The sequence below is a fragment of the Colletes gigas genome, unplaced genomic scaffold (assembly GCF_013123115.1).
Source record: "Colletes gigas isolate AHSC1104 unplaced genomic scaffold, ASM1312311v1 Colletes_gigas_Sc00002, whole genome shotgun sequence".
NCBI lineage: Eukaryota > Metazoa > Arthropoda > Insecta > Hymenoptera > Colletidae > Colletes > Colletes gigas.
The window spans coordinates 1,880,169-2,017,368 of record NW_025106631.1 but is presented as its reverse complement, the minus strand read 5'-3'; the positions used below and the strand labels follow the sequence as shown (position 1 = coordinate 2,017,368).

At 41.1% G+C, this 137,200-nt stretch overlaps 1 protein-coding gene across 1 annotated transcript; it reads right to left on the bottom strand.

Moving 5' to 3' along the window:
• Positions 1 to 45,998: 45,998 nt before the first annotated feature.
• On the bottom strand, positions 45,999 to 136,949 carry LOC122400273 (tyrosine-protein kinase Drl-like). The gene is made up of 9 exons (XM_043401643.1): positions 136,805 to 136,949; positions 103,033 to 103,160; positions 72,312 to 72,576; positions 64,940 to 65,114; positions 58,820 to 59,024; positions 50,844 to 51,000; positions 49,118 to 49,385; positions 48,628 to 48,814; positions 45,999 to 47,312 (listed from the first exon to the last, which is right to left on the bottom strand). Exons 1-9 carry the CDS (start codon positions 136,947 to 136,949, stop codon positions 47,064 to 47,066), a joined length of 1,779 nt encoding a protein of 592 aa, XP_043257578.1. The 3' UTR covers positions 45,999 to 47,063.
• Between the last annotated feature and the right edge of the window lie 251 nt (positions 136,950 to 137,200).

The window sequence follows — 137,200 nt, the reverse complement described above, 5'->3', positions numbered from 1 at the left end:
ATGGCCGACCGGTGCGCGCGGCTTTAATTCGAGTCGGTGTACCAGATACGTGATTGTTTCTTTATCCCTCTTTCTCCGTGAGAGCTCGTACGGGCCGGCGCGGCGCGTATGTACCTACACGCAGCTATTGCCATTCGTAGATTCGGTCAACGATGTGCACGCGTCCGGAGATTACGGCAGCGCCTGGCTATACTTAGAGCGGTAGACGAATTTCGCTCGAGGGCCGCACGGAAAGGAGGTCGAGGAACAGCTGATGCGATATGCACGCCGACCACGGCGCAATTCGGCGCGATATCGCTTCACTTTTGCTCTTTCTCGTCGCCAAAGGTGCACCGCGTTCCAACCCAGACTATTCTATTAATTCTTTACCATTTCAATGTTTCGCTAATATTCCTACCGAACTAAATTACTCGATACATTGTATAAGGAATTTACAAATACATCAATGGAATTATTTATTTATTCACAATTTTATCAGTTTTAAATACACTTTGCAATTATCCGCCGTTTATTCAAATTTAAAGAGCTTTCCGAATGCTCCGAATACATATTTGGAAACAAAAGCAAATATAAACTCTCTTTTTACAGAATGTTTATAAATGTTTGTAAATTCGTCAAGAACTTGGAAAAGATTCACTAAAAATAAACGAATTATTCGGGTGACCTGTTTCAAATGCCCCACCCTGTATACATATACATAGACTGCATGTTCCCAATACGATTATTATAATAATTTCAAATATCGTTATTTGAACAGTATTTATCGAATATTGTTACTTTAATTATTACAAATTCGAACCAATTTCAAATACGTAATTTCGATACGGTCTTTTGAGAGTTGTAGGAACTTTTCTTTGGTCTATTTCGACGATATTGTGCCATTAAAAATGTCATTTCCACGAGTAACGATTTAGCCGGTAATCGATGAGAAATCGGTAACCTTTTGGACAAATACGAACGCTCCAACCGGGAACGTTGTCTTAATCAATCCGACGTTACCGAGTTTACGTGGCTTAAATCGCTTCGATATTCGATAAAAAGTTCTACCAGGTACTGTTGCGTAAGTATTAAACGTTAAAAGAGACATCGTACACGCGATCGATCGTTCGACGGTATTAGAAATCACAGACGTAACGATTTTTCGTGCAACAATTTCTACGAATTTATTCGAACAAAATTTGGTTGATATTCTTCTAATATCATTGCAATTCCGATGTTATTGTAAACATTGATTGTCTACTATATACCGACGACACGAACATTTATCGTACTCCTCGGAAAATGGAAAATGCAGCTTTATTATAATTGCATCTTGACAGACCCACCTCCTGGCGTGCAAGAAATACGCTTTATAACAGGATCTCAAGGTACTATATTATTCGTTTCAACCAGAAAACTGTTCCAATTATATTTTCTTACGATATTAACAGTATATTATTATCTACGGTTGACACCATACGCGATTTATCATCTTTTTTAATACACTATCCTTCCACGACCATTATCAGAAAATTACCAACTCGTTGTTCGAAACACTCGTTCTCGTTTATCGCGTGGCTAAATATTTCCCACATTAATCGATGGTTTCCGAGCTCATTAAGAGTTATAGAAAATATAGAAAATGTCGTGACGCGGTCTATAACTTTTTCCAAATTCCCTATCGATAATTTCTCTTTTTTCGTAACTGGAACGTGGGGGCGTAATAATTTTCCGCCCGGGGTCGCAAACGGAGGCAAACACGGCTCTGTTTATCGTGCAATAAATCGTTGCGTCTGTGTCCCTAATACGTCATTCGTGGAAACACCGATGAATAAAAAGTGTACCCCCGAAAAAAAACGCCAAACGGTTTCTCAAGGAGCGGCGCGTTACGTCAAATATTTGCTCCGCGTTATCAGCGTGGTCGTAATTGTCGAGAAAATTAATTAATTCGCGTGCACACCCGCCGGCTGATCCGGCTGCCTTGAGTTATCGTACTAGATATTATTTATTTATTTATGGTGCGGTCTAAATTAAAAGCGCGTCGAGAAGGCCAAACGTTTTGCGTAATCGTTACAGGGAGCACGCGGCTGTTTATCATTACGCGCGAAAGAGAAGAGCATGAGGAGTTAGGCGTCGGAGGGGGGGTTTGAGGGAGAGGACGGAATAGAAAGAGTCAAAGTAGGAGAGAGAAGAAGAGGGGACGAATGCAAGGTCCTCTTCAATTCTCGGCACGCATGCAATTAAGCACCTTACTATTTTTTCGCATTCCCTCTCGCGTTTACGCTTTCGAGATCCTCGGGCGTTCTTTATCCTCGGCGCTACATCGATCCGCACTTATCGTTATTAATTTTCGACGATTTTCGTACGATTTATATAATTCTATACTCGTTACTCGTCGCTGCATACTTTATATATACACATTTATTTCGAACGAACACTAAAGCTACAATTTTATTTATTTTTGTTTGTGATCGTTCGTTGATTCGACGTTTCGAAGTACTTTATGGTATATAATAATAACAAAATGATAATGCTTGCTATATTAAATTATTCGAGTCAGCTCCTTCCTAGATTAAAAAGCGAGGGAAGTTTCAAGTTTGTTACCGTCCACACTAAATTTTATCTCGCTGAAAGCGTAGTTACACGGTTACAACGTCGGGCGATACGCAACATTTCTCCTGCTATCCGCGCAATCTTATCAACACGGACGTTGTTTTCTTCGTCTGACTCACGCGACACTATAATTAGGACAGTCTACTTTGCTCGCCGGCGACGAGCAACAAAGCAAGCCCGCCACGTTGCTCCTCGATGCAACATTTTCAGCGCGTTGGAAACTAATCCGTTGACACGGGGGTCCGAAATTATGGAGCAACACCCTCCCCTGGTCCCGTTTGGTCACTCGTGAGACTGTCTCACCTCCCGAACTCTTTCGTTTCGTCTCTGTCTGGCTCTCCGAGCTCCCCGTCTCCCACCCCGATACTCCTTTCTAACACTCCTTAGCCTCTACCTCATCCCACGTGGCGGTCGACGACGGTCGTAAGTAAGTACTTGCACCTTTCTCACAGCGCGACGCGGGTCTAGCCTTCCCTTCTTTCCACGGTCCCTTTCACTCGTGATCAGACGAGGAGAGACGGTTCGGCGAAACGGGCGAAAGAAGGGAACGGAGAAAAGGGCAGGAAGAGAGAAACCCGGGGAAACGAGGGAGCGAGTTGGGAAAAAAAACAGAGACAGAGAAATGGAGGGGAGGGGGTAGAGAAAGATGGAGAGGGAAGGGAAAGAGAATGCAGAATGAGAAGTAGAAAGATGGAGATCCAGTTTGACCGTATAGGTTTAGATCCTCGTTGGTCTCGCGTGTATTTCGAGGCTGAGTCGTTTTATTGTGAATCCGGTTTGCTCCCCGTGACGAAGGGAGCAAGAAGACGCGCGAGGACGACAGGATGAGAGACCGGGACGGGGACAAAGAGAGAGGGAGACGGAGCTGGAACTCGCGAGGGCTGCTCACGACGTACGACATGTACAAGAAGCGGAGGAGGAGGAGTCGTAGGAAAAGGAAAGGGAGGGATCTTTCTTTGGTCGTTTCACCGACCCGGGACCCTCCCTCCCCGTCCCTTTCTCCTCTTATTCTGCTCTAGTTGTTGCTGCTGCTGCTGCTGCTGCACACCGATGCTAAGTTGCTGCCGGACTGCTTCCGATGAGACGGCGAACGCGTCGGTGCTGGTTAGTTTCTTGCTGCTACTGGCAGTTGCTACCGACCGGTCGTCGAGCCGTTGATGCGCACCACGCGCCGCTGGTGTAGGTGATAGAGGTGATGAAGTTAGAGGTGGTGGCCAGTTTCAAGGTTGCCTCCTCGACGATCGCGACTCTCACACGGTGTATACGGTAACTAGGCGTACTCCTCGCGGCCGATCTCTTACGTTAAGTCCGTGCTTTTCTACCGGTTTGCAGGCTCCTCGTCAACGCACACGGCTCCTACCCGTCCATAAGTCATCCGACACTCGCCCGTCCGGCTTGGAAAATGCTAATTCAGACCCAGACACCATTTTCTCAGACGATCTTGTTACCATTACTTCGTTATGTTTAATTAAACTCCTGGTATCCCTGTCTCGCAGGAAGGCCATTTTGAATATTTTCCAGGCGATTTGGGAATTATTCTTCACCCTCGTTGCGATAATTAAGTTTTGAAGCTTCGTAAATTTAGTTGTTACTAAATTATATTTACTGAAACGTAGGGAGAATTATTCAAAAATATTTCCAGTTATCAATGAGAAACACGTTCCAAGTGTTTGGTATTTGCTTAGTTTGAAAACTTGTTGAAAACAGGAGTGTCTTTTGCATTAAAGCAAATAATATAGAATTCCAAAGGTGGCGTAAGAACCGAAATTTTGATACCGTCGTTAAAGCCTCACCAATGTATTGGCGAAGTTTTTCCAATTAAAACGAGTCCAAACACACCTTCGTTCGGATTATTCTCAATCGTGCATAGTCAAAAATGTTAAGATAGTAACTCGATCGAACTATAATTAAGAATAATCTGAATGGGATCGTTTTTGGACATAGTTTCGGTCGGGGAAACTTCGTTAATCCAGTGATAATACTCTAGCGATGATACAGTGCCGGTATCATTTATAGCGTGTACATATTGGCATTATTTTTCTATAATACGTTATGGCTTATCTTATCGCTCGCTCCTGGGACCGCCGGTCGAACGAGTCGTCTATAAAACTGGGACTATTCGAATAATTTTTGTGTATCTAATATATTCGAATGGTGCGAGTGTACGTTAAATATTTGAATAAAAATTAGAGTAATTACTTGTTAAAGATACAGTAATCTATAAACATAATTCTATGACGTATATAAAATTTGTGTAAATATGGCTGGTTCCTGCGTGCATGAGAAATTAGAGAAACTCTGCTTAAATAATTCTAATACTCGTAGCTAGACATGTTTTGAACAAGTATGTAAAATTTCAAGGCAATATCTTGATTACTTCTCGTGATTATGTCAACAGCGAGCGAAGAAAACTTCTTCCGACAAAAACGTCTCTAAAAACACGCACTCCGCTCTTGTCTAAATCTTCGAACTGCGATTTAAAAAATCAGGTGTTAGGAATTTCGATTAAAAAGAAAAACAGTTCTGGCTGTGGTAGATATATACATATTACATGAGAGGTATTTTTAATTAAGAAAATAGACGAGTTTTTATCGAGAAAAGCCAGGTATCCAGTCTCGAGCGTTGCATTAAGTAACATCGCCGCGAAAACAACGCTCGCGTATCAATTATTCATTAAATTATTTTTTTTTTCTCCAACCTCGTCGATTGATAACGCCTCGCGAAACGAGAATTCGAAAATGAGAAAAAACATGCCCCCCCCCCGTTCGGAAAAACTCGCGTAACGGCCGCGCCCCGGCAGGATTCGAGGAAAATACCTTTCCATCGTGGCTTCGATCAGTCGAGCGAACTTACGTCATTTACGGCGCTTTGTCTTCCTGCTCGAAGTATGTATCGCAGCTCGCGGTTTCTCGTAATTGATTACAGTCCTTAGCATAATACTTCTGCCCGAGAGACTTAATTATACATTCGTTGTATCGGCGGTATGAAAATTGCGCTCGCATTAATAGAATCCGCGATCCAGGAACTGTCGTGCGCGAGAATATCGAAGACGTTGGAAATTCTTCTGGATCGGCCGTACAATGTCGCGATAAGTGTCGCGAGGCAGCGTCTGATGAAAAAATGCTTATGTTTCTCCGTGGAAAGATACGGCTCGTTCTAAAACCAGAACAAGGTTGTGCAAGCGTATGCACAGACTGCTAACAGCGATAGGTACACTATTTTCGTGGCGCGTTGTGTCAGCGTGTCGTTTGATAAAATTTTAGAAGACCCCTGTGATTCTTCCACGGTCCCATCGACGAACAGCCTCTTTTTACAGCCCTCGAACTCGAAACTCCATATTGCCTGTTCCAATCACTGTCTTTATATAATTCGTTGCGTGGAATTGATTATTTTCATCGTGGATACAGTGATTTAACGAACCTCGCAATTTTCTGTTTCAAAGAATCTCTTTGTGCCCGAAAAGCAGAAAGTTGCGTAAAACATTTTGTCACGAGCGAGAAGTACAGCTCCAAAATTTGTTACGGATAATTTTCTGTTATTTTCCAAAGAACAAAGGACGATTATCTTTAACAGTTCCTGATTGGTTTGCCAAAAGAGATCGCGAAACGCGAAAACCAAGCTTTTTTCATTAGAGTTTCGAAGGTAAAATCGAACGCGTCGCGAATAAACTCCTCGAGCGTGCTAATAATAGCTTGAACGCGAACGAATCTATCCATTTATGCGCTCAATTCGCGTTGTTTGCAAAATCACGCGGCGGTTTTTGTCATGCTAAGCGCTTTTCTTTCTTCAACGTAGACGACAAAAATTAGCCGGAACGTTTTGCCAACGTTACCGCGTAAATTATTATTCATAAATTCATTGAAAGTCGTAAAACGATTCCTAGTACGCCAGCATTGTACTCGCGTCCATCGCCGTTGTATTTCTATCCGTTCGGCTTGTTTCTTGCATTTACATTTCACGGAAAGCGCTCGAGGAAAAATCCTTCCTGATCATGTTTGGCCGCGACTCGTACCTGTGGTCCACTCGAAACCTTTACTCTTGACAATCGGTATTGATATAAAGTTTTAACAACAGATTGGTAACAATTTGATCATCTTGAGCAATGATCATAGTAACGATAATGTTAGGACCTCGAGTACATAGCAATGACAACGGTGGAGAAAATACAAAATTTTAATTGGGAACTTACATCACATCTATCAACCTCTCGTCCTGAGAATGGTAACAATCTATTCGTGAAACACTAGAGCATTGGAGCACTAAGTGTCAGATTATTCAAAGACGTCAAACGTGAAAATGGAAAGTTTAGAAATGGCAAATATAAATTTAATGTATGGGGTGAAAATTACCCTTAAGTCTAGTATTACCATGTACACACTGTAAAATCTAATCTTGGTGGGATGTTTACAGCAGTAGAATCTGAAAAATCAGGTCGTCCCAGGCTTCCTCTATATTATAGGGTAATTTTTAATAAAAAATTCTCTCTATGCACCACCCAAAGATAAGGTCAAACAGGACCATATAATTTCTTTCTTCTTTTTGGAGTGGAATCACTGGTAGCACATTTGGTGACATCCTGAGGGTACAGGTCGTCGAATTTGATAGTTAGGGGCGATCTGCCGCCATCGAGCGGTGTCCACAGCCACCGAGAACGTACGGTTCGCCACAGATCGGCGGTGAATCGCGTTTTTCGGGGACAGTGGAGAACACGACTGTTACGCTGTCGTTGTATAGAACGAAGTAATAGAATGTTGTAATAGCACGGGCTGATGTCATGCGTTAACCTTCTACTTTGCACGTACAGCTGTTCACAGAAATGCGCGCCTACTGCGCCGCTGCACAATACAGTTGGAATATTTTTACACCGGCGGGCGTCCATGGAGCTATGGTCCGGCGAAAAAACCCGCGAAGCGGTCGTAAAATTGCCTAGGAAGTGGTCGAAGGAACGTCCAACGTAATTACTTGTTACGTAATTAGGAATTCCGCGGCGGTTCCGTGGCCGTTACCATTCCGTTAACCTGTTAACCGTATCGTTTCTCGGCCAGAAGCGACTCCCATTGTGCGCGTGCAACGACAAACAAACCTCTCAGAATCTCGGCCGATTAACCTCCGTTTCCTGCGAATTAGATTTTTCGAAACGATGTTTAATAACGTCAATTTTCTCTACCTTTCGTTTCCTCGAAGTTGCTCGATTCGACTCGCGAGACACTTAAGTGGGACGCTCGGATGACAAACCGTTTAAAGTCGTTAAACGTGGTATCATTATCCGTACTAATTGGGAAACACGAACGTTCGGTTAAGGAAATTTTCAGACAACAGAACAGTTTTCTGGCGCGTATCGTTGCAATACGAGGAACAATAGTCGAATGTTGAAAAGCTTGTACCTTTAGAAGCGTAATGGTACTTGGTTCTTCTCTAAATATCCCTTTATCGAGTTCAAGCGACTCGTATTTATTTATTTACGGAGTTAAGGGATGATCGCAGGTTATCTATCTATTTTTTTCTATTTAACTTTCACGATGTTTCGAGTGGAAATTGTGCAAATGTACCTTGTCCTTTCAACACCTTACAATTGTATATTCGTCGGATAGGCATCGCTCTTTCGTTACGTATCTTTCGACGCTTGTGTAAAATACAAATTTAATTTCACGGATAAGACGAACGTGTAATAATGCTTTCCTTCAACCGGTGTTACAAACAACACTCCTAGAACGTTACATTGTTTCGCTAAAATAACTTCAGACAACACGTTATGAATTATCTGATGGCAGCTGAATGGAGTTAGTCATAATAGCTTGTGAAACATTGGAGCATTGGTTCAGTTGCCAATTCACGTGCTGCCCCGCTGTTAACAAATTTATTGAATGAAAAGTCGATTGTTTAACTAATATGAAGAAACCAAAATAAACGTGGTATATGAAAATTTTTGATTTCATCGACTCTGAACTTGATCAGTTAGCTACTTAAGCGACTTGAAATAATTATTTTAATTTACCGCTGAGCTTTTCTGACTCCTAAGTCAATAATCTTCGCTTTGTAATATTTGATGAAAGAAATTGAATTCTGCAGCAATTAAAATCCTCTTTTCCAACTTATCGTTATATGTACTTCCTGGCATGTTAATATTTGCACATGTTAGGATTCGCTAAGCAGAAATATTATCTGTTTAAATACAGATATCGACGTTGCACAAACAGTTGGTTTTTCAGAACTTTAACGCTAAAAGACAACTTTCATCGGGAGAAAATAGACAACCATACCGAGTTTCTAAGAGCATCCTTCTCAAACTAGTGTAAAATAGTCGGTAACCAAGCTACGTGACTTTAAAGATGGGGGTTTGTATAATCCAACCAGACAAGAGAAGAGGACGAATTAAAAGAGAAATCTCGTATCGAAATAGAAACGATAGCTCGTGAAAAGAGTCAGCGAGCAAGAATCCGTGACGAATCTTTGAACGACGACAGATAAGACTCCCTTTTTCCGTGAACGTGACCAGATAATGGCTACGAAGGCCCTCCACGACTTTCCAAAGCGGAAAACGCGCGCGGTGACGTGCACGCGCACGCACCGTGGCTGCCATTTTGCTCGCGGAGAAGAGAGGAAAAACGTAAGCGCTATTGAATAGACCGACGGCATTGGAAAACAATAGTCGGCCAGGCTGCCAGGGAAAATGAGGAAAAAATCGATGCGAACAAACGTTGATGCAATCTAGGTGTATCGAGCGCGAACTCTGCTGCAACGAGACTCGAAACGAAGAAAAAAAAAAAGAAAAAATGGGAAACCCGATGCCAGATAAATGTTACTTCGCGGAATTTTCGTCGCGATAGTCATCGTCGCGATGAGGTATAATCTGACGCTCGATTGTACGCGAATCTACGATCGATACGAACAAATTATGTGCGAATAAAGCACGAAGAACATGAAATGGTACAATGGTGGAAATAATTTTGTTGTAAAATGTCGTACGTTTGGATGAGATTACCAAGAATTTGAATTTTTATTATTTTATAGAACATATGTCCACCATAGCTGCCAAAAGAAAATGGTATACTTGTTTTTCTTGTGTTTCTTTCGTGGATTTAGTTTCGAGGAAATTAATCGTTGAACAAATTTCGTTTGGATCGATATCGTCGAGGACTTGTTAGAGATTAAGAATCGACTTCCGCGCGATCTGCGTCGAGAGAAATAATCGAGGCGGGGGACCCGCAAGTTTACTTTTCTGTGCCGCTTATGGTTGTTTTCACGTATTGTCGGAGCATCGTCGATTAAATTCAGATAAAAATTGTGTTTGCTCAGTGTTGTAACCCTATCGACACGTGGGGAGTGGCCATGGGCTGCGTGTGTGGTTGCAAGAGTCTCTTAAATTTCTCTCCGTGGATTCTTTCAGAATCATCATTACCTAAACGTACTCTTTTCTAACCAAACTTCATCTATTATTCAAATTATTACAAGTTCCTACAAAATTCTAATTACTAAAGATCAATTTTTGGTCTTGAACAACTTTTTATTTACTTTTCTGTTCGTGATCTTTTTCCAAATAATTGTGAATTATAAACCTAGAAACTATTTTTCGTCTACATTGCATGCAATACGATAAGATAAGGAATTGTATAGGATGGAAACAGTATCTTCTGCTTTCTTTCTTGCACGATTGTCCACGAGGAAAAAAATTTCTAGACTATCGAGCATCGTTTACAATTTTCTGTTGATACAAGTTCCAGTTTCTTATAATTGTCGCGCCTATCAATCGCTGGTGTTTTCGAGGATCGTGCTCGCGACGCGACAAATAGAAAATGCGCGATAAACGACACGACGTATCGCTCGATCTTTCGTCACCTTGACTGGCGGATCATTAAATCCCACATGTACCTTCTTGCCTTTTTCTAGACGATCCTGATCTCTCATCTGGTTGTCGAGCACGGCAGACACGACATTGCAGCGGCATTACAGATCATTATGTAATGTCATAACGTTATGTGAACGTTTTACATTCGATGCCTTGCACCATTGCGGTCTCAAGGTCTTTACATTGTTGTTTGTACAACGAGTTAACGCGTCGATGCGATCCAGGGACGTATTCGCCGGACAAAATCCCAACGGCGCCTCGTTACCACGCCGATCGTCCAATCGATCGCGAAAAATCTACCATCATTGTCCCGAAATTCTCCATCTTCTTTCTTGTCCCGCGTTTCTGCGTCGAAAAACTGCTTTTAATCCGTTTCGAAGCTCGTTAACTATTCGAGACACAAATTTCTTAGCAAACAAAGTCTCTAATTTTATTAGAAATAACCTAACTAAACAAATCCAATGCTACGAAATTCTATATTTTTTCATTTAAAAACCCTCTGCTTTTCTCCAAAGAGCACTGGTCAAATAAATTGGAAAAAAAAACATGGCACAGAAAGAGACAGCCAAGGTGCGGTTAATCATCGAATTTTTCTATTTTTTTACAGCAAGACCGACACGACAGCCAAGGTTCTTTCGTATCTCTGTGTTATCGAGTGAATCTCACAATTTTCCCCGGGGTAAAAGCACGATTTCGATAATTCGATAACGCGAGTTCCCTCTGTTCGTGGAAGAAGAATAGGACTTTTACGAGGGAACATTTGCTGAAATAAACTTGGACGGACAGTTAACCCGACGTTTTTGCTAGACGTTGGGCAAAAAAATTAAAAGGAACGTAACCCTCGGAAAGCCTTAAGATTTCTGGCGGAGTTACGGTTTCGCAAGGTTCACCTTCGAAGGGAAATTCTATGAACCGATCTCGGCTGTCGGCCATTCTCGAAACTCTTTCTCTCGATCGAGTTCGTCGCAACTAGTCCCGGGACCGAGCGAACGCACCCAATAAACGGTGGAAAGCGAGAGACACGGCACGGGCTGTAATTTCGAGGACCAAAACTTTCCGTCCTCGCGAGCCGGAAATGTCGTAAACGTTAATTACTGCGAGCAGGTATAAATAAGGATCGTCTGTTCTCCCAGAACTGTTGCACCGACCGTAAAACTTACCCCGTTCACAATGGAACTTGCTCAGCACCGAATTCCGCTCTTGAAAGCGCTCCTCGTTGTCGTTTACATCTCCGTAAATTATTTTCGAAACGTTTCGAAAGGGAAGAGATTTTCTCGGTCCTTGAAACGACTACATGGGCGCCTTCGTGCTGTTCGATTCTATTCTCGGACGAGATCGATGGATCTTCGGTGCACATCGTCGATACCGATTCGAGAAAATTTGGAAATTAGGTGTACAGTTACTTGCAGTGACCTCTTGTTTCCAAGTATCGATTAAAAAAATTTTTAAAGTGTTGTATCACATTTGCATATATTAAATCAGAATCTAGTCGAAAAAAAAAATTAGATCGAATACATGGAATTAGAAATAAGTATATGTTGGGTTCGAAGGCGAGATGCAGTTTTATACTGTTATTAACTGAACCTTAAGTACAGTAAAAAAGAGAATAATAAAAGGTATAGAATGAGGAAATAGGAAACGGGAAAGAAGCGTACTGAAAAAAAAAGTATAATTTATATGCGTGTATTTTGTTTTTTTTTTTTCAAGCATTAATTATATGAAACGTATATTATGAGATGAAAGAAGGTTTGCATGGTTGATATAGTAAACCATTAAATTGATCCATATCAACTTGAACCCTTTGAGTAACCAACGTGTTACAAAATCATTATTGTGTTGCTTTCCTTGCTTTTGTGAAGTCCTGGAAAAGCTGTCTTTTGGCTTGTAAATTATTACCGAGAAAGCCTTCGACTTTTCTCGATACAAAACACGTTACTCGAACTGAAATCACGGGCTACGAGAATACAGTTGACGTTCAGGAGCAATTGCGCAACGCAATGCTCAGAAACGATGTCAAAAGCAATAATTTTATGGAACTCGCTAAATATCTCGTTAGCTCGATTATTACGCGATTACGTAAGTTCCATCGCGTCCGGCTTTTTCCTTCTGAGACCGCCTCCGCAACGACGTATGTATTCCGTAAACACCATTCTCACTGGACGGTAGCAGAAGAATTATATCCTCCTTCCTGTATACGATAATTACGAAGGACTAATTGCAACGCGGTACTTAGTGGTTCTACCAGTATTTTAATAAACTCTCTTACACGACGCGAAGTAGGAAAGTCGAAGAAACGAACGTATTCGATTCATCTTCCATATCCACGAAAGGGATGATCGATCCACGGAAATCATAAAATTCCAATAATTAGAAACAGAAGCAACGAATGTACTCAAATGTAAAAAACGTGTTTTCTTTTTGGCAGAAAGGTATTGTTTTTCGTTGCTTTTCAACGAAAAGTATGAGATTTTGTAAAGCTCGTTACCATAAATATATCGGGTGATACAGCGTTTCAAAGTTTAACTAAAAAAAGTGTAGAAAACACGCAGTGTATACAGATGAGGTATATTCACGTGATTTTTACATTTTTTTGTCATACGTTGAAACGACATATCTCCGGTTCTATTTATCGCGTAGAATTCCACAAGGTTGAATTTTTTCGTTGAAAAATAATAAAAGAAAATGGTTCGATTCAGTTTGGAAAAGACCGTCTTGTTTTCGACTCTTCGAATTTATTTCTACGAAAGGAAGCAGTTAAGTTTTGAAATTTACCATATTTTATACGGTTCTCTTATGAAACATTCATAACAGTCATTTTTGAAACAATTTTAAAAACAATGATATTAAATTCAGAGCTCAAAAGAGAATCATTCACGGTTCTCACGTTTCTCCAAAATGGCGGCTAACTATTCTACGACTTAATGTAAACAATTACATTAAACATGCGTCTATATTAGATTCGTCTATTAACGGCTCAGTTTTAATTATTGTATTTGTTAGCTGATTGTTACGGTTCCGAGTGTTGGTCGAAAGGGCGGGTGGGAGGGGAGGGGGAAGAGGAAACGGGAGCCTCCAGGACGCTTTCATTCACGCGGTGGTCGGTGGCCTTCGCAATCCTTTGGCTTCCGTGCGTGGGAAGGGCTTAATCGTGCGTGCAGCTGGCCGAGGGCAAAAACTAAAGACGAAGATAGGCCACAGAGATGTCCGACAGGACAAAGAAAGTGGAAACGGGGCGAAATGGAAATTGGATAGAGCGAAATGGGGTCGAGCGTGGCGATGCCACTGGACGAAAGAAGAGGCCATCGAGTAGGCCTGGGACGTTAGACTTGGCCGTTATTGAAATAAATTCCTATTGGAATAATTATTCTCTAGGGTTAAACTCGTTTTGGTTTGGTAAAAGTTTGCTGATTCTAGAGTATTATAGGTGACAAGTCTAACTCAATAACATTCATAGGCTGAGTAGTTTTTTTTTATTATTGCACCATTTACAATCAATTCTTCAATTAATACAACAACCAAAATAAAGTATATATAATTATGTAACAAGCTTAGAATATGTTTCACTTGATCTTCCCATCATGTCATCCAATATTATTTCTTTAAATACATTTTATTACTATATCATAGCTGACCAAATATCAATTTTATATTTCATCGTTGAATCGTTCAACTTCATGTTCCCCATACCAGATAGTAGGTTCCTCTTATTATTTACAAAAGTAAAACCGATTATAAAAGATTATTAGATATCTCACGATCACTGTAAAGAGCTCTTCCTACATTTTTTAAATTCAAGGTCTAGATAACACTCATCAAACAGCGCGGTTCCTTAACTATACATAGAAAAAGTACTCGCAACAGTCGGCGTGTTTTTCTATTAAAAGAAATATCTTCGAAATTGTTGTCAGAGTGAAAAGAGGGAGGAAAAAGAGTATCCGGCGCAGAGAGTAATATGGTGTCGGCGGGAAATACGAATGGAAGCGGTGAGGAAGAAACGGTAGAAGCCAAAGCCGCGTGCGTAGAGTCTGATAAGGTCTTATCGTGTGAAAGCACCGTGGCCTACTTATACTTGGTGCGCGGTTATACGCGTCTCTGACGTTTACGTGATCGTACGCGCACTCACGCATCTCATCGCTCATGCACACGCGTTTTTAACGCTTAGCCGCGACGCACACGCCGACGGCCGTGTCGTTTGCGAGCGAAGCCTATCTACGCGCCGGTGGAAATAAAGTTCCCTTTCTATTTACAACTGTTTCACAACTTACTTTTGCAGCGCTTCATTTGTTCGACCTTAAACGAGCGTTTTCTTTGGCTGAAACTTTCGGTTACGGATAATCGGTGGCCGTCGAGAAGATTGCGTGGCCAAAGACTCGACGGTCCACGCTGTACAATTTAACGCGTTATATACCAATGTTATACAACTTGTTAACCCGGGCTGACCCGACGGCGTTAATAACACCAAACCTCTGTAACTCCAAGATTTTAGCTCCACCGGACACCGCCATCTTTTCTTCGTGACAAAAACAATTATCTCAACGCGTCCACTCTATGAATATTATTTTACGCAAATATTAGAAAATGGAATGATCGATCGTTAATTGAACCGTTACGAGATAGCACGGCTGCGTAGACTTCGATGATGGGAATATGATGCATGACGCGTGGCCTGAATTATGGTTAGAAGACGAACGCAATTGGAAGAAAAATACGAATTTTCATTTCGAGCCAGGTCTCTGGGTTTAGTTACTGATATGTAAATGAAAGATTCGAGAGAAAACTTCTTGCAGTGGTACTCGGGGTTAAGATTGGGTCAAGTACCCTTTTTCGATGATACGGAGAGAGTTGAAAGAACTGATAATTATGGTTCTGGACCAGTAATCTTCGGATCAGGTGGTTAGTGGCTTGAATATAGCCCGGACAAGCGTTGACACGCAGAGGAAGTTAAACAATTCTATTTTCACCGAAATAATGCATTCATCTATGATTTTTATAACACCTAACATACGATTACTGTTTAGTTTATACTAAAATAATTATTTTATTCCACCTGTGTAGAATAATTAACTATGTTACCGAACCCAAAAATCTTGTTTGCCTTTAGACTTTTTATAACAGACAAAAGCATGTTATTCGGTTTAACCCTGGCTTTCTCCGCGCGCGCAGAGCGCATGCGTAAAAATGGCCGACTGCTCGGCGGGAAAAGACGAAAATTCTTCCCCTGCTCGAGTCGACTGGTTCGATCGACGAAAACTGATTCGATGGAGGAAACAATGAGGCGGCGGTTCGACAGTTCGTCGCTGCTGGATCGCCACCGCGTGCATACACACGCGAGCCCCTACGTAGATACTGCAAATTGCGAAATTGGGTCGGCCAGAAATTGAAGCTGATCCGCTTGTTCTTCGCGGCGATGACGGCAACTGCAATGACGACACGTGAAATTTTACCGATAACGCGGCGATACAAACGCACGGGGGATCCTTAGAACATCCTACGCTACTTAAATCGCGTTTGCATTCTCCTCTGAAGACACCCTTAGCTTTTACGTGCAAAAGATTTCACGACAAAATGGCATTAGATCGATCAGACTGATTTTATTTCAATTAAAATAAGAGATTTGATTTCTTCTTCGAATCAGATTTCAAAAATATGTTTTCGAGATATTCTAAAACTGAACTTGAAGTCTTCAGAGGCGACAGTGGTCGCGCATCGGCAGAGCTTCGTTGGTTGCGGTATTGCCATTACGTCAAGTTAATTACAGTCTACTAATAGATAATTTATATTCATAGTTGTGGATGGTTTACCGTCTTGTACTGGCAGATGTACTTTTGTTTAAGGAAGCAACAATACGCTGCCCGTACAGGAGATGTTATTTCTAGCGCCAGGAGACGTGCCTAATTTCTATCGCGAACCTCTTTGGTAAAATGTTTACGTTATTTAATTATTTGAAAAAATTATCAGTTTTACAGAAACGTAAAAAAGCATAACCAGAATTCTTATGCCTTAAATTCACCCCCAAAAACGTATGAAAAATAAAAAAAAAAAATACGAGCGTATTTTTTAAAGCTTCCATTATAAAATAAAGTTATTTATAGCGTGGGCGTTTTATAATTGACGTCATAATGAGCTGCTATAGACTGCGGTGCGGCCCGTTTCAGGTAACCAACCCACGCGCTCGACTCGACAGATCAATGGCGCGCCCAGAAGTTTAGCAAAGGAGGTGCAACTAAAAGATTAACAGGAGACAAACGCGTCACAATAATTTTCGACGGATCGTAAAACTCCCGTACGGAAGATACGGAACAAAATTTAGTATCAATAAGTAAGATAGAGCATAAACAAATGGAAACTCGGTCGATGGAGTACGGCGAGAAGGCGCACGGCGAATAACTGTAATAAAGTTTAACAGCAAGATAAAGCACCGTGCTAAAATTCGTGAATGCATTTAACGCCTGCTATTTATGCACGCGACGCTAACAGAGATTATGCAATATTATAGATGACACGCGGACTCGAAGCGCGGGTTTCTCGCCGGAGTCGTTCTTGTTCGCGAATAACGAATGAAAGTTTCCATTTAAATAGATTCTAATTTACGAATAAATTCGCGAACGAAAACGAGCCAACATTTTTATTTGTTATCGTTGAATCTAAAAAATTCCTGACGAACCGTGAAGTACAAGGGGTGGATCGATGCCCATGAGAGCCAAGAAATATTTTATAAAAGTCAGTGACGATCAAACTCGTATGGAGAACGGTTCTAGGAAACGATGAAAGAGTCTCGTCTCTGAGAGAGTCGTGCAAATAATGGACTTTATTCAGAAAGAAAGACCCAAGAGCAAACGTCCTTGCGATCAAATATGCTTAGACGAGGAAGAATCCACGAAGCTCTATGATTCGAAAACGACGTAAAGTCTGGTTATACCGAGTTTAACAACCCCCTTGTAGGTGGCGTCGCCAGAGGGTGGAAGCAACCGAGGATCCTGTTTTTGTCAGAGAATTTCGCGTCGCCTTGGCGCGTCTCCACCTCGCGGATTCTTCCTGTCGCGTCTGATTAATTAAGCAATTACAGTTCGATGGAACATCGACGCTCGATAATATGGAAAATTGATTACACGGTTCCCGGTGCGATCGTATTGACTTATCGTTGCGAAACGTGTTGCGCCGTCGTACGATACTCGATCGATTGTGACGCAACGTTCGTAAAATGTAAGCATTCTTTGTCCGTCGTAGTTCCACCTCGTAGGAAAGTGTTCTTTTATTTTTTTTACTCTATTCGTTGCCTGTTATCTGGCTGCGCGCTATCTTTCTTTTCGATGGCCTTGTCTCGTCGTAAATGTCACTTTTCAACGGTGTAAAATCAGACTCGACGTCCATAGGCACTAACTTACCAGTTTATGGAAAGAAATACGTACTAATTGCTCTGGCGGAAGTTTACAGTATCGAAAGTGTTCGATGCTGGATAAACGTTCTGTAAAAATTGCACGATAGGTTAAGGCTCTCGATACGCCTCGGGATAGTAATTGTACACTCATCTAATTTGTTTCCAAATTTACATAAATTAACGTTCGACACGTTATATCGAGTTTTTAGCGAGAAATCGTGCTGCTTTCATTTTGATCGTAAATACGGTGATGTCCTTAAGGTTTGGTAGTCCGTGTCCAATAATTATTTTCTTGGTCAACGTACTAAAATTACGTAATCGTCGAACGTTATTGATTCTGCGAGCGTTGCACACGGCTCCTCGCGTTTTTCTTCGTTTCGCACCGTGAAAATGCAAAAACAGCGTCCCGATGGGAGGTAGCATAATCTCGTTGGAAGAAACAGCGCGCGACAAAATTGCAACCTTGAACGAGCAGATAGGAGAAACGAAGCATAGATACCAAAGAACCATCTGAGACAGAAACGCTGTAAAATGTAGCCTCGGCCAACTTAGACGCGGCCATAAACGACGTTCGTGGCAATCGTGGGGCTCGAGAGGTGAGAAGAAACGATAACAATGAACGTCCACGAGGAAGGAGACGTTGGAAATTTCTGAAAATCGTTCGTCTTCGCTCGTTTTTCGAAATTTAAAACACGCGAAGCGGACGAATGAGGAATAACAGAAAAAATTGATGTAGAACCCCTGGGAAAAATTATAACGGGAGATTCTAGAGGCCAAAATAGGTTGAAAATCAAGAATACCAATTTGTTGATGGAGGTTTCGTTAAAAAGTTATCAACGTTTAAAGTTTCGTCCGTAATGAATTTTTTTCTCGAAAGTGGGTAGGATTTCCGGGGTATGTATATACATAAAAAATGATTGTAATTGACCCCCGCAACCAAAAATAATTTTTTCAGAATGATTTGAAATTTTTTAATAACTTTTTAACGAAGCCTCAGTCAAGAAATTGATATTCTAGATTTTCGTCTTATTTTGGCCTCTAGAATCTTTCATTAAAATTTTTCCCAGAGTATATTTTTCTAATTTCAGTATAATTTACTCTACGTGTTTCCATTGTACAGTGCCTAGCACAGTGTACGTAAAATAAATTAATTTTCAACAGATCTTATTAGTTATCGTAGGTGGAAAATACAAACTTTCCTTTACGTAACTTTATTTATCGAATGAAGACTAAATTACGAACAAGCGTGAATCCTGTTCGATCAGGCGTTTTAAGATAATTGCACGTTAGGTTACATCAACGATCGAAGCGTGAATTATTCCCTTCTGTTACTTCTAATTACGCGACTACTGTGTCTCCATTTTGCATTCGGAATAGATGGTTCGCGAGATAATTTTGCAAATAATTTCTTACACTCCCGTTTCCAACCGATTACAAATCGCTGCGTATAAATGATAAACGGTCGTTTTTATGCTTTCGATAAGTATGCAAATTGCATCGCGGTTTCGCCCGACGTTCGTATAGGTGTTGAAGTCGCGTCGGCGATCCCCGCGGAGAACGCTTCGTGATTATTCACACGCGGAAAAGTTTTTTCTTCCCCTTTTGTCGGTTCCCGCGCGGCGATTGTTTTCCTTTGCCGCGATCGCGTTTTTCCTTTCGTCGCTCGCGGGTGTTTTTCGAATAGAAATAGAAATACTATGAAATTGTAATGTCGTACCATCGAATTACCCAGCAAAAAGTTACAGTGCAATATAGCTGTTTACGTTCCACCATGGAACTGTTTGATGTCTGAAAAAATTTTTTATATCGTCTCGAAGACGACGTTACGGTTTCTGAATTATTTTTGCGGTAGAAAAAAAATTTATTTAGCTTACTGCATTTTTGTAAACAAACATACACAAATATTTCAGTGTCCTTCGACTATCAAAGAATTTCCCCAAGAAATTAAAAAATAAAATGTTTACTGTTTACTAATTGAAATTTCGCCAATCGTAGGTGATTGGTAATCCAGTAGTTGGGAAACAAAGTGATCGTAACGTTTTTATCCCTGCATCCAGTAGTTCCTAGAATTAGTAAACGAGCGAAATCGTGGAAAATAGGGAACGGAACCCTTCACCCACGCCTCGTTTCCGCGCGTCTGTCGAAGGACTGACCAAAAAGGGCCCACGGTCGTGGCATTACGAGGCGTTTACGAGGTCGTTTACAAGCGACCGGCTTGAAATTATTCGGCCCGTTACCAGTCACAATGCCGAGATTATGAGAGTTTTTACGCCTCTCAACCCTCTCTTTCGTCCACTCTCCGTGGCATCTTTCTCTTTTTCTTTCTAATTTTTTCCCCCACTTGTTTTTATTGTTACCACCGTGAAAAAAGGTTGAAGGAAGTTGCCTGGAGTTTTTGTCGGTGCGTCCTTTGCGTCGAAGAAAACCGCCGTGTTATCCAAGACGATTTCCACCGGTTCCCTTCGGCTGTCAGGCCTTTTCTTCGCGTAGTTTTTCGTCGCACTTTTTGTCCCGTCCGGGTGGAGTACGAGACAAGGCGAGGCCGCGTTTCTCTTATCCTTGAGTCGAAAAGGGGATTAGAAATTGGCCTTCGACGGCGCACGTACTAAGCACTGCTAAGGGCACCGACACGGAAACAGGGAGAAACGATTTTATTGCGCTAGCGGGTACTGTTTCTCTCGGTGGGAAACTGTGTCAGTGAAATCGGCCTTTCGGCAATTTTGCATCGAATCCTTCGTGGTGCGCGAATCGCGTCAGCGCGGCATCTGTTTCGCTAATGGCACAATTCGAACCGAGTTTCCGTTTCGAGATGCGCATTGAGCCACTCACAATACGCGAAACAATACAATATAGTAGTACTAGCAATCAAAAAAAGTGCGTGCACGCGTTATGGACCAAAATCACGTACTCAAAATTGGGTCCAGAACGCATCGTAGGAACCGAGAGATTTATTTGCGGCCATCTGCATTTTAGCGCGATCAGTTTTCGTTCGAGTGACCGTTCCTCGAGATACGAATCTATTTACATGGCCTCACCTCGACTAGAGAAATGGGAGCAAGGTCCGGAAAGTTAGGAAGAGGCTGCTAAGGTGCAATAGGTGGCTCGGAGCCAACCGCTTGGTCAAGAGGCTGAATCGCAAGGAAATAGATCAGACCAAGAAATATCGCCACTCTTCTACCCTCGATGAGAGATCTCTGAATATTAAATCTTTCGCTGACGTCGATTGGTGTAATTAATGCGTTGCAATAGTATGAACCTTAGCTTTCTTTGGTCTTTTCGATGATTTCAACATCCGACCGTTTCGTTACAAGAAATCCTCTTACATCACTTTTCCTACAAGTTTCTTACAAGTTTCTTGCATTTCACTGTTAGGTTCGACAATATTTGTATAACAGTGGTCTCGCTGAGCACGTCGAGAGAATATTTTACTTTAAATATCAATCTGTAAATTGCATTTAATCATTTGCAATTAATCGTTTTCATTTATCCCTGCGTTTGTAAACACAGCGAAGTTATTGGAAGATTATTTCGTAAATATAACGAGCTCTGACTCTTACACCGGATTTTGTATCTCGAAGTTACCGTCTACGGAACTTCCTTTGCGCGATCGTATAAATGTAAATCAAGTTGTGCGAGGTCAGGTGATCTTCGCAGCTGAAACATTCTATTGCTTCGATTAATCAGTACGTGTGCTGTTCATTAAAAAAAAAAAAGTGGTCGATTACCAATGTCAATATTTACAAACGGAAACAATGAGTTATAGGTTATATAGTGAGTCAATTATTACCAGGAACATTACTCATGTGTTCGCAATCGTATTCCGTCTCGAAATATATCGTCGAACGATGAAGCGAAATTTTTCAATTTTTATACAATCTCAAAAAGGTCAAATGATACATTTGATCGTAGTCATTTCAAATAACAAATTTCGTCTATTCTGCGGCTGCAGTACATGATAGGCAAAATTATAATCGAATTACTTCGCGAATCTTTTTTAATTTTTCTACAATTATCTATGTCTTTTCTCCAACTTCTATTTCTTTCTTTAAAATTTCTAGACTGCGGATCATTATGGAAATTTTTAATAATAGAAATAATGAAATGAGAGCTTCGCAGAGAAACATAATAATTCGTATTTTACTTTAGGGAGTTCTTGTTTTTCGAGAATTAAAATTGGCGCGTACCATGCGGGATAGACGGAACCGTGCATTTTCTTCGTTTAAACATTTTTTCAGGACAGGAAGTTGTCATCCGCGGAAAGAAACTTTTACCAAACAAAGGTCCCCCCCTCGCGTCCCCACCCCTTTTCTCTGCCATCCGAGTCGGTCTCGACAGCGCTAATGGCAGCTAGGCGGCACGGCGACTCAATGTTTGGTCGCTTTACTTTCATTTTCATTTCGTCGGCGTTCGCGGCACGTTGGCGGTCGGACGGAATTACGTAAGCGGAGAACGCGGCTCGCCGCAGAGTTGCTCGACCCGGAGTCATGTCAAAATAATGGTGGCCGCTCTTATTATGTATCTTGTTCCGTCACCGGTACGCTTGCCGTCCTCTCGGACCTTTTGCTCCTCTATCGGGACCACCGGAATCCCTGCCAAGAAAAACTGCCTGAAATCGGCCGCCAAATATTTGCGGACGCTCGATCGTCGTGTCGACGAAGGATGAGTATCGAATATACCGGGTAAACCTCCATTTCGCGAACCCCTTTGCGGCCTAATAAATTACCAAACGCCTTTAGCCTCCCTCTTAAATTACCAGTTCGTTCCGCTAGATCGGTCCATAAATTCGTACTGCACTAGAATTTCGAACGATATTTCAAACATATTCAACTTTATGGAAAACTCCCATTTTTTATACTGTTTTTAGCACATTGATTTTGAAATCGATTTAAAGTGATTTGAGAATGTTGAAAAATTATGTTTTTACCAGGCCAATTTCGGAGTCACACATTTTGCAAGTTTTTTATATCGCGTCTGAAGTTACCAGAACTCGTAAATATTATTCGACAGCGATTTATATTGAATTTGATCGATGCAAATGTAAAAAAGCCGTGTTTTAATGTAATCCATCAACGTCTGTGAGTCTGGTGTTGCCTTGGGAGAAATTGTACGAATGCGTCGCATCATCCGCGATCGAACCGTGTTTGAACGGATTTGAAAGTAGCCTCGATCAACACACGTGGAGCGTTTCAACACTATCAACCGGAGTTTTGTAAGCTATCGATTCGAAATATCCTCGTACGTGGGTAAAAATCACGTGGATTCGGAGAGCCGGGCGGCAATGGGACCTGCGTGGGCTATCCGTTTCCCAGGAAATCGTAGATCCGAGCAGTAATCGTAGATCTGTCTTGTCGATTAAAGTCTGGCGGTTTAGTGGACAAACCACATACAAATTTGCCTGATCACGCGACGTCGTTCAGCCAGCGTCGGATTACGTTGTAACTTGGAAATCCAGCCATATCGGACGTACATACGTCTATTTCATCTTTTTATTTCATCCTATCAGAGAACGAATTTTAAATTAAATGATACAGTGTTGTTGTAACAACGATGCTCGAAAGAAATGGATAACGTATAATTTATTTATGGGGTTCACCTTTTTACGTTGAAATTTAGAAAGAGATTGCAGGTACAGATCGATAAATATATTCTTGCTTTTTTTTTCTCTCGGTGAAAATCATGGCGGGCTCGTTAGATTGGCACAATTTTCAATTCGGCCGGTCTACGAGTGGTAAAACAAGGTTAATTTAGTCTCAGTCTGCGGCGTTGTTTGCAGTAGCACTAACAGGCTTCAAAGAGTGTCGCGAACGACGCATTTAGAAGCGATGCTCCCGTTTCAAGACTAGAGTTAAGGTCGGTCTCGGATCGTCTTGACTCGACAGATTAGTAAAGACCTTTCGACCTTTTCTATTGGTTTCTGTGCTTCGATCAAAACCCCTCATTACATCTTTAGTTCCCTTTTCTTCCTGTTCGGTGTACTCAACTTATTCCCGTTTTTCCCCAGGACGAATTTTCAATTATTTTTGCACACATTCTGAGCAATTTGGGGTCCAAGAATATCACGGACAAATATTAAGGCGAAAACTCGAAAATCACACGAGTTATGCAGGTTTCTAGGGCGCTGCGTTCAAATGGTCGTTGACTGCATGCAAAAGTTTGAACGTGTTTTTCTTAGAAGTATGTTATTGGAACTGGCAGCAACGATTTCTCAGGAACTGCTGGCCAAATTTCCCAGAACTTTTGCAGGCGTACGAACGAGATATGTAGCTGTCATCTGTTTAAAAAATGTTGAAAAGTCACAGAAGTTATGTAACTTGGAAAACAAGATCGAAAGTTGTACCTTTTAATGTCACCATTTTGTTGGGAGTCGTTTTAACTGTTTATTTTATTTTGAACGTGATCTGGTAAGAAAGATTCGATCCGATGTATTATTCAAATGAAACGAGTAAATCTTAAGTAAAATAAGATTCTGTTAAAAGATACTGTCATCCGGAAGATAGAAGTCATATTTAAATTCGTATATTTATAGCAAATTACTCACCGACAGTTCTTTAGCGGTTTATTTCGTTGTAAATACACGTATACATTTCTTAAACACGCATTGAATATGTATAATATTGATTGTTGCGTCAACTGTATCTCTAATATGTTACGCTACCGCGAATTAATTTAAAACTCGTTTCAAAAGAGTACGTTTATGGCGATACGTCAACGTCAACGAACGTCCTCCGCTTTTCTTCTCTCGAAAATGTGCATCCCAAGCGGTTCGACTAAAATCGAATCCCGCACCGTGGAAATTGTAACCTATGAATTTGTTGTTACGTTCAAATTCAAGTACGACCTCTTCTGAAACCATACTTTCAAATCGTGAAATGTCACGTGCGACTGAAAGTGTGTTCCGACGCAAGCGATCGAATTTATCTTACGGTCCATCGAATCCTTATCTAACCCGATTATGTCCAATTATTAATGCCACAAAAACACGACCAAGGTTATGATCGCTGGCACGTTACACTTGTCCAACATAAACAACGCACACCGATCTCATAATGATCTTCGTACGATCGAAAGGGGGATAAAAAGCTTGAAAGCTCTTCCATGTTGAAATAAATATATTTTAGTAATTTCTAAATTCATTGTATCAATTTTCGTCCAGACTTTCTGTGAAAATTAATATTTCGACTGGGGAATAGATGTTTATATCTACCATATGGCTGTTTATTTAGAAACCCAACGAAAGTAATTCCCTTTTTTTTTTAATTAAATTGAAACACTACTTTTGAACTTTAAATTTTGATATCTGATTCGTAACTATTTTATGCACCGATTTTTACACAAATCGATCGTATTAAACCGCTTTTAATTTAAAAAGATATCAGTTTTACCGATGTTCATGGAAATGTGAAAACCTTTTGTCGTATTTTCGGTGTTTCAGAGCACCGTGGGTTCCACCCTCGGTATACAAATTCAGCACGCGCGCGAACGCAACAGTGTTCACTATTTATAGGACGAACAGACAAAAGTGAAGTGGAAGCAAGAAGTTAAGGAAGGCGGAAGGCCACGAAGAAAGGCTCCGGGTTGACCCGAATTTTTCCCGGCATAGTCACTGGCCTCTGACCTATTTTCAGCCCGACAGTAACTTTTTCCATGCATTTCGAGAGACCGTGTTTAGATCTGTCCACGAGGAGGCTCCGCGCTGTGTTTGTTTATTCTGGAAATTTGCTACGCGCCCGTGTGATCTTTGACTATCCGGTAGTTAAAAGCAGAACCCAGGAACAGAGGCAGAAACAAGGGGTTGAGCTCACCCCTATAGACGGGAAAAATCGTTTAATTTTCGAGAATTGTCAAAAAATATTTTACCGAGTAAAAATAATGATTAAGTATAGAAGAGCCTTAGTCGTAGTGTGGGTGGAAATGGCGTCGAGAATTTCATTTTTACAGATAGACTAGCGAGCAAAATGCTTTGTTTGAAGAATTTACACGATCATTTGTCACCGAGTGTAACTGCTTTGCAATTAGGAAACCACTATTATTTCCCACACGACAATGATCCGGAGCATATAGCTCATATTGTGAAGCAATAGGTGCTATATAATACACTGCATTCCTTGGCAACACCCCCGCAAAAGTCTAGATATAAATTCTATTGCCCACCTATGGGCAGAAATGGAAAATCGTCTTATTTTGGCCTCTGGAATCTCCCATTAAAATTTTTCCCAAAGGTGGCCAAACACCCTGATATAATATTTAAGTGTGTTTCGAAGGGTTTTTTTAAATTTTGAAAATTGTTGATTCTACAGCTATTTTGGAAAGCGATGCAAGGAAGTAATATACGAATCTTTGAATAAAATTTCTAATAATTCTCTTATTTTATAGCTCATCTCGTAAAGCCTCGGAGTCTCGCGTTTCAAAAAAACAAACAATCGGGTTTAGATTATGGTCAACAGGGACAATGCCATTTTTTCGATCGTCACTGGCACTGTTCTGGTTTGTTATGTTCCTTGAGGACGTGGGTACGGCTGGAAAATATCAGACAACTTTCTCAGGAAAACAGTCCAGCCGTAACGCTCTCAATGACAATTGACGCATAAAAAGCCCACGCACGGTGAAAAAGGGACTTTCATTTGTGGGACGGTTTCTTCCAAAACGAGAAACTCTTACGCAAAAGAGGATGGCTATATTCTCGATACTCTCAACGTCTAAATTTTTAATAAATCCCCACAAATATCTTAATGATAGCCCACATCTTGAACGAGAATATTTAAAAACTCTTTCGTAGGCCAACTTAACTTAAAAAAAAATTGGAAAAACCAAATTTTACAAATTCCTCGACCGAAAAGAAATCGAAAATTCCCGCTCGAAAACTTCGTAATCCAGACATAAGCGGTTAAAGTTATCGCGCGTGTAAACGTCATCGACGCGTGTTTCACGTACGTGAGATCGGGTATAATCATTAATCATTGGTTCCATTACACGGCAATTATAATCGTTAATCATTAATCAAATTGCATTTTGTTCAGCGGTACATATATGTGATGAAGTGCACATTTTTGTTGCACCGTTTTCATTTTAATCGTAATTAATCCAAGAAGATGTAAATCATTACATTTTACAGACAAAGAATCGTATTTCCGAAGACGCTCGACGCCAATGATGCGTTTTCCGTCGGGCCGCCTATTGTGTTCTGTTACACATTTATAAACACATTATGCATAATTTAGTTGCAAGGTTAGGTACTATATTTGTTTGCAAATATCATTTCTTCGTTGTAAGCGGGACTAGGAATTTAAAATAAAAATACACGAACGCTTTTGGGATTCAAATACTCGGAGAAAGTAATTCGAATATTATTCGATTTTCAAGCTTATGTTTCTTTATTCAATTTGAAATATTTTATTGGACGGCATTCTCTCCAATATTTTTGTATTGTAAAAGCAAAACTGGTTTACAGCGACTGGTGTTTCCATTTATAGAAATAATAATAATATTCAGACATTAAATCCATTAGTCACGGTGCAATTAAATTCTGTATCTCGTGGACCAATTATTCGGTGGGTTTTTACCGTTCGTTCTTCTGCGTTTGCACGCAGATTATTGCAGATAGCGATTACGTACGGAGCGTTCGCAACAAATTCGATCGCGGCGCGATAAAATGTCGACGACGACTACGTGCAATTAAGTTGCGTCGATAAATAGAAGGAGTGGAAAAATAATCTGTTGACATTCGGTTGCGTCGACTCATCTGTAAACAGGAAGAAAAATCGGAGGATAGTTAAACGGCATTGGCGATAAAATAAAACAGTCTTATCCACGATAGCCTGACCTATTTTACGACGGACAATTGCATAAACGCAGTCGCGTAAGCTCATACGTGTATTTATAGACGTGGAAGGTCGGGAAGAAAGCGCCTAGACCGTTTAACCATTTGGCAGAGGCAGCTGTCGAGCAATCATCCAGACGGGTCACTAATAATATCATCTACGAGTTGTGTAACGTTATTTCTTGCAAATAAGGATGTAAACGATATTATTGTGCGTCGCGTTCAACGTGGACGAATTTGGAAAAATACGCAGGGTTATTTACCCGCGAGCGGTCAATCCTTCGGAGGATGCATCTGGCTGCCAAAATAAGACGAAAATCAAGAACGATGAAACATCTTTCGAGGTTCCGAGTTAGTTGGAAATGCTCCAGACAAAATTTCATTTTTCTCTTCGGTAGACAAAGTAGGACAATTTATTTAATCTCTTTATTCGAAATTCGATGCTTCTTATAATTTATTAGACGTATTTCTAAAAATATTTATCATTGGCGGCTATCTAGATCTACATTCTAAATTCCAAAGAGTGCTGCACCTTCGCGCTAGCTAAAAAAAAGGAATTAAAATCTCGAGATCTTTGGTAAACGTCACCATGCGTCACCTGACCCCAGACTTTGCAGTAACTTTAACAATGTTGACTATTTTTCATTAAAAAACATTGCGATCGCTGTCAAAACATCTGTTCGAAAGCAGAAGACCGCGAGTATCGTAATCAACGCGTGGAATGGGAGGCGCAGCCTTAGAAAGACGTTTTGGAAAGAGTCCACGAGGCCCATGGCCGAGTTTTGGCTCGTTGACGCGTTCGTTCGTAGTCGAAAGTACCTAGGCTGCTGGCGTTCGCCACCGACCTATATTTCCCTCGGAACAATTGTTGCACAAACGATACGCGCTTGTAAGCTCGCACGCACCGTATCTTTCTAGCGTGCGCGCGCGCGTGCACGGCTCGCGTGCACACACGTACGCTTATTTATAGACTAGGAGGAAGGTCACGAAGAAAGCGCGGCTAGACGAGCGAACCGTTTCGACATCGTTTCCGGCGCTGACCCATTTCGTCCTCGATTCTTTTCGACATCGACGCTTCCAGCACTCTGACCCAGTTCCTGCGTGCGATAGCCTCTCACGCACTTTTGTTTGTCGACCACGACGCGCATAATTCTGCATACCAGTAGCGTAACTAACTACCTAACGAACCCAACCGTCAACCTCCGTTTCATCGAGCTTTCGAAACTCTGTTATTCCTGATAAACCCGGATAACCGACAGGTTCAAATACTGCTTTGCTCATCCTGTAACTGAAGGGTTGTCTAACGTCTAACATATAAAATAGTAAAGCAGATTTGTTCTGTTCTCGACTAAAATCTTTCTTATCACTTAACCCCCAATAGCTACGCCATTATTGCATACGAAGTGTCTCAAAGACGCCATTAGTTTTCACTTTCTAACTTTTTAAGTTTGATCTCTTCCCCCTGACGTCGTACTGTTCTTCCACGACTTAGTATTCGATAGTTTTATTATACTTAACCTCTTGACACGTTGGCCGCCATGACAGTCGAATCCGATGCGTACTTACGATCCACAGGTGGTCGCGAGCGTCCATATTTATTTGGCTTGCGAATGATTAGTGGTAGGACTGATATCGATACGTATCCACGATACTCGAGCAATTCGATACCAAAGTACTCGAGCTATCGAATGACACTGAAATCTCAGGTACTCAGCATCGATTTTCGGCGTCAATGTTTTCAGAACGAGTATCATTTTATTTTTATAATATCGTAACGTTTTTTATAGGAATAGAATTCTTTAGCTATTTTTATTTTGTCAAAAAAGTAGTTAACGGATTTTTCGTCGCTGGATACGAAAGGTTGACCGTGTTTGTCTTCTCCGTGTACTCACATGATGTTTGGTGTCTTGTAAAGACTCAGTGTGACTGAAAGTTTATTAACGTTCATTCGCACTTAAACGTAAACGAATATCGCGATGCTCGTGCAGCTCTGGAACGACAGCTTTTTAAAATTTTTCAATCGTTCGATGATGCTTCAAAATTCGTGGATTTCACGAACCACTAGGTTTCATCCAACGTTTAAAAGGGTCTCGTTTAAATCTACGAAAAGGTATCTCGTTTGACTAAAACTTATACTTCAAAAATTAAACTTTTCACAATTCTTTTCACGATAACAATGCTAATAATATAAATATTAAAATATCGCATTGACTGGAAGAATGAAAGTAATCCGATCGATGGACTCCTATTGCATGGGAACATTGCTTCTTTTTTTTTTCTTTAACTTTTTGTCATCTTCGTAGCAGAGTCGTCGAAGTCGAGGAAGTCAAACGTGGCTGCTTTAAAGTCGCTCGAACGGGCATTTACGCCGGAGGCGGGTAAACGTCGCCGCTGCGTGTACACAGTTCGCGACACCTTCCACGGCGAATGAGAAGGAAAGCTAGCACGATTCCTTTTTTTCCCTTTCATCAACGGCGTCACACCGGCGACCTATTTCCGTGACAATCGTGAGCACGCATTTGTACCGCCACGCGGCGCGCGTATTTCTCTCGCGATCGACGGTCCCGGACAGTTCTAGCTAGCGATGGGAACGATCCCGTGACATTTCCCCCGTCGAAACGATCAACCAGAATCCACCAACACTGATTTTCATCCATAACAGTATCAGTCGACAACAATAATAGAGATACACAAAGTTTCGTGTAGCCTGCAAGGGAGAGACTTCAATTTTAATGTGCCTTTGCAGAACGATGATACAGTGATCCCTTTCTATGTATACCAAATATCAGGTGTATATGTTCGACAGTTTTTAACATATAAATAATCAAAGTTACTCTCGTAAGAATAATTAGAATTGGTATATTTATATTTTGTTTTGCACACCCCTCTATTAAAGATTGCTATTTCCCTTTTACTCATTATTATATATAGTGTATTGCAAAGAGCGTTGAATTTAGAGATTTATGCGAAGTTATCTGCATCGCTGCCCACGCAGGGAGTGTGTATCTCGGTCATTATTGTGGTCGACTAATACTGTCGTCAATTAATTACGTCCTCGATTCGTATTACTCTTGATCGAAACTAGTGTTGGTGGAGTTCGTGTCAGATGCAAAACCTTCTCTAATAAAGCAACAAATTCCAGTCGATGCTATAAAATCGCGTAGAATCTCTCGTGAAATGAATTTTCTGGCGCCACTAGACGCGAATACCATTGTGACATCGTAACATCAAGCCGTTCGATGTCTCATTTTCTATTAATAAATTCACCAATGTCGAGAGTCTCTCTTGCCTGACTGTGGACCTCAAATAATTTTTTAATAAAGAAAACAAGAATGAAAGCGCCACCCCGGGAATGGAACTGTCGACGTTTATTGAAAACAGACGATAAAGTCGGTAACAGAAGTTACAAATGTAACAAAGTATAATTAATAACACTCGAAAGATAAAGTGTGACCACGATAAAAAAGCAATGACTCCTCGTGAATGATGACTCGTTATTATAGTCGTGTACGACGACATTCCGGAGATAAGGTAATACTTTACTAATTTTACATTGCTATCGGTCTTTACGCTCGCGGAAGCCGTATACGAAAGTGATTCGATAATTACTGGGAAGGACGATCGATTCTTATTTTATTGCCGTTTAAGTAATCTTTGCTTTACATGGACGATTAATTGCTCGGCATTGGCACACGCAACGTCGTTTCATTAATTGATTTTAGCCGTAACAATAAAATATACGACGTTACGGAAAAGCAGCACGATTTATTTTTCTATATTTTCCTTCTTACTCGGCGATTCCTCGCAAAAATAAATAAAGCGTAGTATTCCTCGTATTCCATTTGTTAGCATTTCCGTCGAAGTAATAGCATTTTATCGTTATCGTAACGCGAATTAACGATAAAAATACACGTAGTACGTGCACGCTCTTCGTAACATCAACACTTCGATCGAGGAATTATGCAGATCGATTCATCTTCCTGTCGTGCTTACAGTCGGTCAGAAAAGTATACGTGTCTCGCGAACGTTTCGCTTTAAATTATTCGTGCATCCGATATTTTCATTCCACAAATTAAAATCAGCGCCCTTAATATCTCGAAATTGTTCGATCTTCCAATGTATTTGTGCAAACCACAATCGTTCGAACAGGATTACAGTGGCGATCAAACGATTGGAAGGGAAAGGTCACCGAGGAAGATATTCGCAAACACGTCCGAAAGGGCCAAAAGGGCAGCCCCGTTTCAAGGTAACGCTGACGAGCACCTGAGGCCCCGATTCGATCCGGGGTACCTGTTTGCTCCAAACACAATTAACCCCCTACAGAGGGGCGCGACTGCTTTTGTCCTGCCTGACAGGGAGGAGGGAGGAATTGTCATCGTGAAACGGTCCCGCGTCAGTGCCACGCGTCTGACCTGATTTACAACCGATTTGCATTTTATTTCCAATCTTTTCAACCCCTGACACGGACACCCCCCCTACCCCCAGACCCTCTGTTCCCTTTATTTTCGCCAAAGCGATCCGTTACACAGTACGAAACGGCCAAACACGCTCGCCGGGAAGATGGAAAGCTTTGCAAATCGTGCCAGCCATCTTTTCCGAAAAACAAGGTCAATGATGTCAACATTTTCAGCCTCTCAGCGGGAACTAGGCCTTTTCACTGTCCCACAGTGTTCTAGAAAGCGTTAATTTGTCAACTTTACGATCAGTTAAGACAAAATAATAATTATATTAAAAAGCAAATTTGTATCATGTTTGCAGGCATGTGAGTACCTACGTTTCGGTTATTTAATCGTTCATGAGTATTCGAACTTTGAGAGGGTTTTTAAAAAAATATTTAAAAGTGATACATATAGTGTATCAATACCTTTTATAAATAAATTAAGTTTACTCCAAATATTCAAATGATGTCATATAGACAGTATAATATTATTTTTATTTTCGGGTCAGAAATTATCGCTGTCCAGGTCACCGTGCGCGTGCCAATTCATTGTTCCACCGTTTTGCAAGTAAAACGGACTCGTTCGTTAAACGTTATGAAACTACAGTCGTTGTTCCAGTGCGTTGTTAATTGCTCCGAAGATAAACCCGATCGTGACCCGTGCGTCTATCCCGGGGATTGTCGTCCAGGCGGCTCGATTCGAAAGTTTGTCAGTGACTGAGGAGAACGTACGATCAAACCTTGCGATTGAATTTATATTAACCGCTTCCTGAATTATAAATTAGAAGGTACACCGATATCCAAGATTCGGTTCAACGCGAGGTCTGCCCGAGTATACTCCAGTTATTCCTAAAAACCGATCGTTACACCATCGATGCAAACCGTACATTCCACGTTTCACGACAAATAGCGAAAGTCGTGAAAGATTCCGAAATATTCCGACGTTACTTTTCGCCGGACGATCGAGATTTATTCCGGTCGACGATGTCGTACGTGGATGCAGATCGTAGATAGCGGGGTTCGAGGAGTCCCGTGAACCAAGAGGATGGCTCGTGGACGTTTAAGCGGACAGATTCATGGACATTTGAGCGAACATTACCGCGGTTCGACGGTTACGTGATCGATTCGTCGAGGGAGGATAATCTCCCGGGTCTCCGATCGAACTCTCCTCGTCGTAGAAAGAAAAATCCACGGGTAGGGATAAGTCAGTTTGTTCTTGGAGTGTTTGATCGGTGCACGTGAATGGCGGTCTCGTCTGCCCCGTCGATCGAGGTCCGGTGGCCCGTGGTGCAAGAAGCTAGCACGGTTTATTTATAACGTTTAAAGAGAAGCGGGCAGACAGTAATGGTCGTGTGTACGTATGTGGTGTATGCCTACCTACATTTCCCAGGCAGGCTCTCTCGGCAGCTTTCTTCTGACATAACCGAACGAAGGCGCGGGCCGCGGTTATGCAATTCGAAAGTGCCCGCCTTACTTTACGTATCGCGGCGAGGATACGCGGTATCTTATGAAGGAGCGCACGCTTAGTCTCGTGCTTTTACTTGCTGCCATCGCGATAGAAGAGGGGGGGTGAAGGAGAACACGGGAGAATCGTCGAGCGAATTGCACGCGAACGATTCGCGGTTCGTTGGGAAGAGGAAATTCGCGTTTTCCGGTGGGATTTTCGAATCGACGTTGCAGATGGCGCTGCTAGACCAAACTAGGTTATGTTTACTCTTCCGTACAGAATAATTCAACCTTTGGCAATTTTATATCTGGACTATCTAGTTGTTGCATTTTCTTTTGTAGGAAATTCTTGGTTTCGTGTTGGGGATCTTCGATGTCCACCAATGGATGTTTCAGATGGCGCTGCTAGACCAAACTAGGTTATGTTTACTCTGCTCTACACAATTGTTCAACCTTTCACAATTTTATATCTGGACTATCTGATTGTTGCATTTTCTTTTGTAGGAAATTCTTGGTTTCGTGTTGGGCATCTTCAAAGTCCACCAATGGATGTTACAGATGGCGCTGCTATACCAAACGAGGTTAGGCTTTTCTGTTTCCCGCCTCTTGGGCAACTTAATTTTAAAATAAATGAAGTCGAGAGACATATTTCTAATTTTACGAAAAAATAAGAGCTTCGAACATAACTCTATATTAACGGAGCGAGCGAGGAGTTTCTCCGCGTTTGTTTATGAAATTTCTGCAGTCACGTAAGTGACTGACAACTTTTAATGAAACGTAAAAATACTTGGCGAGTCGTAACACGTATTTTATTATTCAACGCTTTCGACCATGGATTTCCGGTCATCTTTGGAGCTAATACGACTGGTAGAAAGGTAGAAAGAAAAGAGGAGGAAAGAATTAATGTTACCGTGTCCGTGCGAAGTAACAAGAAATCAAAGTTTGCGTTTTTCAAACAAGCATGACGTAACGACATTTTTCTACAAATAATCCAATATACGGTAACAAGATAAGCCTGAAAGAAGTGTTTCGCTGTAGGTCGAAAAACGTCTTTTGTATAAATTAAAAACCAACAGTTAAATATTGTAATAAGGTGTTTTGCAAGTTTAACTTCGTGTACTGACTTTTGAATTCTAAGAGGATCGATAAACGTTTTCTATATCTCCAAAATGTTAGCAACTTTTGCATACATATATTCCAGGCGTAATTTCTCGATAAACAACATTATCTTTTCTTTTGTCACCGTATGTCACGGAACAAACTTTAAACATTTGTAAAAATTCGTAACAATGTTAACTTTTTCCTACAGTTCTAATTATTATATATAGATCGCCAGTTCAACGTTATCGACCGAGAGTTACGAATAAAATGTTATGTATTTTATTTGACGGGTTGTACGGTTACCAAAATTTGGCGTGACGCTCAAAGTTGCGTCACGGTTAGGATTAGGGTTAAATATGCATAAACGAAACCGTCTAACGCGGTACGTCCGCGATAAGAATACCGAGTCTCGACACGTGTGCAGACACACGTTGCGTTTTCTCGCTCGCGTACGGTTCGTGTATGACATAACCGCGTAATGCACGCGTTTGAAGGAGACCATGGAGGAGATGCGAGCTTTCTTACGGGGGAAAGCGGTGTTTCGCTTTCACCCGTTCGCAAGGCGTTTACATTGTAAAACACGCGCGCAGGGAGCGCGCGTCTTTTCGTACGTTTCGATTTGCCGTTTAATATTACATGCCTTCTGCTGCTCTCTCGTAGATCTGCAACGAACTTACGTAATCCACGAAGGCGTTTCGTCTCTTGGAATTTTTTTTCCACCGGATCGAAAGATACTCGACTCACGACCGAAACTGGTCGAACAATATTTAAATGCTTCAAAGAAATGAATTTTTTCCCATTAATATTTTGGTCCGTGACAATTATTTCGTAACGCGGCTTAGATTATTTCATCTCCGACTCGAAACGAAAAAAAAATATTCTCGATCTTCGTCGTTCCCTTTTACTTTCGCTGGAACGTCCGTGTGGGCGAATTACCATTATTAGGCAAATACTGTTTGTCCATTCGTTAGAATGTTGCGGTATTATGGCAACGCGGAGACAAGTATAGGTAGCAGTAACGTTTCGCAAACCCTTCTGCTGCGATGTCGACGCTGGTAATGGGTGATTGGTTAAACAGTCATCGGCCTTAGAAAGTGAACCAGCCAGGACCTTTTTCTTCGCGTAGACAATTTGGAAATCGCCAACGACTGTCAGCGCTCGTTTTCGACCGAGGATCTATCGAGAATTACCCTTTGTCCTCCACTAATGCCTCGAAGAATAACAGAATCTCCATTACACTCCCTCGTCCAAATATTAAACCATTCAATCATTCCTCTCATCCTTCGAGGTTTGCAAGTCTTCATAGAATACTCATTATAAAAATTTTTAATTTAATTATTGCAATCTGTAATTGTGAAATTCTCAAGTTCATCGATGCAGCAATGGAGGTTTAGTATCCTTTTCCATTGAAAATAGTTGATCATCAAAACGAATAATTTCAATCTGGTACAATTACATCTGCCTAGAGCCTGACCTGTCTTTAATGAAAAAAAAAGGAACGTTGATCCATCGCGAAGTTCGTGCGTTGGTTTTCATTGCCACGATTGCGTACGCGGCTTAACGTTACATTTCTTCGTCCAGCACGTCGAACGAGCGTACGTTTCTTGTACCGGGCAGGTACCTGCACGCCATTGCGTACAAGTCTGACACGCTTCGATGTACGCAGCACGGGATGCGTGCAGGTGTGCCTAGGGACTGTCTGAGTAAGCAACGGGACGCTATCGGAGTGGTTGTCGGCTGTGGGTTCCGCGACCTTCGTGACATGCGAACGGTAATCTTAATCAGAGCCCGTAGTCCCCAGGGGGAAATTTATTCCGCCGTGGAAGGCTAAGAAAAGCGTCATTGTGCAAAGATCGGGCCCCCGTATTTATTAGTGAAATTATGGCGAAACGCGTGCCCGGCCGTTCGTCTCGATTACGAAGCGTCGCGAGTCAATTCTCGACGTTACCTTTCGAACTGTGCGCCTCTATCGCTTTCACCTAAATGCCTTTTCTTCGTTGGCCCGTTCGATCGTTTACTCCTCGCATGTACGATCCATTCTCAATGAATAGTCGATTAGATACGCGAACGTTGCACGAAACGACCGGCACCGAAACTTTTTAAGAAATTTTCACGATTTATCTGGGACCATTCGAACAGATTATTAATACTCGGATAACGTTGGTTCTGGAAAAAATTTGCCAGATTCGAATTTCCCGCCTCGAAATCTGAAAATGGGCGGCCTCGGGAGCAACGATTTCCCCATTTCTGTCGTTTTCGTCGGACTACGTCGATTTCGATTTTGTCCATCGCGGTGTCGCACGGTTTCACGTGTATTTTTGCCCCGGCGACACGCAGTATTGCTCGAAGCCTGAATATTGGGTAATCTAACGCGTCCAAGGCTAGCCGAGCCTTGAGCCGCCTTTCCAAGTGTTTCACTAACCCGACCGTTCGCTCGATCGCGACGGTTTGATCCGAGTCTCCTTATGATTAGATCTCTGGATCGCTCATCCGTTTGTCCAGGTGTGTTGCCATCTACGCGCGAAGCGGCTTTTCACTTTTTCTCCGTCGAGTCGCTGACAGAAACGGAGCCAACGATGAATCTTCCCTTTCGATTCCCTTATTATATCGCGATAATTGCGAGAAATATCGAAATACGTTTCTTTGCATTTGCGTTTTCCTTTGAAAGTCTTAAAGTATTAAAATTATTTTCCAGAGTCGAGCAAAATTCAAAGAATAAATAAAAAATGAAAATATTTCAATTTTTAACGATCAACGCGAGCAGAAAGGGAAATTAAGCGCAAAGAAACCTTTCTTACTTCGCGGGAGAAGAAAACACACGTAACGAGCGCTTTGCTCGATTCGAATCGCCCGCGAATTCTTTCTTCCGTTGCGCGCGCAGGGTGGTCTTTGCAGAAGTCGAGGATCGGCTCAGATCGACACTTTTCGTATCTTTTATTTGAGCAGTTTATATGTTACAAACAATTTGCAAATAAAATGTTTCTCTTTCCAAAATTAAGTAGCTCCTATTGGGGTTCTCGAAGCTGAAGCTTTGTTAATTTTCTAATCGATCACTCGCCATCCCTCCATATTTTCCAACTATTTTCTTTGTACATTGTTTTATTTACAACGGGCGAAGGAAAAAGGTGGATTTACGGAATCCACGAAAGGGAACGTATTCCATCGCGACAGAATGGGAGGAGGGCGACTCGTCGATTGCAGGTTAATCTTTCCGGCTATCAGGGGGCGACAAAACGTCCCTTCGTATTATTCTTTTTCCGAGTTTGTTCATCGCGGTTCCGACCTCCGGTTCGCCGCTCGTGGGACCAGTTTTTCCTTGTCCGAATAAGGGCCGGTCGGCTCATGCTCGTTGGTTTATGCAGCCCGGGAGGGTCGATTGTTTTACCCGGTCTAACTGGAAAGCACGATAATTGCTATTTAAGATGAACACGCAAGAAACAAAGAGTTTTGTCAGGGAATCGGTGCTCGGGTCTTCGACCTCGAACACGGAAGCTTGTTTAGCTCGACAAAAAACAGCACCATTTCCTTTTCTAACCCGAACGCTGTCGTTGGCAACCTTTCCTGGTATCATTGTACGATTCTTCAAATCGCGACCTAGGGTCGTAAGGTTAAATCACCCGATAAACGATGAAATAGATATTTATATAAATTTACTCTTACTTTTTTACGGGTATTAGGCAACATCATCAAATCTAACATTTGAAATCACGTGGTCCAACCTTCATTGTAACCTAGAATCCCAAATGATAGCTTCTTACGACTGAACAAATAGACTTTCTAAGAAGACAATGTTCCTACTACAGAATGTCCGTGCGTCTTTGGTATGTTGTTTAAATATTTGATCGTTAACCGACACAATAGTAACACTAACTCGCGACTGTAAACGACCGCTTGGGCAATTGAACCAGTTTCATCAGCTATTTATCAGCGCAGGCAACCCGCGTTCCCGAGCAAACAAGACTAATTTTCTGGGCGCACGAAACTCCTGTCAACCGACTTAACCTTTCGAAAAATATGTATTTCGTACGCGTTGCCGTAAATCTTCTTTGCCGGTTTCACTTGAAAAATCGGGAATTTTTCGATCGCACCGTCTTCCGTGGATGACAAGAAAATCGATTTCTCGTGCCGAGACACGTAAAAAGCGTGCACCGCCGGGTCGAAAGTGACGTTCCGCCCGCGTCGACAAAACAATGTAATTAGCTTCTTGCATGGTTTCCATCCTTTTTTTTCCTACGACTGTCGGCGATTCGTTCTCTACCCAACCGGACGCGAGGACGCATGTCCCGTGCTCGAATTATGTAACGTCGCACTTTCGTCGATGCCTCTTATGTCAGTAGGCCTTTACCATCGCGCGGCCCGAACTAACGCGGTGATTACACACGTACGTGTATCCTTTTTCTTTTTCTTTTTCTCCTCCTTTACTTCTTTCGCCCCGCGTTTCGTTGTGGCCCCCGCGGTAACCTTGTCGCAACGCCGGTTGCGACGCGGGCAAAAACGGAAATTAAGCAACGAGCAAAGAAACCTTTCTTACTTTGTAACAGAAGAAAACGCGTGTAACAGCGCCTCGATCGATTCGAATCGCCCGCGGATTCTTTCTTCCGATGCGCGCGCAGGGTGGTCCTCGCGGAACCCGAGGATCGTATTAGATCGAGACTTTTCAAGCTCTTCGCGTTCTCGAAAAATAAAAACAGGCATATATCTTTCGTTTAGTCGATAAATATATTTTTATTTCTCGATGCACGTCACACGTAGTCTACATTTTATGATATACGCGTACAGTTCGTGTGAAATAGTTCGCGCGATTGAAATCTGTACGCGTCATTATAATGTCCCTTATCGTTAGAGCGGAGGTTGATCGATATCGAAACAATTTCTAGTTACGTAACGCGTCTGACGGTTATCGTTGAGAATTATTCAACGCTGCTAATACGAAATAATTGTCCCATGGAAAGTTCTCATTTTTCTGATACAATAGTGGTTAATAATCTATTACGATTTATTAAGCCGAAGAGAAAGTTTCGAGATATCGTAATACCAATGATCCATGGTGAATGGCGTAACTAACACGGGGAGAAGGGGGATCTTGGGGCTTTCACCCTGCCAAATATTCGTAAGACGTTTTTGGTAACGATAGTCTCGACGTAAAAATCGTATTATAACCCGTGGGATCGTTTTTTCCAACGAAAGACACTCACTGATATCGAATTATTAAAAATACTGATTTCTTCGACACCTAATAAAATAAAAGAAGTACTAAAACCGCGAAGAATTCGCTACAAAGTGTCACATTATATCGTTTCAGTATTTACAGCTATTAGAAGTGTGTCGATACTTTTGTCCACGCGTAAAATGGTTGTAAAACACGTTTTACCACTTTTTTATCTATTTTGCCCGTGCATCAGGAAATACAATACATATTATACAACTTAAGCGTTCTCATAGAATTGAATTTACCTCGAAACAATAGTAATGCATAGTAGATATACCCCAAAAATTTCAGATTTTTAAAAGAACTATTTTATAAAATATGAAGTTCAGTTTCGACTTGAGAATAATGTGGAATATGTGGACAGTGTCGAGTAATTTTTGCTCAGTCGTTGGTCCCTCGAAAACTGGCTAAAATGTCTGACCCAGTACGAACAGAAGTTCCTGTCACAACAGATCTTTCTTTCCTCCTACGAAATTCGTTTAAAGTTTAACAAATTGTGCATAATTCTTTCTGAATAAAAATATCATAGAAAAAGAAACTTTCTTTGATGTTTAAGTGCATAAATACTCGCGTAGAAAATGTGTAGAAGGACATAATGAATATTAAGAAACTGTCAGAATTGTGTTCGCAGGTAACGAATAATTACAGTTATCTTATTTTGTATGTATTTCTTTCCACCGTATACTTTGCGATAACGTTTCCTTTTTCACATAACCATTATATGTTTACCTTGCGATACGAATATTCCTCTTTACGCTTTAATTAACTACAATCTAGATTAATATTACATGCCGCTGTTAGATAGGACTGGAACAAATTAGAAATGAATAATTATTCCGTATAGGTTAGCGAGATGTTACACATAGATACGTTGGACGATTCTTGAATTTTTAAAATCATTGTCATTTTACATTTTCGATGTTAGACACACTTCGTACGTTTCTAAAGAAATTTCTAACTTTTGATATGGCACCATCGATCAAGATTTAGAAATCATCGATGTCTAATACTGACAGCAACGTCGTAACTTGGATCAATTACGCTTAATTAATGTAGAAGTTTAGTAGGATACAAATGGACATATTAATCGACATTTCAAGGATTAATTTCGCTCGTTTTATTCGAGAAATGGAAATTCTCTTTGTAATTATGTATTCATGTTTTGTTTGAATTCAGCGTGATGTCTCATATTTGTTATAAATGTATCTAGCGTTAAAAAATTGCGAAAAAACGTACGAGAAAGAGAATTTCTACTAGTTGACAGAATTTCTCGCGTGGAGCAACGGGTTTCGCAATAGAAGCGGCCGATAATTTAGAAATCTTTGAGCGTTAGGCTGTCCTTGATGCATATCCTTAACCGAAAATTAAAAAATTCGTAAAAATTTGAACGAGGTGCGCTATAAATAAAACAAATATTAAATAAAGCGTTAGTTTACTCCGAAAATTTCTCAGATTTTACTGAAATTGATTTTATCACGGTCCATGTCAAAATAAAAAATAAAATACAAATTGTTTCGATGGAAACCTGATTTATTTCGCCACCTAAAAGGAATATTTGTTTCAAGAAGAAAATGGACGAGGATGGTATTGAAACGATGCGTTGGAGGATAATGGTGACGCGTTGTTCCCTGTTAATTTTAAGTAGGGGGGCGTGGACGGGCCCGAAAAAGTTTGGAAACCGGCCGGTGTAGACGGTGCCCACGCGTAATCGAAAAGCAACGATCGTTTCAGAGCCGCGGTACAACGTCGTCGCACGCCGGGCTTTACGCTTCGTAACAATGCCCCAACTTTCTCCGTCACTTTCATTTTCGTTGGTCGGTTGGCTCGGCTCTCGCTTCTCTCTCGCTTGGATTAGGAAATAGTGCGTACCCCACCATTTAGCCACGGGTCTGGCCCTCCTTTTTCTCGTTCGTGTTCTCTCGCTCTGTCCTCCTCCCGCTGCCCCACCAGCTCGCGATCGTTCCTCGTTTCACCTTCTGGGCCCTCTCGTACCGCTTCCGGCCGACTCCCGCGATTTTAGAAAGGGTCTCCTACCAACGCGCTCCTACGGTACCTTTGCGCTCTTTGGAGAACACCGATCGCCGCGCAGATCTACAGCGCCGGGACAAAACGATTGCACGCCTCAAATAATTATTTCTTCCAGCGTTTCTTAACGAGCACGCACGCGGAACGCCATTCGGACGCTTCGGGTACCTTATCGTCGGGGCATTCGGCAAATATTCACAATTTCAATACCATTCCTCGAATATAACTATTATCAGAATAATTTGGAACGGGAGAACATTTTTAGCGAGCTTAAAGAGTTAGAGGATTCAGTAAGATACGATTAAAATTAGTTAACGGTATAAGAAAACAGTTTCCCGCGTTAACAGCTGCATTCACTAATTTCCAATACAGGATTCGAAAAGATAATACAGTTTCTGCGACGCCCACGAATTGGGTTTCGACGAATTGTAGTGAATCGAAGCACCCCTGGTGACAGGCAACCCGATGATCGCGCAAGTGCAACGGGTGCACCGTGGACATTTCATTCCACTTTCTCACACTATACTAGATCACGCGTACGTGAGCTCGTGGAGTTTCGGAAAGTCGACAAAGGCAAACTGACACATGCCCTCTTTCTCGATTCTCCGAAGCTGCCCGAAGCAATTTCGGACCGTCTCGTGGGAGTCGAGAGAGGTAGGCTCACATTTGACGACCTCCCGTCAACGGCATACGAAAAGAAATTCATTTTCATTATTCCTATGTATGACCGTACATACGTATATTATTTCAGATATCACTTCTGATATATCTGGCAACGTATAACCACTACTACTGGCTACTGCCAGTCTCTCCCAGCCTCTGCTGGCCTCTGCTAAACCCTGCCAGTATGTGCGAGCTTCTGTCTGCCTCTGCTGGCCCCAGCTGACCACTGATAACCACTCTTCATCCTTCCGACAACGTATAACGATTACTACTGGCTACTGCCAGCTTCTCCCAGCCTCTGCTGGCTTCTGCTGACTTCTGCAGACTTCTGCTGACCACAGCTTATATTTCTGACAACTTAACACGATTACTACGGTATTTTGCTTGCCTCCGCTGGCTTCTGCTGACCATTCCTCATACTTCTGACAACGCATAACGATTATAACTTGCTATTTCTTGCCCCTGCTAGTCTCTGCTTGTCACTGCTTGCCCCTGCTGGTCTCTGCTTGCCTCTGCTTGCCTCTGCAGGCCTCTGCTGTCCCCTGATGGCCCCTGCTAGCCCCTGCTGACCCCTGCTGGTCTCTGCATGCCTCTGCTGTCCCCTGCTGACCCCTGCTGACCACTGCTGACCACACCTGGTACTTCTGACAACGTATAACTATTACTACTTGTTACTGCTGGTCTCTGCATGCCTCTGCATCCCTCTGCTGGCCTCTGTTGGCCCCTGCCGACCACTGCTGACCACTGCTGACCACTGCTGACCTTTGTTATCAACTTCTGACACGATGTATAAGTATTCAAGCCTTGTATAATGTAAATCTATGGCAATAAATGATATAATTTAACAGAATTCTATGTGTTCTCATCATTTTTACCTTTCTTTTCCTCTCCAAATCATTGCCTTAGTTTTAAGAGACCGTTTTTCCGGTTAAAATTGGATTCCCAAATTGTCCAGCTCTCGTACTTGCTGCCAAAATCAAAAATTAACTTTTAAATTTTTCGTCAAAAAGTCCTGAAACAAAAGGAAAGTCCTGAAACAGCTGGAAAGTCCTGAAACAACTGGAAAGTCCTGAAACAACTGGAAAGCCCTGAAACAGCTGGAAAGACCTGAAACAGCTGGAAAGTCCTGAAACTCCTTGGAATTTTGGAAATCTCGAACCAGCTGGAAAGTCCTGAAACAACGGGAAAGTCCTGAAACAACTGGAAAGTCCTGAAACAGCTGGAAAGTCCTGAAACAGCCGGAAAGTCCTGAAACAGCTGGAAAGTCCTGAAACCCCTTGGAATTTTGGAAATGCCGAAACAGCTGGAAAGTCCTGAAACAACGGGAAAGATCTGAAACAGCTGGGAAGTCCTGAAACAGCTGGAAATACCTGAAACAGCTGGAAAGTCCTGAAACAGCTGGAAAGCCCTGAAACAACTGGGAAGTCCTGGAATTTCTTGGAAACGCCGAAAATTCTTGAAAACCCTGAATTTTTAGCAAAATTCTGAGTTTCAGGACTTCCGAGGTGTTTCAGGAGTATATTACGAGAGGGTATAAAAAAGACACCGGCACACGCCCTTCTCTTTTCCTTTTTTTAACACGTATATTTCACTTTCCGTTGAAAAATAATGCCATAAATCGTCGTAGGAAATAATAGAATCTGCACAAATCAACTCACTCGGCGCACCACTATTATTCGCTAGAGATATTTACAGTGACTGGAACTGTCTCTCGATGAGGTCTTTGGTTGCGTTCGAAGGGGTAGTTTGGCGGGATCGAGGCTCTCCTCCGCCGGGGGGATTTTTTTTTTCGTGCGTAGAACCTCTCGTAGAAGTAGGGGGGAAAGATAGTATAAGGGGGGCGGGGCAACATGGCGGTGAAAAGACGAGGCATTTTTCCAATTGTACATGCGATAGCGAAAAAGTGTGCAGCGCTAGCCTACCCTGTTCCTCCATTAATTATCGTAAAAAAGACATCCAACGAATTAACGAATACCGGACATATCATAGAGACGACGATCTCGCGAAATAAGTGAACTCTTAGGACGTCGTAATAAATAGTGGCGAGCGATAGTTTACTTTTAAATAGTAATATTAATTATTAATAGTGGAATGCTCGTAGCGATAGTTACGAAGTCGAGGCCGTAGATTCGGCTTTCGATTATAAATGTCGAAGTTATAGTCGTAAATGGGAGTTGAGGGGAGTAGGGACGAAAAAGAGAGAGAGAGAGAGAGAGAGAGAGAGAGAGTGCGATAAAGTTAATGGTCGTAGTCAGGAACATGCGACATTTACACATCGAGATACATTTAAAACGTGTGCGTTGCGTCATCTCGCGTCTTTTCATGAATTTCCTCCGCTTCGAGAGCTTCGAAGCGCTCCGTATCACTCTTTCCGGCGTCTGATCGATCGATCGGTCGATTCGAAAAGCAGCCCAAATTTAAGACACAAAATATACACGAACAGGACTCGTTCGAACCTTTGCTTTTGATTAATCCCATACGGTCTTCCGACACACTCGACACATTGTCCTTTTGATTAGTCTCGCGTCGAACGCAGTGTTGCTGGAAAGTCATTTTCAATAATATCGACGCTTCGTTACGCGATACGATGCACCTAATTTCGACACTGATTCGATCGTCGACACTGTCGATTGATTACGATTATTAAAAACCTCCATGATATTTTTGCTGTTCTCCTATTCACATTTTGATATTTACCTCGTCCGCGTTCTATTATCACATTTTTTCAATTTTTTATATTTATTTTGTTCCCTTTGATTCGCTCGTGTTCGTACAATTACTATGTCGTTATTCGTGCGATTAACGAAAGTCGAGATTAGATACGACCGGGACACGTACCTTGGTGAAACCGAATGTTCGTTGAACGTACGATACGTTGTTATCGAAATAAATTATTACGTCCGTAATAGGGGGGAAAAATAGTGAAAAATATGTTACGATGGAGGCGAATAATAATACCCGGAACGTTGCGTCGCGATCGAGAGTGACGATTGAAAACAAAATGTGTCGATAATGGTAGAAAGAGGTAAACGACGTGTGCTAGGACTTACTCGACGCGTAGCAGGAAGGAACATACTCGGATCGCGAAGGGTTAAATGCTCAGCGAAAACCACGACGTCGCGAACTTGCATAATTCGTGCAACCTGACGCGAGACGTGGATATTTAAAGTGACTTGCGCGGTGTGGCTAATAGATACATAACTATGAGTACGTACAGTTCGACCGCCCATTTACGCAACAGCATATGCCTACCGAAGGTCAGACACGACAATAAAGATTTCTACGTGTTCCGAGCTTTGATTTTGCTCTCTCCGTCGTTCCACTTACGGATCACCTTCGTGATTCGTCGCTAAATAACTATTAAACAGCCTTTCGCGCGGTCAGGTGGGCAGGAAGTGGCTCGGAACTCGTCGAAAGTGATCGTCGATTCGATCGAAATCACCGAGCCAACGTCGAATCAAAGGATCCAGCTTAGATCGGGGCTCTACGAATTGACAGACGTTTGGAAATCTCTTTTTAAAAAACTATCGAACCTGTTTGGAAATCTTCGCGATTTTCGTTCCGAACAATATTCTCGATAATTACAAAATTGTCATTTTACGGTGGACAAACATTCGATAGCTCTTTTAAAACTATTACGTAACACGGATGGCGATGCACGGACTTTAGAATAGAAGGCAGAACGTTTATTGCTATAGAAATTTTTCGTCGCCTTTTCCAGGTGTCCAAAGTGACATCGATGCTTGCACAAGCAAACTGCTACCGTGTTAAGAATCTCGAGCAAGCTTTCAGAAATTTTTCACACGATTTCGAAGCTCCGATAATCAGGATATTTTACGGTCCATGCATGGAAAGTTACAAGAGTATTTTTGATAAGGAGAAATACATTTTCACTTAAGATTCTCAACTCACGATCGCGTCAGCTTTACACTTTGCAAGCAGAGGTACTCTCTTTCGTTTTCTGTTTCGCGTGTTCTGAAAAAGCGTTCTCGAGACACGCCTGGGGAATGCCAGCCCGGTACGCGCGAGCAGCAGCGTCGGTTGCAGCGTCGCGGGCGTCGTCGCGATTTCCAGCCGCGTACGCGTTTACCTGTCAAAGCTATAAAAAAACGTTGTGCGCTTCAAAGTGTTTCTTTTTTTCCCCCCCTCTTTGGTTAACTGCTATGGACGGATGCATTCGCGTCGATCTTCCCTTGTTTTGATTCTCCGATGCCCTCGAAACGGAATTTCGAAAACGAAACGCGTCGAGTATTGTCGCCTACAATCAATATAATCGCAAATGGGCAGTGCTTTTCTTCTCTTCTCGGTTTCGTGTGACTTTTTTAGGGTTTCTACGTTCGTTATACCGGGACCACCGGAACAACGCGTGCTCGTGACACTTTACGAAAGTGTTTTTCTCCTCGTTGCATTCGTTGGTTCGGATAATCCGGTTGTCGAGAGTCTCTCTTCTTCTCTGGAGTTGTTTGTCGTTTCGTAAACATTTCACGCAACGTCGTTCGAACGCTTAATAGTTAGTACATTTTATGGAACATCGCGGAACGTTTTTGTTTATATGAATCCGCCGAGGGCGTCGTGGAAGTCTTGCAAGTAGGCGAGAAGCTGAGGCATGGTCGGTCGGTCCCTGGAAAGACCTAGCCAACAGACGGCCATCACGGCGAAAAGTTCGTCGGGGCACGGTCTAGGTTGGACCAATCGATAGCCATCGCGAAGACACGCCATCATTTCGAACGGGTCCACTTCGACGTACGGTTGCTGACCCAGAGTCGCCAGCTCCCACAGAAACACGCCAAACGACCACTGAAAATATTAAAAAACTCATCAGTAAGGCAGTCATCTCTTCTTTTTTTCTCAAAATAAACCCTCGTGTGACATGTAAAAAAATAACAAAGAATCCTTAAACGTAGGGAAATAGAAAAGACACTCTAAAGTGAGTAAAGGAATTTATAAAACATTTCTGGGCACAGATTGTATTTTTGCTAAAGAATTTTTTTTCTCGAAAGTGAGTAGGAATTCGTGGGTATGTCTATTCACCAAAAATGATTGTAATAGACCTCTGTAAATAAAAATAATTTTTTCAGAATGATTTGAAATTTTTTAATTTCGTCAAAAAATTTCTGCTTCTACTCGAATTTTTTTCTCGAAAGTGTGTAGGATTTCGGGGGTATGTCTATTCACAAAAAATGATTGTAATAGACACCTGCAACTAAAAATAATTTTTCCAGAATGATTTGAAATTTTTTAATTTCGTCGCAAAATTGGTCCACATTCCGGAATTTTTTTCTCGAAAGTGCGTAGGATTTCTGGGATATGTCTATTCACCAAAAATGATTGTAATAGACTCTTCCAACTAAAAATAATTTTTCCAGAATGATTTGAAATTTTTTAATTTCGTCGCAAAATTGGTCCACATTCCGGAATTTTTTTCTCGAAAGTGCGTAGGATTTCTGGGATATGTCTATTCACCAAAAATGATTGTAATAGACTCTTCCAACTAAAAATAATTTTTCCAGAATGATTTGAAATTTTTTAATTTCGTCGCAAAATTGGTCCACCTTCCGAAATTTTTTTCTCGAAAGTGCGTAAGATTTCGGGGGTATGTCTATTCACCAAAAATGATTGTAATAGACCCCTCCAACTAAAAATAATTTTTCCGGAATGATTTGAAATTTTTTAATTTCGTCGAGTTTGCCCACCTATCGATTATCCTTGAAAATTCGTTTTTGATGTTTAATAAATTTAAGAAAAATTCATTCTGAAGTTGAGATGTCGAGAGCAATAAATTTGGAAAGGATTTGTGAATGTTAGCTTGCGAAAGTAACAAAGTAGTTGGTCTAAAATCAAAATTCTAATCTTGCGGAATATTGTATGGTTTTGATCTGGCAATGATCGTGTTAATCATTGTTTGGACCGTGCTTAGGGCATCGATCCGGTCCCGAGCAATTCGGTAAAGCGTCACGCGTGAAAATCTGATGGATTGCGCCCACGCGTCGATTCCGTATGGCGAATAGCCGCGTTTGTCACCGAATTTTATTGGAATCCGATCGGTCGTTGTCCCTGGCAGATAGTAAAGTGTCAAAACTTTATTGGGGCTCGGTAAAAATTATGACCGTACCACGTCCGTTGCCGTGCTGTACTGATTGTGCTGGAGTGTTTCCAAGGCCATCCAACGAATGGGTCTGTTTTCGTTATCGCCCAGACAATGGTAATCCTGAGGGAAAAGGTCTCGCGCCAATGCAGTGTCGGCTAATCGCACGCGAAGACTGCATGGCTCGATCAGGCAATTTCTGGCAGCGATGTCCCTGAAAAATCCATACAAAAATTCATAATTATACAAAAATTTAATTACCAAACTCAAACTACGAACTTAGGACCTCGATATAGAGAAAAAAAAATAAAGTTGCAGGACTGTACGAGTGGATGTGTCTGAATATTCTAAATTATATTATCCTTGGTATTTAGATTGAATAAAGTTTTGATGCGTTTCAACCACGATTCCAACGATCGAATATTTGCTGAAAAATTGCTCGACTAGACTCTTTCCTCCAGGAAGCAGTCCAATTGATTCGGTCAAGTGCACCGCGTGGAGAGATAAAGGTAATCACCTGTGTAGAAGCCCTCGACCGTGCATGAATGCCCCTGCCCTGGCAACCTGCGCGCCAACGTGCACGAGATCCCTGGTCACAGGATGGTGGTTCCCGTCGGTGAGGTACAACTTTAAATTCAGCTCGCCAGTCGTACTCATGTACGCCAATAACGGGCAGGAACTGTCCAGGCAGGCGGCTGCTAGCGAAGCTATGTTTGCGTGCACTAACCCCGCCAATTGCGAGCCCTCCACCACCAGCAAAGAGGCCTGATAAGTCGACGCCACTTCTGAAATTTCAAATATACCGCGTCAGTTCGACGTGACTTCCGCCCCCTTGCGCGCGGGAAACACTCGAACTAACGACAGAGCTTCGATCGAAACCTTTTTCAAGTCCTTTGCGATCGTAATTAATTTGATGTGCATAGACCATGCATATTATGGAAGTTGGTGTCACGAATTAGTTTGCTCATCGCGCGACTTACAGTCAATTTGAACCACTAAAATCTGTAAACGCGTGTTCGAACATGACGATTTTCGTTTCGCATGACCGATCCCTACAGTTTGCATCGGTTCCACGCGACCGAACACATCAGTTTCCGTTCTGCATGGCCGATTTCGACCGAATCGGTTCCACGCGACTGAACCGTAGCATAGTTTCATATCGTATTAAGCCTAATATACATTAATTTGAGATTATATACGTCGGTCTATTTAATAAAGAGTCTATGGTTTATGTTTATAACAAAAAAGAATGCGCTGATATACGAACGCTTACGCCGTCATCTAGGAGCGTTCAAGTTTGTCGAGATAGTTGGCTGTCTTCGACGCTAGATGGCGCGTCGAGTATTTGTAATCGATTACTATCGATATTATTACCGATTCTTCCTCGCCCCTTCAAGTATCACTTAATGCTTTGCATACATTGTATTGTATTCATTAATAAAATCAAATAGATCCAATTACGAGGTATATAAGAATTATAATGACTCAATTGATGAATAAAATATAGGTGCAGGGTTTACAACCCACGCTCGTGAACCATCTTATAACGGTATCTTAAAATACATTTATGCATTCGTTGCAAGTGTATGCAATATGTTTTTATATTAATAATATTCTCGAGCACACATGGCCGAGGCGCTATCTAGCGTCGACGAAGGGAAACCATTTCTCGGCAAACTTGGACGTTTTATCGTAGGTAGTGACGCAGTCTTTTGCAGCGCGGGAATGTAGTTATTATTTAAACCGCAGACGAGGTATACGAGCAGACTTTAGACCCATTGTATTTTTTCGACTCATTTTTATGGGATCTCGAAACCATTTTCGTGCTACTCGCAAGGTTACCAATAGATTTAGTAATGAATTTCAATCCCCTCCCCATAGTCAACATACATGTATTTACGTATACACTACAGCTGTCTGTCTATAAATATACTAATTCAGTGAATAGTTTCTAAACTGACCGCCATCTATGAGAAGAGGACGTTGAAATCATCTCTGAATTTTCAGGTAAGTATGGCAGTCAGATTGGATCGCGAAAGTCTATAAGGTGAAAGGTCTATTCGTATACCTCGTCTGTGTTTAAACGATAGTTTATTACATTTGAACTGCATTAAACAAATCACTAATACAGTTATATGGGAGTCACAGGAGTCAAATAACATACTTTGGATGCAATTTCCGGAGACTAGAATTTTTATAATTTTAATTAAGTTCCATATACATATAGAGTGATGTCGAAATACCTGTCACTGTCTTTATGATGACTTCCTGTTCCCGGCCAGCCAGCTCCATTGTGCCTTTGTAAACGCGGCCGAACGTGCCCTCCTGCACGAGATTGCGACAGTATAATGCCGACCTCGACACAGCTAGCGCCCTGGCCTTCTCGCACGGATCGGTCGACTAGAAATTAACAGGATACAATATCGATGCATCGAAATAAACGCTTGTAAACACCATAAGAATCATCAAATAATTCACCAACGGTTGGTTAAGACTTCTAGATGTAAATCATGTCCTTCGAGAAAAGAATTTCATACACCGTAAAACATTAATCGTTATTGTGGCGATACTTCCTGTGCTCGTCAGCAGAGGGCCACGTTCAACTTGTCTCTCTCACAAGCACTCGATCGAGCACTTATTGATACATATACGCTCCTCGATTCGATCACCTAGTGTCTCAAAAGTATCAAATATCTCAACTTGCTAGCAGAGTTAGAGTTTGTGCAGCCGAATCGTCACGCACACACTCGGTCTGTGCATAATTTATAAACTTCGTAGGGTGGGGGGAACTCATTAAAAAAGTATTTGTCGCCTGCAACAGGACGACGAGCGAAGGAGCTCTCCGCGAGGTCCCCGAAGGACGAGAAGAGAAAAAAAGGACCACCAAGAACCCTCTCCTCTCCTCCTTCCAGCTACCGCTTCCGTCGTTCTCGTCGTGGCGGCGTTGTTCCCCTTTGTTCCTCGTCGGTTTTCCGCCGGTTCCCGCGTCTGGGAAGCTGCGGGGGGAAAGCCTTCGAAGCGGGAGCCAGCAAAAGGCTCGGTTATTCATTAATTTCAATTTTCCGGAGTTTTGCCTACAGCCCCTCCCATTCTATTTGCACGCGCCTACGCGTACGCGTCGCTCTCCGTGCGCGTCCCCTGCTTCTCGCGCACGCGCACAAGATCCTACGGAGAAAAAAATCTCAGCCCCCGAAAATCAGTCCGCGAAACGCATTAACGCCCGGAAATGAAATACGACGGTCAAGGACAGCTAAATACAAAATACAAAAATATATTTATAAAGCTAATAAATTCATATTCAATTATAATTATAAGGTGAAAACTAAGAACGTATAATGTTTGGTTTTAAAAAAATAAATAAACCTGGTGAGATGACTCCAGGTATAAGAATATATATTAGGTAAATAACGAAGAGAAAATTATTTTCTTCGTAGAGTAAATGCGAAACTTGGTCGATACAAGCGATTCAGCGATATATGTTTGGGAAACGTTAAACTTAATTGAGAGCTATCTAGTAGCGATAGGACGATTTACGGCAATTGCTGTTCGTAAATCATATTTATCTATTGCCTTTGATCGCTCCGGAACGCGGTGCGTCATCTAAACTAATATTTCCTGGTACAAGTTTGTGAAACCGTATTTGACAGACCTGAAACTTGACTATTGTTTCCCTTTGACGATCCTAAAGGAATACGCGTCGAGATCTTCACTGTTATTAAACTTGGAAGATATTTCTGAATAAAAATACAAATTTCAGGTACCTTTAATTTCTAAAAACTTTAGAATTTATAATTATGGGAGTATTGAGATTCAACGAACAAACCATTCCTCAAAATTTGATATTTATAAAGGTTTCTAATAGAAGAATACTTATATCTCTAAAGCTATGCAGAATTTTCAGAAAAAGGCGAAACAATTTATTAAAATTCAAGTTCCCTTTTAAGCTAATGCACACGCGAGGTCTCGGGTTTAAGATACAAAAGGGTTGAAGCCATGTACCCTCTTTGAACGCATGGAAGCGAGCGGAACCGATTCGAGAACATGCAAGCAAGGATTACAGTAGCATTTGGTGAGAATGCAAATGCTAATACCACGGCTTATCGGACACTGTAATTATTACGCAGGCGATTTTCAACGCCGTACTTATTTACGCTGTCGTAAAAAAAAAACCTCCGTTTTCAAGCAGCTTTTCTTCCCCCGCTCTGCGTTTCCCGGCTTTCGTCGTCGACGCCTACCTTCCTCTAGTACGTTTTTTCTCCCGTTTCTCATTTCTCTTCTCCCTTCGCGAGAATCCATCTTGTTCCTCTCAACCTTTGATTCTTGTCACTACGTTCGTTGATACAAGCGTCGGGAACAATTCGACATTTTCACTGATGTTATTTTTTAAAATTAAAAAATATTCCTACTCAAACGAGCTATTCTTAGAGAGTCTTTTCTGATTGTGAGAGTTTAATCGAAAAATTTATAAAATAATTGACAATATAATACCAAGAATTTCGAACGATAAAAACGTCCATTTAAATAAATTTCCAGAAAACAGAATATTTAATTTCAATTATCTTATATTGTAAACAGAGGGTTCTTTGTAGCTTTGAAGAACTATGGAAATAGTAACTAAAACGCTAAGCGCCAACCGCGGTAACAGAAAATGACTAATAAATGCGACTCGATGTCGATCGCTATCGTTCGACGAGTGTTTGTTCGCCGCCATTGATTACAACGCTATCGTTCGTCGACAGACGGAAAAATAAAGCTGCCCTCCTCCGCCCCCGGGCGATCGTGGCAACGTTCGTTGCATAATTAACGACGCGCGTTGGCACTAGTTAAAAAAGAAGACGGAAAATAAAAAAATGAGAAGCAGAAGAAACAGATTCGTAATTGCCGCGTAAAATGAATGGGGGGAGCGAAATCCAACCGGCGTCGAATGTTTTTGTTGTAATGAATGTAGACTGACGAATCGCTTTTATACAATCACAATCGCGCTATTGATTTAACGGCGCCGGGAACGAACTTTTTGCCGGATGCGCACGAACCAGCAATTCGATTTATTTAGCGAGAGGGTCTCGTCAAACACCGACCGTTTGTTTTACCGGGCCGGGCACTTTAAAAGCTTCATTTTCGGGACAACCGGACCCCCAGCGGCGCGCTAAGAGCCGATCCACCGTCAACTTTCCACGCGATCCACGGAATTAATAATACAGTTTTCGATTTAACTCGATTGAACCGTTCGTGGACCAAGATCGACGACAGACGGGAATCCATTAAACCTTCAACGACCAACACTACTTGGCTCCACTTTCGATCCAACAGAAATTTCGTTACTCGACGTTCTGGTATTTTTATGTATTTATTTAACATTAAAAGGTACAACTTTACGACCCAAAACTAACATTTTTAATTGTCTAAAATTCCAATATTTGATTCGACCAGAAAAATATCGAAAGTCCAATTAAGCGATATTCTTAGCACAGTCTGCTTCATTTTGGGAGCAAGAACACTGTTTAGAATCGATTTAGAAACGAGCCACGTTCGACTGGTTCGTACGGTGCGGCGTGGGAGTTTAAACATACGTGGTGCGTTGAAAAGGTCGTCGTACCCTGTTCTCTAGGTTTAATCTTCAGTCCAGGGTGATCGGTTGTTAACGTTAACGTGCTCTAGAATATAGTCTTTCAGCAGTTCGATCCATTAGTCCTTAGATTATAGCGTGCGAAATATGTGTAGAGCTTGTTAATGCTATCCCTGTTACAGAATATATACTATTCCATAATTCCCTCTAGAACTTCTGTGAACAGGAGCACGAGTTGTTTAAATAATTTAAAACTACGCTTTCTAGAACGTAGCCATATTTTACATGAATTAATCGTCAGACCTTATTTCTTATCTAGAAATAAGGTCTCGAAACAATTCCTGCAGACGCTTGAGTATATCGTGTTGTCGACACAAAACATCAAACATTTCAGTCGTAAATAACGATTGTCGTCTAACCAAAAAGATTCAAAATTTGTTTTCAACGAAGTGCTATTTTCGAGAGCCTTCGAAACCAGGAGACGTCTCGTTTTGGCGACAGAATGGACGGCGTTGGGCGTCTATCGGGAAAATCAGGAGCGAAACGCGTTTGTTCTCGGCGCTGAAGATCTCCGGTAGACAGGAACAGTAATGACTTCTTCTTCAGCAATGGGATCTCAAGCGTATCGTTTTACAGGAGGGATAAGACGTTCCCGGATTACATGACTGGGTGAGTTCGAAGGCGACGCGAAAACGAGCAAGAAGGGATGAAACGTAGCAACAGCGATAGCCAAGTTTCCGTAAAATTTGTGGTTACGTTTATACAAGCTGATATTGCTGATAAAAAATATACAGACGTAACAATGTCTGTTTTGGTATAAAATTCGTTCGTACTGGGCTTCGTTTTTCGAGAGAATCGAGTTTCCTCAGCGCTAGTAGAAAGAACTACGAATGGTCAGACGCGCAAGTAGAAAAAACGACGAATGGTCGGACGCGCCAATTAATTCGTATTCATTTATCTGCAAAACCAAGCACGGTACGAACAAATTTTATTCTTCGTTTCAGACTTAGTTTTTTACATTAAATCACATCCCCTTTCTAGCTTGTATCATAAATATTGAAGAATTAATATTACTAAGTTTCTATTATAAAAGTATGCATTACGATGCAATTCGTTAATTTTCATTAATAGAATCAAAGAAATGTAGATGATTGTTTCAACCCCTAAACACAATAATTCGTATCTTACCTATTTCTAATATTTTTGCATATTAAGTGCATTCTGTCCCTCACTCATAAATGCATAATAATAACAGTTAATCACCCTCGCAATAGACGTTAATACTAGTCAATAATTAAACGATCGATTTGATCAGTAATTCGAACAACCCCAAAAGGTTTATCAAGAATATAATTCATCTAATCGTCGGGCACAGGGTGAAAGTCTCCAAGTAATATTGTCGGGCGCGATTAGAACCGCAAGCTCTTAGAGTCTGCGCAAACATTTTAAGATCAGCCCCAGCTCGCGTCTTGACGTGCGTGGTTTGCGTTTGTATAAACACTTCGGGTCCGTGTGTTTCTCCGTGTCGGTGCACGGAGTCCGCCCGGCTCGAGGGTGGCGTTTCAGACGACGCCGCGAAGGGTTCAAGCATACGCGTATACCCGGTAAATTGATCCAAGATCAAAGCCGAAACAATCACAGGACTCACTCCCAGTTACCCCTCTTCCTTCCCTCCGCCTTTCAGCCTCCCTCTTACTCTATGGTTTTGCGGAGGGTTGCCCAGAAGGAGGAAGGTAACCGCGTGTGTAACCTCCCCTGCCTCGACTTCGTCTTTGAATGCCTTCAGCCCAGGTGATATCACGCACCATTTCTTTTTTCCCGGGGGAATTAACGTGGAACGATCAGTTTCGTGGCCGGTCTCACTTTATTCGACAAAGCCACATGGTCATATTTATTCCATATTTTCGTGATCTTTGTGTTTCTCATCCCCTCGAAGAAGGCGTTATTAGGTATATTCATTGGTATTTTCATTTCAAGAATGCATTCATTTTATCAACTCGAGTTATTTCTGAATATTTTTATATCAGAATTGTCTTTAATTTAAATGTAATTGCTGAATATAAAATTTCTATCGTTAACACGTTGACTGAAACGCTAGTTTTTCACGTTTAAGGATGTATTCGACATTTGTTAAAATCACAGTGTAAAACATAGGAATATTCGATGATTCAATGGTGTGTTACTTTACAGAATTCCTAATTAAAGCAGGGTTAAGCAACGCGTAAGATCAAAGTGTCGGTCACCGGTGACCACCGTGGTAATCAACACGTGAATAAACATATATTAAGAAAAAAAATGAGGATGGTTGCCTCACAGTGTAAAACATAGGAATATTCGATGATTCAATTACAGCATTCCTAATTAAAGCAGCGTTAAGCAACACTTAAAATCAAAGTGTCGGTCACCGGTGACCACCGTGGCGATCAACGTGTGAATAAACATATATTAAGAAAGAAAAAAAAGAACAGCTTCATTGATGAAGTTTTATAATTCTACAAGTATCAGGATTGTTCCATTATAAACAATATTGCAACGCTTTGTAAGTTGATAGGGCCGGTCACCGGTGACCACCAAGGCAGTCGATATATTAACTGGAAAATGTACAACACCCAACGGTAATACATTCTTTTCGTTTATTTTAATTAGACAGAATAAATGGGAGAATTGTGCAGTTGCACGAATATTTTTGCGCCGGTAGTATTCGATTTAGCACGATCTATTGAAATTTGAATACCGAGCGAGCGAAAAGATCAACCGACCGGGGCGTGCTCCGCTCGAAAGCAGCGATAGAGGCGAATAGAGGGATCGTGTTCTTCAATGGAGAACACGAGGAGGGTAAAAAGGTTGGAAAAAAGTAAAGCACGACCCTCTATATTCGTTTCTCCGTGCCAGTTTCCTCTCCATCGATGAAAATTGTAAATCGACCGGATTACCGATATACAAGTTATATTTCGACAGCTGAAAAAATATTTAATATTCACCGCAGGCGTAAATAATAATTAACTACCGATATTTTTCATTTTAAACAATGTTCTTTGACATAGGGGTTGTATAGATCCTTATTACAATATTAACAAATTCGTTAAATCATCAATTCACTTATTTTTTCAACTTTATAGCGTTGTAAAGTCTAAAATCTTTTTCTACAGTCACTATATAACTCCTACATTTTTTACAATTTTCTGTGTATCTTTGAACGATGAACAACGAAGGGGGCAAAACATTCTCAACAAAAAATGGAATTAAAAACGCCGACTCGAGGATCCAGTGTTAAAAATATAGCCCCGTAACGCTAACCCAGACCTCTATTATTACTCACGCAACGAACCAAGAACCATACGTTTCCTCGACTAGAAAGGTCCACGTCGCAAGTTTCTCGAAGAGAGGGAGTGGTCGAGGAAAGCAACAAGAAAGAAAAAGGACCAAGAGGGGGACGTTACACGTGTACTGGTTTCTCCTGGACAGCGTAGGTTCGCCTCGGAGGTTGCAGGTCCCCGGAATAGCTGAATAAAGAGCCGAAGGGTTGGAAAGGGTCGCGGGAGAGCGAGAGAGCGAGGAAGTTGTTGGTGGAAAGCGGTCCCCCCCTCCACCGCCACAAATTCGATAAGGTTTTGAGCGCGCTTCCCGTCTTGCACGAAATACCGCACGAAGCGACAGGGTGTGGAGAAAAGAGGAAAAAAGAACAACGGAACGGAGACGGGGGTGGAAAGTTTGCGACGAACCAGGGAGAGAACGAACGACGAGGAGGAAATCGGATTCCACGGTATGCAAGACGAGTGTTCTCTGCCTTCGACTTTGTTTCGCTGACTGCCCTCGAGATCGCGAACAGTCGCGACATTTTCAAAAATCCTCCACGATTTTATTTTTTCACCACTTGGAACGATCCGTTTCGTTCGATAACTCCGGTTCTTGATACTCTCGCGGTTCGAATGGAATATCAGCGCGAATATAAAATCGTAAAATAATTGTACAAGTTTTGGGCGACTTTGTTGGGTAATTTGTTGGAAATTTAATTTGAAAATATATAGTAAAGATATGGTGTTGGTAGAAACGAGTTCAATATGGTGGAGTTTTAAGGTTCTTGTCAGATCCTTGTTAGACTTGGGAATTTAAACGTTTGCGAATATTAAAAATTAATTTCATATGGAGAGAATCGATTTTAAGACCTATTGTACTTTCATTAGACACTGTTTACTATCCTCGCCCATATGCATATATGGGTGGCAAGAACTTTGGGAGGGCCACATTGGAACTTAAAGAATCCTCAAGCAAAAATGTTAAATAATAAGACAAAATTGAATTCATGTAGTTCACGATTATCTAAGATCAAAGTTTCGATCTTCTGAAAGATTGTACAGTTTAGATCTGGCAATCGACATGTTTCCAGGGCCGTCGTTTTCTCGCCACTCTTGTAAATGTACTGTTTAGAAGCAATAGGTTGAGGATCTGCATTCAAAATAGAAGCTTCCAGGCATATTTTCGATCGACGATTTAGAATTCGAAATGGAGAGCAGAGATATCGCGTGAGCTGTAATCGGTTGAGCGTTGGCAAACATCCCGTGTTTCGAAACCCGTTTGAACTTCGGGTGTTTCACCGCTGGTACTAAATGCAATATCTTGGGGAAGTTTGCGTGAAATGATTCTCCACCGTACCTGGCTAAGATGCGTCACATGGCTGGAAGCGTAGTAACTCGCTCTGGAACCGCAGGGTCTCGCGTACAGTGGCTCCAGGTCCGCGATGGTCGCGTAACTTCCGGAATTCGCGCTTCCGGGCCGTGGGTCGACCCTAACCAGAACAGAACTTCTGGCCAAGCCGCCGGTGTCTGCCGCTGAATAGCTGCAGCAGGGCAGTGTTTTCCTGAAAGGACAGACGAGTCTGTAGCCGCGTAATGATTATACACGGGGGTTAATTATTTCTGTAATGCACGACACGCGCTGCATCACCGACCCTGCACCATGACTAATAACCAGCGACAGGTATGCGTTCGCTGGTTACGCCACCCACGACGGCGTTCCTCCGTCTTATCGGTCCTTCGCTGTTTTCTTAACAACGATGCTCGAGATACATCAAGACACAATGGTTTAATTTAACTCTAATTTAATAGTTACTTTCACACGATAAATCATTTCCTTTTTTAACATTGGAACCATCCATAATTGTGGTGTATAAAACGATGGAAATTTGAAGAAATGCAATGGAAATAAATATTTATCAAATTTTCAAAAATCCAGTCGAGTAAATTTTGTACAATTTCTATTAGAAAGGAGTCCATTTCAAAATTGCAAGGATAATATTTTTTCTATTTTCTCCACGTTCTACGATTCATTAGCTTTAATTTAACCAGAAAATCGCCTCTCTGTCTCGCTTCTCGTCGAGCTCAACGATTTCCACACTAATTTGGAAAGTGACTAATTTCTAAGCACAACTCGACTTAAAATTCTGTTTAGTTGAGCATAGAAACGATCCACAATTACATCCTTCGTATCAGAATACCTAAGAAATGGTTGTTTGCGTTTCCGTAGAAGAGTGACATTTGTTGCATTGCAGCGTAGCATTATGCGCTTTCAACAAAAACCAGCGAATGCACTCTCCCCGTGTAATAAAAGCGCGCGAGAGGACGTTGGGGAGGACCGGGGGCCGTTGATCATATTTCAGAAACTACTCGAAACTGCGGTCCGCGGCCGCATAATTCTCGATGAGAAATTATCCTTTATAAAGGCGTCCTGGATTTTTTCGTTCCCGCGAAAATTTGCATCTTCTTTGGAGGACAGTTGGGTAACGCGTACGGGATTACCCTTTCTTCCGCGGTCTTATTCGCGTAGACGCGACGGTTAAAAGTCCGGCGAAGACCCACGAAAGTATTTCGCGAGTGATTTTAACTTGTTCAACCGAAAATCAAGTATGCGCCGCGAGTGAGTCTTTAAAGCTTAAGGGGAGTTGAAAATTATGAATATTTTTGCATCTCGTGGCCGCGGTATTAGCCGCGAAACGGTTTCCCGCGAAAAACGCTCGACGTGTTATTCGAAGGAATTACGTCCGAGGCTTTGAGCAAAACGAAGAAGGTTGGAAATATTCTGTAAGGAAGCTTGGTACGACCACTAAAATCACTCTGTATATTCTACAGGGAACGAAACATTGGAAAATATATATAGTCATTGGAGGAATCCAAAATCTTGGCTCGAAGGATCGAAAATTAATCTAAATTTAATATATAATAGTTTGACAGATTATAATTATCTATTGACGATGATAACGAACGTTTTCGAAGGGCTATTAAAATTGCAATTAAACGGAGCAATTCAATGCAGCAATTCAATGCATGGATAAATGAAGAGACAAAGTACGCAAGTAGAAATATCGAGACCTGGTCCGACGTGCAAGTGAAAGTAGTAAGTAATTGGTCAGACGCGCCAGCCAAATCGCATTCAATCGCACGCTGGCCCAATAAATCTTCGAAATCAATTCCCTCGAACCTCAAACCCCTATCTTCAACCAACCTTTCCACTTGGAATTATATAATAAATTTTTGTTCGTAAAAATTCTGAAAAATTTTTGAAACGAATCACAAGGAAACTTTTAGATAGAAAAATTAAATGGACGCGATCTACGCGTTAAATTTAGCTCGTAGCATATTTGACGCGTATTTCTAGAAGGTTTGAAAAGTGAAAAATAGTTGTTCCATGGACTGATCTCGCGGAGAAATGGTACGGTTGAATATCCGAATTATAGGAGTTCCGCAGGTTCGGGTAGACGTCTGGCTGATCGTACTTATCCATTTCCGGTGCCAGACGAGACGGGGCTCTCGCATAAATTCGAAAAATCTCCCTTTTCTTTCTCGAAGTCGCATACCGGGAAGTTACCCCGAATAACGTCCGCCCACGGTATCCCGTTTGATCGATTCCGTCGAAGGTCCTCGTACCGCGTGAAATTACCGTTCAGCCCCCGCGGGTAAAAATTTTCAAAGAGGGTCTTCTTCTCCCTTTGCAGCGCGATATTAGAGCGGGAGAGGGCCCTGGAAAGCGGCGAGATGGGAGCTCGAGGAGGCCGTGAAACGGCGAGAAAACTGAAATACCGCGCGCAAAATGCGCCGAGGAATGGCGAGTACCGATATTTCGACGGGTTTATTGGCCGCTTTGTGCATGTAAATTTACCAGACGCGAGCCGCCAAAAAGCCCGGCGAAACAGTCGCGCGGTATCGCGCCAACAATTTCAAACATTCCGCGCGTTTTAATATCAGAAACGATTCCCCTGCAGACGGCCATCGGCTACGAATTATTTCACGTGAAAAGATTTTTTGTTTAATTTAAACTGAATCGTCACAGATCACGCGTTAGTAAATATTACAAGTTTTTCTTTTCAGTTTCAGAGAAAGGCAAACATGGCGAATGGAAAATTCAGGAACGAGTTTGGGGAAACGTCTCGATCGTAGCACGCGAACGGAGCATTCGGCCGCAAAGAGCATCGTGTCCTCGTCTATGCCCCAAAACCGTCCTTTGTGCCTCGAGATCGAGGCGGTAACAGGGACGAGGGTGCAAGGATGTTCTCTGTGTGTTTACTCGAGCGAGCGGATGTAAAATCTGCAGTCTCGCCCCCGGAGGGAACGAACAAGGGCCAGAGAAGGATCCAGAAGTCTCGTTTTCCCGCGCGTTATCAGCCTGGAGACTCTCAAAAGAGCTAATATATCACTTGAGAGACAATTGGCCCGTGCCGTGGCTTACCCGACCTAAAACAGAGGGACGGGGAGCCACTTGCAACCAACCCATGTCCACGCCATAAAGATTCTTTCTCGCGATAGCACCGACATATTAAAATTTTCGATCGTTCGGCCCACTTTCATGCAATCTGAACGGCGATTACCCTAAATCTGATTATAGGAATTTCAGCTTTTAAGGGAGAAACGAACCCCTTACGTTGCTTCTAGTAACTCACAAATTAAGGGGAAAATTTTCTCGAAGACATCATTTATTTACGAAAATTAAACCTCCACATCCCCTTACTGCGACATTTTAATATTTTTCTTGGGAATAAAGGTGTATATTTTTACTGAATTTAATGATGTACAGGGTGTTTCGTTATTTGTGGTACAACTGAGCAAGAAGGGTGGTTCTCACTGAAGATAGAAGTCAAAAGGAAAGAGTAATATTCCAGGTTTCGTTTTCGAGGAAAATAGACTCCAATATCATAGTAAAATTTATTAATATAATAAATATTCTTTTAATAATTTTCTAGTAACGCAATTATATGCACCGAGTGCATCAGCCAGGGACGCGAAAGATAGAAATGGATCCCACTGGTAATTTGAGGATTTAAATGGTTTAATTGCGTCGAGAGACGATTCGACCGCTTCGAAGGCAATTTAAAGCGCGAGATGTTGGAACGTTATGGTTCCACGTGTCTCGATTTCGTTTTCGTAATTATATCGATTCAGAATTATCAAGCGTTCGAACAGTTATGAACAGAAATGGCTCGGGTTCCGGGGAACGTGTAATTAATGTACACAGGGAATCAAGAGATTCTGTACTCGTCGTTAAGTAGATCCCTCGTACACTTTGGCTTTAATGCGAATATTGCGACAGAGTGTCTCTTAATTAGAGTTAGACTTAATAAGGGGTTTTAATCGAATAACGTTCTCCGAGTGCAATATCTCGCGGGTAATACTTATTTCCAACGGTGGCTCACGATTGGGTAAAACGATTCAAAATTCTCGTGTTTGATTATTTTGATTATTCGAAGATTGGAACATAGATATTATCTTCGAAACTATGAAAACACGAGAATATAGAATTGTCAAATATTAATATTTGTTCTAGCTTTGTTTACCTTTCACGGACCGCTCCAATATTTTTTGGCGCACTATTTGCCTCGATGTTCTTTCAAACTGTTTTGTTATTCATACGTTATTCATACGAATATTATGATATTCGCGTATTTCCATTTCGAAGGATGATCCGTTGAGCAAGGGGTTTAATGCAGTAATTACAACAGAAATTAAGAATAAACCGGACTCGAGTTATATCTTTTACGCGGAAATCGTGCATAAAATCGCGTGCCGGAAGTCCCGGACGAATTAATATATTCAAAGGGAGTATGACAAGTCTGCATAAAGATGATAAAAGGTAGAATAAAGGGAAGAAAAAAGGCCGGGGGAGGTAAAAGTTTCCTCCTCCCTCTCGAAACTTTGTCTTGGATCTTATTTTACCAGGATCTCTTTGGGCAAGATCTCCTCGAGTAGACGCAGTTCATAATGTATGCATCATAAAGTGGGTTGTAAGGGCTCGATGAAGAAACTGAAATTCTCTCGTAACACACGAACGGGGCTCTCTTCGCCCCGAAATAATCGAGATTCCATCTGAAAATTTCCAACCACCATAAGTTCTAAACACGATTTTTCATTTCATTTTATTAAATTTTTTTCTAAGCAGTTTTAGATAGATTGATGGTTAAAAGTCTCATGGAATATAACGAAAGGTTATTAATAGACTGTAGAAATTTATGCAAAACCTGAAACATAGTTTGTTTATAATATTTTGCATATACGCTGCACAAACTTCCGCAGTCCAGGGACTGTTGAATATAAAGTAACGATAAGATCGCCGATGAAGAAGATACCAAGCTTTCGCGTAGAGTAAATTACATTGTATATATGTATGCAACGTCTACGTGATTATCGTAGCCGCTGATCTGGAACGATAAAATAAATAAAGTCTACAGGAAAATTTGTTTTCTCCGTCCAAGCAACATGGACGTTAACAGTGAAGCAACTAAATATAAATGATTATATTCGAAAGGTCTGGATTGTCAAGACGGTGGAGGGTTTAATGGGGTTTATTAGGAACTATAGTCGTCTATGGAGGTACTCGATCATTTTGGTTTATCGGTACAAATAGGGGAAGCATTTCGCGCGTTAAAGTTAGCCGGGGTTCGAGCGTACATCCGCAAAGAAGACAAGTGTTCTTGGTTCTCGCCGAGGGAGGAAGAAAAGGGGGGTGGACGAGGGAGGAGAGAATAGTGGTTTCCCTTCCAGCGGATCTTGCTTCTTAGGTTCTATCCCGGAGGAGTCCTCTTCAACGGGGGCGTGTAGCCGTGCAATAAAATGTCGGCTGCCGTGCCAAGCGACCGACGGATCACCGGGGCTTATTGAAAGGATATTTCATGCGGACGAGTTCCTATCCAGCTTATCCCTCCCCCTTCGCGAATACCCCGCGGGGGTGTAGAGAAATCTTCCTCCGCCCTTTTGTCTCTTCCCTTCGGTGAAACCGGGTCCGGCCTGTGGGTTCCTGACGGGGGATTCACGACGGTTGCCAACGCGTTTCCACGACTTTTCGCTCCGGTTGCTCGCGGGAATTGAGAACGCGACTGACGATACGTGAAAACACGTCAGCCGTGCCGAATCTTACGAGCCAGCGACCAACAAACGCCCAAAAACGACGCTTCACAGTCAAAAATCAGATTCATTCGAGTCTGATTCCCTTCATCCAGGGAGCATAATTTACGGTAAAACGTCGATTAATTATGAACAAATATTTATTATTACGAAGAACGATCGTTGAGATTCTTCTTCGTTTAGAAAATGTTTGAATCTCGGAATTTTCTTGGGTGAAAAATCTCTAGCTTTCCATCATGGTGGAAAGTTCGAACGATATTTCATGGAGAGAATCGAGGCTTCACTGTACGTGAAAATAAAACTTTTTGACTGCTACTCGAGTTCGATGTAATAAATTAATTGAATATGACCAAGAATTCTCAGGTAATACGTGGAAAATTACACTTACTGCGATTCCTGGATACGAGCCTTGCTGTTGCGAATATACAAGGCGCTCACGACGCTTCCGACGACTAATATTAAGGCGCACGCACACGTCGCGGCGACATAAAGCGCACCAGCGCCGTTTACCAGGGGTCCTGGCTCCAAACGAACCGAATCGTTCCTCGGAGGCGCTTCCACTCCTGAAAATAACAACAACTTGTAAGATATTTTAGATATTTTCCCTTTTTGTACGGAAAGCTGACTCGAACGTAACATATAAATATTAAATTTATTATCAATAAATTATGAATTGTATATTAATAAGTAATCTATCGATTCTATGAAATCATAGATATTTATATATTATCAAACTCTAGATATATATTTGTAATTAACTATAGATATTAAATTAATAAATTTATATAGTTATTATAATATACTTATTTTAACTAAATTATTATTAACAAACGATTAACTAATAAAATGAACAACTTCTAAATGCATACTTCACGCGAAACACACACACATAGTCAGCAATGCCTTTAATCGAAACTCTCACATAATGTAACTGCACTCATTCATTACAAACCTAAAGGTTGCTTACAAACTATAATTATTAAAACGCAGCAATTAGCATGGAATTAATCGCGAGTTCCGAACGCAACGTCGAAAAATAGATACGAGTAATAGAATTGTCGACGATACGATGCAACGATGAGTTAAAATTGGAAACGTAGTGCCTGTTTTATGAAACACTGCGCGTATAAAGTCGTAAATCACGAATCGTCTGTCAGACGTTGCGCCCGAAAGTTTAATCCGTGCCATAAAAAATGTATTTTCGTAAATTCAAGATATCGTGCCATAGTTTCGTAACACGGACAAAGGTAATACGTTCGAGCAGGTATATCGTTAAAATTCTGGCGTTCGAGCGTGACTCTGACAGCGTAATAACAGAGAAATGCGACGATTAACATAGATTCGTGCACGATTTAATGAGCGGACTTCTGCGTCACCGTGAAATAATTGCATTACATCCACAAAGCGTGTTTCAGCCGCATTAAGCTATCGACAATCCATTTTGTCGATTGAACCGTTTCCCCGCTGGGTGCCGCGAACGCGCATGACAGCCTATTTTCATCGAGAAACCGTTGACACGCTGATCCATCGGTCGTTTATACCAGCCACCAGCGCAACAATTTATCGCACTACGAACGTTCCACCGACTTACGCCCGATGGTCAATTTCATTAATTCACTCGCGCGAAATACAGAAAACGATCCTTGGATCGGAAAATATTACACAGAATTGAGAATATTCCAGCGTAGTCCGCCAATAATTCTTATAGTTTCGAAGTACGTGAAATTTGGGCATAATTGCAAGATCAAGAATTGCAGGGATAATTTTCATTCTATTCTTCCCTCCTTCTACGACACACATACTTTAACCCTCTGCACTCCTATGTCGAATGTGACTCGACATTTTTTCAAGTCCAAACACCAAAGAGATATACACTTAAAAATGACAAAATACAATATTTTTTTAAATTTCAAATAAAACACTTAAAAGCATTGGGAGCAGCTGGTAACAAGATTTAAATATACTTCGGAGTGCAAAGGGTTAATAAAAAAGAGAAAACCTCAAGCTTAGCGTGTAACTGTTAACATTTTTCCCCTTATACGATACGTTAGCTTTAATTTAACCAGAAAATTGTCCCTTCATCTCCCTTCCAACGGAGTTCTACGATTTTCACGCTCGTTTCTATTATTGCACACGCTATCGAGTCAGCGACATCGACCAATCTTGAGAATGCGTGGGCAGAGGGAGAAGCAAGGCGGAGGATTGTTGGAAGAGAGGAAATCCCTTTGAGCCAGACCTTCTGGCCTGCTCGGTCCACCGCGAACGACGGTAGGTCTTCCGCGATGCACAGCCACCCCTGGAAGCTAGTCGGATTTCTTTTCACGTTCGTTTGCGCTTTCCGCCCTAGATCACTCTTTGGCCCGTTCTTCCCTCGCGTCCGCGGCACGCTGCGCGCTAAACAAAACCGGGAATTTTTCCATTCGCCGTTCGACCACGCGATGCAGATTTCGTCGAACGAAACACGCTGGATGATTCGTGCCCCGCAATCGCGTTTCCTTCGCGGACGAGGACTCCGTCTTCCGAGCAACCGTTCTCCTCTTTTTTCGCGGATCGTATTGGAAATTGAAATCCCTTTACGCTACGTTGGTTCGTTTCCTCCTGCCTTTGAACTCGTGCCCTCCATTCCGCCCCGTCCTTTCCCTTCCCACCGCAAGAACAATATGACGAGCCCTAATAGATTGTACAGCAACTTCGTTCCGCCTTTGAAGACATTTCTGTTCCTCGAAGTTTTTTTTTCACCGCGGTCCGGATAACGAACGATTCCAGTCTCTTCACTGTCGTCGAGACTCTACTTCAGACTCTCAAAATGGTCGACGGAATATTACCAAAGAGTCAGAAATAGATTGAAGGAATATTTCGATCCACGACATTGTCAAACTGTGTCTGAACGAAGCAACAGGCCTTTCAGGGCCCTGCCGGGATAAATAACTCGAGCCAGACGGAAAAGTCTGCTACGTCCGCGAAGTAGTTACACCAGGAAGCAGTCGCTAAAGCGCGACGAGATGCTGGCCAAGGAACACAAGGTGGGGGGAGAGGGGGAAGTTAAATAAATCGTACAAGCTGCCCTTGGTGTTCCCAACTTCTCGGAGGAATCTTTGCTTCTTCGTTCGCGGGGAGACATCTTGTTAAAATGTTCTCCGTTACGCGGTACGCGATGCTCGCCGAACCAAAGTTTTTAAGTAACTTCAGTTTCCGGCCCCCAAACTTTTCCATAAAGCTCTGTTTTGTTTCGCCCCTCCCGTGTCTCTAGCGTGTGATCGAATCGTTCATAGATTCTCTCATCCGTTAATCGTCTACTTAAGTAGGAACGAATATGGTTGCCTACTTGAATGTGTTTCGAGTTGAACCTTAAGCAAACCGCTAAATAGGTGTTGCAACATACATTTCCCTGCTCTGATAGCTTTAGAACCGTGGTTACTGTTCGTGGTGGGATTAATATTGCAATATATTGACAAGCAATGTGTGCTTACGCTACATTATCGAAGAATTAAATACAAAATTTTTGAACGAATAATTTTCGTTCTATTTTTCTCAAGTTCCATGGCGTATTGGCGTCAATTTAAACAGAAAAAACGGTCTCTTTGTCTCGCTTTGATTTAAAAAATTTGCACGGATAATATTTGGTGCATTATCGAAGAATTAAATAGCAGTTTTAATTTAAAAATAAAATATTTGCACGAATAATTTTCATTCTATTTTTCTCAGGTTCCATGGCGTATTGGCGTTAATTTAAACAGAAAAAACGGTATCTTTGTCTCGCTTTGATCGATTTAAAAAATTTGCACGGATAATATTCGCTGGACAGGCGTAAATAAGCGATCCTTTTCGCGTGCTCGGCCACAAATTGACACGAGAAAACTGGATCGCCGTGTAACCGATGCCCGGGCGCTTGTAATGAAACCGCGGTGCTTGATTTTTAATTATAAACGCCCGCGGGGGGGAAAGTTAACGGCGCGGCGGGACAAAGGAATCAATTTGCTCGCGTTACTCGAGCACGGCCAAAGGATCGATTAAACTTCGTCGACGCAGCCGGGGACGGGTAACTTGCGAGTTTAAGAACAAGCGCGAAGTCGAGAAGCCCACGCTGAAGGCAAGAGAGAAGAGGGTGTGTATCTCGGTTAAATCCCGGCAGGCGATGCTATCCGACACTATCAAACAAACCTTAACCGAGATTTACGGAGGTCCAGAATTAAGTCCCTCCGGGATTAACGGAATGACCCTCCACGAGCCGCGTTGCACGAGTCGCGGCGGGGGCTCTGCCCTTTCGAAACAAATTTTATCAAAACCCAGCACGCACAAATCGAGCCGTTTCCCGCGAGGTCGAGAAAATATTATCAATTCCGCGCGATTAATAATCATTTAGCGGGAGAATTTCACTTGGGGAAATGATATCGTTGATTTGGTACTGTAAAAGAGTATATTGGATCGTTTGAAACTTTCTAGATGGTCTTAAAAAAAGTTATTGATGATAAATGTAAGAGGAAAGTACTGTAGGTTGGTGAGAAGTTGGCTAGTGAGAGGAATGCGGGTCTGATTGGTGCCTGGACCCCCACTCTAGGGTTTGGCAGTCCTACCGCGCGTTGTTATTGGCCGAGACGTCGAAAGTGAAAGGGAATAGGCGGAGCAAGTGTAGTATTCTAACCTCTGATGTCCCGCTGGTCAACTTCTCGCGTACGAACAGTATCTTTTATGAAATAGTACGCGTCAAATACACTTGGAAAACAGAATCATTTATTGAAGTCGTTGCTTTTTCCAAACAGCTTTATCGCCGAGGAAAGAGTCTGAGTAAATGAAGTTGGAAAATGGTCGCGGGAGCATCCAGGACGTGGACTGGCCTCTTTGGCATTTCCTGTGATTCCCCGGACGCGAAGACCGAACAATGCCCGGCATTCAAATCGTTCACGGGCGCTAATATTTCTCTTTTCATCCGCCACTTTTCCCTCGAATATTTGCCCCCGGTCGACCGCCGGTGAAGCGTGTACGGGCGGAATACGAGCACTCGAGGAGCCGTGCGCTGGATTCGATTATTTTCGAGTGGTCTCCGGGGCGATTTCGGATTTCTGCAGGGCCCTCTCGAGGACCAAAGAATCCGCGACGGGGGGGAGGGGACGGTAGCCGGCAACGGGTCAAGAAGAAAGCAAATCCCGCCGAAAAAGGACCTTCGTACGCTGGTACTCGTCGTCGACGGGGTCTTCCCTCGGAGACGATTACTTATTTTCCTCCCTTTACTACACCCACCGTTCTCCCCTCTCATCTTCTACTCCACTTTTCTATGCGGTCGATCCTCTTGATCTCGGACGGTGAGATCTTTTCCTCTCTTCTCTTTCATTAAATACACCCGACTCCCGACGAGATTCAATTTTATTCGGCGGATTGCTTTTCGTTGTAACGTCGACTGTGCCGGTAACTGGATCCGGATCAGCGTCTGTCAACTCCCTGCTTCTTGCTTCCTACTTCCTGCTTCTTACTTCTTACTTCTTACTTCTTACTTCTTACTTCTTACTGTTTCTCGTTTACTCCCTTCTCTCCGCGATCTATTTTCTTACTCGTTCGTGCTGACCCTCCTCTTACAGGCTGCCTGTAAACACGTACAATCTCTGCCGACAGCAAACTTCAACTCCATCCACCTGTCTGGGCGAAACATTGCTACCGTATCACGATGTTCTTGTCGATTTCCGGATGGGGACGGGGATGTTCCTTCAACGGAGTATCCAAACGTCGTATCGTATCGCGTTTTTCTCGAAACGACCATAAATTACATAGTAGTTTCAATTTAGAAAAAGATTTTTTTAATTTGGCGCACGGATAATATTCTCTCTGCTTTTTCCTCGTTCCATAGCATACTGGCATTAATTTAAACAGAAATAGTCCTAGTTTGGCGTACAACTGCAAGGTAAAAAATTGAATTTTCATACCGAGAGACATCCATCGAAGACGCATCGTCGAAGTTCCGCGTGTCGAATGAACTTGTTCCAAGATATACTCGCGAAAGCTCTCCCGGTGTCTCCGTGAACCTGACGTTTCATGAGCTTCGTCTGAACGTTTCTTGTACGTGTCAAAAGTTTGCAAAATTTAGCAAACTACTTACGGAAGAACTTACGAGCATTTTCCTTTGACAGTCTCCGGGAATTATACGCTTCGGAACGACGGAAACTTCGCTGGATTAACGAGCTGCCGGTTTTGATAAATATTCCAAAAGCTTCGACTTTTTCCATATTTAGCAGACAGCTTTTTTTTGAAACTTAATAAACTATGCAATGCTACGAATTAGAGGGACGCAAATTTAATTCTTGCTACTGTATTCTGTTAAGTATCCTGCAAACTTAGCTGTTTTTTAGCCTTCGTGAATATAACAGTTTACAAAAGTGATAACTAGACTGCGGATCTTCATGCAAATTCATATTTTTATTAATAAAATTAATGAAATTGGAGCTTTGTAGAGGGTTGTCTCAACCCATAGATATAATAATTCGTATCTTACTTTAAATATTTCTTATATTTTTGCATATTAAATGCATTCTGTAGTTTTTTGAGTATTAAAATTTCCCATAAATGCATAAACAGCAAATTTTGAAGATAATTGTTTAAGAAAACGATATACACGAGTACACGTTACAATATTAGTATCTAAATAAAATTTCCATTCGCCTAGCGCTCGATTCCCACGGATTGAGAATTCTCCATCAATAATTCCGCGGAAATAAACTTCTCGACGAGACAGAGACAGAGTTATTGGATTATCCAAACAGCGATCTGCCATAATACGTAATTGGATTCAAATCATCGATAGGAGGACATTACTTTTACCTAGAGCGGATTAATAAACCAGCAGGACGAAAATTCCCAACCGAAAACCACTTTATGACGAGCGATGTAATCGAACGTAATTTGTTGGTCGGTCGTCCCGACCGAACTTTAATCACTCGATTTCCACAAATACATTATCGAGGACATTTTTGTCCCGGGGAAAATTATGCTGTTGCCGGACGGCGGACGGCACAAAGGGCCATAAATCGCGCATAGAACTCGAAAGGGACGCGCGGGACGAGCGCTTCTCTCTGTTTTAATCGCGAATACGTCGAAATCGCGTCGCGCCACCGTAACGAAGGCATTCAACGATCCCGGGCGAACGTGCTAATTAAATTCGCGATTACGTAAACCAAGTAATTATCGACGCGACGTTGGAATACTTGTGTGTTGGGGAACGCGTCGACGCGCTGTTTGCCAGCGGATTTTTCGCGACGCGTCGTTAATGCGTGCGCAAAAGTACAAACGATCGCGGAAAACAATTCCCCCGCGATATTATTCCGCGCAAATGGCTCTTTTTACCGTTGCTCGTCGGCGGATATTGACACAGACCCCGGCAGTCATGAGAATCGGAACACCTGAATATCCTCCTGCAGGATTTAACGGGATGGATCGAAAATAATCATTTCGCTTTCAAACACAATTTTTTTTTAAATCTTTTGGTTATAGACAAACCCATATTTTTAGTAACACATTTATTTTTAGTAATCGAATCAGTGAAATTAGAGTTTCTCAACCCTCAAATATGATAATTTGTATCTTACGTATTTCTTATGAAAGTTAAAAAACTGTAAGAAACTTTCAACTACCCCTTCTATAATTCTTTCTATGAACCTTGTTATGTGTAGAAATATTCTGAAAGGTGAACGGAATTTTTGGAGCAACCTCAGTTTGGATTTTACGAATGATCAAAGAGACGATAGAGTGGAAAGTATGGAGTCTGCTCCGCTCACCTCTGAAGCAAATTTTGTTCCTCTTGAAAACTAAAATGGTGTCGTTGTATCTGGTTCCTGGCGGGGCAGTGACGTTCAACCTCAAAGCTAGAGGAATTTCGGCGCTGACGAGACCCGAGCAGGGTAATCTGATCCTGAAGACTTGTAACGTGACTGGTACTTCGCCTCTGGCCGACACGTTCACTTTGGGAGGAAGCAGCGCCATCATTCCGGCGCCACCCGGTACACCCACCACGTCGTAATCCAGCTCCATCGAGTACGACAACTGTAAACAAATAAAACAAAAATAATAAATTATCAGGAATTTTATTTATACGCTCGTGAATTGTTCGAGGAGCCGTCGAATGTTTTCGATCGACTTTCCAGGCGCGGAAGAAATATTTTAATTCAGCGTATATTACAGATAATAATAATAATAATCGAATGCACCAATAAACAGGAACGCAGGTTCGACGGTTCGCGAACGTAATGTATCAGATAGGAAGCATTTTATGCATTTCTTACTCGCATTAAGCAAAGTATTCACGTGAGGTGACCGATAACCAACATGCAATAAAAATACTTTGAAAAGCATAACCCTCTGGGCATACCGACACGGAAAGTTAAACGTGGCTCCTTTCGAGTAGAATGTGATTAGAAACATGCGACATTTCACGTTGGATCTTCTAACTATTTCGTAAAAAATCTTAATTCCTATACAAGCCTTGTCACTTATACTAAAATCGTTTATATACAGAAATTTAATATACAGTTTTAACAATTTTATATGTAAAACTAACTGTAAAGATGTTCACTGTGATATTTCAAGTAATGTGTATTAAAAGAAACATATTTCTGATTATGAAAGTTGTACAAGTATCACAATCGATACGCGACTGGAATAATCAGCATCCATAAATAAAACCGTATCAATTTTCACCGAGTAATAGCTATCTCTATAGTGTGCTCGCGTTCGTCAAACGTCCACGCACGTAATAAAAATATCTCGACACGGGCTCGTGCATTAAAACATTATGGAAACCCTCTCAAGTTGCATATTATTACACGCATGCAACATTTTAGACCGAATGCACGCGTACAAAGTGTTCCAATTATAAAAATCTATAGCTACTCTTTAATAACTGTTTTTAAAATGAAAGCAAAGAAAAAGTTTCGTAAAATAAATCAATTTATTATTAACAGTACGTTATTTATAGTAAAAAAAAATTTATTATAATGTATAGTATATATAGTATATATCAAATTTATAGTAGTAAAAAAATTTATAGTTAAAAAATTATTTATAGTACGTTACAGTTGGTAGCTTGTATTTTTAAAACTACCAACGGTATCAGGTTTTTCATATTTATGTCTCCGTCGAGTTTATCAACATTTATTATCGTTAATAAAGATACAAATTTAATTATATTTTGAAAGTTGATAAAAAACCCCCGATCGAAACTTCGAGACGACTATTCGGACTTTCGAAGTAAACAAATTACGGATGTAAAAAGTTGTTAAAAAGTTCTTTGCAACCGGCCAAGAGGAATATCTGTTCTTGCAACGGCAGTGCTTTTGTTTCTTAAAAACGTTATCCAGGAACTTTTATTTGCCTGTTCCCCCCGTCCGTAACTTATTAAACAAGAACTTTTATTAAAAAAATTTCGTTTCAACGTTACCTATTGAAAAAGTTCCCGCGACTCACACCGCCCTCTGCTATTTCTTCGTTAACGCCACTGTTCATCGAAAGCAAAAAGATTTCGCGTCCACGGAGGATCAACGAGCGTTATTATTCACGGTGTTTTAATTAATAATCTTCCCTAATTAACGTACGGGGACGAACAAACCGCGCGATCGATAATAACCGGCGGAACGAAAATCCAAACTGCCGGAAAATCAAACGCTGTCCCGCGAAAATTTTCAACCCTCGTATCAACCCTGCCACGTTCAACGTCCTTTTCCGTCTCGCAAATTCTAACCCGAACTCTGGCCTCGTGCCAGGATCGCGTAACGTTTAGTCTCCTTCAACCATCGCTGATACAAGCAATTCCACTATCTGCAGGTGGTGGATTTCACAAACAGTGGCCCCTCCACCCTTTCCCTACGGTTCTGTGTAACCTTCCCCGGGCGAAGGGAAACGGGGGCGATGGCAACGACTAGTGTGTTTAGGCACGCCACAAGTTTTACGAGGTGGCATAAATAATGTGGTTAGTGCTTCGTGATGCAATGTCAACGGAGGCGATTCCCACCCCTCCGGGGCCCCTCAAGAGCCACCGGTAATCGTCGTAATCGTCGCGGCGGGGGGTCGAGATGGCGTGACACCTGCCTATCGCGCTCGTTCGCCTGAAACTTTGCCGATTCTTTCTTTTTTCACTGCCTTGAATTAATACATTGCCCCCTGATACGCGCGGGCAGCTCCTTCGAAACCACCGCCAGTTTCAAAGTGTCTCAGGGAATATATAAATTATAGGATAGCAATTGAAATATATTAATAATGCATTACTAAATATTCAGTGGAAACTGTTATTTCCATTGTAATTCACTTGATAGGGGTTGGTGAATGATTTTTGAGAATTTAACCCTTAAGCGAACTCTCAATCTCAACACAATTATTTTACTTAATGTTGATTTCTAAAGTACTTGAAAAACAGTGAATTAATGGAGGATTACATATATTTTCAAATAATTATATTAGTTTAAACTTCCAGAGCCCCAATAATCCACTTAAGGGTTAATAATTACATCGAGTAAGAGAGAAATATATTATTGGTTCTTATCTTTGATAAATTAAAGAATGCATAAAATTAATTCAAGATATTTACAATTGCTTCGATTGGAAAATTTCCAACTTTTAATTTTCGATGTGCTTTAAGTCGATCGTAAGTGTAAGCTGTCTTGTTCGATTCTGTATCGTTTCAATGGTTTTCCCGACGCCCTTGCGTTTATAATTATTACGAGGGTAGCGATGACACGACGTCAACCCCTTCCCTCTGTATCCTCGTTAAAGGGTGGTAAGTTGTTTTCAGCGCCCTATCTAGCAATTGACTTAAGTACTCTGAAAAGAGATCTCATTCCAAAAACGAGGTTCTTAATCCTACGAGAATTTTATTCCACAATAGGGGAGGATTCGTTCCAACAAGTTAGTCAAACTATTCTCTATTTCTATACAGTTTTCATAAACACATGAAACGTACAAGTGTTCCAACCCAGACCTAATAATTATTCATTTATTTATTATTTTTTATTTTCATAAGCGCAAAAAACGTTCAAGCGTTCCAATTTCCTGCACCCTCGAGCCACCGGAACTAATAAACTGCATTTTCCAAATCTTTACAATTTTTTCTCCAGCCCAGACTTAATAATTATTCATTCATAATGGAAGATCCATTCCAACAAGAATTATTTTCTATTTTCATACATTCCACTGCATTTTCCAAATCTTTACAATTGTCTTACGCTAAAATAAAACATTTCTCCATTATTATTCTCTCCTATCGGATACAGTTCTTCGAATCCTATTTCTCGGTTTCTCGTCCGCTTGATTTATGCATCCAGCGATCCAAAGTCCCCAATTACTTTGCCAATTGTGCGCGCTTATCCAACGAGACCCAGAGCCGGTTAATTTAGCAAATGTCTCGGCAGACTTTCGTCGAGTCAGAGTTTCGACTCGTCCGTTTCCCCCCGACAACGAGCGTCCCGGTTTGCCTGTAAGCGTTTCCTTAATATCCACTTCCGGATTCACCGCGACGGCGTAAAAATGTTTGCCCTCGGAGCGTCTGATTACCGTTTCCGATCCTCCCGGTGCCACGCAGATTCCTCGTAGCAGCCATCCAGAACGCGTGAACCGCTTTCCAGCCACGCGAGGCTTCGCCCCGTGTATACGCCATTGTGTGCAGAACAAACTTCCATTCGACGAGAGTCCGTACACCGGTGGGCATTGTTGTCGACGACGAGGAGGAAGCCACGTAGCAGAATCTACGACAACGCCAGGAAAACGCCTGTACATTTTGAGGCGTGCAGGCGTCTCTATTTATTCCGAAACCGTGTCGCGACAATCCTTCGCCACTGTCATTGCACAATGGCGCGGAATGCGTTCCTATCGCCAGAAAAATAGACGAGCTACTCCACAGAAAGAACGTTCGAGTTAGCCCTCTGTATTTAAAAATATCTACAAACCTCTTACAACTTATACAATTGCAAAGGAGCAAGGAGACCAGAAAATAATCGAAATTTTTATCAGGGAATTCAATCTGCATCGATTTCAAACGAAGAATATTTGCATTAAAAGAGAATTTTATTATCCGGAAACTATCAATTTGATGGGTTTAACACGTTTACTGCCAAAACTAGACCAAACCCCTAAAATTAAATTTTGTTTTCAGACAATTGGAAACTAGCATACCCATCATTTGTCATGGAATTAATTTTCACAGACTCGTTAAAATTCAAGGGCCCCACCTAGCTTTATTTTCTTTTACATCTAATCTAGAGAATTAATTATTTTGACTCCTCAAAAGGGTGACATGGCAGTCAATGTGTTACCAATCGATGTAAATCTACGATCGAGTAAACTAGTATTAGAACAAAAGTATCGCGATATGTTCATTCGTGTTAATTTTGTGTTGCATCACCGTTGATAAATTTCCCCGGATGCGAGGCTGTCGGTTATTGCTCGTGTCCTTTGGGCTATTCCGACGAGCGTAGCACGTTGGGTGATTTCTATTGGTGCGTTTACGCGCCCGGGCGATGAAAAGTGGTGCAACCATGCAAAAACTGCGACGATAAACGCGGAATGAAGTGTGGAGAAAACGGTTACAGATGACTGCTGTTTTGGTGATTAATCGTCGGGGGGGTGGGTTTACGGGCTTGTGTTTAAATGTTTCCAGTCGAACGCGCATAATCTGTTCGAAACCTGCTGCCGTCTGAGCACAGTCGCGTACCTTCATTTGATTGGGGGTAAAATTGCCCAAAATAGCGGAAACGACCATTTTTGTTTTCGTTCACGAGGAACTATCGAACCGTGATACGCTCGTTCGTTTCTTCGAAAAATAACGTTGTTGCTCCGGATAATGTTTTATGCAGGTTGTATCAGCCCGGTGCTGCGATTTTATAGTGCAAAAAATATAAGTTTGTTCAAGTTGAATATTCATTTTGGTACCAGTGGTTCGTCGGGAGAAAAATCACACGTTTATTTAAAGTTGAGTTTCGATAGGTTCTGGCCCTCTTCGAACGAAATAAAAGTATCGAGCGTATTCAATTTCAGAAAATAACGACACGAAAATGTTGATATTTCAGAATCCGATACCAGGGGGCTGAAAAAAGAAACGAGAAAACAATTTCGATGCCCGGAGGTTATAAAATTAGATAATAATATATATAATATATAAATGTACAGATACAATGGATCGAAATAATGTAAAAAGTCTAAAAAATCTGAAGGGAACGCCATTTTATTTCTTTCGATGTTCCAAACCCAGAGAAAACATTCTGAAGACGTAATAAATTCGTATAAAAATTTGAAATCTGTGTGTTTGTGATTTCCTTATAAATCCTGCAATTTTTAACCAATCTGGATGAAATTTCGCGTAGTTGTTGTTCATGTTTCAATGGAAAGTATAGGCAACTCAATTTATGGAAATAATTTGTTAATCAACGATTCGTGTAAAAATTTGAAATCTGTGTGTTTGTGATTTCCTTACAAGTCCTGCAATTTTTATCCAATCTGGATGAAATTTCGCGCAGTTGTTGTTCATGTTTCAATGGAAAGTATAGGCAACTCAATTTATGGAAATAATTTGTTAATCAACGATAAACGAATTAATATTCATTGAATAAGATAGAAAGTGGAATCGATTCTCAAACAGCGTCGTTGGATCGTCGAGAAAGAGCGAAATGGAGGGCCTCGCGTCTCGTTGTTTCCCGTCTACCGATGCAATTACGGAATACCACTGTTCCTCTATCGCGTCTGACTCTCGAGAAGAAAAAGTTGCGCGTTTACGCTCTCGGTTTGACTTCTTTCTACCGCCCCCTTCTTATTCTTGGTCCGGATGGCCCGTGAAGTTGCCCGTCGCGGCACGGAGATTAAATTGAAAGTCTTTGACAGACACTACGCGGGGAGAGAGAGAGATAGAGAGTTGGAGAACGTCGGGAATTCACAGATCGGACTTTGCCCCGGTACCTCGAGCGTAGCCATCAAAGTACCAAGCACCCCAAAGCGGGAATTTCGATTTGAAACCGATTCTTTCGATCGCTCGTCGACCGAAAGGACCAAAGAAATAAGAGAATTTATAATTGTTCGCAATATTTTCTTCAATGTATCCTATTTGGCCTTTGATTAACCTTACAATACGCTCGTCGTCAAGACTTATACATTAACCCTTAAGTGGACTCTCAATCTCAAGGGAATTATTTTGCTTAATGTTGATTTTTACCAAATTCAGTAAATGGAAATCAACTTTTCTTTAAATCATTTAAAAGATAGTGAACTAACAGAGGATTACATGAATTTTCAAATAATTACATCGACATTAAACTTAACTCCACTCATTAACTCCACTTAAGGGTTAAAATCGACACATTTTTACATTTTGGCGAAACATTGGTAAAAAATCTGTTCTTTATTACAATCATCTCTCTCACGAACTAAATATAGTGTACATTAAAAAAATTATTTGGAAGGTTCTGTTTAAAATTGATCCTGTATAATTTTAATAATTTTAGTTGTGATTTCCTTTAAAATTACAAAGTCCACAAAATCGAACCGAGTCATCCGGCTGAAAACTCTCTCTCAATTTTCGACATTTTTTAGTAGCTACTAGATAATAGAGAAAGGCAGTTGATTAATTCATCGCATCGTTGGAAGTGGCATTATGCCGCCAGTGCGTAAATGTTATCCGACTCCGGGAGGGATAAAAGCGGAACGAGAGAGGATGGGGGGTGAAAGGGAAGGGGGGAGGATCTCTTTTGCAGTTCCTTCCGTTTATGTCTGCGTATAAGACCGTTAAGGGCTAAATGTTTTATTGAAATATTTCAGCCAGCTTAAGCACGCTCGCGTGCGTCCGAAAAACCGTTCGCAACGACGACGTAACGACCAAGACGACGCCATAAACGAGAAACCCCCTCGTGCGCACGCGAACCACGTTCCAAACACAGATCAATTTCGATTTTCGAACTAAAAAAAAATACAATCTAACACAGCCAAACGCAATATGAAAATAAAGGCAATTTTCAAGAATTTTTTGGCCATAACTATGAAACCTTTTCTGATAAATGTTCAATGTTTTCCGAAAGTGCATTTCTTGGACTGCTTCTTGTAAAAATTTCGTGAAGAAATATTAATTATTATAGCCATAATAGGAACCAGTGTGAGAGGCCTCCAAAAATTTGTTAGAAAGTCTGCCTGTGGTCCAATTTTGATATCGAGGACCTTCATTATTTGCAATGATTCTGAATATATGATAGCCATCGTTAAATTGCATTACAGCTAAATAAATTGGACCAGTTTAGTCGTGTATCGGTACATTTCATTCACATCACTTATTCGGACTAAATACTCTTGATTCACATAGTTATTTCGATCAAAACATTCCCGATTCATATGAAATATTTACCACAGTATGAATAATAAAAAAGTGTCAAATAAAAGTAACTAAAGTCTATGTCTACTAAATCTTCTGTAACTTTGTCATGTTTGCGAATTTTACTTTAACATTTTGGTCATTTTTAAACCCCCTAAGCATTAAAAAATTTCGATTTTTTCAATCCGTCGTAGTGATTTCCTCCCTTAAAACCCAAGCGTAATGCAATCGATCACTGTTTCGAATGTAAAAGGATGTCCTGGACGACGCGTGGCGCGCGACACGATTTAACGAGCGGTTTTCGAGGCTTTAATTATTAGCTCGACTGTACTTGGCGGAGTCCTCCTGGTTTATGCAAGCGCGACACAAGGCTAGAAAGAAGGAGAGAACGCGTAGAGGGGCGAGAGAGACGGTAGAAGGGCTGTTTGCACCCCCGGTGTTAACGCAATATGCTCGACTCTGGAGGAGATGGAAACGTTTATACGCGAGGTCTCTGGTTGCCTCTGTCTGCATGCACTTTGACTAAGCGGCCGGTCACGTTCCTACGTATTCCCTTTGTTCCTCTTTCCCTCCCTCCCCCCATCCCCCCCCCTCCTCCCTGTACCGTCCGCCGTGTCTTCCTCAATCTCGTCTTTTGACTCTGGATCCGTGTGCAATCTCTAGGCCTCTGTTTATCGTTACCCCAATTCCACGGTTACTCAGGCCCCCACCTAATTATACAGGACGTTCAAAGAACGCTCGCCAATGCTATTTCGAGGGGCATATTGCACGCCGGGAGGAGATCCAGACGACAGTGGCCAGACGCCTGATACTCAAAGCCACTTCCAGCCAAGCCACGACGCCACGGATTAAGATTAATCACCTACCGCCTGTCTACATAATTTCACTCAATTTTTCTACCCGTTTACATGACATTTTTAAACAAAAATTCAAAGATTTTGTATAACACGAAGAAGCAAATTCGAAACACATTATTGTCATTCTAATTACACTTCTAGTAGAATGAGACACAGATTCTTATAGCTAATTTACAGAATACCTACAAGAGCAAGATACAATTTTAGCATGTGTGTGATAAAAAAATTAAACTCTCGAATTTATCTATGGAATATAAAATTTCACACACACCATGTATCCATGCTTTAAAATGTACCGAATAAAATTAACCAGCTAAAGAGTAATATACACAATTATAAAAAAATAATTTTGTAAAGAATCAGAGAAAATTGAACCATTTTAAAAGCGACAAGTTTCGAGTTCAAGTTTGGGGGTAACATACACAATTAAAAAGAAATAATTTTGTAAAGAATCAGAGAAAATTGAACCATTTTAGAAGCGACAAGTTTGGAGTTCAAGTTTGAGGATCGTTTAAGTTATTAAAATGCTTGAATAAAAATGAGATTCATCGATCGAGGTGCAATCGAGGATCCCTTGGAGACAGTCTGTGGACTATCGAGTCCCTCGCAGGCACGGAGACACGGCAGATCCAATTCGCGATAGCAATAAAGTGTCAACCTTACCGTCAGCCCCGTTGGACCGTTTCAAATCCACGTGTCTGGTGTGGCTGAAAACTTTCGCCCCCCCTCCCACCCACCCCTTGCATTGTCCTAGCAGGGGTCTCCGTGTCCCTTGGAAAACTGTCAGGACGATGAGGCGACCATCGGACCGGAAGACGATAATATGCACGAAAGGAAACCGCGTCGAGACGATCGAACTCGCGACAGCCTTTCCACGCAGGAACGATTAGACTGTTAATTAAGTTGTTTTCATGACACTTTCTAAATCTAAACGTTACTGGAATAAGTTATTTTAATTTTAAAAATAATAAAACGCGAGAACCAAAGACGAGAAGTGATATTTGATAATTTTTTGAAAGCATGAGGGTTTGATGAATCTTTTTACCACTTTCCACATATATTATTTAATATTTCAAGATACAAATATGTTTTTTTCGTTACGTTTCATCGACTGGGGATGAAATAATAAATTGTTATTCCATAACTGCAGTCTAGCATTTTTTTTCTTCGATATAGAATAAAAAATCGAACGACATTTTGTTCATAATAATACAAACTAAAATCCTCCTTAAAGAATGCAAAATTTTCGAAGATACACGGCTCTGAACACAGAGTTTTATTATATAATTTACAAGAAATATATTCTTTTTCATACGTTGGATGTATATTTGCAGTCCAACTGTTTGCTCAGCGTCGTTAAAATTTCGCCTCGAAGGGGGACACAATGGAGAAAAAGGTCGACGATAACTGTTCTAATAAAAGTAAAACCACGAATTCTTAGTTCGCTTGGTCGACGGGGTGAAAGCTCCGAGGGTAACTCGCGACGAGAAGAATATCGTTGGTGTTTATTCTTTTCACCCCCCACCTGTTTCTCGTCTCATTTGTTTTTCAGACCTTCGAACCCTTCGTCGATTCGCATCTATCTTTTCGCTCCATTGTGCGCACGCCTTGTCTTCTAGTCGCCGTCGCGGTGAAAATAAAGAAGCGAACGATATCGTCGGCCTTAATGGAAATCTGAACCGCAAAGAGAAATTTATTTCCTCGACGGTGGTCAGGGATCGACGGATCGTCGATCGCTTGCTTTTTGTCGCGGAAACGGATACAGCGATTCGTTCGTTCGTTAACGAGAACTGGAGTATTTCTAAATAAATGTTGCGTTAAAAATAATTCCCCATATATTAGTGCAATCTAAAAAATAGTGTTTAAAAAGATATTACTTTTGCATTATGATTTGACGATTGTAACGATATTATTATAGACTCCAATTGGTTCGTGTTAACACTGAGAGAATAAATAAAATTTCTAGATAGAAATTACTATCGAAACAGTGAAATTATTACACCTCGAACAGAGGGAATATTGCACGAGAATTGAAAATATATCGTACGAGTATGGTAAAATGTTTAGCGAGTACCGGTAGTTTGAAAGATAAACGACGGTCAGGAAACGCCAGAATCACGTCGAGGTCTGAATATATGAGAATAAATATTATTCGCGAAAGAGGCAGCAGCCCGGGGTCCACGGAAATTCGCGTAGAATTTAATAATACAAAACCGTGGCCGCAATCCGGCGTCTCCGACTGGTTTAAACGACCGTACATACGCGAGAGAACCAATTTGCTTTTGTAAAAAAAAAACCATAAATGGTTGAAGCGGTACAACGTCGGAAAAATTGGACGCGATGGAGCTCGTATAAAATGCAATATTGAATAAAATATTCTTCTTATTCTTATCGTGGACGCTTCGTCCCTCGTAAATAGAAGCCCACAATTTCGTTTTAGCGCCGTCAAAGTGTAAAATGTCTCCCTGATGCTCTTAAGGATGCTGTAGCGTGGACTAAGTGGCCATTTCGTGGAAAAAACCGCGTAAAAAGAAGAATTTTGCTTTCACAAAGGGTCGATGAACGCATCGATCGAAAATTGAAATCGAAGACAAGGAACATAAAAGAAAATATAAAATTCCGTGACTCTAACGTTGTCTTTGAGTCTCGTTGGTCGAAATTGAAAGGGCGTAATTTTATTACGAGAAAATCCGGTTAATCGACGCCCGTAGCGCCGTAACATCGCGCGGGTTAACGACGGTTCGCCCCTTAATGCGAAAACATTGCGTCCCTTTGGCGCTACAAAGTGGACGGACCTCGGGGTCATCGGTAGAAGTCACGTAAAGGATTGCAGAAACTCGGGAACGAGTCTCGTTTAGAAGTTCGCCGCGACGTAGACGCTCGTAATTCTCGAAAATGGCGGTTTCTGTAACTTTTTGATCTCCGGCCCGGAAGGAACGTAACTTCCAAGGATTAAAGGTGAGCTTGTAACGCGTTTCGATTATTACCAAACGTGTCGAACGATCGAAGTTTGCGTTAAGGATGTTATAGATACCAAATTGTGCAATAAGTCAGTTTAGAAGAATATTAACCCTCTGTGGGTCTTAAATATAAATGGCAAGGCATGTACTTTGATATTTTACTTTGATATTCATAAAACAAATCTATTCTTTTTCGTGGCCATTCCTTAAATAAATTCTTTGGAATTAAATAGACGTATATTTCATCTTGTGAAAAGACTAAAATTATTTGGCAAAATGTCGATATATTATTTAGGTATTGTTGATTTTTATGTGGAGCTCGATGACGTGCCACTTCTTTTCTCAGTGACCTTGGAGGGTGGTATATTTTGTGTAGAGGCTCGGTAGGACCGTTTATCGTCGCATTCGTAACGCAGGAGTTCGAAATTACCGAAGTCCTGATGAAGGACGCCCGAGGGGGTGGTGTACGATGGGTGGGGGGATGGTCGAGGGTACGTAGGGCAATTTTCGCGTAATTCGACGGGGCGTGATCGTCATAGCAACTCCCGATACCCCCGTACACCCTCTTTGAAACCCGGAGCCTGTTCAAACAAGCCTCAAACTCCATACTGGGGTCGTATCCACCATCAGCCCCTCCCTGTTTCACTCTCTTACTCGCGTTATCTTCCGAGTCTCTTTTCCCGTTCCGGCTGAATTCTCTGTCTACCCCCCCCCTCCACTGTTATTTGTCAGATTCATTTCCCATAACGATTCCCCCTCCCGCCACGGATCCACCAACGACCGCTCGAACGTGGAAATTGCAATAACTATTCGCGTTTCCTTTGACAACCACTCGATACACTCGACGATCCTGAAATTATTTTTTTAATCATTTTTCCGTGCACCTGTACTTTCGAGTCCTCTTCGAACTTTCAGATTCGATGTGCAATGGTTGAAATTATTTCGAGCATCCCTTAACTTATGTCTCTGTGTCTTTTTATTCTTTTTCTGTGCGAGGGCATTATAAAGTTTATTATTTAAATCTCCAGAGAGAATTGCAATAACTATTCGCGTTTCCTTTGGCAACCACTCGATAGACTCGACGATCCTGAAATTATTTTGAGCATCCCTTAATATATGTCTCTGTGTCTTTTTATTTTTTTTTTCTGTGTGGGGGCATTATAAAGTTTATTATTTAAATGTGCAGAAAAATGCATAATCTATGAATCGTCTTACAACTAATGTAGAATAGCAGCTAGTACGTATTGTTAATCATTGTCGTTCACGTAATATCTCGAAAGATGAAAATCCATTCCGCGTTGAGAAAAATCTCGCCCCGTGTTTCGTTCACTGACCCTCTTAACTATTTTTAACCGCGTAAACGTAGATAGTAATTTCAGCGGTATAATGAATCCAGGACGACCGATTTGCATATATTTTCAGTCCATTCTAGTTATACGGACGTCGGAATTTACGACCCACAGTTATTTCCATAACTAAGCCCTTTGTATAATGCAGGAATTCCCCTCGCCTCGCTACTAATTCGTATCATATTATACTTAACCGCTCGAAAATTATGAGGATCAGATACATCGCTGAATCTCTATCTCTCAACGTTTAATGGATCCTTTACAATCGCCTCGATCGTTTCAAATTCTATCATTGCCCGTTCAACGTTCTTATAACTGCTAGAGCCGATCGAGAGTCGGGAAAGTACTTGGACAAAGCTCATTATTGAAAAGAAATCCACTTGGAAACGCGAAACATCTATAAAACGAAATGATCCCCGAACGAATAGAAGTTCGACCAATAAATTGTTACGCGTTGACCTCGTTAATTGTCCGCTATTGGGAAAACAATTTCGCTCATCTCTGGCCCCTCTTTGCGTAGATTTCGAGCGATCGACCCCGGAATCTAGCCTCGAATCGTTTCTTTCCGTGTATTCATTTTTTCTCTCCTTTTTTTCCACATCGTTTATAGCTCCAGCTGCACTCGTTCGTCGCTGATCACTTAAAACCGGCGATCGATTCTTTCGGTGCTCCGTGTGCAGACAACCATCGACGTGCTCGAGAATTAAACATCGACTGCTGGTTTCATAATTACCGTATTTCTGTTCCTCCCACCCCCCTCCGCGGAACTTTCTTCCCCCCTTCGATTTTAATTAACCAACTTACCCATCCGTGGTCTGTACTGCGAATTGAAATTCCTCGCGAGAAGAAACTACTCCGCTCCGGCCACTCCTCCCGACGTTAACCTGTTCTTTCGCATCAGCGTAAATTATTGAAAAAAATTCCCCGCGAAACTTCGCCGCGAGTGCCGAGGAAACGGAAAGAAAAGATATCAGCCATCGAGGGAAACTTCTTCGAGGGGGTTTTTGTCTCTGTTCTTTTGTTCGTGGCTCCGGGGTCAATTGCTTCTCTAGGTCTAGACTCCTAGACCTTTGTGCTTTGGGAACTTGGCTCTATTCAAACTCGTGTATATCAAAAATTGTGTGATACTTTCGAAGATATTTAAAACTGTATCTATCATTGGACTGTTTCAGAAAATATTGTGCATTTAAATTAGCAAAAACCAGGTGTACAATTGATGTTTCATGCAATATGGCTTTCTTCTGTGAGATATTTTAGATAAACGTTTTGCAATAACTTTCAGAAAATATTGTGCATTTAAATTAGCAAAAACCAGGTGTACAATAGATGTTTCATGCAATATGGTTTTCTTCTATGAGATATTTTCGATAAACATGCTTTGATTCTAGGAGCAATAAAATGGAATCGTTTTGTGGATAAATTGTAAATTTGTATAATTTGATATAGAGATAATTTGCTAGAATTTTATGAGTGAATTTTAGAATTATATACGTTTTATTAATTTCAAAAGTTAATAAGACGTTTCTACCATTAGCATACGCTCTCCTCCAACTATGGTTCAGAGTTGGCTAGCACGTTCGATTATGCACAGTATAATCCCCTTTCTAGAGACCCAGCTAGGGTTTATGGAAAGTAGATTATGCTATGCCTAATCAGACCTGTTAGCCAATTCCTCATCTCTTGCATAGTTCAATATAATCTTCAAACAGCTATATAAAAGAAACTTTTGCTATTAATAATTAATTTAAACTAAAATATATCTCGTGCCTTGACATACAAAAAAAAATCGAAAATTTTTCTATAGTTTATCTGTAAATCTAAAGCAATTCTCGCGTTATCGTGTGAAATTTCGTGTTTAATCCCAGTCGAACAAAAACTGATTTGCAAAATGTCACGTGCAATACGTCTAATTATAACTTCGCGAGCAACCAGTCCCTTTTTGCGAGGAATAATTTCAATAACCCTGTTCTGGACAGGCTGTGATAATATTGAAAACGAACAATGAACCTGATTTTCGACATTAGGCTCCTCGTTGGCTCGATCGATTCCAAAAAGTTTAAATTTCTCACAGTCAAGTAGAGTTTATATTTTCACAATGAAAAAGATCACGAATGCTGCTCGATTAGAAGTACACTTGATTTGCAACTAAGCAACTGTTTCACTTTAACGTTGAACATTATTTGATGCAATTTAACTGGGTTGATGGGAGTGTTTTTGCAGATTTATTATCTGACAATGATAGAAACGGAATAAATATATATTTGTAAATAATAAAATGCTCGAACAGTCCCGATCGTAGCGTGAGACGATGGGTTCGCGTGTTTGTGAATTTACTGCGAGAATCCAAAACGTAAGAGACAGTGGTTGGACGTCAGCCAACAGAAGATGCTTAGAGTTTGATAGGACACGAAGGGTGTAGCGTTTTACGACCTCCTGGTACTACGCCAAACTGATACAAGGAAAACGCTATAGCAAGCAAATGAACCAATTCAGCGATACACTGAAAATAAAACTATCGACTGGATAAGGTAGTCGACGCGTTATTCGATTGCGTGGCAGGACTATGCATTACAAGATTTCTGCAGAGTTCATCCTCGTCTGGTTAAACATCTTACTTCGATCGAAAACATAGACACCAACACAATTGACTATCACATAAAAATTTTCGTAATTAAAATTCATGATTCCTACACAAATTTATTTCCTTTAACGTCTCAACTCTAGAATCAATTGTTTTATTTCCATACAGAAAAATACTGTCACCTATGTATTTAATAAGACAGTCATACTGTTAATGGAGGCCACTTCGTTTTTGGATAATTTTAAAACTAAAGAATATAGACATATTTATTTTTTGGGAGGAACAATTTGTTCCAAATTCTCTAAGGACAGTATTTTACTATAAAAATAAAATATTGCGAGCAGAATTTTTAAATAAATATTATCGAAAGTCTGCACACCCCCAATTAACGATACAACGAGATTTGTTCTGAAACCTCCAAGGGTGCAGTATTTTAATTAAAAAAAAAAGTATCGAAAGCGCAATCTTTGAATAAATATTTTCGAAAGCCTGCACAACTTAATTAACGGCCAAATAGACCGAGATAATTTGCTGCGATATCTCCAAGGACAGCGTTTTAATTAAAAAAAAAAATACGTTTAAATAAATATTACGAGAGGTTCGCAGAACTCGGTGAACGATAGAACGAGATGTAGAAAGGAACGGTCGAGTAACTCGGTCGGTATTATGAAACACGCTTAATTATAAAACCGATAAATTCATCCTGCGGGACGGAGGGCGGACGTCTGGAATCCCGGACGTTTGATAAACGAGCCTCTGATCCTGACCTTCTACCTTACGTACGTTATATGGCCGGAGCACCTACGGTCCTCCATCGCGGTTCGCTCGAGTTCCCAGCCCTCTCGACCCTCTGTCGTTTCCGTGGCTGCAAGGCGCGCTCCTCACGCCTCGGCGGACTTGCATCGTCCGATGCCTCGAACCAGGCGAAGGCGACCGTATAATTAGATCTTTGGTTCGCGGTGCAGCACGCGCGTAATTACATTTACCAAGCGCGAAACGTATGAATATCGATTCAGACGTACCAACGCCCCCGATGACAATCATCCTGATCACGCGTGACTCGTTATATACGTTAGCCACTACTGTCCTCCCCAAACTCCACTAAATTTCCTCCGAGCAACAGAAAATTTGCAACGAGACACCGTTTAGAGCCTATAGAATATTATTCTGGACGTCTATTCGATCTAGCTTTGACAATTTTACGATTAATCGTTGCTTCGTGTATTAATGGACGCGGTGCTATTTGGAACAGCTTCTCAGATACCCAAAAGCAACGTTTTGTTATTAATATAAACCCTGATGTAAATTTTTAAATGATATTAGTCGTTAACCCCTTGACGAACGATTTAATTTGAAATAATTCGTCAAACATGTACCATTTAATTTTGGTTAAATCTGTTCGTACAAGAAATGACCACGAAAAGGAGTAAATTTATTTTACGAATACTTTATCAATGTAACAATGTGTTGATTTTAATATATAAGACTTGACGTCAAGCTCATCATTGTACCTCAAGGGGTTAATAGTGCTATAAAATGACGAACACCCTATCGAATATATTCTTTTCGTGAAGGACAGGTGTGTTAAATTATTGAAAAGAAAATCTTCGAATTACCCCAGAATAACGATAAAGCACTGGTTTTAAGCTCGATATCGAGAATAAGAGTTCTCTCGCGCGAGTAGCCCCCTCGTCGCCAAAGTCGAGATGAGAGGAAATGAAAAATATTTAGCCCCCGCGAAGGAATAAAACCATGAACAGGCTGTGACGAGCTAGAACGTCAAAGCTTTTCTGGCGCGAAGCGTGGCAGAAATGGGAGTGCACCGGTGGCTGCAGGTGTCGGTGATTATGTGTTTATCGAATCAATAACAGATATAGAGGAATATCTAAATACATATATTGGAAACCCTATTCGAGCGCCAACGTTGCTTTTAAGCTCCAAAGAGGGCCTTCCAATATGATAATAATCATTCTTCAAACTTTCAAATCGAGTCTATTCGAAGCGAAGAGCTAAATAGAAGATCGTCGTTAATTTTTTTTAGTTTTCACTTCTTGGCGCTTGAATGTTCCCGCCCCTAGATCTAGAACGATTCCACGATTAATCAAGTTTACGGGTTCGTTCAGGGTAAATAAAAAGGGGCAAGTTATTCGAACTACTTAACCTCCCGTTTGGTCGATCTTTATTAATGAGAAGTCGAGGCGCTCGATCATCGGGTCCTCGATCGCTGGGGGTGGCGAACGGGGGAAAAATTAGTCGTCGTTAATCATCGACGTGGACGTAATATTACGTCGGTATCGAAAGGTCGACGTCGAAAGGCGGGTGGCAACAATTTGGCGCGGCTCCAGATCGGACAGATGTCCCTAATTCTTCGTTTGATAAACGACCGTCTGATCCTGATCCGTCTGGTAGCAGCTGCCGGAGTTTCTTCGGTAGCCGCGCCCGTCAACGACACTCCAGCAACCCGGAAACGGGACAACCGTGTAATTATTGCGCGCGATTGTGACTTTGACACTGGATAGAACGACGCAGGCGCCGTCTCATCGAACACGACGGACCACCAACGCAATTGACATAATGCGTACTGCCCTGGGACACCCTCTGACAATCCTATCTCGATGGTTCTCCGAGAATCTTAAATAATAACTTTAGAGTTACTCTACTTGCTTACGTTTCGTGTTCGAACCCATCGTGATTGTTTCTTTTATCGAAAAATATATTTTCTCAGTTTATATTGTAGGATTTAACAAAGAGTATTTGGAACAAATGTAGATATAAGCACACAATCTTTGTAAACAAATTAATATCATATAAGAATCATGTCTGTCTTTCACAACTACTCGTTTTGTTCTCCTTCACGAACAAAACACTTTCAACCCTTTTGCATATGAATTAACATCCAACAAAACACAAATATTCAATGCAAATCTCCTACAATATTTTAGAAATATTGGTAAAACATTCTTGGAGCTTCTGATACGATTAAATCTTTATAATAATCTCAAAAATATATTTTCAGAGTTTATATTTTCGGAGTACCTATTGGTGAAAACATTCTTGGAGTTCCTTGATATGATTAAATGCTCGATGGAAGAAATTTCAGTAATAAAGAGAGCAATCTCTCCTTTGTTATTTTTGTTCTCCTATTTGCCGTAATTAATTCGTTTCACGTATTTTTACGCGGTAAAAAACAACACGAGCGTTATACGTGATCACAATTACGAAATAGAATGCCGTCGTGATCCGCGGTGATTAATATCCAGCCACCCTCGGTCATTTTGACGATTATTGGAGTGCTTAAGTCATTTGCTCCCTTCCATGGCCTTAATTCCCAAGAGGTTCGCTGGATTCCTTTTCCCGGGCAACTCGGGGAACCTCTATCAATGGAGACGAACTCGGTCCTTGCGGTCCTCCTACGCGTTTACCAAATAATTCATCTCCCCAGAACTTTTACAACGTCCTTCAAACAATGAAAAGCAAACCGATTCGCGACAACGCGAAGCAATGAAAACTAGAGAATCAGGCTGTTCACTACTCATACTTTATGAATAGCAATTTTCTCATGATTTGATTCTATTCCATACTATATACGAGTCTCCTTTCTAAATTTATTTAGTAGATGTATCAGAGAGGCCAGAAAGAAATTAGCTAAAGGCGTCTTAAAAATCGTCATAAATTACCAAAGAACACAAGTTTGGAAGCCATTATAATTGCTACAAGAATTATATATTCCCATAAACATCTCTCGTTAGATTTTCAATGACGAATTATGCTTCTTTTAGCCATGTCGCGAACTATGTTTCGTATTTCCTGCTATTTTCGATGCTGGCGAGTATCGATACCCGTTTTCTGGCGTTTTCGCGAGAACCCGTCCACGGAATTAAAAAGGACCCTTTCAGACGCGTTCCACGGACACAGAGGCTCGACACGGGCCGACCTTTCGCGGAGTTTGCCAACTATGAGCGAACCTATGGCAACGACAAATTTCCTCATCTAACTTTCTACTCCGAGATGAGATGATCGCTCAATGCCAGCATCGCCTAGCTATCCTCGCTGGTAACTCCCGCTCATCCACCTATCCTGACCCCGTGCATCCCAATCCCCCCTCCAGCCACTGATTCTTCACCTTCCTCCCGCCCTGGCACCTTCGGGGAAAATTAATGATGGAATCCGAGAGTTTTCTATAGGGAACTTCACCGTCAAATCCCCTGGGATGGAAGAAATTCGCAAAGGAGACGGAATGGAAGGCAACGACAATGGATTTTTCCTAGCGCTCGATCCTTGAATGGACACCGCCTCTGTCCCCTTTCAGTTTCCCGGGGACTTTCGCGTGCAGTTCGACGGGGTCAAACGGTGTCACGAATCACAGTCGCGCGAATTGTCTCATTAGTTAATCGCGCGATCGAAGTTCATCGTTCCCAGAACGATCGCAATTATTCCGCGAGGGTCGATCAACGATCCCTCAAATTCCTCTCATTCTTTATACCTCTGCAAGTGTGTAGGATATTCTCGGAAAAATTTTAATGGGAGGTTCGAGAAGTCGGAATAAGGCGAAAATCAAGAATACCAATTTGTTGGTCGAGGCTTCGTTGAAAAGTTATTAACGTTTTGGGGTTTTTCTAATTTTATAACGGCAAGGAACAACTTTTTCAATATTTTTAGAATCTCTGCATATTCTTCATTAAAATACGCGTAGTTTGGCGCTTGAAAAATTAAAATCCTCCGATCCGTTCAGAAGTTATGATGTTTTAAAGATTCGCAGGAAATTTCAGTGAAACATATCAATGATATGGTCAGACATATTTTAAAGAATTTTTTTCTCGAAAGTGCGTAAGATTTCGGTGGTATGTCTGTTCACCAAAAATGATTGTACTTGACCCCTACAACTAAGAATAATTTTTTCAGAACGATTTGAAATTTTTTTTTTCCGTCGAAAAATCTCATACCTTCTCGAATTTTTTTCTCGAAAGTGAATACGATTTTGGGGGTATTTGTATTGACCAAAAATGATTGTAATTTACCCCTGCAACTAGAAATAATTTTTTCAGAACGATTTGAAATTTTTTTTTTCGCCGAAAAATTGGGGCACCTCCTCGAATTTTTTTCTCGAAAATGGTTACTATTTCGAGGGTATGTCTATTGACCAAAAATGATTGTAATTTACCCCTGCAACTAGAAATAATTTTTTCAGAACGATTTGAAATTTTTTTTTTCGCCGAAAAATCTGGGCACCTACTCGAATTTTTTTCTCGAAAATGAATACGATTTTGGGGGTATGTCTATTCACCAAAAATGATTGTAATTTACCCCTGGAACTAAAAATAATTTTTTCAGAATGATTTGAAATTTTTTAATTTCGGTGAATTTCTCCATCGCTGATTTTTCTTGAAAATTCGTTTAAGAAAAATTAGTTCTCAAGTTGAGATGTCATGGGGCAATAAATTTGGAAAGGGTGGTTGAACACCCTGTATAGGAATTTTTAGGGATTATTCTCTCAGTAGATTTTGTTCTACATTCTTATTTGATTCAAAATCAGTGATTTTTATATTTCCTTGACAAAAAATCACATTCAAAAATTCATTTGCAACAATTATGCACGAGTCTAAATCGAACGAATTTCACTTCTGGTCCGATAAAGCGAAATAGACCTGCGTTGCACCAACTAGGGGCGAAAAAATTGCACTAATCCGGGGAATACTGTATCGATCGAACCAGAGACACTTTTTGCACTCTAATTAAAATTAAATCGAATAATTCGGCGATCTGATTCGACAAGACGATCCATAGAAGCATCTGGGAACGAATCGTGAATAGAATCGTTTAATTAAGTTCGAAATGATAAAACTCGGTGCGTTTTTTGTTTCTGTATTCAATCTGTCGAACAATCGGAAGCAACCGCGTCGAGATAAGAGGGTTCGAAGTAAATATAAAAGATTCAGATTAATTCCCCATCGACTGAATGACCGCTCATTTAGCGAGGGACGACTTTTCACAAATAAACTCGCTAGGGGGGATGTTTCTCGCGGTAATGAGCCTCGCCCGGAAGGGTTTTCTCCGGACGACGGTGTCGCGATGGGCTCAATTGCGAACTCGATCGAGCAAAGACGATGTTTTTTAGTGGTCTCCCTCCTCCCCGACGATGGCTCCCGTTCACGCGGGAATTAACGAGCCTACCGAAGAATCGGCCACGGAATTAAATCGCGGCTCGCGCGCAATCCCGCCGCTCCAAATTGAATACGCTCGCGAGAGAAAGACCGGATTCAGACGCGTCGAATGAAATTATTAAAACGTCAACGCCACGCAGACACACCTGGCGACGAACCTGTCGCTGGCAATGGGGACAGGAAAAAGGCCAAGGTCCTCCCGCCTCTTCGGGAAATCAAATTCGAAAATGTCAAACGAACGATTTTCCGGTGAAACTACATTCAACCTTCGAATTCGTGTGGTATTCGAATATTATTGTTCGAGATTTCGTTTTACCTTGCTGGGAGAAACTTCGATTTATTTCATTGTCCACCGGTGGTTTGGAAATTTTTAAATAACTTTTTGTTTACACGATTTTGTTTTATTTTTTTGGGGTGGAAGAATCTTATAATAGTGTCTTATAATTTCACAACTGTTGTGTATTTATTTGTACGGGAGAAATTGAAACGATAGGTACGTGAATGTTTAATGTATAATGTAAACATGTTTTACAAAATTTATTAGAAACTACGAATGGTTCATTGTGACTGTTTTGGTAGTTCTAATGTCCATGTATACCATAACGTAGAGTACAATCGAGATTCATTGTACATCAACATCGACGTCCATCTAGCGATCGAATATATTCTTTCGAACAGAACTAATTTACTGGCAAAAAGTATACAAAAAAAGGTTAAATTTCGCATTTAGTCCCCGTCTACTTTCCGGGTGAAACGTAAATAGTGGGGGGAAACAAGTAGTTAATTATTATTGTCGATCGTGCGAGCGGATACCGCGTAGCAGCCGTCGTTTCCCATCTGCCTCGAGATCGAGAGTCGAACTGTCTACGAAGCTGCCGATCGGCGGCTGTATTATGCATTCAACCCTCCCCCCTCCTTCCTCCCAAGTCTGTCTCAGCTTACCGTATACCTTAACATAATAAGATTGCATTATACAGTATATACAAAATTTCCAGTTTAAACGCGGCCCACGTTCCGGCTTTAAGGCCTTGTCTAGCGAGCGTTTAAGTTTCGGAACTCCTGGCGAACACGCGAAAAGTTCCAGACCGTGTCGCGTGCTACGAAGTTATACCAAATCGAGAATACATCTTGGATATGTATGTATATATTTCATGAAGAAAAGAGACCTTCTTTACGAATTCGATTCAATCTTATAAGCAGCCTTTCGATGGAAAACCGATTTCTAACATTCGAATCTACGCTTTTGTTACTACATTTTGTTGATACATTTTTTCTATTATATTCCCTTCGATACAGAACTGTTTTTTCTTTGCAATTCGTGATCTCTGTTCCCCAAGCATTACTATTTCCTTATTTATTAGTAAAATAAACGTTCAACATTATGCAATAAATTTGAATACCGTTTGGTACTTAATTTTATTTATTTCTTAGGCTAAAATCTTAGGATCCTCTTATTTCACCCTTTGATTACTAAAAAGATGTCTATAGACAACTTGTGTATGCGTTAAAATTGACCGTAGTCGAAGGGTTAATTTTGCCATGTCCAATGACTATACGAAATATTTTTTAACAGTCCTGTCTCTTGAGAATTTTTTGTTTGATTTATTTTAACTAATTCAACGTAGACGTCAGATGTTGCAGAAATAAATGTAGAATGATTTTAATCCACTATTAGGGATACGATATTTTATTTATTTCTTAGACTAAAATCTTAGTATCTTTTTATTTCACCCTTTGATTACTAAAAAGACGCCTATAGACAACTTGTGTTTTTGTTAAAATTGACCGTAGTCAAAGGGTTAATTTTGCTGCGTCCAATCACTATACGAAATATTTTTTAACAGTCCTGTCTCCCGAGAATATTAATTCGATTTATTTTAACTAATTCAACGTAGACATCGGATGTCGCAGAAATAAATGTAGAATGATTTTAATCCACTGCTAGGGACACGATATTTTATTTTTCTTCAACCCCTAACTGGTACCGATACTTCACTCTGAATTTTCGCCCATATAATTAAAATATTATCGTTTAAGTTATAATATTGTGTGCTATAATTATAATATGTTTTTCATTTTTTTGACTTAAACAAACAGAACGGCTGGAGTCATAGAGGCCATTACGTACGAGGCACTGCCACTAATTTTGACTATTTCTCGTTGTAGAAATTAGTGAATATTACCAAAAATAGGTTCTTCATAAAAAAAATACCAAAAAGAACGCGTTTTACGATAGAAGATCCTCTTGAGGGGTTGAATCCTCCGATTGCTGACAATGAGACACATTTACCCTATCTGAAACAATTTTTATCTAAACGCAATAGTAAAAATCGAGATTCCCAAAGTAGGTTTCGTCGATTTCCCTCCCCCTTTTCCCCTCCGTTGAGAGCGGAAATTACGTGATCGTCGTCCGAGCGCGTCCATCGGGCGTCCGTCGCGTCGGATGGTCGGGTTTCGTAGCGATTATGTCGTATAATCCGCGGTGGGTGCGTTTGTCACAGGCTAGGCGGCATGTAGACCGTCGGTGTCGGGTGTCCCTGTGGGTGATATTCCCTGTTATCCGAAACGCGGGGCTGTTATCCCACAGGACTTACCATACGGAAGCGTCGTTGCGCGCGTCAGAGGGGTAGAGGAAGACCACAGGCGGCAAGAAAGGCAACCGAGGGGCGGAGGAAAGGGTGTGGTCGGTCTCCGGGATTCACAGCGTGGGCGGACATTAATCACCTCACGTCACTGGCCGTGATCTCGGTGAATTTGCAATTAATACGAAATTGCCATCATCGTTGTGTCTCTAAGACGAGCCTCGTTTGCGACGCCCAGAAGCACAGCCATTTATGCCTATCTCTCTCTCTCACCCTCTCTCTCTATGTGTGTGTTTGTGTGCACGTGCAGGCTCCTGTGAATACCTATCGCGTGACGTAATAAATTGTTTGCGGTCTCAATTTAATTAATTAGTGGCGGCTCTCCGCGTAAGCGAGGCAAACCGTACGGTAGCTAGTGATTAAAATGAAAAATGAACATCCGTCTGATAACGAGGATTCGAGTGGACTTTATACGGAGTTCGTCGTAACGCCGAGTGGCTGGTTACCGGGTGTATAATTTCACTCGTAACGATTATACTCGATCGAGGGGGACGAGCACGTTTCCTATCCGTGCTCGATCTTTGCAATTCGAGATAATAAAAAGCCTCAAATTATAGAGGGGATGCGCGACGAAAATTTTATCAAGAATATTCGTTTTATTCGTGACTCTAAACGCGAATGGAAAAATCAAGAAAATAATTTCACCCGACGAGAATTCGCGAATGTACTCGGGGGGGGGCTATTAATTTTCGGCTTGTTTAGTAAATTTAATTAATCGCGACGCACGGTGGAACGCGTTCGATCAAATTTACCATAACGCCACTTTGTGCTACGCGTTTCCCAATTTACGGATTATAGTACAACAAAGTTAATGGGGTTAAATTGTACAATGTTTTATACTTTTTCACCGATCTAACCCTTCCGTTTGACGTTTCAATTCAGGAATTAAATTATTTTAATTTTACTCTGTGCAGTCGAGTTCGTCTTTGTAATTTTTAAATTAATTACTCTATATGATCGTCGTTTCAACATTGTTCGCCGATCGTCTTTGTAATTGTTAATTTATGCAAGATTTCAGAAAGATTTTTACTTCGTATTTTGATGAGAAGATTGATTTATTTTCACAGTGAATTTGGAGACAATTCGATTCATTTTCTACGAGGCTTACACGCTTTTATCTTTTCGAACGATACATGGTCGAATTAAGGGTGGCTTCTGGTGGATCGTCAGCCGCGTCCAACTACGATAAGACAAGGGCGACGGTTCGTGCCCTTTCGCACAATGGGGTAGAGTCGATCTAGGCTGCAGTAATATCCTTTTTTTGGTCGAAAGTACGCCCCATCAAGTTCCCATCGACCCCATGAGACCGACGGTGTTACAAGTAATTGTCGCCCTGGGGTGGCCAAGCTCGACTCTCCCTACGCTCGTCCCCCTCCATCAGGGGATCAGGATTGGACGAAAGACGAGGCTCGATGCCACGAGAAAGACAATGACAAACAACGAGGGAAAGACAGCGATCAACTATTTGACGAAGAAACGGAGAAGAATGCGATTTCAAGGGGGAAATAGTCCCCAATCGGAATATATTCTTCAACATTCTATCGCTACGTTCCCACTTTAACATTGCAATGAAATTGACAATAGTAACGTCAACTACTGAGGATGACAAATTAATTAAATAATAGGAAGTTGAGGATTCTAGTTAAACAAAACAAAAAAAAATAAATTTCACTTCAGAATACATTTGTTAACATTTCATTGCAACATTTCCACTTTAAGATTGCAATGAAATTGATAATAGCAACGTTAACTACTGAGGATGACAAAAATTAATTAAATAAAAGAAAGTTGAGGATTCTAGTTAAACAAAACAAAAAAAAATAAATTTCACTTCAGAATACATTTGTTAACATTTCATTGCAACGTTTCCACATTAAGATTGCAATGAAATTGATAATAGTAACGTCAACTACTGAGGATGACAAATTAATTAAATACAAGGAAGTTGAGGATTCTAGTTAAACAAAACAAAAAAAAATCAATTTCACTCCAGAATATATTTGTTAACCTTCCATCACAACGTTTCCACTTTAAGATTGCAATGAATGATAATAGTAAGATTAACTACTGACAATGACAAATTAATTAAATGAAAAAAAATGGAGGATTCTAGTTAAACGAAACAAAAAAATAAATTTCACTTCAGAATATATTTTTCAACATTCTATCACAATGTTTCCATTTGAAAATTGCAATGAAATTGATAATAGCAACGTTAACTACTGAGGATGACAAATTAATTGAATAAAAGGATGTTGAAGATATAGTTAAAGAAAGGAAAAAAAAACCCTCTTTTGTGAAACAATAAAATTATTTGCAGACTACGATTATATATGTTTAATGTAAAGGACGAAGAAAACTTTCTTTCCGACGATTTTCGCCCGTGAAAATGGAAATAGTAATTTCAGTAGCGCAGTGAATCCAGGACGACCGATTTGCATATATTTTTAGCCCATTCTAGTTACACGGACTGTGGATTTTGTGTCCTACAGTTATTTCCATAACCGAGCCCTCTGCATAATGCAGAAATTCCCCTAGCTTCGCTAGTAATTCATATCGTATTATACCGACCTACTTGAAAATTACGAGGATTAGATACATCGAGGGAGAAATCTCTTTAATGGAGCCTTCATTGCCTCGGTTCAGAGAACTCGTTACAATGGACGTCTCGGACGGAGTCTTTGCAATTATCTCTGGGAATCTTTTCAAATTATACAGAGTGTCGCAAGTACGCGTGAAAACAATAAGGGAAGTTCATATATGAACGCAAGCCTGGAAACGTTTTATCATCGACCGTCTTATCCTTTCCATTTGTCCAGGAATTGTTCCAATTTCGTGAAAGCCTTGCGAAGTGAAACAGTGAGATAAGCATAGTTCACTCGTTAATATCTTTCGAGATAATTATACCAACGTACAAACTCGTATGTTTATATGAACCTTTTTTATTGTTTCCGATGTGTAGAATACACGCTGTATAGCAAAACATTAACTCGTAATGGTGAGCCAGGAAATTGCAACGTTTGTAAATTTTTGCAGTAGAGTCGACTGGCTTTTAAAATCCATATACGCTGCAAAGGGAGTTCCGGTGACGAGTAAGAGAGCGTTCCAAAGGAAACGAGAGGCGTTTGATATCTATGGACGGAGTAATAGACAAGTGGAGGAACGAGGAAGAGAGCAATCCCCCGCAATTCTAGAACGAAACGCCCCCGCGGCACGAGTGGCTCGCCCCCGTTTGCCGTTTCAAGTGCCAAGCGGGGGGTGGAAAAGTAGGAACTTTCGCCTAACAAGTGGATGATTCACAAATCATCCCCAATTCCGGCGCCAACGAGGAACTTCGTTCGACAACTTTCCTTTTTGCTCGTCGAAAACAAAGAGAGGAACGAGGAAGAAAAACGAAACGTTCCAGATCCAGATTCGCTCGTTTCGGGGAATTCGAGACTTAATCGAGGGCGTTATCGTTGGAAATTTAGATACCACTTTTGCTCGTCTCGTCCTCCCCCGTCCTATTACGCCCCCCTTAGCCCCTCGATAAAAGAAACAAAGCCGTGAGTCACGGGGGGCGATCGGGATCGGATTACGCGCAATCTTAGAGGCGACGCGCGATCCCGGATAAATATGGATCCGAGCGCACGCGATGATTCAGATCGAGAAAAACGGGGAAGTTAGGTGTAATTGAGATCGGTCGATTTCCCGTGGAGGCGGGCTCGACCATCGGTGGAAAATCTTGACTCCCGTGTAACGTTTTCCCAGCGTTGATTGGATGAGTTCCGGTTCATCGGGCGGCCAATTCGCCGCGATCGCATTTTGGATTCCATCGCGTTTTCCGTCCCATCGTGTCGAACAATTCGGATGGAAATTTCATCGGGACTCTCTCGACCCGCGCTCTTTCTTATTTCGAATACATTTTTACTGCCAGACATTCTCTCAACGTTTCGAGAAGATACGGTGCCCCGTTTTGGGACTCAAAATTTTTTATTAGTCAGTCCCCCGTCAATTGTGCAACGAACAAAAAATGTCGAAAGAGATACAATTTAAAACAATTTTGTAAGCTTCGAAGTGGATTTTGACAAAATTGAAAATAAAATTTCGATCCGTGCAAGTGTCGAAAGTGATTCAATTTGAAGCATCTTCATTTAAAATTTTCTCTATTCGAAGTATATTTTCAAATTAAATTTTTCGACTTATGAAAATATCGAAAGTAATGCAATTTAAAAAAGTATTATTTACAAGTTTCTCTATCCCAAGTGAATTTGATCAAAATTACCGTTCGTAAGAAACATCGAACTACAAAAAGGGTGTTCGAATTTAGAAGACTCTGGCTCGTTCATAGTATGTTCCCCTGTTCGATCGAGATAATAAAGTCGGCTAGATAAGGCTTAGATCCTGCTATTTTCATTAGAAATAAGTTCGAGGGAAGTTCCCAACGAGGTTCATCTATTACAGAAATTGGTCCGCGTCGCTAATTCTCGTTCTGGTCTGGATTCGGGAACGGAGGGGGCCGCGGAAACTGTCTTCGGGCGACGAAGATAAGAAGAAACGGCGTTTCCGTGACCGCGAGAATGGAGAGATTTCGCGGTTAACGAACCTACGGGCGAAATCCGAGAGATAACGAGACGGTGGGATGGAAAACGCTTCCCGCGGGATAAGGAAGGTCGTTGTCCCGTTCCCGCGATGGCAATAAAACGTTACCGAAACGGTGCCTCGTGCAAGCAACCCCTTTCGACGAGCGTCGGGGCAATTTTACTAGAGAACGACAGGTAACGCCGCTGCCATCGACATTTCTCCGCGTTGAAATTCGAGGATTCGACAAAATTTGCCGGCTACGTTCTGCCCCGGACATTGTTGTCGCTCCGTGGGGATGTCATTACGCGCGAGTCGGTGAAGACGTTCACCGGAGCTTCTCGATTTTGTGAGCGTCAGTTTCTGCAACGGTTACACCCGGACTCGATGGGACACGGTAAACATGCTGCGTTCGCTCAAAGTTTCATCAACCCACCCCATATTCTTCCATTCAAGATTGAGCCAGTTTTACGAAAGTGTTAAATTTCTTGTATATGCTATGAATATACAATTTTGTACACACAAAAACAATCATTAGAAAGTCTAAGGATTATCCTTGCAACCTATTGTAAATTAATTTATTTTGTTACATTCACTAAGCGATAATGTGTGACTATGTAAATCCACATCTGTAGTTCCTTGCATACCCGTTAATAAATGAATAAATAAAATAAAATAAAATAAAATACAATTGTAAAAATAAAAAGATTGTACAAGTTGCTTAAATTGAACCTTGGTATTTCTAACTTGCTTAAAAATGGAACATCTTCTACACATAATGATTTCGAAATCGATTGAGAATCAGTAAACCTACCCCAACGAAGGACCACCATTTACCAATTCCCGAAAAACAAACGAAGAACCGCGAAGACAAAATAAAAAATGGCACCCCAAACGTATTCGACTCCCCTCGTATCAGCAGAGATTGTTTCGCCCAACACCCGGTGCACTCCACGACCCTTAACGTTCGCGTAACGACTTCCTTCACGCAACGTACGGTGCAAAGAACATCGTATTCAATTACTATTAATAAGCAGCGTCAGTCGGTGCCCGTGGTTCGAGACGCTAAACCAACAATTACGTCCGGCGATAAAGTCGAGCCCCCTCGTCAGAAATTAATACGGAATTGACGGTAACCCAGGCGCGAAACGACAGGCACGTAGGCCCGATTTCCTTCGCGTTTAGCGTCCCTCTGGCCCGCGGAGGAAGGGACGAGGGGCCAGGACTTTTCGCGTTTTCTCTCGCGTCGATCGTTTCGGAGGGCTACAGGGGGTGTGGGTGGTGGTTCGGTTTCCTTGGCGACCAGAAGGGAACGCGACGCGCGTATCAGCCACCCTTTCTCCTACTCCCTTTCGAAATACCGACTGTTTGTATTTCATATTGATAGAGTATTGATACAGCCCTCTCTGTGACCCCTCCGTTCGACAAACTCGCTCCCGATGCACCCTCCGCGAGCCACCCATGACGGACGCCGCCCCGTACCCGGTTCTCCGGGAACGTAAACGAGCACGCTGTGAGTTGCTATTTCGGCCGAGTCACGTGTTTACTTTGTTCCGCATTGTTGCACCTTGCTAATGGCCGGCGCGAACGTTTTCCACGGCATAGACGGGCCACGGGCACGGTTACGCGCAACTGCATCGCACCCCGATCTTGTTAAGGGGTTGCGACGCGATGAAAATTTTTCGAAATTCTCCTTTATTTGCGGAATCGATACTTTATTGCACGGAAAACAATGCACGCCTAGTCTGGACACTGAATTCTTGCTCGTACAGGCGTTGAAAATCACGAACTATTGGTATTTAGACGGATGACATTCTTCAAACTGGGGGCGTCGATAACTTTGAGGATTTTGATCCGATCGACTTGAAACTTTCACAAAATTTACAGTACTAGATAACCTCGACGAGAATGAAAGGGTTTTGCGATATGTTAAACAGGGGCTCTGTTGCAAATATTTTTAAACTCGCTTTTCACCTGAAAAACTGTGACTTGAAAAGATGCAGCGTACATTTTCTATTTGACATTAGTGGTCGATGAGATTGTTTGCAAACTTACCGGGTGTCCAACAAGACTCTGCCAGGAAAATTCGAGGTCCGCGATGCTCGCTGGCACTGGAACGACAAAGTTCATCGCGTACGTATTGACTACCCCTTCTCTGACGTAGTACAGCTCAGCTTCGAGTCCTAAAAATGAAAGTACAGTGTTAGAAAATACAAGTATTCCCGATATGGAAGATGAAAGACAGAAGACGTAAAATTTGTATTTCGTCGATCGATCATAATATTGTATAAATCAGGATAGATTGAAATACGTAAAAGATTCGTCTCCAGTTAAAAAACTTGAGTAAAATTTTGCGCCAGCTGGTCCAAGAACGTAACAACGAGGAAAATACTGGCGAGTCTGTTATCTCGGCGAATAAGTTTAGTTTAGGGCTTCCCATAGTACCCCTCTGTTAGTCTTAGGAGAACGTAGTTTTACGAAAGCAGAGCTGCGCGTGTGTGTTGGCGAACTATCGACGAAAGCAGACAGTTGGGAAAAGTTTGACGAAACTGACACGCGTGCCAGGGAAACTTAGCATCGACGAGCACCATATATATACCGGGATAAAGATCCAAGAACGGATCGACCAAAGTGTTCGTGCAATATCATCCAAATGTTTGCATCGCGAATGTTGGAAACGACGGAAAAACTTGACGCGTGGACCCGCATCGTAATTAAATTACGCGACGTTCCGCCAACCCGACTCCCGTACCTCAATTTTCAGTTTTCAGACACTAATTATCCACCCGGAACACGAAGTTTCATTTAATCCGTGTTCCATTTTATCCCTAATCCACACCGACGGGATCCTCCGTGCAAGGATTCCGTAGCAAGCCTCTGATACGGTCACTTCGCTAACAAACCGCCCCAGGCGGAAACTTATCCAACGATTACTGTCGCTACGTTTGCCCCACGATAAGACCGTATCTCTGAAATATATATATATATATACACAACCCGGAAATAACCGTGGGTATTTCACGAACGGATCTTGTAACACGAATCCATCGGGATACCAACGGTCTCCTTACTTTTATTTTCGCCTCTGGTTCGCCTTCCTAGATCATGATCTACGAATACCTCTGGAAGGCTGGAGTAACGCCGGAGCACACACGTTCCCGGTGTCTCGTTCGCGGGAAAATCTCGTAGACAGGCCGGATACGCGATCTGAATTTCTTTGGGCGATCGGTGTGTCATCCGTCTGGCTTCGCGTATGACTACGCAATTCGATATCGCGCTCGCGACACGGCCCTATCCCCCTTTTTCGTCCCCCGAACATACGCGAGCATTCGTCTGCACGTAGGAGGCTCTCGGGGTGCACACGAGGACGGAGACGGAACGTCGCGATAAGGCGCCCTCGAGGATCAGGAAATATCCCGGAGTCGGGAATATACGTACGCGTCCGAGAATAAAGGGGTGAAAGAAAGAGAGAAACGACCCTGAAATCTGGGCAATGTAAAGCACGTCGTGAATGAAGTGTCTTTTACCGGGGAATATGAATCGCCAACCTGCGATATTTCTCGACGAACGGTCGTCTTATCGGACGCTCTCTCATACGAGGATAGTTTTAAGCAGCTTAACTCCAGACTGCCCCTTAAGTGGCCAAATTTCAAATACGAAGATTTATCGCTCAACGGTCTTATAATTGATGGAGGAATTGCCGAAACTTCTTTAGGAATATACAGTCAAAGTAAATTTCAAAATAAACATAGAAGAGAGCATAAAAAATAATAGTTGATATGTGCATCAGATAGGGGATGAAATGCCCTTTAAAATGAGCGTTTGTACGAGTCGATAGCGTAATTAGTTCCGGAGATATGACGATTTTAATTTCAAGTCGACGCGGTGGCTAGTTCCGGAGATACGAGGCTCCGAAGCGTTTGTTTACGTTCATTGACGCGAGGTCAATGAACTCGCGCGCGTAGATAGTAAACAGTGCGTAGTAGAGACACTACTACGACTTCCTGGTCACGTGACTGTCTCGACTCACGCGCGAGAGAGAGGCCCGGCGCGACGCGTCAGATGGAGACAGAGATAGTCGAATTAAAAAAATTACCTTTTACATAACTCACGATATCTCGAAAACGGAAAGTCGGATTGCCAAAAACCAAAGGGCATTTCAAAGAGGAAGGTTTGCCGCTTCCAACGATTGCTCGTTTATAAATAAAACACCAGTAGTTTCGAAACTGCACGGGTCTAAAGTTTTAGTATTTTTAATACGCGTGAATTGGCTATTACACGCTAGCCGGGCAGTGAGACAGCCGAATTAAGAGAAATTACGTTTTACATAACTTACGATATCTCGAAAACGGAATATCGGATCGCCAAAAACCAAAAACCAATTTCAAAGAGGAAGCTTTGCTGTCTCTGTCAGTGATTTAATTTTGAATAAAGCATGATTAGTTTTGGAACTGTACGGGTCTAAAGTTGTTGCACTTTTAATACACGTTGTTAGACCGTTCTCAGGTGGATAGAGGGACAATAGAATTTTTTAATTACGCTTTCCTTTGGATATCTCCACTATTGCTCGCCAGAATCGTTTTGGAACGTGTTTGCGTTATTCGTTAAAACTTGAGTTTCTCCACCGTTTGATTTAAGTATTTAAAACGATCGTATTTACGAACGCCAACCGTAAATAAAAAATATTGCACGCTTTCTGCGGAAGAAAGGGAATGCAGGTTGAAAAGAATATGATTAAAATTGTTTCATAACTTCCTTCCGAATCCCGACACCCCAGCTCGAGATGCCGAACAACTTAGTTCAATTTATAACACGGCGTTCAATATTAGCTCTACGTTTTCTGAATATACATATATATATATATATATATATATATAGGGTGAGACGTTAGTACGGCGGAGTTAAGGCGTTGCACAGCGGCAATCGAGGGTAAGCGTAGTAAGAAGATTAAGCAACTTCTTACTCCGTGGCGGGGGCTCTTACGAGCGAAAGACCAACAGCAAGTAGAGAAACTGATAATGACAGTTTGCGGAGTATCAAGCAGAACGTCGCGTTAATCGAATTATTCCCTCGGGATTTCGTTGCAAAAAGTGATTCGCGGACCGATACATAAGACAAACCGATTAATTCGACGCGAAATAAAAGGGGAGAATCAATGTGAATTCGAAATTTATTTTTTACTCCTGAAGCTTTTTCGAAAATTTGGTAGCATAAAGCACGGGAAAAGAAGACAGGAATCAACCGTTTCCGCCGCGTAGCTCGAAAATTACAATTTTACCGTGGCTGAAATGTATTCACCCTCGTGACGATACCTTTTGGGACAAATATGCATGCAAAATTGAATCCACCGGGGACGAAATACATTAAAGTCTCTCTGAAGGAGCTATCTCCCGGGAAAGGGATGAAATAGGGAGAAACGGTTATCAGCGCGTCATCGTGTGTTACAATATTACAAATTCCGCCGTATCTTTTGTACTCGGAGCGAAAGGTAAACATTATTTGAACACGCGTAAAATGTTGGCAATATCCACTTCAGAAATATTAGAAACAACCGTTCCGTTCATTCATTCGAAACACTAAACTGTGCAATATTAATTGGAACTATTTTTACAAATGCACTTCGAACATTCGAGTGTTTTACGTTTCTACTGTTTTTATAATCCCCGATAAATAGCACAGACTTTCAGTAATACATCTTTTCATCTCAATTCAACGGATAAACTATGCAGAATTAATTAAAATTATTTTTATAAATGCACTTCGAACATTCGAGTGTTTTTATAATCCCCGATAAATAGCAGAGACTTTCAGTGATACATCTTTTCATCTCAATTCAACGGATAAACTATGCAGAATTAATTAAAATTATTTTTATAAATGCACTTCGAACATCCGAGTGTTTTTATAATCCCCGATAAATAGCAGAGACTTTCAGTGATACATCTTTTCATCTCAATTCAACGGATAAACTATGCAGAATTAATTAAAATTATTTTTATAAATGCACTTCGAACATCCGAGTGTTTTTATAATCCCCGATAAATGGCAGAGATTTTCAGTGATACAGTCTTGTCTTTCGCGATGGAATCGCAGTAAAATCCATCAGCTTCCTGTGAAATTCCCTTAAGCATATACCGATCGAACGCTCACCGGGTCACGTAGCGATTTATCAATTTAGCTCGGAGAACGCGGTAGGAAAAATCCGCAAAGAGGGTTGGCTCGTTTTCGTCCCACGGGACACGAAGACTGGCATATGGGAAGAATGTCGGTAGCAGCGAGAGACGGGTTATGGAATCCTCTCGCGGAGGTGTCGATGACTGCCTCTTCTGCCACTGCTAAGTAGAAAATCATGTCTGCGGTTATGAACAGGCAACCGTTTTGCCGGAGTTCGTTCTATCAACGTCGAAGGAGAGTAATGTTTAACATATACCGAAATGTATCAAGACAGTTACCCTGCGCGGCTCGTCGAGTCGAGATAATTCGAAAGAGCCGTTTCCTCGGAAATTTGCAATTCTGATTGACGGTGTTCGGCAGCTCTGTGCAAACCGAGCGTCTGGCCATTATCAGGGTTACGTCGTGTTAGGTGGATTACATTAGCGGTATTGCACGGTCAAACGATCCACGATTGCGTTCGTGGCTTGGCACGGTAACCTAATATCGATAGCAATCCAGCCATCGAGCCTTCGTTCAAGATCTTCGTCTGGAATTCTTATGATTTTAAGTTTTATTCGAAAGGAAGAATATGTTAGTTAGTTTACAGTTAGTTAGTTAGTTTCCAGTTAGTTAGTTTGTTTGTCAGTTAGTTAGTTAGTTTCCAGTTAGTTAGTTAGGTTGTCAGTTAGTTAGTTTGTTTGTCAGTTAGTTAGTTAGTTAGTTAGTTTGTCAGTTAGTTAGTTAGTTTGTCAGTTAGTTAGTTAGTTTGCAGTTAGTTAGTTACGTTGTCAGTTAGTTAGTTTGTTTGTCAGTTAGTTAATTAGTTAGTTAGTTTGTTCGCAGTTAGTTAGTTAGGTTGTCAGTTAGTTAGTTTGTTTGTCAATTAGTTAGTTAGTTAGTTAGTTAGTTTGTTCGCAGTTAGTTAGTTAGAGCGAGAATATATCTCAGGTTTATCGTTCGTTCAGATTTAGAATGAGTCATGAAAAGAAGTAAAGTGATCGAATGTTTTACTGCAGAAGGAGGCTGTTCAGGAATTTTGGGGTGAATATAGCAGGATGGTGGTTCGTTTAGGCTAGAGTGTTTTGGAACATAAATCAGGATTCTGTGATGCAGGGTTCCGATGACAAGGGAAAAGGTTCAGAAAAGTTCACTACGCTGGAAGAATCTTGGTCAGGCCTTTTATCCCAATAAGATTCCCTTAGATTCCTCGACGGTCTAACAATCTCACTATCCTTTTGAATTATGTCATTGATCGAAACAATTTTGGCGATACCAAGTATTGAATATTCTTACTTTGTTCGAACAGTGCAATTCGATAGCTGCTCGATTTTATTGTAACGAGTCTGTGATACTGAATTTTTAAACGATAAGCCAATTTTGATCAAAATAAAATACTCCGAAAAGTAGTTGGTCTTTTATCTCTATTAAAATCTAAATGCAAACGAATAAAAGTAAACTTGTTAGCCCATTAAAGAACGTAAACTTATTTCCATTAACCCTCAAGTTTATCGAGTTAGTTACGAACAATTATTTAATACATATCAATCTAATTATTCGAAAATTTCTATGACCCCCTTTAATTATTCTGTAATAATCTTTTAAAGGAAAGTTGATTTCCATTTGCCAAAATCAACACTCGATAATGTAATTCACTCGAGGGTTAACGAATCACGACGTGACTGTATAATTCAGAATACAGGTTCTCGAGACTCTATAACCGAGACTGAACGCTGGGTTTGCATGGAGCTTTGCACAGGGAATGGTTTAAATTTTGATTAACGCGTGAGCGTAACATTTAAACATCTCCATCGACCGATGAGTCTATCCCTTGCATATATTTCTGCTCGACTAAATGCGACCCAATCAGGAAGACGTGTAAACACCTCGAACGCGAAACCGGAAAGCGGTTCAATCAGGGTCAGGAGCCAAGGTAAACACATTAGGGACGCAACGTCCCCCCTCGGTAGGAAGCATATTCCGTGGGGCCAAACTGGGGGTCCACGATCCGATACGTTCGTCTACGACGGAAATTCGAAGCTTCTTGAAAATCGAGGGGCGAAAAAACTCCGCAGAAGGGGAGGGCGTTTGGCGCCGGGCTTCGCCCTTGGAACTAATCTCACGTCTGTAAACTCTGTTTCCTCCGTCCCGGAGAGTTTCCTTTTGTTTATCCATTCGTGAATGGACCCCGGTCGTTCCAGCGCGTGCAGAGGGAAGATAAAATGTTCGGAACCTTGTTACTTTGCCGCGGCGCGCGGGCGCCGTTTCTATGAAAATCCGAGGGAAGTTCGTTAATGAAGAGAAACAGCGCACCGAAAGGAAATTACTCGAATCTCGCGGGATCCGCGAACGGAAACAAGTTATCGCGTTTCAGAACCGTCCTCTTCGTTATTTTCGACGTATTTTCGCGGGGATGAAAGAAACGCGACCGATCCTTCGTTCTTAAAGCGTTTCGACGACTCTCCTTTTCACGTTATTAATCCTCGTTTACTTGTTAGTCTTCAGGAAACGAATATATCGGGTATTTCAAATCTATTCTCAGAGCTATTCGATAAATAATCCAATATTTGAGTGTCGAAATTAGGGTAGTTCGTATAGAAAATGTATTTATAATTTGATTCTATATTTGTGATTTCATGAAATAAATTATTTGGTCTTCACAAATGGAATTTTCTTAATAAACCACGTAGCCAAAATAAAGTAATATCTCGACGATTATTTAACAAAATTTGCACGTTATTAACCTTCGTTCGTTTCAATTTTTAATTATATATTTCTGATGTCATGAAATAAATTATTTGGTCTTCACAAAAGTAACTTTCTTAACACGTTCACTGCCAAATCAAACCCGTATAATATTCTGGAAAAGTAAAATTTTGATTTTAGGTCATTTGTTTCAGTAGTTACTTTCGTAATCTACTTAAAATTCACAAATTCTATTCAAATTTATTTCCCTCGACGTCTTAACTTGAGAATGAATTTTTCTAGTATCATAATGGTAAATCCTGTCACCCATATATGGGTGACATGGCAGTCAAAGTGTTAATAAAGCACGTAGCCAAAATAAAGTAATATCTCAACGATTATTTAACCAAATTTGAATAGTGATTCGTGAGATTTCATAAAAATGACTCGAATATCGGGTTCCTTTTCCTATAGATCGTCAATAATGAAATCTTTCGACGATCGGATGATACTGGTTTCTCGGTTGTAGTCTTTGGCGCAATCACGTATAGGGGATATCAAAAGTTTTGAGGAATTTCCAGGATCCCAAGCACGACGATCCAGCAAACGGAGGAAAGTTTCGGTTGATTCGATGGAATTTAGTTACGGCTGACAAAGTTCAGCCGGAAAACTAGCGGGAGTTCGGCGTAACCGTTGCCGTTACATTTTCATGAGTTAACCAACCTCCGCGTCGCGTGTAATCGATAGATGTTAATTTCGTTTCCGACCGATTCTGGAAAATCTCGTTACCGCGACAATCGCCGGAACAGGAGGAGTTTGGCGGTCTATCTTGTTATCGTTATCAACTTTGTTTCCGTCGACGAGCGAGGCCAAGCGGACCAGGTACGCGCACCCTGTTTGGCGTCGTAATTACCGGCGGATTTGCGAAAGATTAAAGGCGCCCGCGATACGGAAATAAATCCCTCTCGACGACTGCAATCGATAGACTTTGATCCGCTAGGAAATTGTTAGAGAAATCGTTCCCGATCGATCCACTATAAACACCGCAATTAATACTCCCACGACTCTCTACTAGCTTATTAATAATCTAACATTGCTAAATTTACTCGTTTATTTGGGTACAAGCACATCTCAAAATTAGATTATTAATATCTGCACACCTAATTTATAATCAAAGTTTAGTCTGCGGATTATCGAAAGATTTGTTTAATTTAACTCTCAAGTGGAGTGGAATTGTATTTAATATAATAAAAGATAATGGAATTATATTTTACTCAATGTTGATTTTTACTAAATTGGTAGATGGAAATCAATTTTTAAAGAATTCTAAAAATAATGAACTAATGGACGATCACATAAATTTTCAAATAATTACATTGAAGTATATAATATTATACAATATTAGTTTAAGCTTGTGGAAGACCAATCATTAAGAGTTAAATATTTAGAAAGAGTCGTGGCAAAATTGAAACTAAAATTTTATATAAAAGTGTGTAGTATCGAATATTTGACACGAAACTCTGAAAAATTGTAGAATATGAAGAAAAAAAAAAAGACCTGGATTTAATATAGTCCTTTCTATAGTACAGAAAATTGTTTGAGATGAAATATTTGTTAATTTTAGGAAGATTTGTGTAATTTTGTACTATTTACTTATGCATGATTTGGTTATAAAACCGTGGGAGAGGTCGTTAGGTATATCAATAACGAAGAAAGAGGTATTCTCAGGTTGGGAACTCGTGCATAAAGCGAGTCTCTAATTTAATGTTCATTGACGCGCACGACTTATTCCATCCGAGTCATTTATCGCGACACGATTCACGCTTTTGCGCCCCCGTTGACGCCGAATGGAATTTCAGGGTACTCATTTGTCGTAACCCGGCGCCCGTAGTCGCGTTGACTGGTCGAATTTGCAATAAAGAAGATAGATGAAACGAGGGGAATACCGTTGGCTAATCTTTTACTCCTCCGTTTCTCATCGTTTTCCTTTCTCATTCGTTATTCATTAAGGTTCGGTTTGCTTTGACCAGACGACTCGTCGCGGCAATATTCGACGATCTCGAGCCCGTAATCTTCATTACTCTTACCTACGTGGCGATTCGAAGCCATCAAATTACACCGAACACCATAAAAATAATCAAAACCCAAGAAATCGTTTCCAAATTTCAGATTTGATATTTAAAGCTGCAAAAAATTACAAATATCGCTTTTTAAATTTAAAAAAAAAGGAACAAACAATAAAATCAAGTACCATAGTCTCGACAAGCTAGTTCAAATAAATTTTCAGTAGCGTTTTGTCGATTACGCGGAAGTAGAATTTTCGTAGAATTTTCTATTTAATTTTTTCGGGGGGAGGCCATCGTCGATCGTACATTGTTTCATTTCATTCGAATGACAATGCAATTGGTCCAAGCTCGGCCCATCGGTGTATAAATGGAGCCACGTATAAGCGTGCAACGAAACAATGCAACAATTCTCGTCCGCGCACACCGAGTCGAACGCCGTGTCATTCTTTTGATGCGACGACGAAAATACCGACAAATGGAAAAACCGAACGAGTCCCGTGCCGTATTTTTGAATCAAATTTTGATACGCGACGACGCAACAATTGCCTGTCTATACCGACACGCGACGGAAATACGATACGAGCATACAAACGAACAATACAACCAGACTATCATTTTTTTATAATTATTATTTTTCACTTTCAAAGATCCTTAATGATCTTTGAATTACACGATTTATAATACGGGCAAATATTATTTATCAATCTTATCAATTTTTCAATATTTCATTTTATCAAAATGTTCTATACTTTTGACACTTTGACCCTTTGGACTCCAAGAACGAATTTTAATGAGAATAACTCAGGCTACTTGAATGCAATTTTGTGACGCCATTTTAAAGAATATTAAAATTGTCCTTCCCCCTCTCAGAGAAATTTATATTCTTCATTTATTTCGTTAATTAGATTTGTGTTGCTACTGATAAATCTTAGCCCTCTCCACTCCTATGTCGAATGTCACTCGACATTTTTTCAAGTCCAAACCGAAGAGATATACACTTGAAAATTACAAAATACAACGTAAATTTCAAATAAAACACTTAAAAGCATTTGGAGCAGCTTGTAACAAGATTTAAATATAATTCAGAGTGCAAAGGGTTAAATCTAGTTGTGATACATATTATGAATATCATAAAAAAGTGCTTAAAATTGTCTAAACGATCAAACTGTCTCTCTTAAAAGAGCACCCAAAAGATCTGTAATTTTTATTTAATTTCCTCAGTCGAGGGAAGAGATTCAAAGAAGGATCGTTAGAGCATGTTATACTGGGGGATAAGGGTGCATAAAATAGCCACACCCGTCAGTATCAACTTTTCTAAAATAATTTCCAAAGCAGTAAAACGTTCCTCGGAAGATTTCAGGGAGCAAGTTCGGAGGATCTCCCCCGCGGGATCGTTCTCGATATTCTCGAGCATCGTTGTGCAAGCTCTTCCTAAAATTCCTTTAATCCGCCATAATCGCGGCGCGATACTTTCATAATCTTCGTGAAACTTTTACAGGCTGCGTCTATTTCAGAGTGTATTCTCCAAAGTGGCCCATTTAGGAGCGTGTATCTGCTTTCGAGCGTCGAACGCCTGCAGAGAGAACCGACGCGAGAGGGAGGGGGGTGGTTCAACGAAGACGGAGGGGTCGTTTCAGCAAGCCGGCGTTACTTTTCGCAAATTATCTCGCCGGCCAGAGCCCCCGGAGCACTTCGTCTGAAAATTATCTGCGCCCGTCCCGACGTTGCTACCCCCCCGTCTCTCTCCACCCTCCACGGTTCTCTCTTTCTCTGGAAAATTTCCTACGGTTCGAAGGGGTTGTGCACGGTCGCCGGTGCAGTCGGGTCGGATCGTTTGTGGATAAAAGTAAAAAGGAAGCGCCGCGAGAAATCTGCCGTGCCGGACGGAGACGAGACGAGGGTGAACCAGAGAGAGGGAGAGGACGCAGCCAGGCCGCCAGAGGGAGAATCATTGTTTCCCCGAGTGGGCCGCAAAAGAGCGTCGTCGAGTTAGAGGGATGTTTGTCTTTAATTAAAATCAGTCGCAATCCGTTTCACGTGCGCTGACAATTCTCCCTTCGTCCACCCCGTGACTCGTCATTCCACCCCCCCTTTCTCTCTCTCTCTCTCTCTCTTTCTGTCTCCTCTCAACCACTTACCAGTTTGTCGAGCAGCAGTCTTAATATTCAATTATTCCGCGGTGCTTTTAAACAGTCGCGCACACGGCTTTTAGCGTGGAGAGTTGTTCGTCACTGTTGGGTGGAAATCGATCCCGGGAGACGACGACTTCCTAGTCGCGATCGCGAGCTACTCTCCGCTGTACTGCCCCCCGGATAAATGAATTGATTTTACCCCCCCACGGATAACTCGATTGAGGGGTTCGGCCAGTCGGAGCCTTTTTACGAGGGCTAATAATTTCCCTTTTACAGGATATTTTGGTAGCTCGAAATGTGTACGAGTATGAATTTTTTATTGTCAAATCTTGTTGAACAACCATGCAGCGAGCACTTAAGCAAATAGATGTTATTTTTATTTTTCAGCGATTTCTCTTCTCCAGGTGAAACGAATCGAATGTAACAAACGATAAAATAACCCCTAATTTGTATTGAACCTATTTAAATATTAGTAAAAATCAAAATTGTGAAAATGGCGCATTAAACACGAAAAATGGCGATTTTAAAGTAACAGACTTGTCTTATAAATATTTTTTTCTGGAAATTAGACGTTTTTGCAAGTTCGTACAGACGTTCAGTGCATAAAGAATCATTTTATACGTATGTAAATCTGAAACAACGTCATGAAACTTTGGCATTTTATTTCTGAATAGTATTACTTTCGAAAGCAACAAATTTGAAGAAAAATCGATTTCCTGACTGCCTGGACCCCTTAAATCAAAACCTCGAACTATGAAAATCGGTAATTATTTGAAATTTAAATATTTTATTAAATATCGTCCCGTGGATAAAAGGTGTGTTTCCCCCTTTTTAAATACGGGGCGACTGCTATTGCGATGTAATAAAAAACTGGTCCCTTCCACGTCCCTTCGTCATCAACGGGGAGACACTATTCTTTCCATTCTCGCTCGTCGTGTTTACGGCCGCGATTATTTACCAGTAACTGATTCTCGAGCGGAACAATGGACGCCAGCAGGCTTTATAATACACCTGCACGCGACGAGAATGGTCCTTCCGCGTGGAAAACGCGACCCGAGAAAGCCAGTGTGAATTAAAGCTGATTGCGAACGATGAACGTGACGACTAATTGAGAAGCTCCAGGGAAATTTTCTTTAAAGACGAACTACGGGAAAGATACACCGGGGGGGGGAAAAAAATAATAAAAATTATAAGATGATCACGATTCGTTAGTCGGTCTAATTTAATCCTAAATCTACTCCTCGAAGCAACGTCGAAGCGTACAATTCTTGTGTATTTATTTGTAGCAAATTTCAGACTACTACGTACTTGCAAAGCAGCCAAAATAATTCGTAATTTCTAGTAGAACTTATTAAAAATTCAGTTTAGAAAGTTGTTTATAAGTTCTATTAGAAATTAGGAATCATTTTGACTTCTTTGCTAGTTCCAATGTTGATCGAATCGATATTAAAAATGCACCAAATTATAAAATTTATAGGAAATCTTGGAGCCAAAATAATTCGTAATATCTAATGGAACTTATTAAAAATTCAGTCGAGAAAATTTATTATAAGTTCTATTAGAAATCACGAATCATTTTAACCGCTTTTCTAGTTCCAATGTTGATCGAATCGATATTAAAAATGCACCAAATTATAAAATTTATAGGAAATCTTGTAGCCAATTTCTTTTTTACTATTACGATGTTTTATGTGATACCTGTATTTCTCGTCGGAAATTTTTGTCTAGAATGGTCGTACGTTAGATTGCGTCATCCTTTGAAAAATCTCTCTGGCTCTCCATGAAGCAGAGACGGATCTTCCACCTTTGTTGGCTTGTTTGCAAAACACTTGACATCGGTTCTCCTGCTGCCTCGTAAATCTTATCCGCACCAATCTTCCTCATCGCTCCTCTAACTCTCGCCCAACGCCGGTTATCCGTGTCTAGCGTCGTCCCGCCATACTTTCAAATTCCACTGTTTCCTGCCTTTCTTCTTAATATTGCATTTCGCGATCTACAATCTCTCTCTCTCTCTCTTTCTCTGCTCCGCGCCGCCATTCTTTCCCATTTCATTCGATTACCTCGCGATATACTGGGCCATTTCAACCTCTTGTGCTCGTAATATGTAATAACTTTGCGTAAACTCTGTACAGGAATTATTCATGGTTACGAATAAAATTTTTACTGCAACTTGGATGCACAGGTAATCAAAATCCTAAATATCACCTCTATTTACGCGTAAGGTGTTTACTCGTTCTGAAATAAACTATCTTAGATTCCTCTCACGAGTGGAGGGTGAAGATTCACCCATTCTATCGAAATGTTCTCAAACGCAGACGAATAAAGCCACGTGTAACAGCCGGTGATAATAATAAAAAGATCGACTTCCCAGCGTTACTAAGAGATATTTTTATCGGTTGTCGCGGAGTTAACCGACTTGGACGTTATTCCAGGGCCCGGAGAAAAGAATAAACCCCCGGAGGAGTCTCGTGAAAATCCTATAACTGCTCGAAGCCCCTCGTCCACAAATCGATGCCGTCGTAAAATCGAAATATCGGTCGCGCGAAAGCTCCAATCAAATCGTCACGGGGTCCCGGGGACCGTGATCGTTACCGTTTCGCGACGCTACTCGCGAGTGCTTTCGAAAGCACGGAACATCAACGAAAACATTCATTAAGCCGTCGTCGGGGCGTCTCGTTGAAATAGCTGCGCGCTCTCGATCCACGAAGGAACCTGAGCTCGAAATTCGTTTAAACGTCCTTTCACGAGCATCGGTCGCCCCCGTTGATCGATTCGATTGCTCTTCGAACGAGCCACCCGGCCAGATACGAGTGGTTTCGGGAAGTGCAAGTCGTGAAACACAATCAACGCGACGACACTCGGCCGCTGCGCCCGGATCGATCGAGAAACAGCTAGATGGACAGAAACTCCGACGACTCGTTAGGAGAGCCGCTATAAAGGACGGTAGTTCGAAGGAGAGGGGGGGCAGGGAGGTGGAAAAAGGCGATTGCAGCCACCCCAGACTGGCTTAAATGTGACACACGAAGCGTAATTATCGACAATTATCAGGTACCCGGGTTCGTTCGAATTCGTGTCTAACGCGTCGATTTAACCGGCGCTGGGATTCGTCGAGCATTAATAATTGTATCTGCGCGTATCGAATCACGGAGAAACGACGAATACTGCCGCTTGTTTTCCTCCCGAATTTTCCTACAAGTGGTGGAAATTTTTTATTCGTTTGGGGAAATGATAATTCACCAAATCACAATTCTATATTCACGACACTTACAAAGGAAGATGTGTGTTCGATTTAAGTGGCGATATAAAACTGTACAAGAGAAGTCTACATGGCAATACAATGTCTGTTGTATGATAACAGATGCTTTTTAGTCGCCGTTGCGTGGAATTTTATGAAAAAGAAACTGTATCGAGACATCGATTTTAGAATTTATAGGTGGTGTTGAATTTGTTTGATTTAGAATTTATTGTGGTCTGTGAGTGTCTTCAGAAGTGATACTCATTTTTTTGGAAGAAATTATTTGATAGACAGCAGCCCCAGAAATAAAAGAAATTATTACATTGTGGATTCAGACTGTTAAGGAATTTAAAAACTACAAACCTCACCAAAACGCTTGTGAATAATTATGCAAGCAAAGGTGGAGCAAGAAAATATTGAAATAACATATCTTTGAAATTTATTATTTCCCCGATAAATTGTTTCGAAATATCTAGTATTTAAACCTTGATTTTGCGAACATATTGTTCTAAAAGTTAAAGAATCTTGCATTTATGCAGTGAGTTTGAATCTCTAAAATGACTTGCAAGAGAGTTTGACAGATCGAAGCGCGCGTTATCGATGGCGAAAGAAAGAAGAAACGAAAGAAGAGGAAAGTATGGTTTCGTCTGTAGGATATAGTCGTCGATTCGCAACAGGCGGCATTATCCGAGTCGGGGAAATCCATATCCTGATTCGATCGCTCCCCTCGTCGTTTCGGCTCACGTGAAAGGAGAACGCGGAGAAAAGGTAGGAAGAAAAGTTGCTCGTCGTCGTCGGCTGGAAAAACAATGAAGCGGCGCGCGGTCGCGTGTACAAGAGAGCATCCCTTTTCAGCGACGGGTTGCGTTTCGTCGTCGAAATTCCACGATTGCCACGGCTTTTTAATTAACCATCGTTGATTAAGACGCCCCCGTCCTGTCGTTCGCTGCTACGCAACGACGATAATTAGGCGTGTTCCCGGAATTTTTAATCGGGGAATATCTGCTGGAACAATTTCGAATCGGAGCTTCGTAACAAAGATGATCGATGCGACAGGAATTGGGCAACGAAATTCTTCTTCGCGTCGCTGATTGCTACTTGTCTCTTTCAAAAATTAATTTTATGCACGAATGGTACCGATGCAAAGAATATTTTTCTCTGAGTTTTCATTCGTGTGTTTTCAACGAGGTTACATGTTTTAATCGTTCTTGTGTGATAGTTGAGTTCGAGAGAAATGTAATGAAGTATAACAAAAGAATTCTCAATCTATTTTGAATAATATCTCTGTTCCCTCTGACGATACACCTATTCAATCGATCAGAAAAACAAAGATTAAGTTCCTTTCATTTGCCTCGCGATTCACATTTTTAATGCCCAATTCTAAGAATTGTATTTGAAATGAAAACTGAGAAACATCAAGAGGAAATCGATAGAGCCATTTTCTTTCCCGGTCCCCTATGCCAAAAGAAAACTCTATAAACGTGGCTGCAATTCTCAGACGCAGACCTAGTCGACAATGGACTTCCAGCGATTTCTTTGCAGAGGGGTCGAAATAAGGACCTCCATTCCCCGTGATTTGCGAATTAACGTCAACAGATGCCTTCTCATAAGTTCCACGTCGTTGGCCCCGGATTGCTCTAAGCACAGTCGCTGGTTCAGACACTCGTCACAGGATTTATTTCCTCGACGACGCGTTTCGGGTTATGTACGAGACTTGTCGAATTGGATTTGCGTCGAAAGGATCCTTGCTCAGACGTCAAGAACTTCTCGCTTCTCCACCTCTACTACGCGCACTCGTAATCCTGCCAACTTCAGGCGGTGATGCACCAACATACGTCTCGTACAATCCTCTTGACGATTCCATCCGAGTCCGTGTCTCCGACTTTGGACCCCGGATTTATCGTAGAGGAACACGCTTCTCTCTTACTGATACATCCTCTAAGCACGTCTTCGAATTCCTCCCACAGTCACCCGCCGAATAGAATTTTTTTCAGAATGATTGTGAAATTTTTCAATTTCACGCAACTGAAAATAATTTTTCCAAAACAATAGGAAATTTTTCTTTCGCCGAAAAAATTTAGCCACCTACTCGAATTTTTCCCCCGAAAGTGGGTAGGATTTCAGGGGTATGTGTATTGACCAAAAATGGTTGTAATTGATCCCCCTAGCTAAATATATTTTTTTTATACTGATTTGAAAATTTCTTTTTCGCCGAAAAATTTAGGCATCTACTCGAATTTTTTTCTCGAAAGTGGATAGGATTTCGGGGGTATGTGTATTAACCGAAAATGGTTATAATTGACTCCTCTAGCTACATATATTTTTTTTAGAATGATTTGATAATTTTTTTTTCGCCAAAAAATTTAGGCACCTTCTCGAATTTTTTTCTCAAAAATGGGTAGGATTTCAGGGGTATGTGTGTTGACCAAAAATGGTTGTAATTGATCCCCCTAGCTAAATATATTTTTTTTATACTGATTTGAAAATTTCTTTTTCGCCGAAAAATTTAGGCACCTTCTCGAATTTTTTTCTCAAAAATGGGTAGGATTTCAGGGGTATGTGTGTTGACCAAAAATGATTGTCATTGATCCCCCTAGCTAGAAATATTTTTTTTAGAATGATTTGAAAATTTATGTTTCCCCAAAAAATTTAGGTACCTACTCGAATTTTTTCCTCGAAAATGGATAGGATTTCAAGGGTATGTATATTAACCAAAAATGGTTGTAATTGACTCCCCTAGCTACATATATTTTTTTTAGAATGATTTGACAATTTTTTTTTCGCCGAAAAATTTAGGCACAGTAGAACATCTCTGTTTTGGTCAGACATGATACTTTCGGTAAGAAATTTTTTTTCTCGCAACTGCGTAGGATTTCGAGGGTATGTCTATTCACCAAAAATGATTATAATGGACCCCAACATTAGAAAATAATTTTTTCAGAACGATTTGAAATGTTTCAGTCGAAAAATTTCAGCTTTTCATTTTTAATAAATTTATTTGACGCTCTATGGGAACGTTCTCTAATACTTTTTTGTAGCTATCCATGAGCTCTGCTTCACAAATAAATTTCACTGAAACACACTCACTATTTAGGTCTCTATGGCAGTCAGATTGGTCCACGAAAGTCCATAAGGCATAACATCTAGTCGCATATACCTCTGTTGTATTAGGAAGAATATTCTCGCGTTACGGAAAGGGTCACGGCCCCCCGAAAAAAAGAGAGAACGGTAAGGGTGGAAAAAAAAAAGAAAATAAAAATAAAAAGCAGGACGAACGCGAGCGACAGGATGAGTGCAGAGAGGCAGGAACATAAAAAATGTTCGAGGATCACGAGCAATTTCCATCGAATACAGTGGGGAACGGGGTAATACGCCTGCAGGCAGATTTTATGCGGTGATAGAGTTCGACAGGTACGACCGTTTTGCAATATGTGCAGGCGCACGGCAGCCTGCCCGTCCGGGGCGATTTTCTACGCATTCTGATTTCCGTTCCGGCTGGGAAACTAACGCTTTTTCGACGGGTCATCGTCATTCCGTCGCCCGGCGTGCATTACCGCTCTTCGGAGCACTTTGCGCCCCGGCAAGTCTAATATTTTACTAGCGAAAGCACTTTCGCCCGGGCCCATTTCCACAAGCGTGCTAGTTTGTCGAGCCGCGCTACGGAAAATTGTACGCGCGAAAAAACCCACCGACTCGTAAAAATTGCATCCCCGTTGATTGTTTTTTTCTTTTTTTTTTTCTGTCGCGTGAAATCCAAAAGTACGATCATCGTCCGCGCAACAACGATCCGTTTTTATGGCGTCGAACTCGTGCTGGCTCGAAAAGCGGATAGTGGAAATTATAAGCACACCGTTTCGGTGCACGATACTTTCAAAAGTGTTTAAATTACAAACATTTGCTAGTGGACTCATCAGTAAGGCTTTCTAGCAGGCCCTGTCTTAGACGATTGGAATATTAGGAAGTCGTTCGAGCGCTTGTGAGAGCGCGAGCCCTCTGGTGGCGAGCATAGGAAGCAACGCCACATCGCCATGATCGTCGTCCATTAGATCATTGCATGTCTATCGTTTCTGTCTATCGTTAAGTGTTTTGGAGTTTATTATTTCGTATATCTCGTCAACAAAAAGTGCTAGTGATTTTTTGAGAGGCTTCTTGGAACGCCAACTTATCGAAAGAATTGTAATACGAGACCACCGGTTCGATTTTCCGTCGATTTTGTACACGGTCCGCATCCGCAAAGCCGATTAGCTCTCGTTGACTGTATATCCAAATTTCGGGACAGCTCATTTAACCGGCTTAATTGAAATCGTGTTAGTCTTGTTAAGCAGAGACTAATGCGACTATCAAAGCGAACGAAATTTCGCGAAATAACCTTTGTCGGGTAACGTCGGATACGTTTAATGTAATTGTTTTAATTTTCAATCCGTAATAACACGCGTCGAAGCTTCCTCTTTGCAATGGTTTTTGGTTTCGTGTCGATTCGAGCTTCAGTTTTTAAAATATTATCGTTTGAAGGAAGGTGTAATTTAAAAAATTTTTTAACTGTAGTATTTGTATAGTAGATGGAGAATTGCTGATTTGAGGGATCGTAATTGAATCGAATTCGTGCAAAGTAATTTATAAATGGATTAAATAGAAGTTGTGGACACGATCCTCGTGGCACACCGGGTATACCGGCGACCGGATTTGAGAGGACAGTATTGGAGTTGGACAGAAATGATCCACCGAATAGATAACTGGAAATTCGCGAGACTGTGTTGTTTCGAAAGCTCATGGTTCGGAGTTTGTTGATGAGAATCGTACTATTGGTAATATCGAAAGCCTTCTGGAAATCAATGTAGCTAGCCGTCGACTTGTTGTCTTTGTTCAATTGCGTTAGAGACGCGCCGATGCGGAAGCGCGAGGTTTGTCAAAATGGAGCCACGTCGATTACGATATTCGATATTAATATTGATATTTTAGAAACACCAGTTCCAAATCTAAAAATCAAAGCATACGTGGATAATTTATAAAATAGCAATGGAATCAAAACATTTCAATTTAATAGTGTCTTTAACCTCGAACTAGAAATCTAGAAACAGTAAAAATTATCCCAATTAATAATATTCTTCCGAACAATGAGAACAATTACATCGCGAAAGGAAAAATTACTGTTTCGAAAATATTTTCGGTTCGATGAGCTTTACGAGGAATTTCAAATGTTTGGACGACACATTTGACATCGAAAGAGGAATATTTACTGTTGTCGTGGATTAAAATCAGCAATTTTATTGTTAAAAATCTACAATGAATATCTCCGTAAATTGTTCATTCACACTTTGCGGAGGGAATATTACAAATCAGGATTTGTTTCAACTTTTTCGTTCGAAGGGGAAACAGGTTTTACTTTTACAAGGTAATTTAGTACAAATATATAATAAATATCATTATTATATTTAAAAATGATTTTACCAAACTATCGAAGGCGAGCAATTTCATCTGAGATTCGTTTTGAGTATCTTCGAGTCCCAAATTTGGTGTTAACTTCGCTTTTGTTGAAGCTCTGCGTTTAAATATGTATAAATATTCTCTTTCTCTCCCTCTGTGCATCATTTCTTTTATCCTCATTATATTTAACACTAGAAAGACTGAAACTTAGTATACTCATAATCAAAATGACTGCTTTTGACCAATATAGGTATAACACATATACCGGAAATGAAGGAGGGAGGAGGTAACTACAATTATTAATAAACGCATTTATATGTTGTACAAAAAGTCACAAAATTCTAAGAAATTGTGTTTCTAATTGAAATTAAAAAGCAGTCAAAATGACTTCCTTGGGCAATCTAGTGTTAAAAATGATTTTACCAAATTATCGAAGGCGAGTAATTTCATCTGAAATTCGTTTCGAGTATCTTCGAGCCCCAAATTTGGTGTTACCTTCGCTTTTGTTGAAGCTCTGCATTTAAATATGTATAAATATTCTCTTTCTCTCTCTCTCTCTCTCTGTGCATCGTTTCTTTTTCTATATAGACACACGTGCAAGCGTGCTAAACCACTTTGGACGTGATGCGTGCACCATGCGTTTGGCACGTACCATATGTCACGTGGAAACCGATGGCACCTCGGTTCGATCGATGGTACTAAAAACGTCGAGTGAGCTTGATGGTATTCCAACGTAAATAAATCATATTACCGCGCGATATTAATCTTGAATCTTTTATCCCGTCGCGCAATTTTCTATAATTTCAAATCGATTTCCTGTGTACCCTGTCCGCGGAACGTCTAATCGAATACGAACCTCGATGGTCGAATTACGTTTTCGATAACTGCCTCCCAACGACGATAAGAAATACTCAATCATACTACGAAAATTTATTACTATTTATTTGAAACACTAGATTTACGAAAACCATCAATTTTACGGGTGTCTGATTCCATATTTAAAATTGCGGAACGTGTAAATATTATTTTTTAACAACTCATGTTGAATTTAATATAATAATTAAAAGAAAAATATTATTTTAAAGTAATCGTCAACGTGAAAGGTATCAATAAATATACGTGCGATCAATGCTCGTAAATCTAGTGTTAAACACGAATGAGTCAAATTAAATATATTTTTATTTCCTTAACCCCTTGTTTTACCATTTAATTTCCAACTGTGCGTGACAAAAGCGACACCAAGGTTTGGCCCGGTAGACTTATCACGTCTCTGAGACGCCATTGTAAGCTAAGGGGTTAAAGAGAATAATCAAATTCTTACTCTTCGTTTACAGCAATTTTCACGTAACAAATTAATCGAGTATAATCGCTGTACTTGTACCAGGGAGAATTGTTTTTAACACCAATGTTAAAAGAATAATTCTAGCGTAGCTAGGTGAATGGAACGAAAGAACGAGAATTGTTCCTTTGTAAATATTACTTTGAATTAATATTACGATATTTCATTGTTCGTTCCTGCTTGTACAATAATGACCATTCACGCTATTTTGTGATATTTAAATTCTTCTAAGATTCGTGGTGTGTTTTGTCTGAAATGTAAGTTACAAGCAAATATTGCACGATAATAATTTCATACACAAGCGTAATATATCGTACATTACTTCGTTTTCAAAGTACTTCTGCAACCCAATCCAATCTAATCGAATAATGTGTCAAGCAGTAAACGAATAGGAAAAATTCATTTATTCAAAGTCCATGACCAGATCCCTAAACTCCATTTAGCAACGACCATTACTCGTAGCAGTCTCATCGAATGAAACAATTAAGCAAAGTATTTCTCAAACTATCCGAAAGTAACGCGCCATTACTCGAGCATTCTAACGGCGACGAGGTCAGGTTGGGGATTAAAGGAAAATCCCTAATACCGTTTTCCTCGCCATTAGAGGGTTTATTGATCCTGGGATTCTAATCCATTCCAACGAGAACGGTGCATCTATTCCACGCGCATTCGAAATGGAATGCCCGAGGAAATCGAACGAAGCATATTTTTGCGCGGAAACGCCGCGGACCCGGTGGCCCGAAATTCCCAAAACATGAAATGATAATCTCGCAATTTCGAATTTATTTATACCGTCCAGGTCCCTCGGGCTAAATACGCTATCACGCTTTAACTACTTTACACGGACGACTGATTTTTAGCAAAAGAGAGCAAACGCATATTCCACTGAAACGAAACAATAACAGATAGGTTTCGTTTGCATTCTGCTTTCTATTTTCGTTGTTCGAAACGACGGTTTCCATCGAATTTTTTTAGTTTCAATCAATCCTGAACCATAATCGTCACCCTCTCTCACACAGTGTTCCTTAAAAATTATATAAGAATAATGTTCATTCATTCATTATTAAACCCTTTAGTACAAAGATGTAAAATAAATTAATTTACAATATGTTGCAAGGATAATCTTAGACTTTCTAATGATTGTTCAATTAAATCTGTTTTAGTGTGTACAAAATTTGCATTACTAATCATTCTATTTACAGAATTCTGAGATCCATACGTAGTGCGGTAACTTTCAGAGTAAAATAAAAAGTGATTTCTTAAATATCTAGATTGAACAATTGAATAATTGTTGAACACGAAATATGACATATGTTAACTTAAGTTCTCTTTTACTTTGATTACACGTGTTAAGAACACTTTAACTTCGACAAATTATCGAGCAAAATATAAATTTAAGAGCCATTTGGTATAGCAACGGTTATTTTTTTCGCTTTTTTATTCGTGAGGATTTATATCGTGGAGGGATATTTCCGGAAACCGCGGGCCTGGGACTTGCCAAACACAACCGATTTGCATACTGGCCAACGAAATTGTCCCGGCAAACAGACGAGCGGCTGATGAACATATATTAATTTGCCGTGCAAACAGACGATCGCGGGAGAGGCTTAACTCGTTTCACCGGATCGACGATATATCCGGGCGCGGTCGCCGCGGGATGAATTTTTACGCGTCTTCCGTCCACCCGAGTATTTGCGTAAATCACGCGCCACCGTACACGCCGGGGTCACGCGTAAATATGCACGGAATCGCCGGGGAAACCTGTTTGCACCTCTACAGGCGATTCCATTGTAATCTTCCGAACGCGTCTACAGCATCTATCGAATGAGTCGAATCAAAGTTGTATCAAAATTTAACGTCAAACGCAATGTTATTGTTAATGGAATTATTTTTCTATTGTTAATGGAAACCTTTACAGATTCCAATTACGCCATAAAGGACATCGGGACATGTTTGTAAATGGAGCAATTTTTTTCATGAAAATTCTACAAATGGGAATTATCACATTAAAAATAATAAGTCTTCTATACTTAACTAAAAAGTGTCTGTAAAGAGAAAGGTGAATATAACATCTTCGTTACAGATAAACGATATTTAAAAAATGGATGAAGAGAAAAATTAGTACTACAAAAGTGTGTGAGTACAAAAATCAAAAATATAATACAGATACAACGTTGTTTATATATTCTATTAGCTCGGACCACGTAAAATTTTACACAAGATTTGAGAAATCTTCAACATTCCACTGTCGATTCGACGTGGGATACCTCGATATCGATGTATCAATAGAAAATATCAAGAGAACGATTTCACATAATATCCATTTCTTATGATATACATATAATCATCGAAATTGTTTTTCCAAGAAGTACCGAAAAATGGTCGTTTTACTTTACCATATAAATTGCATATGCAAAGCACCAGTGCACTCGTCGACGGTCGAATGCATACTGCGCGTCCGTGAGAAGTTGGCGAGTGAAAGTCACGCGAGTCTGATTGGTAGACCCTCCCCCACTCCAGCGTCGATTTGGGCGGAGCAAACGAAGCACCCCTGCGCCCCCTAACCCTTGTTTTGTCCCGCTATGCAACTTCTCGCGTATGCACAGTAGATGGATAGCTCGTTTCCATCGATCACACGGTTTCATATAACCGAGCCTCCTTGCCCGGGGCCTGCAGTCGGACGTCCGGCCGTCGGGGGCAGAAATTTCAAGTTTTTTTCATTGTTCGATTCCGTTCATCCCGCCCCCGACGAGATTTTCCAGTCTTGCGTGACGCCCGGGGAATGAAAGGATCAACGGAGCCGCGAGTGTTCTCGTTCGATGCCCGTTATTTATTACGCGAAAACGCCGCGCGACGGAATCGCGATAAATAACGGACCGCGCGCGCACCGCTGTCGTATTAATTCTTTCCATTCCGCGACCGGCGGCGCGCGATAATGGAGAAATAACGTCTGATAGTAAATCGGCCTGGCGTCGTAAAAATTGTATTTATCAAACGAAACACTCGAATCGAAACGCCCGGACGTAATTCCTTGCTATACGATCCCGGGAATCCGGGACTGATTTCTTTAATGGACTCGTACAGGGTTGCTCTGTTCCAAGAGAATTGTCTTGGAAAAATATAAATTATGTTTGAAGCGAAGAGATAACAGAAACGGGGAATAAAAATTAATTTTGAGTAACGCGGAATTAAAGAATAACGAGTCAATGCAAACTTTATTCGACAAATTGTAAAACGATCGTGTAGATCGAATATACAATGGCGTATGAAGCGAAGAGATGATAGAAACGGGGAATAAAAATTAATTTTGAGTAACGCGGAATTAAAGAATAACGAATAAACGCAAACTTTATTCGACAAATTGTAAAACGATTGTGTAGATCGAATATACAATGGCGTATGAAGCAAAGAGATAGTAGAAACGGGGAATAAAAATTAATTTTGAGTAACGTGGAACTAACACTAGAATTACCGATAATTATAGTGTGTTTATTTGTACCAAAGAAATTGAAACGATAGATACGCGAAGAAATATACAAATGCAATGGAAATAAGTGTTTATATATTCTCTCATAGAAAATTACGATAAATTTTTAAAAATTCAGTCGAGTAAATTTTTTACAATTTTTATTAGAAATTACGAATGGGTCATTTTGGCTGGTTTGATAGTTCCAGTGTTAAAGTATAACACAAATTATAAAACGATTCTATAGATCGAATGTACAATGGCGTATGAAGGGAAGAGATGATAGAAACGGGGAATAAAAATTAATTTCGAATAACGTGGAATTAAAGTAAAATGAAATTTAACGCAGAAGGTTCGTTACAAAGAGGTAATTCACTCTTTATAGAATTAGTAGGAGAATGGTTTCGGGACTTTTACACGTTGTGTATTGATAACAGGATTAAATTAGACTTGGAAAATGTAGATAATGGGTTTGTGATTTCATAATCGGTGGGGTTACGGGCGGGTTAATCCAATAAGCTCGATAAACACGGGCGCGTTCATCGGGAATTTCATCGATGTTTCCTTTTTCGTCGCCGGTAACGTAATTTGCTTAACCGCGCGTCCGACCGCGTTACAGGACCCGACTTTCATAAAAAAAAAAACTGCATTATCCGAAAATCGTTTCACCGCGAAAGTGAATGCGCGTACACGGCCGACACGCGTAATTCGTTCCCTTTCATCCGGGGAGCGCGGTTCACGGTACATTACCAGAAAATTCACTTATTTTACGTCACTCATTTTCGAATCCACATCCGTTGGATTTCCCTGCGATATACGCTTTCTCGCTTAAAATGTCCCTGACAACCTTCAACCCAAAGCAGTGAAGTTTCGCTCGTACCCGGAAAATCGAACAGAAACGAAAGTTTGTAATCGAATAATTTACAGAAAAATATGATCTACCTTTGCGTATTTAAAACAATTATAATTAAATAGTTTTACTGCAATAATCGAGGTCCCACCAGACTAATATTCTTGTCAAACGATTCACAAATATAGGCTTTGTGACAAAAGCAGCGGTGACAAGAGAAGATCGCGGGAACCCCCATGTGGTGAACATCGATCTTGGAGTATCGATCGTCCCATGAAAAAACAAAACACATTGGTTGACAACGAAACATTACATTCAGCTAGAACGTTTCTAAGTACTCGAATGGTAAAACTAAAAATATACAAAATAAAAGTAATCTCGATCTCTCCCTTCGAACGTGGAAACTACCGTATCGTCTGCCTGGTGCGACCCCCCGAATTCTCTAAAATATTTACCAGGTCGTCCCCGTTGAATTATCCATCGATTAAGGAACAAAATTTGAATCTTTCACGTCGTTTGTTGATAGTTTATTCAGGAGATCGGTGTACGCGGCGGTTACGCGTGTCATTCGCGTCGGGTTCCGCCTCTCGTTGCCTGTATCAATACGTAATGTATTTGCACTGGCGTCTACGCGTGTCCTGTATTTATGCGCGTATATATCCGTCGGAATATGTGAATCCACAGGTACAAACGCGCGTTCGCACCCATCCGACCGTGTGCACAAACACGAGACACGGGAGATCGCTCAGCCATAAACCATGGCGGTTTAGGTTATCGTCTGGCCGGATCTACCCGTCGGCAAACTGCTGCAATTTGGCTAACGCTCCTTGCCAGGCTGTGTGCGCTCGTGGAAATTGATAGGACCGAAACGACGCGCCTCTCTCTCCCCCCGCTCCACAGACTCCTCTGACCGCCCTCCAGGCTTTTTGTCAATATTTTTCCATCCAGATCGGATGATTAATGATCGAAATTCCGCCGGAAGACGGCCAGAGTCGTCCAACGCCCGTGTGTTCTCCAACAATCTGACGCGAGTCTGCGCCGAATATATTTACCGCTCGAGGACACCTTCCCCCTCCTCTCAGCGACGCGCTACCGCCCCCTCCTTATCCTCTCGATCTTACAAGGAGGGTCCAAAGACCATTTGGTCCAGATTTTCCACGTTGCTACGTTTCATTCCGTTTACGAAGATTACAAGATCAAAGAATTGACGATTTGTTGACCCTTTGCACTTCAGCAAAGAATTTATCGTTTTAATGTGATAAAATTGTAAGAAAAGATACGTTTGCTTGGAGTGTTTACGATCTATTTTGTAAACGTAGTTGAATCACTGCTGGAGGACTGATGAAAGTTCTATTTGATACGATCAATACATCCCAAATAATAATGCAAACTCATCCGAAGTTTACATTTATATCAACACTGATAAGAAGACCAACCAGTATCAGAAACTTTAATTAGTTGAAATATAGTGGCTAGACAGTGTATTAGAGTCCAACCATGAGCGGCCAAAACATTTGGCGCGATCGTTATTCCTACAGGCGGACATTTATCTTGATTAAGGCGACGTAAGGGGGACACTGGCGAGTAATCCACGCGAAATGTTACGCAGATTTCAACGAAATATCCCGCGTTGGCGGAGAATTTAACTGTTAGTATGAATTTGGTACTGATCGATGGAAGAATTATTTTAAAACTCGTGTTACGGTTCGAAGAGGTCTTCCCTTTGTTTTTGCTAATAATTTAGCATGAATTTTCATGCGCTGTAACGAGCGCTGACAAGGAAGCTCGCGCGTCTATTTCGCTGATGATTTTCCAATACGAGTAGAGCGCATTAAAGCGCAATAAAGTGCCGTGCGCGCTCGTTTGAATAAGCTTTCGTGCGGTCTAATCGTAATGGGTTAAATTTAATAGAGGCACGCGTAGTCGAGTATTTCCCTGGTATTTTCACTCGTGGCTCATACGTTGTTATCCGCGCTGTAAATTTATCTAAACATGCCCCGCCAAAATTTCCCTCGAACGTACCATTTCGAACGAAAGCAAATAATACATCAATTTGAATTTAATTGTCAGAGTTGAGAACACAATAGCGATACTACTTTTGTAGAATAAAATTTCTAACACGAAACTATTATCTCCACCCTTTGAACAGTGAAATTAAATTGCTCTTAAAATTGTAGCATCGAGAAGTTAAAATATAAAATGTACAAAATGAGACTCGATCGTTTATGGACATCTGTTTCTGCTTGAAAATATTAACAATAATTTAAAATAAATACAAGCTACATATTATCTGTCTGCTTGGAAATATTAGCAATAATTTAAAATAAATACAAGCTACATATTGTCTGCTTGGAAATATTAGCAATAATTTAAAATAAATACAAGTTACATATTATCTGTCTGCTTGGAAATATTAGCAATAATTTAAAATAAATACAAGCTACATATTGTCTGCTTGGAAATATTAGCAATAATTTAAAATAAATACAAGCTACATGTTTTCTGTCTGCTTGGAAATAATTTAAAATAAATAAATACATGCTCGTTAATTTTGTTGCATCAATTTTAAAGCACCCTCTTCACAACTTTAAGGGTTGAAATACGTGATCGATGATGTTTTTACAATTCTCCGGTATGTTTGCAACTCTATGGCGGATTCGGGTAACCGATCTCTCCGTGTCGTTTCCAGCGACAAAGGTCACAGCTTTTCTATCGTGCTGGAGTTGTTTCGCGAGTCAGTTCTGACAGACAACGAGAATGAAAATGTTTGTCGGTCCAGACAGAACGAACACACGGGTAAACGATAGCCGTCACGCACCGCCGTGCCTGGGAGCAAATTAAAAATCAATTTCAGGAGCGGGTAATTCGAAAGTGTTCCGACGGACAGAGGGGCGAGAGCCATTTCCTAAAAGTTTGCACGCCAGCTAGCTGGACCCTAGTCCGTCCCTGTATCGCGTGAAAAAGAATACTTTTCGACGCTACGATCGCGTATTTTTGCCAATGATTTAATTAAAAACTGTTTCGTCGCAAATTTCAAATTCCGTCTACGATTCGATCCTCTCGACGAACATTTATTTTTAGAACACTATTCGAGGAGTGATTTTGGGTACAAAAAGAAATCTTAATAGGAAAATAACATTTTTTTCAAAGTTTTCGTTCGAAGGTTTAGTTCCAGAATCAACTTTGAAAATTCATGGAATGTAGATGTAATGGGATACTATTTAAATATCGATGCAAGTGGAAATATCGAATAATAGTCGGACACATCGTTGCTGTATCGCGTAAAAAAATATTTCTCGGCGCTACGATCGCATATTTTTGTAGTTGAATGATTTAATTAAAAACTGCGTCTATGATTTGATCCTTTCGACGATAAATGTAAAGTGAATCCATCGATAGAACATTTAATCTTGGAACACTAAGGGGTGATTTTGGATGCAAAAATAAGTCTAGAAAGAAAAGTAACATTTTTTTGTTCGAAGGTCTCAGTTTTGAAAAGATTCATGGAACATAGATGTAATAGAATACTACTTAAATATCAACGCAAGTAGAAATATCGAATAATAGTCAGACGCCTCGTATTCTATCGCACAGGTGTCCAATAAAGTTTCAAATTCGTGTGCCTCGTAAGTCGAAGCTTTAAACTCAAATATAAACTATACACGAACAACACAATGTAATTAGAATTGTGTTTGCCAATGTTCAAAGACGAGATTAGGGAATCATTAATTGGAGGATAAAAGTGAAAATCTATTCTGGCAGTTTAAGAGAAATTCTGGCCAAATTCTCCAAATGGAAATAGAAAATACACGATTGAAAAAGCTTCCACTTCCAGATTTCTGTCCACGCGTGTAAATTTCAATGAAAATAGCTCGTTTGATCCCCAAGTTCTCGCTGAAATTCATCAGTCTCGACTTCGACGGCCACACTGTGAATGGTTTTCGAGCATAAACTGTCGCGTTGAAAAATGACGCGAGGCTATGCAACTCCAACCCGTTAGTCTTCGTTTTCCTGTTCGCGCGAAGGGACGTCGTCGTGGCTGCTTTCGACGGAAAGAATGGCGGCTTTGGAGTCGATTTCTCAGGTGCCTAAGCGCCCGTGGAACCTAACGGACGACGTAATCCTCGTTAGATCTCGAATACCCGGGTCCTTTCCGTCGTCGCGACCCTCGTGGAAGCCGCGGGTCCGAGAGAGAAAGGGTTGGATCGCGAGGAGCCGATCCACTGGGGGCGAGTTTAGTCGTCGGGGCTCTTGAAAGTCACTTAACTTAGATTGCACCGACGAAATGACTTTAGTTCTCCCGGAAAACTTCGTTCCGCCGGCGGAGCATTGCTTGAAAGCACCGAAAAAAGGGGCCAAACCGGAGGGGGTTGGGGGAGGAATGCACGGTGACAGAGAGCTCGCTGGTACAAGGAGGAGGAAAGAAGGGGGGGAGATCGACGAGGAAGAAGGGAATGCGGTGTACACGCCTTGGCCCGGAGCGTACTACCCCTCCAGGGGGATGAAAATACGAGTACACCTACGATTGATGCCACTCATCGTCTGGATTCGGCACGTATTTCTCGAGAAATTCGTACGGGAACACTGACTAGGTGGACCATTTCTATTTCTGGGGCATACGTAACTGGATAAATGTCGCGAAGTTGCATTTCGACGAACCTGTCACCGGAAAAACTGATTTTTACAGTCGAAAAAAGAACGAGAGAAACGACGTTCAAGGGGTTCTGGCTTTTGTGTTTTATTCTCGAGCACGCGTGAATCTTTAAACGGTTGGAGGCTTTTTCAAACCTCGAAACATGCATTTTTCTTCGTGACGAGACCGATGGCTCGCTCGTCCATTCGATGGTTTTGCATTTTTAACTTTGCTTCTGTCATTTCGAATATTTAAATATTTAAGAAAATATTCGTACAAAAGCGAGCTCTTACAGTGTTGGGTGAAACAGCAATTAGGAGCAATTGGGAATACGTAGCGAACAGGGTGGGGATCATTATGTGTAACGTATGTATTTGCATAAGTGTTCGGGTATTAAACAGCCAAGGCACCGAGGATTGCCCTCCGGGGGGCGTTTAACCGTCGTAAGTTGAGAAAAGCTGCAACTAGCACGCTTCCAGAGTATAAACACGAACATGCTTTATAACATAATCTTCGTGACACGGTAGCTGTTCGTACCGTATATGAAAATTTAAGTAATCTTCACGAGCGTTGAATATCGTCGAGACGAGTAGAGTTACAACGCGCGTTAGCGGGATCATGGACAGGTTACAACATTCCCGGAAGTGTTACAAAAGAGACTGCTACAAAAATTTCGAACTGGTCTACAAACTTTATAATTTTCTTCTTCTATGAATTCTTGATATTTTTCTTTTGATCAATTGTGTATTTTCTATTTCTATTTGGAGAATTATATTGTCAGTGATCAAACTCTTACAACATTCTATAACCTTACAATATTCTATTATTAATATTAGTCAAGACTGATGAATTCCAACGAGAACTCGAGTGTTTTCATACAGACTATTTATACCTATGAACAAAAGTCTGGTAGATATGAGAATTTGGCCAGAATTGCACTTAGAGTGCCAGAGTAGCTGATTTTCACTTTTATCGACCATGTAATAGTAAATAAATAATATTCCATCACTAAGTACACTTGAGAAATCGTCATACACAACCTGTTACTTTAATATTAAAAAGAAATGAATGGCCACAGAGTTTTCGATCGTTCGATTCAGCAGAAAATTGAAACGAGCTTGTCTTTTTAATAATGTATAAACGTATCGGATGCAGGGGCGTCGCTATTAGCGGAAACCCATTAAAAAACGCGTGGATATTCAACCGTAAGACCATCGACAGGGCAGAGACGGGCGACGGAGCCGTTTCGAGTGACGGTCGAGCCGAGATTGGCTCGATTTTCGAAGAGTCACGGACCGTCCGTCCGCTCGTAAATACAGTTATTTCACTTGTTCCTCTTTTCTGCAGAAAACTGACGCGCCAGAGTCGGGCGCGCATAGCCCTCCGTTATACGCGGACGAATAGAAGCGAATGAATCATGGAACCGTAAAGCGATATCGAATGCAATAGAGACTAAGTACATACAGGTGAGTAAATGGTGCTGTGTGCATAGCTGTTGACCACCAAAAACGGACGCCTCGCGCCGCAAATTGCTAAAGCAATTCCAACGATCGCGTTAACCGTACAATTCCCCGTTTCTGCCTCTCCGACTGTCTCTGTCTCTGTTTTTCTAACTGTCGTCCAGTCCCCCACCCACCCACCCCGTTCTTATTTCAATCGATGAACACGTTGCGTGCTCGAGTTCTTTCATTTTTGTCCGTTCGGTTCTTGCGAATAAAATTACCGTTCTTCCTCGAGCATTCGATCTATTTGACATGTAAAACTCATTTCCATTTGTCACGAGATAATTGTATTTCAGACGTAGATATACTCTGTATAGATCGATAATTCGTCGCGAATAACGAGCAGCTCGATTCCGTTTCTATTTAAGATGCACCCCTTTCGACGAGAACGTCCCCCGTAATTTTTTCGCCCCGCTGATCGATACTGTGCCAAGAATCGGGGGACAATCGAGGCTCGATGTGATTTGCACAGGTGCGCATTATTAAACTCGATCTCGTTCTCCACGACCATTGTTAATTCGACAATTATACGCGGCCAGTGACTCTCGTTACCGGTCACGCACAATTGCACCACACTTTCCATTAAAAATCTACGATACGAATTTATCGGGTTACTAAAGTTAAAACTATTCGTACGCAAATAACAAAGGACACGATTATATTTCAAATTAATTTTGTAAGAAATTGTTAGTATCGATTTCGAGAAATAACGTTGCAATTTGCAAATTGTGCTTCATCGTTTCGTTCGAACGAACGTAAAAGTTGAAAACGAATCGTGTATTTCGAATTTCGCCAAACTCGAGCTTCCTTTGCCCGAGTTCTTGACACTCCTATTAAACAATGGCCGTCTGTGTAATTCGTCGCGTTCCATTGTTCCCCGTCTCTCGGACTTTTTCTTTCCGTACCGCTCCTGCTGCGGACGATAACTGAATCCGTTCAACCCGTTGCAATTGTAACGAGACCTGTTAACGAGCGACACGCGCGAAAGCGCTCGTCAAAGGTACCGCTAAGTCCGCGCGTATTTTTAAGTTTCACGCGAAAAAGGAGAACGAATCAAAGCGGCGCGTATCGCTGCTCCCAGTTGGGAACATTGAACGATTGTTTTCTACATTTTCTGCCAGGGGAATTCCTAACGCGAACAATTTCCTACGCTCTAACATTTTTTAATATTTGTTATATATATAGGACCTGCAATGGGCTACAAAATAAAATAAAATATAATAGATACTTAATTTCGAGTACTACGAATTGACGATCTCACAATCAAACAATATTCGCAGAACAATGGACGATGTTTGTAAATTTTCTGCCAGGGAAATTGCAAATGCGAAGAATTTCCTACGATCTAGCATTTTTTAATGTTTGTAATATATATAGGATTTGCAATGGGCTATAAAATCAAATAAAATATAATAGAATATAATAAAATACTTAATTTCGAATACTACAAATCGACGATCTCACAATCAAACAATATTCGCTGTTGGGAACACTGAACGATTGTTTTGTAAATTTTCTGCTAGAGAAATTGCTAACTCGAAAAAGTTCCTACGCTCTAACATTTTTTAATATTTTTAATATATATAGGACCTGCAATGGGTTACAAAATAAAATAAAATATAATAGATACTTAATTTCGAATACTAAGAATCGACGATCTCGCAATCAAACAATATTCGCAGAACAATGGACGATGTTTGTAAATTTTCTGCCAGGGAAATTGCAAATGCGAAGAATTTCCTACGCTCTAACATATTTTGATGTTTGTAATATATGTAGGATCTGCAATGGGCTGCAAAATAAAATAAAATATAATAATTTCGAATACTACGAATCAACGATCTCAGAATCAAACAATATTTTGATATTTATAATATAAATACAATCTATAAAATACAAATACAGAAAATTTAACCTCGAATACCACGAATCGATGAACTCACGAAATTTTCATTCTGCTATTATTGCATCGATTGTACAATAATTAATAATACACTGAACCGAGCAATAGATAAGGCAAATACAACTTGTTAAAAATTGCAAAGGTTAGGAGAAATGCTTGCAAATAGAAAGTCAGCCGCCATTAAGCATTTAAATGTCCTTCCATCCTTCCTTAGTTGTTTATTTATCTCGTGATTAACCTTTAAAGGACATGCTACGCCGTAACGTACTTCCGGAAGTACCTTCCACGTGTTTCTACACGTACCATTACCGTGTCAATTCGATCGAATTCGTGAATGACGATCGCAATAACAGTATGATTTTACCGTATTAGAATGGTACACGATATAAATTCAAGTATACATTTACTGTAGAAAAACGAGGAACAGTCTGACAGAACTCACCCAAGAGCTTCATGACCTGGGACTGGCTGATAAAGATGTTCAAGTATCCATCGCTGCATCCGACCAGGACCAGAAGGATGAAGAACTTGCACCGCAACAGATTGCAATATCCAACACCCCACCTCATTGTCTCACATAATAACATCACTGTACCGTACCACTCGGCTTTCTCCCAATTCTAAACACGTGACAGCCAGTGGGAAATCCAGTCGATCGTCACCGCGCCAGCGAACTTCACACGTCCCCCTTTTACGCGCGAAATCATCGTTCGATAACGAACTTTGACCGCCGGACCCTCCGACGTTTCGCGAACGAACGGGTCACACGATTTTCTAAACCCACCCCTAACCTGACGCGTTAACGTCGAGCCAGTCGAGTAGTATAGATCATGGATCA

Excerpts from the sequence above, each read along its gene's own strand:
- LOC122400273 (XM_043401643.1), bottom strand. The coding sequence starts at position 136,949 with ATGTTATTATGTGAGACAATGAGGTGGGGTGTTGGATATTGCAATCTG. Across the intron at positions 72,577-103,032 it reads AGAGTCTTGTTGGACACCCG|TTGTCGTACTCGATGGAGCT; the intron begins GTAAGTTTGCAA and ends ATTTGTTTACAG. Across the intron at positions 65,115-72,311 it reads GAACAAAATTTGCTTCAGAG|GAGTGGAAGCGCCTCCGAGG; the intron begins GTGAGCGGAGCA and ends TGTTATTTTCAG.